We start from the raw sequence: 144,179 nt of genomic DNA on the forward strand, positions 1-144,179 counted from the left end.
TTGCAATATGCTTAGGAAAGGGGACCGTGGCAACTTAGAAGGGATTTTGAAAAAAATCTATGTTGCGGTCAATGAAACCAACTTGTAACTATTGCTTTGGTGAAATTAGTGAACCGAACACTGTAAAAACTTTCTTGTTGTGAATATCATAGTACTGCCCCATTTGCTACTTCCCACTACTCAGTAAAATTAGTTTTAGCATGTTTGATATTCCATTGTTATTTTGAAGGCATCAGTTCCTACAGTACAATTCCATTAGTTTGTTGTGGAAGCAACAGTTTGTCTGTGATCCCAGACAGGCTTTTCTTTACTCTGGTGGGCTGAGGGCATTCTCATACTGGTGGGTCACCGTCATCTTCCCAAGTGCCATCAGGGATCGTAATATGAATAGGCTGTTCACACACTGAATGTTTTTTTTACAAAATGACTTCAAGGTTTTGGTGGTGTCAATAAATCTCATCATGTGAACCCTTCTCTTACATTTCAGTCTTGTTGATCACTAAAGCTAATCAATTTACCAGCATATACAAATGAATGCAAACAGCGCATTAATGTTACACAGTAATTACGAATTGCTTCTAGATTATATTTATTGCACTTGTTTTGTTATCAGTCCAAACAAATTGCTAACAAACACTGAAGATGAGGTAATGTATTAAAGTTGTGTGATTTTAAAATGAGAAATAAATAGCTTAAGTACATTTCAAGTTATTACAGTCTGTTTTTATAAGTAGACAAATACAATAAAGTCCCTGTTGTCAGCTCGCAAGTATTTAGAATTCTTGGGCAACCAGCCATGGAGACTAAAAGGGGAATTCTGGACACTTGGGATCCTGGCATTGGGGGACTTTGCTGGGAAGGGAATAATGAATTAGATGCTTTCTTGAAGCTAGTTGAAGACATACTTTGAAGCATGGAGATTTCCCAGATTCAAATGGGAATGATTGGATTGTGCTGCTTGTTTTTAAAATACACAGCTCAGCTTGTGACAGCAACAAAGTATCTCCTATGTAACTGACTAGCGAATTTAGATAACGGCCCATATACACCAGATAATTGGGAGATTTCAGTATAAAGCATAAAAAATATTCCTCCGCAGGTCGTCACATTGCTGCTTTTTGTCTGCTTGATGCATTTTCTGTTTTGATATATAAAATTGTGTTACTACCTTAAGTTCATTCGGTAAAACTCAAGTTTTGTTCATGCAGTAGTAAAACATTCTTTGAAAATCAGGCAACTCATTCAATTTAACTCCTAGAATGTTGCTATTAGGGAAGAAAATATAATTTAAAAATATTCATAGCCAAATGGAAGTTTTGATAAGATGTAGGATCCGTTTAGACGTTATTTCCTTGCTGTATACCACAACCCTTGATCCTGACTGTTGAAAAATCTGATGATTGTGTCTTGAGAAGAAACTGAGCATCTGAAGTTATTTAAAGTATAAACTACGAAGATTCATAATGCTTTGAATGGTGAAATTTCTCGGTTTCTCAATTCTAACGGGCTGATCCCTTAGCCTAAGACTATTCCCTACTAGTAGCTTCTCCTGACTCAATGAAACATCAACACTGTCAGGCCCTTAAAAATATTAATCACCTCTCATTCTTTGAAATAAGAATATAAATGAAACAAATCAAAATGGTAACAATAGTTGAGTTTATGGAATACATTCACAATAGTTTCACAATATGTTGTGGGCGGCATGGTGGCCCGGGTTCAATTCCCGCCTCAGGCGACTGACTGTGTGGAGTTTGCACATTCTCCCCGTGTCTGCTCCGGTTTCCTCCCACAGTCCAAAGATGTGCAGGTCAGGTGCATTTGGCCATGCTAAATTGCCCGTAGTGTTAGGTGAAGGGGTAAATGTAGGGGTGTGGGTGGGTTACGCTTTGGCGGGTCAGTGTGGACTTGTTGGGCTGAAGGGCCTGTTTCCACACTGTAATCTAATCTAATCTAATCCAATACTATGTTGTTGATCCAAGCAGAGACTATTTTAGGCTTTGCTTTGAATAATGAAATGACTTACTAATCTCATTATAGGAGACCCTCCAGGCAAGACTGATCATAATGATAAAAGTTCACATTGAGTTTGAGAGTGACATTAAGTTTACTTGCTTTCAATGTGAATGGCTTTTATATGTTAATATTCAGAGTTTTAAATTTCTGTGTTTTATGAAACAAAAATTAAATGTATGCATGAATGAACCCAACTCGTTCACTGATATCCTTCAGAAATCTGCCATCCTTACCTGGTCTGGCAGACATATGACTCCAGACCCACAGGAATCTGGTTGGTTCTCAATTGCTATTTGAAATGGCCTAACAAGCCATTCAGTTGTATTAATTGCTACAAAGCTGTGATGAAGGGCTTCTGTCTGAAACGTTGATTCGCCTGTTCCTTGGATGCCATATTCACTCTACCAAGTTCTTGCCCATTAACTTAACTTGTCTACACACCTCTGTAGATTTTTTTGTGTCATCCTCACCACTTGCCTTCCCACCTGTTTTTGTGTTATTTGCAAACTTGGAATACAGTGTGCAATTCTGGTCTCTCTGCTATCAGAAGGATGTTGTGAAAGAGTTCAGAAAAGATATACAAGTTTGTTGCCAGGGTTGGAGGGTTTGAGTTAGAGGGAGGATTGGAATTTCCCAGAGCATTGGAGGCTGAGGGGTGACCTTATACAAGTTTATAAAATCAGGGGCATGGATAGAGTAAATAGACAAGGTATTTTCCCTGGGGTGGAGGAGTTCAAAACTAGGGAGCATAGGTCTAAGGTGGGAGGGGAAAGGTTTAAAAGGGACATGAAGGGCAACTCTTCCACACAGAGAGAAGTGTGTATGGAAAGAGTTACCAGAGGAAGTGGTGGAGGCTGGTACAATTGCAACATTTAACAGGCATCTGGGTGTGTATATGAATAGGGAGGGTTCAGAGGAATATGGGCCAAATGCTTTCAAAAGAGACTAGATTTATCTAGGATATCTGGTCGGTATGGGCCTTGAACCGAAGGGTCGATATCCATTCTATACATCTCTAAGAATGTATGACTATATTACATTCACTTTCCTGATCCAAGCCATTAATGTAAGGTATAAGTAATTATGGCCCCCAGCATTGTGTCATTTCACCGATTACAATTTGTCATCCTGAAAATGCCACCCACATCCCAATTCCCTGTGTCCTATTAGTTAACCAATTCTTGACCAATGTGATTATACTACCTACAACACCATGGGCTCTTATTAAGTAGCTTAATGTATGATACCATATCAAATGCCTTCTGAAAATCCAGATACATATACTGCTTGTTACTTCCTCAAATAATTCTAATAAAATTTCCAGGTATGCTTTTCCCCTTGTGATACCACACTGATTCTGCTTGATGTTATTGCATATTTTTAAAATCTCTGCTGTTACACCCTTTATAACAGACTGTAACTGGCCTATTTTTATACCTTTGTTATCTTTTCTCTTTAATAAAGTTGATATATGGTGTTTCCTTTGAGGCTTTTCAAGAATCTAAGTCGGCAAATTGCATTTTAGCTCTTCAACTTGGATATGAAGTGCCTCAAGCTGTAAACATTTACTCGAGAAATGTTCACTTCAGGCCATATTGGTGACCAGCAGCTTCCACATGTTGCAGCAGCAACACATCATCCTACCATTACTATTATATTTGTTTTCATTATAAATTAATGACTCAGATTCCCTGTCCTTTACACTTTAATGATATTTAATTTTCTATAAACTACAAAGAAAATTACCAGCATCAATCTAATACTTAAGCATTTTTTCAGAAAAGAGAAGTAAACACTGGAGACCTAAGCACAAAACTGAAGACTACTTTTACTTTAAAGACTACATTTATTCACCAGCCCTACTCATCAGTCATCATCTTTCCCTGCAAAGCTTTGTGATGTCACGTCGCCTAGGTGTCACTACAGCTTTGCCTCTAATCCAAGCCTTTTATGCTCAGCCACACACCCCGCACTGAAGATTTTACTTCTCGCAGTAAACCCTACTTAAAGCATCTCTGTCCCCCTTTTCAACACTTTGATAAAATTTCCAATATAGTATATATATAAAATCAATATACTCCCTCAGTCTTTGTCTCCTTCTGCTGCAGTCCCTGGCTGACATTTCTGTTGCTGTCACTCCGTTTATCCCTCTTTTTGACCCTTCTATACTTCTCCCTTTCTGTTTCTCTCCATTTCTCCTGCTCTGTACCTCCTTCACAGTTTCTCCCTCTCTTTTTCACCCTGGTCATTTGTTCTTCCCTATCTTCACCATCTGGTTGTCTAGTTGTTTCTCTCCAACTCCATTTCTCCCGCTTTATCCTGTTGCTTGCTTTTTTTTACATTTCTCTTTTTTCTGCTTCTGTTATTTGCTCAGTTTCTCCCTCTTCCATTAGCTTCTCATTGTATTACTTCAAGAAGGAGTCGGATATAGCATTTGGGGCTAAAGGGATCAAAGGATATGGGCAAAAGTGGAAAAGGCTATAGAGTTGGATGATCAGCCATTATCGTAATGAATGGCAGAGCAGGCTAGAAGGGCTGAATGGCTGACACCTGGACTTATTTTCTGTGTTTTCTAAGTTTCTTTCTTCCTCCCTTTCCCTTATTCTCTCTCTATTGCTCTCTTGCAATTCCTCCTTCCCTGTGGACCCCTTTCTGATCCTCTATCATTGTTCCTCACACATTGATCCTTCCACTGTTTCTCACTCTCGGAATCTCTCTTCCCCCTGCGCACAGAATCTCCCTCTGTCTTTCTTCCTCTCCATTTTACCTGTTGATACCTCTCTGTTGCTCATTCTCTCTTCTGATACTCCATTGTAGTTGTTCCTTCTCTGTTTTTCCTGTTGATCTGTCTTTCTCTCCCTTCCTGTTGCTCCCTTCTTGTTTTCCGTTTTGCTGTTTTTTCCCCCTCACTCACTTCCACTGTTTCTACCTGTTGTTTTCTCTTCTCCCTCCCTCTTTATTCCCATCTCTCTGTTTTCCCTTGCTTGGTAAGTTTTAGAGGCCTTGTTTCATTTAATTCTGATACCTGTATAACTGTTCAGCTGAGACATTAAGCAATAAGACACAGGAGACAGTGTAGTGCAGTAACTTTGGAAGCTTTACTTAGGTTCTAAATAATAATGCCTACTAAAGCAGGGCAGAGACTTTACAGCGTACTAAGGGTGTCCCTTTCTGGTTCAGCTTAAGGACACAGTTAACATCTGGTTTTGTGGTCTCCAGTATCTTGAGAGCCTTTCTCTCCTGGCAGGAAGCAGGATAACTTCAACCTTTTTCTATTGTACTTTGGACATTGAAAACTATTTCTTAATAACCTTTTCCACGCCAGAACCCATAGCATGATCAATGACATTATTACATTCTATTTGGCCCAAGCTAAGCGAGATTTACTGCTAATTTGTCTTAAGGATGATGATCAATCTGTGTCTCGTAAGAATGATGAACATTGACTGATATCACCGCCCACCATTTCTTGACTGATTCCTTAAGTTGTCAATTATTCATTGATTTGAAATGTTCTTTGCCTCTTTATTGAAGAAGAATGGAGGCATTTATAGTCAGGACCCAATATCCTTGAGCTTATGTTTCAATCCTCACTCAGTTTGGTGAAGATTCCTGAAATGAGGACTGACCATCTGTTGGTTTGTTTAATTTGTGCTGTGGTTGAATGATTGGAAACAGTTCATGTTTTCCTTTACTATAAAAGTAAAATTAATACAGAAAATATGATCATTTACAAATTGCTATACAGGGTATGTTAACGTATACAATTACAAACTTTAGCACATTGTTACAAAGTTAACCCTAATACAAAGGTTACATTTACTTAAAGTGAAACTTCAGTCCAAGGACACAGTTGTGATTACGATTTCTTGATCAGAGCTAATGGGCCTGGAGTATACCATCTCTACCTTTTTCAACATTGGAAGTTTGGATCGGAAACTGAAAAGCCTTCATGTTTGCAGTTCTCAGTTGAAACATTAGATTATTGTCTTTACCCTGTTTGAAGTCCCGTGGTGCATTTCTTTGTCAAATGAAGATAAACATAGTCACATGATGCTAAAATACTGTAATATTAGAATGTATGATTATAAATCAATCAAAAATGAAATTTGATGTTCCCAAATAATTCTACAGGTGGTCAAGATATATATTTAAAGAAGTTTTGTTGGACTTGTGGAGGTGTTGGTGAGATCATACCCAAAATGCTATGTACAATTTTGGTCTCTGTCTTTGAGGAAAGATATACTTGCTTTAGATAAGGTGTAACCATGGTTCCATGAAATAAGACTAGATAGAGTCTGTTAATAGTTTCTGAAGTTTAAAAGTATGTGTTGTGATGTCATTGAAATATTTATAAGGGGGCTTGACCTGGTGGAAATGGAGAGGCAACTTTTGCTGGTTGTAGGGATTAGAACAACAGTGTGTTAGCCCAATTGGAATGAGATAAGGAGACATGCATTTGGGTCAGATGTTTTTGAATATTCAAAATTCTCTACCAAATAGGGCCACGAATGTTTAGTCTTTGATTGTATTCAAGGCTAAAACCAACAGGTCTTTGAATCTACGAGATAGGAGGATCAGGCAAGAAAGTGTAGTTGAGGGTAAATGTCAGTCATGATCCTATTTAATGCTGCAGCAGCTTCGAGGACCTGTATCTGCTTCTATTTTTCATGCCTTTAAGGCCTGGAGAGGTTAAACAGCTGATGGCTATTTTTATGACCCATGAAAATTTAGATGTGAGTCTACTTTTAATAAATCAGCTTCTTGCTAAAAGAAAGATTGGTGAATTTTAGAATTCAATTACTTCTAATCAACTTCACATTAATGGCATAAGCTATTTCACTCTTCTACCTGGAAGGGTTCTACATGAAATTGCGATGGAAGAGTCTCAACTTAATATTAAATGATGGTTAAAATACTGTCTAACTGGGGACTAGAGCAGTATCACTCAGACAAGCTGTAAAGCTGACTGATACAGGATACAGGAATGTCAACCAGATAAATGGAAGAAAATGCAGCATTATCCCATACCTAACCCCAGCGCTGTAAGAATCAAGCAGGGGTACTGCTTAGCTCTTAGCCAGACTTCTGTAACTTCTAGAGTTGATTACTTAAAGGCTGACTTGCCAATTTTCCCAAGGTCATCTTCACAGCTTATATATATGTAGAGCTTTAATATAGAAATCATTATCAGGCACTTGTCAAAGAGGAAAAAAATAAATTTGAAGAAAGAAGAATAAGAAATAAGGATACAGAACTATGGTAACAAATTAAACAAGATGACAGAAAGAACTAACTCCAAACGCCGTATGACTTAATAGGGTATGCAAAGGCCAGGATTTCCTCTGGGATCTGACTTGTCCAGTATTACCAGCAGCTGGATTCAACACCTTGGATGAGACAATATCTCTTCAGGACTACATGGATGTGATTATGTGCTTAGTCCTCTTCGGCAAATAGAAGCAATAACCTTCTGTTTCAGTTGTGAGAATGCAACTATTGGGGTCAAGGTAATTGATCATGGCTCCTAAATGTGGGGCAAAGTGAGGAACCTTAACAAAAGGACCTGAAAGTGTTCTTGAAGGAGGGAATGAATTGATGGATGAGGAAAATTAGGCTCATGTGGTGAACATGGACTATCAATCAAGTTAAACTTTTGATAAGGTACCTCATTAAAAACAATGGAGAACATTATAAGATATGGTTCTCAAAGATGGAAAACTTGATTTAAGATATGGTTTTGGCTCTTTCCTAATTTTATAAGCTCCAAATTAAGATAAAATTGTTTGCATTTGTCCAGTGTTATCACCAATCATGAGTGTTTAAATCAAGATACTACAAAGCCTACCTAGGTAGAGTTACTGTTAGCCATCATGGTTTATGCTTTTGCTGTTACTCCTTATGCATGCAAGTTTGCATTTTAAACCAATTTTGAAAAGCCAATTTATCTCCAAGGTATCAGTTCGGGACTAGAGGACTCAGCTGGTTCTAATCAACTTCAGATTTATGAAATAATGGTCTCTAATGCTCATTGTAGGGGAACCCTAATAAAAAATGTAGTGATATCAATACCCAATACAGAATTGCATTGATGTGACAATACAATAAAACAAAGAACTGTAGATGTTGGAAATCTGAAACAATAACAGAAATTGCTGGAGAAACTCAGCTGGCTTAGCAGCATCCGTGAAGAAAAAAGCAGAGATAACGTTTTGGGTCTGGGGACTAGTTCTGAAATCTGGTAAAATTGGGTAGCCCTAAATACATTCCTTGAAGAGGTGGGGAGTAGGTTTACACTTGGCATAAGGCCTACAGCAAACAACAGAAGAGCACTGTATGAAGTAGTGTTGAGCTTCACAACATTTGACCAGAGCGCAGGAACAATTCGGCAGCAGAATCCAAAGGGCAGGAGGCAGAAGCAGGGCCAGTATCTGAGCCACATACATATCTTCAACAGAACACCGTCTCATCTTCCGACCCTCACTTTTCCTTCCTCTGAGAATGGGTGTGGAGATAAATGGCTAGAGGTGGTTTAACTTAAGGGTCATCAGGCCTCAGGAGAGAGTCAAAGTTGAGGAGGTGAGACCGTCATGGTCACCTCAGCAACCTGTATCACTCTGCATCACAAATCAGCCATCCAGCCAACTAAGCCAACTGACCCCAAAATGAGGGATCTCAAAATGAGCAGCCCAATGATCTTCTAGGACAATGGCGACTTAACCTTTACCTTTCTATGCAAGCCAGCCTTACTGCAAAGAATGTACAAGTGCTTTCTTATCCTAACAGTAAACATCCTTTTGCATTCTACACCCCTGAGTGACCCAAAAGGATATGGAGACTCCACAAATCCCCAGTTCCAAGAGGGGCTTCCCCTGCAGCAGAGGATGATGTGGAGGCATGCCATCTCATCTTGGTAACATTCCCTGTTTCACTTCCAAAATTAAGAACAATGCCACGTACAAGATTTTCTCACACTTCCTCTCACTCAGTGACAACCTCACATAATGTTGTGCACTCTAGTTTTCTGATCAGTAACATTTGACTTCTGATCTGTGGAAATGAGTCAGCCAGGTTCCGCAACCCCACTCTCTCAGTGCCCGCAGTTTGTTCCTCTCCTTGGCACTCTGCTGAATGTTGACTGGTAGTCCTGTCATTGGGAACTTTCGATTTACGTATACTTTGCCAAACTTAGTCAAGTAAGTTAAGGGATTCCACCATTGCTCCCAGGTCATCTGCACCACTCATCTGTTGTTGACCTCTTTGGCAAACTCAAGCATGCCCTATTGTTCTGTCACCTCATGTGATTTCTAACAGAATGCTCCAGGGGTGTGTAAAAGTGTCCACCATGATCTGAAAGACCATATCTGAAAACTAGGGTTATGCCCTGCCTTTCACTTCATAATGTAGACAGCTATCAATATCACCAAGGGCTGCTGTTCACTATTTAAAGTGACCACTCCTGAACTGATCCCACCTCTCGTTTATGTCTGCTGCCACTGGGGGCAGCAACTGTTTGTTTAGCACATGTAATCTATATATTGTGTCAGATGTGTGTTTTCCCATTAGACTGGCATCGGGATCCAGAAATTCACCAAATTGACCCTAGGATGAGGCAGTTGTTTGTGATGAGAGACTAAATAGATTGTATCTATTTTCTCTGGAGATAGAAGAACGAGAGACAATCTGAAACAGATTGATAAGGTAAATGCTGAAAGATTGTTTCCTCTGGGTTAGGAAATTTAAAACATGAGGGTGCAGTCTCAAGATAAGGGGCCATTCATTCAGGACTTAAATGAGAAGGCATTACTCAGTTAAAGGATTATGAATGTTTAAAATTCTGTAACCCAGAGGATAACATTTTATCAAGATGCACTGCTACTCGGTCAAGCATAAAGAAACCCTCAACTTCTACATTGTTTTACACATATAAGACAAAGTTAACATTAGAGATGGCAGATATCACCTGAAAATTATCAAGCTTGGAAACAAGTATCTCAGAGATTAGAATACACAAACAAGCTATATTTCACAACGCAACTTGTGCAAAGCAAAGGTGATGGATTTGACTGGAATGAATGTCAGAAAGTTGTCTCTCTCAGCTTCTCTTGAAGGATGTTAAAAACCAACTAAAATACAACATCATAACACAAAGAATTCAAAGGACAACTACAATTTGCTATTGCTGGGGATAGAACACAAGCTTAAATGATCGTGATCTCAGGTCGAAACCTTACACCTCAAGGGACATCGTAAGTCCTTTGACTGTATATATTTTTCTCTGTATTTATAACTTTGTACTGTGCATATGTATACTTAACATCTTGTCCTTATCATTACTCTCAGGAGAGCAGATAATAAAAATTGCTGTTTCATTGACTCAAAAAATGTTGTGATTAGCACTTCATTGTTTCTAGTGAACTCGTGAACTACGTTTTAATCTGATGTTGATTTTTAACTTTGTCCACTTCAGTCCCACACTGGCACCTCCACATCATACATTTTAATTGTAGACGAGTCTAGCTTGTGCTTAAGAAATGGTTTTGTTGCAGTAACCACGTAGGTTGAAAAGAGGGGAATCAATTTCACCATTTGGAATTTCTGAGCTTTGATTCTAGCTAACTGGCAGAGAATAGTACCAATTTAAAGACATTTTGTACTTCTCCACAATAAGGTTGGCATTAACAAATAAGCACAACTTGGAAAAAGTATCAAGAAGATTAAAGCATGAAGGCAAGATATATTTAAAAATAGGAATATCAAATAGAAAAATTATAGTGTCAGGGCTTGTAACATTGGGGAGGTTTGTTAGCTTAGTTGGCTGGTTTGTGATACACTGTGATTCCAACAGTGTGGGTTCCAATGACATACCAGCTGAGGTTACTATGAAGAACTCTCCTTTTCAACCTCTCCTCTCACCTGAGGCATGGTGACTCTCAGTTTAAACCACAATCCACCAGCCATCTCTCTCTCAAATGAGAGAGCAATCCTGTGGCCCAGTAGGACAATGGCAACTTTATCTTTACCAGTTTAGTTTATGCTCACAGATTCTGCAACAATACAACTGATAGAAACTATTGTTCCTCTGATAAAACTGAGAAATGTGACAATGCTGCTCCTTTAGGAAGATTATGCTGTCCTTGGCTTTTTCTCAGGTCGTAAAAGTCACAGACTCCGAAAAGTCTGGTGTTGAAGGGTTTCAGGGCCAATTTGTTTATAGCTAACAGAAACTGCCTCAGGCAAGTTTTAAAAAGAGCACTTGTACAATGAAAGGGGAGTGGCCAGTTCTCCCAGCTCAGCTTTTCTCTGGTTTGGTTTGGTTTCTAACAGTAGTGGGGAAAATGTTACTGGACCCAAAGAAGCAGGTCCAGGCAGGTACTCTCTCTCTCTCTGACTTCTCTCCTGTAAGTACCTGTGTTTGATTTTACTTTTTGTGCCAAGGGATGTTTATGGGGATTGTTGCAAGTATTGGGAACAACATCATTAAATTGGGATGATTAGATTAGATTAGATTAGATTACTTACAGTGTGGAAACAGGCCCTTCGGCCCAACAAGTCCACACCGCCCCGCCGAAGCGCAACCCACCCATACCCCTACATTTACCCCTTACTTAACACTACGGGCAATTTAGCATGGCCAATTCACCTGACCTGCACATCTTTTAGACTATGGGAGGAAACCGGAGCACCCGGAACAGCATCTGAATAATCTGTTCGGTTTTCAGATAGGTTAAATTATTCTGTATTCAGTTCTCTTTTATTTGTGTTTCATTCAGTAATCTTGCAAATAAATTCTGTTTTGTTTAAAACAAAGTGGTTTGACCAGCAGCATTTCTCCTGGAATGTCCACTTGACACCTGCTTAAAACAACTCGCAAAGTAAGGGTCTAGGCTACTTTCTTGAAATGTTTTGAGAGGGTCTGGCTGAATCCATAACAGATTGGAGGCTCTTCGCGGGACCTGTTCTGTAGTTCTAAATTGGGATTAGGATTGTTGGACATGAAGGCAGCGAGTGGTAGGTATTAGTGTCTTTTGTTCTGAATTCAGTTGGTTTAAACATTGTTTGGGATAGCAATGGCTCTTTAAGTCACAAAGAGTTTTGTGGGGGTGGAAGAAGTGACCTTGGGGTTTTGCAAAAGGCCAAGCTGCCAGAATTAGCAGACAGTCTGGAGCTGAAGCTGCGTCCTTCTGTGAGGAAAGGAGAAATAATTACAGCAATAGCTCAGCATCTGAATTTGCTGGAAATGGCTAAAATTTAATTGGAAATGAAGCAGCTTGAATTAGAGGCAAAAGACACGGAAAGGGCAACAGAAATGAAACAGTTTGACTTACGATTAACAGCAGCAGAGAGAGAAAATGAGAGAGTTTGAACTTCAGAATTGGCACTTAGACAGGAATGTCAGCTTGAAAGGACGGAGATGAAGGCTGAAGGTAAGCTTACCGAGGAAGAGAGTGAGGATGAGCAAACCCAGGGTAGCCAAAGGCCTGGTGAGAAACTTTAAATATTGCCTAAATTTGACAAGAAGGATGTGGAAGCCTTTTTCATCTCATTTGAAAGGGAGGCTAAACAAATGCAATGGCCAGTGACCATTTGGGTTTTGTTGATCCAACAAAACTTGTAGGTGGGGCTATTGAGGTATTTGCATCACGATCAGAGGAGGTATCTGGGGTATATGAGGAGGTGAAGAAAGCTTCTTAAGTGCATATGAGATTGTGCTAGAAGCCTACAGACAACATTTCAGGAATCTAAGGAGGGACCCTGATCAAACCTACATTGAGTTTGAAAAGATCAAACAAGACAATTTTAATAGGTAGATAAGGGTGTTGAAAATAGAGCAAACCTACAACATTCTTAAAGAGACAATTATTTTGGAGGAGTTCAACAATTCACTTCCTGAAGTAGTGAGAACTCATGTGGAAGGTCAGAAAGTTAAATCAGCAAGATTATCAGCTGAAATGGCTGATGATTATGATTTGGTCCATAAATCAAAGTTTGGCTACCAAAATCAATTTCAATCCATGAGGGACAGAAATTGGGGAAAAGAGAAATCCATGCATGGAAATGGAAAGATTGACCTTGGTGAAGATCATAAGGATAACTTACCACAGGGTAGAAAGGAAACCCTTGAAGGGGACAGAGAAGCTAAAAAGCTCCTGTGTTTTCACTGCAATAAAGTAGGCCACATGAAATCACAGTATTGATGGGTTAGGAAAAGCACTGGGAAGCCAGATATAGGAAAATAGGATAAACCAGTGAATTTTGTTGGAGTGGTAATGAAAACACATTGGACGCTAAAAAGGTGCACTAGAATGTACAAGCTGGTTGGAGGTTGGTTAATGAGGAAGTGCCAGATCTTCTTAAATCACATACCTGGGAAGGTAAAGTTTATTCACATAGGTTAGGAGCAGCAGGCACAGAGGTTACAAAAGATCCTCTCATCCATGATGTTGAACGATGAGGAGATATGTACCGCTGAAGGATTATTGCCAGAAAAAGTAGTAGTAACGGGAATTCACGGTGAGACAAGGAGTGCTCAATTATGTAAAGTGAGATTAGTGTGTCCAGTGAAAAATGTGGAAGTCATGGTGGCTGGTGGACAAATTATCAGCTCCAGGAACACAACTTATCCTTGCTAATGATATAACTGATTCACTGGCAAGAATGCTGCCTACTGTGGTTGAAAAGCCAGTGGGTGGCTACGGGCAATTTAGCATGGCCAATTCACCTGACCTGCACATCTTTGGACTGTGCGAGGAAACCGGAGCACCCGGAGGAAACCCACGCAGACACGGGGAGAACGTGCAAACTCCACACAGTCAGTCGCCTGAGTTGGGAATTGATCCCAGGTTTCTGGCACTGTGAGGCAGCAGTGCTAGGCGCTGTGCCACCGTGCTGCCGTATAGGAGATGCTGTTCTGATTAAGCAACATCCTTATAGGCATAACCCACTAAAGTTGGCACAGGTTCAAAAGGAGATTGAATGCATGCTCCAAGACGACATATTCAAAGTGAGTTACAGTGACTGGAGCTCACCCATAGTAATGGTGCTAAAACCAGATGATATCCAATGGTTACATGTGGACTATCGCAAAGTTGATGTAGTTACAAAGACTGATGCATATTCGATTCCTCGTTCCGAAGGCTGTGTTGAGAAGGTGGGACATGCAAATTATATTTCTAAGTTGGAATAGCTCAGAAGATACTGGCAGGTACCTTTGTCAAAAAGAGCAAAGGCAATTTTAGCTTTCGCAATGCTGAATGAACTGTATCAGTTTAAAGTCATGCTATTTGGCATGAAAGATATGCCAGCCACATTTCAGAGACTAACCAATAATGCAATTGCTGGAATACTCAACCGTGTCATATATATCGATGACCTGGTGATTTTTCGTCACACATGGAAGGAACATTTTCAACATTTATTAGACTTGTTTAATCAACTTCAGAAGGTACGCTTGGTGATAAACCTGGCTAAAATTGAATTTGCCAAAGCCCAAGCCACCTTCCTGGGCCATGTTATTGGAGACGGACAAATGCCTCCACAGGATACAAACCATCGACAAAAAAAGTAGTACAGTTCCTGGGATTGAGTTGATTTTATCGAAAATCTGTACCAAATTTTAGCAGTGTGGCTACTCCACTCACTGAATTGCTAAAGGAAGGCAAGAGGTTTCAGTGGCCAGTCAGCTGTCAGAAGGGTTTGACAGTCTGAAAGTTGTTAACCACCGCCCCTGTATTAGCCACACCTAATTATGCAAAGCCATTCAAGGTGGCTATTGATGCAAGTGATGTGCATTTTGGCACTCTTCAGGAAGATGACGCGAAGATAGAAAGACCTGATATTTCCCCAGGAAGTTGACTATTCATCAACACAAATATTCGTTAGTTGAGAAGGAGACTTTGAGCTTGGTGTTGGCGTTACAACATTTCAATGTTTATGTTACCAGTCACGAATCTGAGACAATCATATACACTGATCATAGCCCATTGAAATTTGTGGAGAAATTTAAGATTGTTTAGATGGAGCTTGTTGTTACAGCCATTCAATTTGAAAATTGTGCATGTAGCAGGATGAGAAAACATGATCGCCGACGCATTGTCAACACTTGAATGATAAACAGAGGCGTTTGGTCGCAGGCGTACAACAGATTGAAACGAATGTAGTAATGTATGTTTGCATCATTATTTTCAATGTAATGTATATGTGTGGTGCAGAGTACTAACAATTTAGTTTTAAGGAGTGTTAAAATGAAGCCATCTTTGGATATTGATGGTTCATTCATTTTTAAGGGGAAAGGTGTGACATTGCTGCTCCTTTAACAAGGTTCTCCTCTCCTTGCTTTTCTTTCAAAGAGTTCGTAAAAGACACAGATTCCAAAAAGTCTGGAGTTGAAGAGTTTCAGGGCCAATTTGTTTATAGCTAACAGATACTGCCTCAGACTGCTTTCAAGTTAAAAAAAAAAACACTTGTACAATGAAAGGTGAGTGGCCAGTTCCCCCAGCTTGTATTTCTCTGGTTTGGTTTGGTTTTTAGCAGTAGTGTGGACAAAGCTGCTGGACCCAAAGAAGCAGGTCCAGGCTGATACGCTCTCTCTCTCTGATGTCTCTCCTGTAAGAACCTGTGTTTGATTTTACCTTTTGTGCCAAGAGGTGTTTATGGGGATTGTTGCAAGTATTAGGAACAGCATCATTAAGTTTGGATGATCTGTGGGGTTTTTGGATCGGCTGTTGTTCTGTATTCAGTTCTCTTTTGTTTGTGTTTCATTCGGTAATCTCGTAAACAAATTCTGTTTTGTTTAAAACTAAGTGGTTTGACCATTTGATTCTCTCCTGGAATACCCACTTTACATCTGCTTAAAACAACTCACAAAGTTAGGGTCTGGGCTACTTTCTTGAAATGTTTTGAGGGATCTGGCTTGGTCTATAACAGAAAGGAAAGGGAAGGATAGGGAGGAACATGAGTTTGCTTACTAGAACAATTAATGTACATTTATGTGGCAAATATTGTTTAGTTAATTAGTACAATTTCTGCAAACATGGACCAGCTGTCATATAAAGAACACCATCAATTAAATGATGCCATGCATAACACAACTTACTTACAGCTGTAATGAGTTATCTTGGCATCATAAATAATATTTTATTCTAAAATATCTAATTTCTATTCAACAGGATGCCTTTGCTTATAAGAGGTTTTGTTTGGCTCTTAATGATGTTTCTCTTGTCTAATTATACTAATGAATATTCAAATTATGATTATAACTTCTTGAACATGTCAAAGCCAATATGTTTTGAATACAGCTGACTAAATTAGTTATAGATTATTACTTCCTGATCCAATATTTTTGATAATGATTCAATTTGTCCTGTTCTTGAAGAGTTATAATACAAAAGCGAGATAGCTGTCACACAGTTCTGTGTCTAAGCAGTTTAAGGTTGGAATCTGTCACAGACTGAATGAATTGACTTTCAAACCACTTACCTGAAAGAAATTCAAACAAATTGATTCAAGACGTGAAATGATTATGTTTTAAATGACTGCATCTGCCCAAAGGAAAAGATAATTGAAATCAAAGGTTTCACTTTCCACAAAAAAGCACAGCCATAAATGTTAAAATAATAGCAGATTTGCTATGAATCATGAAAGTAAGATTGTTTTTCAAGTGTAGAAGGAATGCAGATTGCTGTGCTTGAAGCAAAGTGGACTATACTGACTTTTCAAATTTCTACTTGTTGACACTGTGCTTCATCTGCCATATCATCATCATGAGAGATTTGAAATTACCTTGAGCTCAAGAGCATTCAGATTTTAGTATACAAATCCGAAACAGAAAGATGCTTTACATTGAGAGTTAGGATGAATGAGGACAAACAATGACCATTAAAGTTATGTTGAAAATATATCTTGCAATCTGTCCTGTATATGCCAGCATTGGGTTTTAGCTCGAATAGTAATAATTTCACAGGATTTCTATCATTGTACATTGATTTCTCTGTTGAATACTGATGCTTTCTTTTGGAGAATCATAATAGATTGAACAGAAAACAATGTGAACGAGAATGCTCTTTCTCCAGTTTATTAAGCTCAAATTTGTTCCATGGGGAATTTAAGTTAGTTACTTGTAACATGTCATTTGCTATGGTAAACATAATACAGATTAAAAGTTGCACAGAGTATCATTCAGATAGATTGAGCTAGCCATTCACTTTGCTTGTTTTTTATTACTGATATACATCCATTTAGCAGACAGCAGAATTGGATTTGAAGGTAATTCTAAGCGAAACAGTACAAATAAGTTGATAATCACAAAATTACAACAAATAAATTACAGCACACAAATACAGGCCACTTGCCCCAACAGTCTGAATTGGTGCGCATTTTCCAAAATAGCAGAAGTCTTAATCTCATGTACCCTTTTTTTTGTAATTTATACTTTCTTATTACTCATCTAACCTATTCTACAATGTAGATATGGTGTTGGCTTCAGTCACTTATTACACAGCCTCACATCTTTCTGCTAACTGTTCTAAAACTCTCTTACATTTAATCCTTTATCTGTGCTTTTATAGGACTTGTTAGAAAGGAGAAGGAGTGCTATTGCCAGAACCAAAATACCACTCAATAAAATAGCTCTTATGCCACCTTCCCAACATCTTGATACATTCTTCTGTCCAAACTACAAAGCATCACCCATTGCTCTATCAACTGCTAAACTCCACAATTGAAACCCATTTCAATCAATAGCTGCTTCCCCTGACCAGTGTAGAATGCCCGCCATCACCAGTTGCCCTCCTGACCCACAAAACTATCAACTGCTCCCCATAACCGTAACTTTTCCATCAACCATCCCAGTGAGAATTCTATGGACAAACATTCAACCATTACCTTCTCCATGATCCAGATATGCCTCACATTCTGTCCTCAACATCAGGAGTCCTCTGCCACATATCAGCCACAATTTCTTTTTCATTCCTCTTGTCAAGCTGACTTCCAACTTGCAAGGCCTCCAACTGATTAATCATGCTGCCTCTCAACAGGAACCTCACTTAAAGGACCTCTGCAGTGAAGTTCTACAGAACACTTAAGAAACATGTCATTTTGTTTTCCACAAAACAAAGATTATCTTCGGTCTTCATATATCTCACTTCCACGTTAAAGTCTCAGCCATTGAATACAATTGTAGGGAAATTATGCTTGACCTTTACAAACAATGGGTGGCCCTTAGATGGAATATTCAGGCTGAGTCTGGCTGCCACAATTTAGAATGGATGAAAACAACTTGTGGAGTAAGTAGGGCAAATTTATTAGAGTGTTATCAGTGACGACAACTTCATTTATGTGAGGCATCCAGAGAAACTAGAATCAAAACAGAAAGCACTGGAAACACACAGCAAGTTTGTCAGCATCTGTGGGGAGAGAACTGGAGTTAATAGAATTTCAAGGCAAGTTTACAACTAAGTTACACTGATATGACATTGTTATAGATACAATGAGAAGAGTCTGGGTGGTGGATAGTTCTCCTTTGAGATCTTAAGCTGTTCTCACTTCAAGTCTTTGTGACATAGTGGGCAGTGCTTAGGGCACTGCATGCTATTACCCTATCAAACCCTTTCACTCTTATGCAACATCTTCCCATAAGCTTTACATCTTATTAGTAATATTATGCATTAATACATATTGTTAGATTTACGACTACACCATGTCCTCTCACATGGATAATTTAACAAATTCAGGCAATCTGGAGATTTCACTTTTCTTTGAGAATACATTCTCTTTGGATTTGCAAGACTGGTAGACCTTTGAGTTGAAAAATGTTAATTTTGATTCTGTTCCTCGCAAGGTAAGGACTGAAAATCTTTTTAGACCAGAGAACTTTCGGTCTTTTGTGGAAAATGTATTTCCTGGTGAAACAGGTAATTGCTTCACCACAACATGTGGCTGCTTTTAATCTCACACCTTTCCCTTAGAGAGGAAAGCTATTCTGTTGAAACAGTTAACTACTTTATTTAGTATCATGCATCACTAAATTAGGATTTTCTTACTTTGTAATATGTTGAATTTCTAAACCAGGCAATTTAATTTGACCATGTCTTGACTCTCTGGACATTGAATTCTTAATCAGCCACAAAATCTGCATTGAAGTGTACAGAATCTATTTTAACTTATTGATTAGCTTGTTCACTTTAATTTGGCCTCAGTGATTGCAATGTTGATGCAACCACCGTATTCATTGCCTCAGCTGAATTATTCGAGGATTGTTTCTTGTCGGGACTGATCTGTGTCAAAGTTACTAAGGATTCTTCCTGACAAGGTAAGGAAATTAAATTGTCTATTTGAACCTGTGTCTTCTGAGTCACCTCTGCGTCTTATATCAGACATAAATCTGTCATAATTATTTGTTCACCAAGCAGTGTTGCACTCTGAATTATCTTGGTTGAAGATACAGCAAGTGGACTTCTTACAGCACACCTCATACTGACATCAGCATATCCCGGACTCCCGGATAAGATTGCCTCCTTTACAGTCTGCCTGTGCTCACTGAAGAGTTTCCCACACCCTTCATCCCTGTTCACCCTGGACCCCAGCCACACTCGATCTCCTCACTGGGCTCAGTCTGGTAGGCCCTGGCAAGACTCCAGGCTTATCTTAAATTCTGGGCCCATTACAGTACCCTTCCTGCAAGGTAACATGTTTCCATACTGAAGAACAATAATTTAGCACAGCTTTCTGCTTTCTTTTACTTAGCCAGTGTTATATCCACACTAAGCAAAAGTGAGGACTGCAGATGCTGGAAACCAGAGTTTAGATCTGAGTGGTGCTGGAAAAGCACAGCAGGTCAGACAGCATCCGAGGAGTAGGAAAATTAATGTTTCTATTCCTGATGAAGGGCTTTTGCCCGAAACATTGATTTTCCTGCTTATATCCACACAACCTCTTCAATCCCATTGTGTTAATGGCTCTCCCTATTACATCATCAACAAACTGAATTAATTTTTAATTTTTTGGACACTTCTATCAAGTTATATTGAAAATAGCCGTTTAGCAGTACAGAGTTGAGTGTTGCTGAAAACAAAAGTACACATTTTTTCTAAGAGTTTTGGCTTGCACTCATCAGGCCAATTTCCAAGAATACGAAAGCAAAAGGAAACAACATTTGTACTGTATAAGAGGAAGAGGCTCTATCATATACAGTCCATTTTCTGGAATACCAGAAACCACTGACACCTAGAAGTTAGTCCTGGATACATTCTAAATTGCATTTCTCCCATCTATTTGACAAGATGTATTTCCTTTGAATACATGTAAAGCACACTTCAAATTTATTTCATTGCATAAGGACACAATGCCTCCTTTTGTATTACCTGCTATGGATTTGGATTGTTTGGGGATTGGCGCCAACAGATTGTTTCCTGGAGACAAGGGATCTACAACTTTCCACTGAACTCAAACGCAGACTGACCGTATTCTCTCGTCTAAAGATGTCAGAGTCACTGTAGGTTGAGAGATTATCTCCATAGATGTGAAGGCAGCATCGGGATGGATTGAGACGAATGCACAATCGGTGTAGGTCAGCCTGTGAGCCAATAGAAATTCACTGTTATAATACACCTTGTATATAAGTTAGAGAAATAACAGACCCTGTAATGCTATATGGATTAATATATTTCTGTTTACCAAAAATTGGCATTAAAAGTTTGGTAAGAAGGAAGGATAGACATGCTTGCTGGGGTAGGCACCAAATCTGAGCTCCAAATTTGAATACATTATTTAGCTGCTTTCTGAGCTTTCCAATTTTGTTGTTGTTGCAGGTAAATATAATCATTGTGGTATATGAGTGTAATTCCTTGACAAAATGTTTGAATTCTTGCAAAGGCTTTCTGACATGAATATGTAGTAATGTAGTAATTTGATGTTTCTCTTGAACATTTTTTTTGTGGATTTGAACCTCATTAATCTGAAAAAAAATCTCCAAACCTTCAATAGCATCTTCAACTGCTCTTTGATAAACTTTGAACCTAAGACGTGGTCTGAAAACTTCTCTGACTTCTATTACTTTTTCAATTACTGCAAATCTTCACTCCAGTTTTGTTAAAGGGCTGATCATGAATTAGATTGTTCTGCTTTATCCATTTTTCTGCATTTGAAAAAGCACAGTTTTTAGTCTAGTTGATGATGTAGCTATTGGTACCATTGTGAGTAGTTCTGTGTCATACTGGGCTAGTATGTCTGGTGAAACAAGGAATTGTTTTATCCTTTCAAAGGAAATTTGTGGAGTTGCTAGCCAGCACCATGCCTTGTCTTGTTTATGAAGTATTATTGTTGTTTACTTTCCCTGTACCAAATTCAGTGAGAATACCCATTTGATTCACCATTTCCTATTCATTTTTTGAAGTTCTGTGATTACAAGGGCAATCTTTAATTGCTTTTTGTTTTGAGTATCCACCTTAGTATTTGCTGCATGAGCACTTTGTTTCAGAAATGCAATGTGTGGCTGTGAGAAATCGCATTTATCATATTCTTAGTCTTGCTCCTTCTCATTGTGTTCTGATCTGGTTGAAACTTTATTGCTGGAACAGCACAGCAGGTCAGGCAGCATCCAGGGAACAGGAGATTCGACGTTTCGGGCACAGGCCCTTCTTCAGGAATGACATTCCTGAAGAAGGGCCTGTGCCCGAAACGTCGAATCTCCTGTTCCCTGGATGCTGCCTGACCTGCTGTGCTGTTCCAGCAATAAAGTTTCAACTTTGATCTCCAGCATCTGCAGACCTCACTTTCTCCTCTGATCTGGTTGAACCATGAATTAGGATGACATATATATGGCAGAAAACCCCATCTAATCTTTGAAATATTCGGCATCATTATGAAAAATTTCCACTGCTGATGCAATATCACCAGGTAGTTAATTGATGTAGGATTCTGGGTAATCCAAGATGGAGGACGGGAAAAATTTCTGGCTGTAACAGCTGCTCATTTTTTGAGTTATTTTAGGTGCTGGAGGTGATTTCCTTGAATTCCAGGAGCAGCAATTACTGTTTTAGATGCTGTTGCATTGTTTTGGAACTTTGGAAAAAAAGAGTCAAAACAACAGCAGTTTTAAAAGGGAGAAGAACAGACAAAGGAAGCATGTGGTGAGGTCACTGCAGGAAAGAGACAGAGAGAGAAAGAAACTGACACTACAGTGTACTTGCACAGTTACTGCCTTTGTTGTTTGAATTCATGTATCACTGGACATCAGAGTGCGTCTGGGAAAACTAACAAACAGTGAAATTCACAACTGATCTTGGAGGAACTGTTTGGGCGAAGTTCACAGCACAGAATCAGATAAGTTAATTGTTTTAAGTGGCCTATGGAAAGTCTGCAGTAGTGAGTAGATTGGGTTCTTTCTTGATTATATGTTTTTGGAGATATGTCTCTTGATTAAACTTAAAATATAAGCCATAACTATTAATCTAACCTGGGGCAGTGTTTTGTAGAGGAATAAGATGGTGTTATTTTCTGGGTCTGCAGATTGTGAAGGAGCAAAATTGCCTTTAGTAGAGTGATATTTGCTTCTTGTCAGATGTGGGAGTTTAAAGAGAGTTTAAAGGTTACTGCGCATTATATCTGCCATAAATGCTGTTGGTTGCAAATCTTATCAGATCGAATGGATCGGTTGGAGAGACAGTTAGAAGCGATGAGGAATTTGCAACAGCAACAGTATATGATGGTAGCCAGTTATAGGAAGGGGGAAGTCTCAGATACAGTCATATAGATGGGTTAACTCCAGGAAAGTTAAGAGAGGTAGGCGCCTAGTGCAGGTGTGTTCTGTGGTTATACTCATTTCAAACATGTATGCTGTTTTGGAAAATGTAGGGGGAGATGGATTCTCAGGGGAACGTAGCACGAACAGCCAGGTTTCTGTTTTTGAGACTGGCTCTAATGCAACAAGTGGTACGTCAGGTTCCAAGAGATCAATTGTGTTCAGGGGTTCTCTAGTCTGAGGTACAGACAGATGTTTCTGTGGCCAGCAGCGAAGAATCAGAATGGTGTGTTGCTTCCCTGGTGCCAGGATCAAGGATGTCTCAGAGAGGGTGCAGAACATTCTCAAGGGGGAGATGGGCCCACATTGGAAACAACGACATAGGAAGGGAAAGGGTTGAGATTCTGAAGGGAGATTACAGACAGTTAGGCAGGAATTTAAAAAGGAGGTCCTCGAGAGTAGTAATATCTGGATTACTCCCGGTGAGGGCAGGAATAGGAGGATCGAGCAGATGAATGCATGGCTGAGGAGCTGGTGTGTGGGAGAAGGATTCACATTTCTGGATCATTGGCATCTCTTCTGGGGTAGAAGTGATCTGTACAAGAAGGATGGATTGCACATAAATTGAAAGGGGACGAATACACTGGCAGGGAAACTTGCTAGAGCACCTCGGGAGGATTGAAACTAGTAAGGTGGTAGTGGTGGTGGTGGGGGGGGGAGGATGCATGGGGATGGTTGGTGGGACTCAGGGAGATAGTGAGGAAAGAGATCAATCTGAGACTGAGACTGGTACAGTTGAGACAGAAGCAAGTCAGACAGTCAGGGCAGGCAGGGACAAGGTAGGACTAATAAATTAACTGCATTTATTTCAATGCAAGGGGCCTAACGAGGAAGGCAGATGAACTTAGGGCATGGTTATGAACATGGGACTGGGATATCATAGCAATTACAGACCTATGGCTCAAGGATGGGCAGGACTGGCAGCTTAATGTTCCAGGATACAAATGCAACAGGAAGGATAGAAAGGGAGGCAAGAGAGGAGGGGGAGTGGCATTTTTGATAAGGGATAGCATTACAGCTGTGCTGAGGGAGGATATTCCCAGAAATACGTCCAGGGAACAGAGAAATAAAAAAGGGATGATCACCTTATTGGGATTGTATTATAGATCCCCTAATAGTCAGAGGGAAATTGAGAAACAAACTTGTAAGGAAATCTTAGTTATCTGTAAGAATAATAAGGTGGTTATGGTAGGGGATTTTAACTTTCCAAACATAGACTGGGACTGCCATAGTATTAAGGGTTTAGATGGAGAGGAATTTGTTAAGTGTGTACAAGAAAATTTTCTGAAAAGGTGCAAAACTTGATGTACTCTTGGGAAATAAGGCAGGGCAGGTGACTGAGGTGTCAGTAGGGGAGCACTTTGGGGCCAGCAACCATAATTCCATTAGATTTAAAATAGTGATGGAAAAGGATAGACCAGATCTAAAAGTTGAATTTCTAAATTGAAGAAAGGCCAATTTTGACGGTATGAGGCAAGAACTTTCAAAAGCTGATTGGGGGCAGATGTTCACAGGTAAAAGGACGGCTGGAAAATGGGAAGCCTTCAGAAATGAGATAACGAGAATCCAGAGAAAGTATATTCCTGTTAGGGTGAGAGGAAAGGCTAGTAGGTATAGGGAATGCTGAATGACTAAAGAAATTGAGGGTTTGGTTAAGAAAAAGAAGGAAGCATACGTAAGGTATAGACAGGAAAGATAGAGTGAATCCTTAGAAGAGTATAAAGGAAGTAGGAGTATACTTAAGAGGGAAATCAGGAGGGCAAAAAGGGGACGTGAGATAGCTTTGGCAAATAGAGTTAAGGAAAATCGAAAGGGTTTTTTACAAATACATTAAAGACAAAAGGATAACTAGGGAGAGAATAGGGCCCCTCAAAGGTCAGCAAGACAACCTTTGTGTGGAGCCGCAGGAAATGGGGGAGATACTAAATGAGTATTTTGCATCAGTATTTACTGTGGAAAAGGATATGGAACATATAGAATGTAGGGAAATAGATGGTGACACCTTGAAAAATGTCGAGATTAAAGAGGAGGAAGTGCTGGATGTCTTGAAATGGTCAAAGGTGGATAAATCCCCAGGACCTGATCAGGTGTACCCTAGAACTCTGTGGGAAGCTAGAGAAGTGATTGGTACACCTCTTGCTGAGATATTTGTACCATCGATAGTCACAGGTGAGGTGCTGGAAGTTGGCTACCGTGTTTAAGAGGGGTGGTAAGGACAAGCCAGGGAATTATAGACCAGTGAGCCTGACCTCAGTGGTGGGCAAGTTGTTGGAGAAAGTCCTGAGGGATAGGATGTACATGTATTTGGAAAGGCAAGGACTGATTAGGAATAGTCAACATGGCTTTGTGTGTGGGAAATCATGTCTCACAAACTTGATTGAGTTTTTTTGAAGAGGGCAGAGCGGTAGATGTGATCTGTATGGACTTCAGTAAAGCGTTTGACAAAGTTTGCCATGGGAGACTGGTTAGCAAAGTTAGATCTCACGGAATACAGGGAGAACTAGCCATTTGGATACAGAACTGGCTCAAAGGTATAAGGCAGAGGGTGGTAGTGGAGGGTAGTTTTTCAGACTGGAGGCCTGTGACCAGTGGAATGCACCAGTTCAGGCAGCATCCGAGGAGCAGGAAAATCGATGCTTTGGGCAAAAGCCCTTCATCAGCAAAAGCCCTTCCTCTATTCCTGATGAAGGGCTTTTGCCCGAAACGTCGATTTTCCTGCTCTTCGGATGCTGCCTGAACTGCTGTGCTTTTCCAGCACCACTCTAATCCAGAGTCTGGTTTCCAGCATCTGCAGTCATTGTTTTAACCAGTGGAGTGCCACAAGGATTGGTGCTGGGTCGTCTACTTTTTGTCATTTCCGTAAATGATTTGGATGCGAGCATAAGAGCTACAGTTAGTAAGTTTGCAGATGACACCAAAATTGGAGGTGTAGTGGACAGTGAAGAAAGTTACCTCAGATTACAACAGGATCATGACCAGATGGGCCAATGGGCTGAGAAGTGGCAGATGGAATTTAATTCAGATAAATGCGAGCTGCTGCATTTTGAGAAAGCAAATCTTAGCAGGACTTATACACTTAATGATAAGGTCCTGGGGAGTGTTGCTGAACAAAGAGACCTTGGAGTGCAGGTTCATAGCTCCTTGAAAGTGGAGTCGCAGGTAGATAGGATAGTGAAAGGATGTTGCCAGGGTTGGAGGATTTGAGCTATAGGGAGAGGCTGAATTAGCTGGGGCTGTTTTCCCTGGAGCGTCGGAGGCTGAGGGGTGACCTTATAGAAGTTTACAAAATTATGAGGGGCATGGATAGGATAAATAGACAAAGTCTTTTACCTGGGGTCGGGGAGTTTAGAACCAGAGGGCATAGGTTTAGATTGAGAGGGGAAAGACATAAAAGGGACCTAAGGGGCAACATTTTCACGCAGAGAGTGGTATGGTCTGGAATGAGCTGCCAGAGGAAGTGGTGGAGGCTGGTACCATTGCAACATTTCGGAGGCATTTGGATGGGTATATGAATAGGAAGGGTTTGGAGGGATATGGGCCGGGTGCTGGCAGGTGGGACTAGAATGGGTTGGGATATCTGGTCGGCATGGACGGGTTGGACCGAAGGGTCTGTTTGCATGCTGTACGTCTCTATGACTCTATGACTCTAAGTAATATTTTCTAACCAGTGTGATTAATTTTGTGAGTGGATTAGATTCTTTGTCTACTGCTGGTTGCCAAATGCACTGTTTTCATCTAATTTTTGAATATGATGCTTCTACTTGTTAATTTTGGCAGAATCCCATCCACAACTACCATTGGGTAAATATCCCTTTCCACTGCTTTGTTTAATTGTGTAAACTCAACACAGAAACTCAATGACCTGTTTGGTGCTGGTACTGGTCCTATTGTTGAACAACACTACTTGGTTTGACTCTGTGAGAGGACAGATTAATGTAACATTGACTCAGTTTCTTGTCTCATCTTCTCAAAATGTCTACTTTCTTTTGTGTGAGTAAGAACACTGGTTTGGCACCTGGTCTCAATGTGATATGATGAAGCTGCTTTTATTTTTCTAATGCCTCTAGTAATTTTGGGAATTCTGACTGTGAATCCTTATGATTTGTCTTGGCTTTCCAAATCATCATTTTCAAAATGAGTCTTAGATCAATTTTGGTTTAGAAGCAAACACTCTGTATTAAATCACATGATCCCAGCTTTGAGAAAACTGGTCAAGCCAGTTAGAATCTAACTTAACTGGCCATAATCATTTAAAGCACATAATGTGTAGAAGAACAAAGGGTAAAGAAGTAAACAACAGGACTCCAAGATTAAATTGAAACATCAAAACATGAACAAAACAACCACAAGCAACAATGCCTAAACAGGTACCCTGACCAAGTAAAATGATTATTCTAAACAAGAGAAACTTCACCCTTAAACTTAATCAAGCAGAACTAACCCAGTTTAATTTTTTTTACTTTAACTTTTAGTCTTACACACTTTTAACCATATCACATGCTGGAAGACCATTCATTTTTTATTCTGGTACACAAGTCTCAACTCAGGTCAATGGTATACTTCTGCCTGCTGGCTCATGTATAGACATCAATGGCAGTCACAAACTCTGACCCACCTGATGCATTTAGACATCCCTTGTCATTTGTTCTATAGATTCCTCTGTCTACAGGGCTACTTGACCCTCAGATGCTGCCTGAGTTGCTGTGCTTTTCCAGCACCACACTTTTCAACTCTGATCTCCAGCATCTGCAGTCCTCACTTTCTCCGACTTGATCCTACTCAGTTCTTTAGAACTGAATTATTTGGCTGAACACAGCAGACTGATTTACTACACTTTTGTTCTCACTTGTGTATGGTTTGAAAACCAAAAAGAGATTATTTTAGATCACAGTCTTATTCTCAGGAATTATCTCTATAGCAACCGTGAGTCTTTCTTGTTGAATGCTTATTAGTCCATGAAGTCAAATGGTAGCGGCCTGGAAGAAGTCTTGTTTCAGTTATTTTTCTGTGTCTGAAAGACATTCTCCCTCTCCAGTATCTAACTCAGTTTATTTTGTGCATACTTACAACTATTTCAGCATTCCAATAATTGCCTTATTCCAATTAAACTTTAATTCTCTTTTAGCCTATCTATACCCTGGGAACAGTCTTCCATTTTCACTCCATTCCAGAGGGTGAAGACTTCAGCATATTTTTTACAGTTAATTTAACCATCTATTAGTAGACCTGGCTGGACATTATCAGGCATTATTGTGACTTAATCTTCTGTTTTCCTCATTTTTCCCAAGTAAGCTACATTTAACTTTTTTCAGGCTTTTAATTACCAATATTTTGCATCCTGAAGCAATACTTTCTGAGATAAGTATATCATATTTGCATTTGAAAAGAGTCAATATTTTCTGTTTACATCATTTCTTGAATGAACTTTTTATATAGAGTAAGCTTGTAAAATTGCTCAGTGAAACAATGCTTCAACAGATTTCTAAAGGCTTATTGGCTACTTTTCCTGTGTTTCTTAGGTACAATTTGGTGCTAAACCTAGGTATGTAACAAGATTAGATAGGGTATAAGCCACAGGAATAGGCCATTTGATTTTACCAGTGCATGCCAGGTAAATGCTGCATCTGAGCTGTGACCACCTTTCATCATCTAAATCCGTGAGAATAGCTATTTATAATACTCAGTTCCTATATGCTTGTCTTATGTATATGATATGCTTCTTACCTTGAATGTCTACATACCCTGAAACTGTCATTGTAGAATCCATAAATAAGCGGGTTCCAGAAGCTATGTGACATGGCCAGGTAGTGGGAGAAGAAGTAAAGGGCAGTGATATCCATTGGATCATTTGGTAGTAGGGCTGGACTGAACTCATATGTAACACTGAAGATATGAAATGGCAGCCAGCAAAGTGCAAAAACAGCCACGATGATAAACAGCATCTTGATTACCTGAAATAAATTACATAGATTGGAATAAATTATTATTTTTATCCTTTTTTTTGATTGCTAAACAAACAGGACACTTCTTCACGATAATTCTAACCCTTAAAGTCGACAAAACACTTAAGCATAATGTTGGGTTTCTTGCACTTTGCCAAGTAATTTCTATTACAGTGTGATGGACAATCACTTGACACATATAAACAAACCTTCTACTGCACCACCATCAAACTTATGTTTGTGAATGGGGAACAGCTGCAAGAAAATTCACGGCCTTAACCTCCCAACTACATTAGAATTCAGCAGATTTTTATTTTGGCTGATGGGCTGTTTTCTAGTTTCTCTAAGTATCTTCAATAGAAATACTTCCTCAGGGTTTGTTTTGGACTGCACTCGTGCCAGCAGGATTTAGTTAACTGTCAGGCCAGGGTGAGAAAGGCCATTTATTACATTCAGTGCATATCAGGTAGAATCAGTGCGAAAGGGGGCCTTGCCCATTACCCAACACCTAGCCAGAGGCCAATTACAAATCTCAGTATAGCTTCAGCTGAGATCAGCACAATCATTCAGACTTTACCAGTCTGTATAATTTAAAACACACTTGGCAATATCAACCCAGATATTCTGAGAAATGACAATCGAAATGTATTGCCACTCGATTCATTTTTATATAGTAGTTCTACATTTCTCACTGGGGATTCTGATCTTGGCTCTTTCAGAAATGCAGAGCATTGCTGAAATAAACACAGTTGCCCTGTACTTCAGGACAGATTTGCAGCAGTGTTCTGAAGTTAAATGTCTCGCAGCACAGCTTATTTTGACAATGCTATGAATTGTAAATACATAAGGTAAGTGTGGGCTTAGGCTGACAAATAGGTAGGGAGCTAGAATGGCAGATGAGTAGGATGCCAGGTAGGTAGGGTGTCTTGTGAGTAGGGTACAAAAGTGTCAGGTGGGTAATGAGCCAGTTAAGTGATCAAGTGCTTAGAATACATCAGGAGGTTGTCAGGGTCGGTGGTAGGATCTCAGGATCATCAGTAGGATGGAGGGCAGGAAGGGCAGTGAATGTTAGGACCAGTGGGTGGAGTTGTAGGACCCAACAGCAGCCAGGCGGTGTAAGATCCTAGGCCCAGGCCACCGGGAGTGGGGTATTAGTCCAGTGGAGGTTCAGCAGGAAGTCAAGGTGTGTCATGTTAAGTGGTTCTGGTGGATCATATTGGGTTGGGAGCTTTTCTCATTGGAGGATGTAGTTGTCAGGAGTCTTGTAAGAGGTCAGGGGAACTGTAGTTGCAGGGGGATAAATTGGAATCTCAGCTTAATAGTTACTTAATAGTTTGACTGGGTTTTGAATTGTCTGACATAGCATGGGTAACTTAGCTTAACCGAAGCTGAACGCTCTGAACTCTACAATGTTAAGGGCGTATTTTTCAGACAGTTCTAGGTGAAGAAGAATTGCCCATTACTATCTTCAGTTTCCTGCTGTGTCTGGGATTCCATAGGTTCCCAACACACAACTCAAGACTGCAATGCTCCAGCGATTATCAGGCCATTGGAAAATCCAATCCATACTTACTTGTCCATAGGGCAACGAGCAACATCCATTTTTGACTCCGCCATCATGGGAGAGTGCTGATGAGGTTATGAATACCACCATAACAAACTCGGCTTGGATTTTATTCTGTTTTCCTTTTGAATTTTGGCAATGGGATTATCAAAGCAGGGAAAAAAGCTTCCATGGTAATAAAACTGACTTTTGCACAATAACTTATATCTGCAGTACAGGGATGTATTATTGGGTTAAAGTATGAATTCCAATGAGCCCCTCTGGGTGTTACACCCATGTCTTTACCTTCCGTTTTGATTTATCTTGCTGAGCCTCTCTGTTTTTGTCCATGTTTCCGGGTGGTCTCCGACCCCACAGCCTCATACCAACATTCCAGTAGGTTATGGTGAGAATAAGTAAGGGTAGCATGTAAGTGAAAAGCAGCAACAAGAGTGTGTAGACCTTCCGGTAAGTATTATTAGGCCAACCAGTTTCCAAACAGGTCATTTCAGATTCGCTATCCAGATTCATGTACTTGGCCTGCCTCACAAAACAAAAACATACTTCAGGAAACAATTCAGATTATACTCTGCAATTAAATAATTCATACACACAAATTATGAACTTGCACACAGACCAGCTAAGTAATCTGGTAAATGTGACTCTTGATCAAGTTAGAGTTATATCATTTTCCAGTGGCTCGGAAAAGTTAGGGACAATATATAGGTCGACTGTAAGATTCAAGTAAAAAAAAACCTAAAATATTTGGGACAACGATCAATGGCAGCATTACTGCAATGGTTATAACCTTGTCAAAATGAATTCCAAACAGAAATTATATCAGAGAATGGATTTTACAGGAAATTGTATTCCCTGTCTTAATCCACAGAAAAGACAGTCAGAACCTGTCCTCCCAAATAAGGGCTGTCTGTAGCTATTTTACACAAGAAGTAGGATCATTGCCTAGGATATTGTTTTCTGCTTTTGTGTTGGGAAGAAGACCTGCCTTGGCAAGCTTGTGAGCAATCTGGTTGACCAGAAGCACTCTAGTATCAGCAGCATCAAATCCAAGTGGCATGCATTGCTCAGGGAACCAGCAATGAGGCTCACGCTAAGATCCCAATGAGATTGAAGCGTCTGGGTGCTCCTGCTATCAAATCAAACACAGGTCTCAAAAATTGCTCTGGCACCAATGAGTAGTTTCAAACATTTCCTCTCCTACCCTCATTTCTTAGTGAAAGGCTCCAAGGCAAATAGGGTCAGGAAATTTGGTCCCGATATATTTAGCTTTAATGCAAATCTATCTCTATTTCAAACCAAAATTGAGGACTGCAATATGAAAACCCAACTGAATCTGAAGCAAAGTAGATCTAGATACATTTTTCTAGCCAGTTACACTCCTCATTTGGCTCTGACTCTAGATTCATGTTACATTTAGCGATGCTACATTGAATGCACGAAGAAATCCTCAATCATTCAACGAGCAAAACACGCTTTATGAAAAGGTTCAGCAAGCTATCTTTAATTCTAAATGACAAAATTCTTGATTTTTTTTATATGCAGCTTGTTGCTTGCTTGTGTTATTATTGCATCTAAACTGTGTGGCAGATTCTGATAATCTATTTATATTAAGAAAATACCAGGGAAAGGCAGTAAACCAAGGTGACCCTCCAGTTATCTATACACTGATAACTCTAGTTCCAATTAATGGTAAGCAGTATATTTGACATGCTATGTTTCATATAATCATGCTTTTATAATTGTTTATGCATTTATACATACCATAAGCCATGTTGGAGACACCAATCTATATCATTGAAACACTTCCTGACTTCTTATCAGATTTATCTCCTTACAAAGAATATCTCCATCCAATCACCAACCTCTGCAGGTCTTTTATGGAATAAGACATTTGGAAAGTTAATGCAGAAACTGAAGAGTTATCGCTATTTCCTTCAATATTAACCTAATTTGCAAATCTGCAAATCAGGCAAAGATTATATTTCACCAGCTGTAAGTCTTTAACTGCAAGATAATACCGGAGGCTTAAGTATCTCAACTTTGATCTCCAGCATCTGCAGACCTCACTTTCTCCTCGAAGATAATACCGGAGGCTTAAGTATCCACGTTTTGTGTCTTTGTGGGTACTGTTAAAAATCACAGGTTTATTTGGAAGCACTAGCTTTCGAAGTGCTGCTTCTTCATTAGGTGGTTGTAAGAGCAGTCCATGGTCTGATAGGACTATGGCGACTTTACTTTTTTAAGTGGGCAAAGAGCCTTTCGAGCTAGATTTAAAGTTGAAGTCCATAATTTATCTAGTCCATAAGTTGTTGACTCTTATATATATTGGCATTCATAAAATCATATTTTTTTTTTCTCATTGCTCATAGCTCTATTTCTCAAATTCCCTCTGGAAATTTAATATTACATCTGTTTCTACCATTCTTTCAGAAAGTGCATTCCAGATCACAGCCACTTGCTGCATAAAAATGTTTCCTCATGTCACCTCTAATTCTTTTATCAATCACTTCATACTTCCGTCCTTTGGCTACTAAACCTTCTTCCACAGAAGACTAATTCTCCTGATTATCAAAATCATTCATGATTTTGAGCAACTCCTTGTATCTATCTCCAGCCCTAAATGAGATACTGATTTCTGAATCAGTTAGGGCTATACATAGTTGAGTTGAGGAGAATATGGAGGGTGATGGAGAATCTCATAGAAACCTATAAAACGCCATCAGAATTAGCAGAGTAAACACAGGAAGGATGTTTCTGATGTTCAGGGAATCCAGAACTAGGGGTCATAGTCTAATGATACAGGGTAGACCAATGAGGACTAAGATGAGGACAAATTTCTTTACCCATAGAGTAATGAACCTATGGAATTCTCTGCCACAGAAAACAGTTAATGCCAAACAATGATTGTTTCCAAGAAGAGTTAGATATAATTCTTAGGTCTAAAGGAATCAAAGGGTAAAGGGGGGAAGTGGGACAGGGGACTGAGTTGGGTGATCACCTATAATCATATCGAATGGTGTAGCAGGCTTGAAGCTTAAATGGCCTACTCCTGTTCCATTTTCAATGTTTCTATGTTGCTATAGCTAAGAGCAGCTCCATGTGAGAAAGAAACTTTTACATGACATAGTCAGTAAGGGTGGATGGTCAGTGTGACTGGAGACAACGTGAGTGAGACACAGGCTGTGAATATATTTGGGAATTTGGCTCAGAGTGGAGAAGAGGTGTTTCAAGTAGGCTTTACTGCTATAAGGAAAGTCTCCAGAGTGAGAGGAAAACAGGGAAAGAGATAAGGCAGGGGATTGAAAGGCTGACCTGTACTAAGACCTGCGGCAGAGCAATGTCATGAACACAATATGAAAGCAGTGAAGAGAAAGCAGCGGATTGGTGAGTAAGATTAGTGAATATTTCTAGTCTTTAAAGGAAAAGTAATGTCTTCAGTTTGTGTTTGCATCTCTAGACTTCTTTTTCTCTCATTTCTTCAGTATAGCTTGCGAAGTAAAATATTGATATTGGTGTTCTTTTCAAGTTATTTACAATGTTGTGTAAAAAGCAAGGATTATTGTGGGTGAAATAGGGTTCAGTTAATGCAGCACCAACACCAGTACTGGGTAGAAGGCAGTTCTTTGGCTGGAATAGGCTTCACTTGAATTCTGCTCAAAACAGTGAACTGGTGAATTGAATACCTCACTCTGTAGAGACGGTTTTAAACTAATTGGAGAAGAGAGGTTTTTGGACAGGGGAAGCATAGGTTTACTAAAGCAAAACAAATTTGGCAGCAACGCAGAGCAGCTATTTGGATAACAATACTCAGTGTGTGACAAACAGAGATTCAGCAATATATCATATCGAAAGGACAGTAAATGACATAAAAGCAAAATGATGGGTTCTTTCCTTAAACATACAATTTAGTTGGAAATAAGTAAATTAATTGATTACACAGATAGATGTTAATAGTCATTGTCTGAGATGCTATTGCTGAGATATAGTTATAAGGAAGTCACAGCTAGGATCTAAATATTCAAAGGTATGTGACTTTATAAAACAACAGGCAGGAAGGAAAGAGTGATAGGTAGCTTTGATGGTACGAGATGGAATGTGTGCTAGCACAAAATTACCTTGGATTGGCAGATGTAGAATCCACATGCAGAAAAAGAAAAAGGAAGGGGAATAAAACACTGGTAGAAGTAACATATAGGCCCACCAACAGTAGTTACATTATACTATAAGAAAGTGAATATCAGGAGATAATGAGAGAATGCAAAAAAGGTTGTACATGAATCATAGGTAAGCTTAATTGTCATGTAAATTGAGAAAATCACTTTAGCAATGACAGCCATGAAGATGAATTCATAGATGAATTCATGAATTCATATGGTTAGGCTCAACCATATTGCTGTGGGTCTGGAGTCACATGTAGGCCAGACTAGATGAGGATGGCAGTTTCATTATTTAAAACGAATTCATGAAGCAGATAGATCTATCCCAACAATGGATTCATGGTCATCATTAGACTCTTAACTTTAGATTTTTACAGAATTCAAATTCCGCTATCTGCCATGGCAGGATTCAAACCTGATTTCCCAGAACATTACCTGGGTTCCTGGATTATCACTAGGCCATTGCCTCCCCTCATAAGGTCCCCTTGGAGTTTAAAAATGGGGAAGCCTGTCTAAATCTTTACCAGCCTTTAGTTAGACCACAGCTAGAACACTGAGAATAACTTTTGTCCCCTTATCTAAAGGAAGATATAGTGACGTTGGAGGGAGTTCAGAGAAGGTTCACTAGCTTGGTCCCAAGTTTGAAGGTATTTTCTAATGAGAAGAGATTGCATAGTTTGGGCCTGTACTCATTGGAGTTTGGAAGAATGAGAGGTGACCTTATTTAAACATGTTCTTAGGGGACTTGACAGGGTTGCAGCTGAGAGGTTGGAGTCAAGATTAAAGTGGTGCTGAAAATGCACAGCAGGTCAGGCAACATCTGAAGAGCAGGAAAATCGATGTTTCGGGCAGGAGCCCTTCATTAGGAATGAGAGGTTGTTTACCCTTGTGGGAGATTTTAGGACCAAAATGCATAACCTCAGAGTAAGAGGTCACCTATTTAGAACAGAGATGGGGAGAATTGTCTTCCCTCAAAGTAGTGAATCTGCAGAATTCTTTACTGCAGAGGATTATAGAGGCTGAGTCATTAAGTATATTCAAGGCTGAGATAGACAGATTTTTCATCAGTAAGGGAATCAAGGGTTATGGGGAAAAGGCAGGAAAGTAGAATTGAAGATTGTCAGATCGGCTATGATCTCACTAAATGGTGGAATTGACTCGATTGACTAGTTGTATTCTTATTTCTTATTATCCTGTGGTCAGTTGAAGGAGAAATCTCTTCATGCAACTGAAGTCCCTCATCTCTGAAACCATTCTAGTAAGTATCTTCTAAACTCTCTATATGGCCTTAACTTCCAATGGCTAACTGGAAATGAACAGAATACTCTAGCTGAGGCCGCACCAGTGTTTTAAGGATATTTAGCACAGTCTCCTTGCTTGTGTTCTTTATGCTTCCATTAAAGACAAGGATTCCATGTAAGTTTTTTTAAAGAAATTCACAATCTGTCCTGACACTGTCAAGGATTAGAATACATAGCATACACCAGGTTTCTTTATTTCTGCACTCCCTTTAAAATTTCTCTCATCTCATCTCATTTTAAATGAAGTTCCATCATTTCACACTTGTCTGCTTTAAATTTCAGTAAGATTTTCCTTAACACTACCCTTTATTCCCTGATCTCTAGCTATTTCTTTATTCATATGGCAATATTATTCTCTTTAATTCTACATGTTAACTGTGCCATATATTTCACACATGAATGCAATAAAATATTCTGAAAATCTACTTCACAATCATAGCATTTTATTGATTTTTCATTTTATTCTTATGGAGGCATGGGAGTGTCACCACATGGAATCCTGTGGCTACACAGGGAGGGGCTTGAGGCCCAGTTTGCCTTCTGCTTTGGGAAACTGGAGGCTGATGCAAAGTTCCAGTCGATCTCCTATGATTGGCTTTAATTATACCCATAAAGCATCGCTTACTGTTACAGGTTGGGGATCCCTGCTGTGGTTCATGTCTGCGGAAGCGATGCAGCTAGGGAATAGACATGCTGGTTAGTGTTGTTATCTTCAGATGTCAACCCCTGACAGGACCTGAAATTTCAGCCCACATTAACTTTGTTTCTCTTGCTCCACAGTGTTCTTTTGCCTGTAGAGTATGTCCAGCATTTTCTGTTTTTTTATTTCAGATTTCTAGTACCAACAGTGCTGTCACATACATTGTATACTCCCTTAAAAATAAAAAAAACAGCTGTTTACTTTTCCCTTTTTGTTCCTTAACTGATGTTGTACTCTTCACCTTTCACTGTCCTTTTAATCACATGCCTTTAACTTTGCAAACATTATCTGCGATATTATTCAGCATCCTGATGAAGAGCTTATGCTCGAAACGTCAACTCTCTTGCTTCTTGGATGCTGCCTGACTGGCTGTGCTTTTCCAGCGCCACACTCTTTGACTCGATCTTCAGCATCTGCAGTCCGCACTTACTTCTAATCGATATTATTCAGTAGTTTGGTAAACTTCTTTGTCCAGTAGATTCAAAGATTGCTATACCAGTTTGTTCAGAGCAACCAATATGGATTAAAATAGGTGATCAGGAATCATTTTATTACACAACTCCAGACAGAAGGACACCCACTCAGTGCAATCTGTTCACACGCAGACAATTCTGATTCCAGCTCACGTCTCTGGAAATCAAGTAGGTGTTAGCACTCATTCTCACCCACGGAAACCATCAGGTAGCTGTATCTAATTATAGTCTGTGTATGTCTTGGCTGAAATCAACAAACCCAGTACAGACTGAAGTTCTATAGCTTTTTTATTGACTCAGTAAACATATTTAGCTAGCTCGGGAGCAATTTCCAGTTATGCAGATACGTTCATGTTCAGAGACACTACTAATCACACTGGAAGAGGTGGGCCTTGAATCTGGATTGCATGATCCAGAGGTAATGATGCTCTAGCTCCAGCAAGTTTCTGTGTATTCAGTTTAGTTTTTTATTTGTAGCATGTTACATGATTATGTATTAATTTTCAGCAGTATCTTTGCATTTTTTGCATCACTGCTATTAATTCAGTACTTTTGTAATGAAATAGCACAAATGCAAATACATTCATGTATCTTTTGAGAAATGCAAACCCTGAAATTCTTTGTGCATCCTGTCAAAGTCTCATGGCAATTCTGTGACTGACTGGAAAATAGCAAGATGCTTGTTGGGAAGTATCATGAATTATAAATCTTCCCATATTTAGGAATATATGCCCTTTATTTAGCAAATGAGTAGAATGATTTTGAAAACAGAAAGGTCACACACACACACAGTTTGTACTCACCCTAGACACAAGTAATTGCACAGATGCGATGCTGAATGATACCATCCAAATCACAGCAATTAATATCTTACTTCGGGAGCGACCCATGCGAGATTTCAGAGGGTGGCAAACAGCATAATAACGATCAACTCCAATGATCATGAGGGTGTATATACTGACAGACACAGAGAGAACCTAATAGAGAAATGGATAATTTCAAAGCTCAGAGAAGTTTGCAATTAATTCTAACAATGAAATAACAGATTCCTACATATAAAGATACTGTGGTGCTTCAGTCCTGATCTGGAACTTCATTCAATAAAGCTGATGTTTGTAAAATCAAAATTTATTTCTCATTAAAATAAGTAACTAGAGAATTGGGAATGTCATGTAAATGGTATACTGATTGCCATATCTAATTTGTCCTCTTGTTATGTGAGACCTCTCCCTACATATATACAAGACTGCTTTTATATGTTATAGAATAACTGACTCCATTAATACAGTATATAAATGTGAATATATTCACACTTGCATTATGGCTTAATAGTGCACATCAGTGGTTAGACACCAATGATGGCCAGAGTGCTATATTGCTAATAAACCTGGTAGCCTTGTTCAATGATTGGCCAGCATCCAGAGTACTAGTTTTAGTGCTTTAGTGCTGCTGAGGCAAACCAACAAACTTAGTAAATCAATATATAAAATCACTGGCATTAAGATGAAAGCTTCCTGCTTCAATATGACTGCTACGAGGTTACACAGGTTACTGGTGCTTAGATAAAACTACAGTCCCTGTGGAAACTGATAACTTTTAAAAAGAAATTTGAACTAATTAATAGCTGAAAGCATAACACACAAGATTTCACATTTGAACATGTTTACCATGACAAAATGATAAAAACACTATTGACTAAACATTATATGTGTAGACAAATTATATTTTAAACCATGAACAGGACTCCCTCCCTTTAGTTTTAGCACAACTGAAGAAAACAAGCACCACAGGCATATGTACATTTCCATTTAAGTAGGCATTCAATTCCTCAAAATCTGTTTTAAAAGATTCTTATCTCCCAAAGAGTTATTTTTATTGTCTTGCTTTCTCAGTTTAATCATTTCTAACCCCTCACACTGAATGTAACACTGGAGACTCCCCCTCTCATACAAATTAGGTAAATTTTCCAGTTTCCTTTTAACTCTTCATAAATTTAGTCTTTTAATTCTGAGAGCAAAGTTTTCCAACCATACTGTGGAATGTTAAACTTAGATATTTTGACATCTGGCTGCCATTTCTCTTCTGGACCCTGACAGACTAACCTATGTTTGATATTGAATGAGACTATGCAAGTCTAATGCAATATCGCCATGGTATTTTCTGTTCCCATTACATTTCAAAGCCAGAGGGCAGTTGAGAATCAATCACAATGCGTTGGGTCTGGAATCACGTTTAGGCTAAACGAGGTTCTTTTCTCCACGTTTCTGAAGATTTTACTGGAACAGATGGTGTTCACCATCTTGAGCTATGCTATTGTCAAACCTGCATTGAGTAACTGCTTGACTGTTGCAAGTTTGAGTCTGCGTTTTGTGTATGATTGCAGAATGAGATTTGTTGCTGATGGGGACTTATCAAATCCAAAAAAGACCCAATTATTAATCCATCTATATCAGGAGGGATAGATGGAAGTGGGGAAAACATATTTTGGAAACTCTGTTGGTGTTTAATTTGTATATGATAATTTTCTGGATGGTCACTCAAAAACTAGATGGGTCCAAGTTATGACAAGTGCCAAACTTACTTATAGCCATGGTATTTGCAAAATTATATTTAATTATTTTCCATGTTATTTTCTGCAGAATGATTCCCTTCTTTGAGTTCAAAGTAATCAACAGAGGATCTTTTAAAATGAACACTCCTTCTCCTATCATAATGGAAGATATTGCCAATTATTGGTGAACCACTTGGGTGAATCATACTACATATGTTGTGTGAAAGTCAGGCTACATGTGACAATCCTATGTTGTCCATTCAAACAAAACCTTGAAAATTATGTATAATGCACATGTACAGTGATTATTGTTATTACAGATCCACATAATTAAAGAATTAGAATTTTAATACTAGAGCAATGGGAATAGAAAACTGTAAAGTGGAGGAGAGGTATTCAGCCCTGAAGGATTTTATTTTGACAGGAGAGCAGGATAGTTCTGTGATAAAGTAAATGTTTTCATTACAGTGAGCTACAAAACTATGCACTATAAATGTTTGCAAATTAAATGTTCCTATTTCAACCATTAATTTTCTTCACAATACTGCTTTATGATCCTCAAATCAGATTGTTGTAGTGTATTCGCAAAGTAAAATTTTAATGCTAGGTGATGTCATTTTACTTTTGAGGAGCTGATTCATATTTTTTATCAATTTCTTGTTGAAATAATTTTTGTTTCCCCAAATTCATTTCCATGTCATTGCATTGCAGACTCCCAGAATGCACAAATAACAGTGTGAAAAAGTTAAAGACAATAGGTGTCACTTTTGGCCAGCTCAAATTGATGCTAGAATCTGATGCTGTGATTAGTACTCAAACGTCCGTTTCACTGAGGGAGGAAATGTGTAGAAAACAGAAGTGATGGGAAATGGAGGCAGTGCAAATTATATAGGGAAGAATATGATTGTTATGCATGTTTTAAGAACATCAGAACTGAAAGAAAAGGAGCACGATTAGGCCATTTGGCCACCTGCAGTTTACTGTGACACTCAGTAAAACCACGTCTTATCTGTTTGTGGCCTCAATCCGTCTTCCTGTACCCCTAACGCATTAGCCTCTACTCTTGTATCTATAAAACGTTTATCTAATTCAGCTTTGAATATATTCAATGACCTATCCTCTGCTGCTCTCTGTGGCAAAGAATTCCAAATATTACCAATTCTATAAGACAAAAGAATTTTTCTTCATCTCTCTCTGAAGTGGAAACTTTTGGAAACTATGTCCTCTAGTTCTAGATTCTCCTACAAGGAACGCAGATGAAAAAAAAACTGCTGTGTTCTTTTTATGTAAAAACAAATCGATTTGTGTCTATTCTTAATGCTGAAAATGCTCTATGGTCACTTAGTTTAACACATTATGTTAAGTGCAAGCAACCTGTTATTTTTCTGTTAACTTTCAAATGATCAATTGAAATGTAATCTGCAAAAGGGGTTAATAGCAAGTGATAGAGCTCAGCTGTAAATGGGATTTTAAAAGCAGCCCAAAACATGAAGTACTGGTTAGAAGGGGTTTCTGTGTATTTCAGTGTATGGAAACAGAATTAATTTAATTACAGTTACAGCCAATAATATGTGTTCACTGGATGAAATTACAAAATCCTGACAGGGATAAAGTTGGAATAACATGTGAATTTAGAGGGCTCTAACTTATATAATGCAACTTTCTTGATGTTTCAATAAACTATACAGAAAAATACCTTTTTATCCTCAAAAATTCATGTTTTCTCTCCCAGAAATGCAGAGGCCTATAAATTTGGCGATGCAGTTCCTATTTCTCAAGTGCATACTGGCCTATTCTGTCCCCATGATAGTAAGTAAGAAGTAGGTATACATTTTTCATTGGAATTGTGCAGCACACTATACTGACAAAGGAATAAAAATGATTCAACAGCCCCCATATCTAAAACAGGATTAGTCACTTCGTAGAAGAAATAAGAGGTCTATAAGAGCCCACTGCAAGGCTAGTTAATTTTGAGGCAAATGGCAATATCAACTAATGTACTCAGGGAAACCAAATTTTGGAACTACCCGCCCATTTCAAGGTAAGTTTACAAGATATACATACCTGAATGTAGAGCCGAGAACAACAGTGCACTTCTCAAACTCATACAAAATGTGGGATGTTGCCACTCACTCACAAATCTCAACTTCCCATTGCTCCCAATTTAGTTTCTGATCTCTATCCCCATCTTCCATGTCTTCCTTGTCTCTCCTTACATCACCTGATCATTTGTTGATGTGGTATTATTGGTTTAATTGCAGCGAGCAATCAAATAAACTCCAATTGTGTGGTTCTTCAGATTTAAGGACTTTGTTGGGTTTGATTGCTTTTATAGTTTTGGATGTTTACTTTATTAATTTAAAAAATTAAGATTAATCCAAAAATTATTGTGAATTTTTCAAGTGACCCTTTCATTACTGGATATTAATGAGCTACAGCAGAGACCTTGCTTATTTGTCACTGGAACTGGACCATTAGTCTACCAAGGTTCCAAATGGTGATTAATGTTAACAACTATTACTTTGTTATTTAGAAAAACAATTGGGTGACACAGTCAATATTGTACTTATATTTGATAACATCATGGCAAAAATGACACACAAGTCTTCTGCTTCTGTCATTTCCAGAAAGGAAAGATTGTTTGTGACATTTTCATGAAGGTGTATACTGTATACTGCACTGCTTTGGATAAGCTTCATAAAACTTATAACATAATCACGTAATGTTTAATATTTTAGGGTGAAACACTTACCTGAGCAAAACGCACAAGAGGGCAGAGAAATTCTCCAAAGAGCCACCTTTGAAGGAGGACCTCTGTAAATGTGAGGGGTATACAAAAAATGGCCATTGTCAGGTCAGCCACAGCGAGGTTGATGAGAAACACCGTGATATCTGTTCTGGTTCTGCAGCCCATGGTCAGCACCCAAATAACTAGTATATTCCCACTCAATGACAGAAAGGTAGCTGAGGCGTACATAATGATAATGATGCAGTGGGCTGCGTCTGGGATTATTAAATGTGTCTGATTTTTCATGGTCTGTGAGATGTTGTACAACTCCATGCTGATGTTGATGGTGTTGCACTTTTCTGTGTGATCCCACCAAAGCAATTTCTTCTTTTTTTCTTCTGAAGGGTTTCTGAAATTAGATTGTTATCTGGTTATCGATATATGATTTGTGATCTGTATATTACTGAAAATAAATCAAGGCAAAATATTTCCTACTCCATTGACTCAGGAAAGTGATCAACCAGTTAAACCTTCCAATAAAGTAAACGTCCACGAAGTTTATGCCTGACTCACTGAAAAAACAGTGAGCAATTGCGGTCTACAGCAAAAGCATTCAGAGTCTAAAATTACATGATTCATCATGATCCTCAGAGTACTTAATAATCTCTCTCTGTTCCCGTCTAAATCAGTTCTTAAGCAGATATTTATTATTTCCCTATTGAGGGAGTTATTTGATGTAGCAAATCTCAAGCCTCCCTTGAACTCTGCTCATTTTATATTCTTCTGTTCTCAATCCACATAGATCTGACATTTTTCTGGAGTGATTGTAATGAGATCAGCCAGGTGGACCTCATAGAATATGAAACAAAAACAGATGCTGCTGGAAAAACTCAGCAGGTCTGGCAGCATCAATGAAGAGAAGTCAAAGTTAACATTTCAGGTCTGGTGATCCTGCCTCATAGAATATGAGTTCCCTCATTTGGGCTGTTAATCTGGTTCAATCAGGAAGCCCTGAGTGACATTAAAAAAGGAGTTTCAGGCATCCTCTGAGAGCTGGCTCTGAGGGAGGTGGATCAATGTCAAGGACTCTCCACTTGTAAATAAAGGGAGACTTGGTGATGGGATACCAGCCCCTGTGGACTTATTTCAGTTTCCATCCATTTCATCCAAGTCTCTTATTCTGAACAGCTGTCTCCTATTGCTTCTGAACTATCTCTGTTTCGAGTTCAGTTCTTTGAGTTTCTTTTCATAACTTGCATTTCATTGGTCTGGAATGATCCAAATCACTTTTCTTTGAACTCAATCCAATCTAGTTTATGAATTTGTGTCTGTATCAGAGGTATGTGAGATCTGCATTCCCCTGTTAACTTGTATCAACTTTTCTATAACAATGTATGTGGATTTACTGTTAATAACTCTTCCAAATAGGAGCCATTCATTGAGAAATCAGGAAATTCAGACTTTGGGGGAAGAGTTTAATCCTCAATAATGGGGTTGGGTGGTAGGGTGAGGGAGACAGGGTTATAATGGGGAACTTGAGTGTGGATGAGCAGATAGAAATTGACTCTGTATTTTAGTAATGTATGAGTTCTGAACCTTAAAGCTTACACTATGAATTCTGACTCTTCCTCCAATAATACTTGATTCAGCCATTCATGTTGCTGGATTCATGGTGGTATAGTGATATAGTCACATGGGTGCATAGGTTTAAATCTCATGATGGTGTTTGAATTAGTTAATAAATTTGGTGTATAATGTTAGCATCTGTAATGGTGATCATGACAATTATCATTGATTGTTGTAAGAATCAATTTGGTTCATTAATGCCTAAGGAAAGGGAGGAAATCTGTCATCTTTATCTACAACTGGTCTACATGTGACTTGAGACTCAGTTATTTGACCCTTAATTGCTCTCTGCAGTGCCCCTCAGCTCAGGGGCAATTAGGGATTGAGAACAAATTCTGGCCTTGACAGTGAGGTCCACATCTCATTAAAGAACAAAGGAAGAAAAGCCAGATTCTCCTTTAGATGAGGTCACATGACTTCTCTCCCCAAACAAATTGCAGTACCCCCTCCCTCATCCTAACAGCTGAATTACCTGACATCCTCTCTCTGGCTACTTCCCTTCCAACAGTCTGTCAATCTGACTGGATGTTGAGCTGACAACCAGTCCATGCTGCCATTTAATTCAGCAGGACATGAAGAAAGGTTTCACTTTTCTGTGTCCGATCACAGCGCCTAAACCAGCTCCCTTTCAGGCTCCAACTGAATATTTCAGCCTTGAGCTTCAACTGCTATATTTAAATTGCAGGTGCACATTTTTCTCACTTATAACAGGTCTCAAATGTCTAGCAGAAAATACTGGAAGGGAGAATGGTGCAGGGCCCGGCAATATCATTTTTGGATATTTGAACTGAAATCTACAGTGTGAAATGTGAGAAGGTGACTGTTTGATACCACAGTGCACCATCCACATAGGTGACAACTACAACAGTCAACATCTGTGCACCTCTGAGTGGCACATCTGCTGCATGTGCCCATGGAGGTGCAACAAAATCTATAGTAGTCTGCAATTTTGAAAATTCAGCTATTGGCACTATATGAATGTTGGTAACAGACTCATTTGTGCCAGCTGTAGAATTGCTGGCAGAGTCTTCAATTACTTCAACAAACATTTGGGAAGTCCCAGGATGCAAAAGTAAGGACAGACATGGGCTGGTCCTTTGGATATCATGTTATTTAGACTACCGAATAATGCATTGCAGGATTATCAGAAATGTCTATCTATTTCACTGTAGTAGAATCATAGAATCCCTACAGTGCATCATTTCAAAACAGTGCATCATTTCAGTAATGGCTTTTAAAAATTCTTCATGGTCAGTGGTAGCACTGTTTGGAACTCAAGACACCACTAGCACAGACAAGCAACACATAGTCCTGAGAAAAGGGAGAAATCTGCCTGCAAATATGGAAATTAACTCATCATTAAAGTACATTACGCATTTATTTGGTGCAGATACCTGAACTATGATATGGAATAAAAGGTCTGAAGTTCTGTGGCCAAATGATGAACATTATCTGGATTGATAATGGCAACATTTACAATGATGTTTGTTGTGTAAGGCAGTCAGTACCTGGAAAGGCTAACTGGCATCAGAAGATAATCATCCCACCCATCAGACATAAAGCATTGTTCCGAAAAGGAATGAACCAGTGTTGTAAGAGGTTGTTAAGTGCAAGTTCTTTATGTCCTCCAGAATGTGGATGGTGCTTTAGTGACTTCTTAGTGTTAATGGCATGTAGCTAAAGTGACCACTTATTTTCAAGCTGAACCTGATGTCTCACAAGACACAATCATGTATCTTAGATATACTCAAGTAATTTTAATAATTATTATTATAATAACAAGTAGTAAAGAAAATTTAATGAAGACTTTATCTTCAAAACCTTATAATCAAGACCTCTTCCTTCAGTGAGTACATGACGTATACATTCTTCCCCCTCTTTGATATCAGTAACTCATTACCAAAAGGAAGGATTGTTGGCAGTAAATCTCAGCAAAATGATGGCAGTGCATTCAACCGACATTATAAGAAGGCTCAATTACTCCAACACCTGGCATTGGATAGATTTTTCATTGGGCAAATCTAGGTAAGTTCATTTTGCTGTACATTTGGTATTAAAAGCTATTAATGGGTGCAAACTATCGTCTTCTGAGTGAATGCATATTCTTTCCCTCATTCATTGATCCTTCCTTTTCTCCAAATAGCCTAAGGATGATATCACAGAATCATTGAATCCCTACAGTGTGGATATCTATGGCATTAATCTAAAATGTATCAATTAAAAATGCCAATGCCATTAACTATAGTCTAAAATGTTTGAAAATAAAGAAAACACAAAATAAATAGTCAAACTAATGTTAGTATTCTCCTAAAATGTAACAGGGGACTGAAGATACTGAAGATTGGAAACAAAAACGGAAATTGCTGGAGGAACTCAGCAAGGTGAGGTGGCATCTGTGGAGAGAAAGTAGAGTGAAATATGTTGAGTTTCTAACATTTTGAAAACTGTTCTGAAGAATGGTCACTGGACTTGAAACATTAACTCTGCTTTCTCTCCACAGATGCTGCCAGACCTGCTGAGTTTCTTCAGCAATTTCCAGTTTTGTTTCAGATCTTCAGCATCCACAGGTCTTGTTTCATTTTAGGAGTATATTCTCTTGCACCTTCCATAAACTAATTGGATAAAAGGCTGTGGTCATATAAAATACTGATGATCTACTTTTAAGACATCAACCTAGCAAACTTAAATACCAATGAATAAACATCATGTTCTGGCATGGATATCAGAAATTTGATTGTGCTCTGAATTAAAATACCTTTGAACTGTATTATAATATACAAGTGAAATTCCTGCTTGCTTATTGCCACAGTTTCTGTTCAGAACATGTTGCACTTTAAAACTGGGCAGAGAGCTAAAGAATGTGATTTAATTTTAGGGCCTATCATCTTCACCTAATCGGGGGCATTAACAATTAGAAACCTTGCACCATTTTCACAAGTGGCATTACCAGTGATAAAAAATATGAAAATAGTTATAACCTGCGGTCAGAAAGAGTAGATGGTCATTCCAGTACTTGATTAGCCTTTTTAATAATCGGCTGAACTTGACTGTATGCTTCAGTGAGAAGTCAATACTCAAATGCAAGACAGTTTCAGTTCTGCTAGTAGTCTGTAAGAAAGAAGATGGAGAAAGTGAGGACTGCAGATGCTGGAGATCAGAGCTGAAAATGTGTTGCTGCGCTTTTCCGGCAACACGTTTTCAGTGTAAGAAAGAAGATATTTGGTTTAAGGAAATGTTAATGATTGCTTTGCTGTAAAGGCAACATTTTATTACTATTCCAAACAATATCTGTTTATTATGCACCCACGTTTTTGATTCCAAGTACATTTTGTCATATTTTTCCATATTGAATATTATGTAGGAGGTTTCTTGTGATATGAAACCTGCATAACTTCTGTCACAGAGGCTTCAACATTTAGACAATCAGGATCCATCAATTTCGGTGGGTACACATTAGCTGCTCATCATTGGAACATCTACTTTTAGGGAAAAAAAATATTCTTTTAAAAAAATGCGTCTTCCAGAAAGTGTTGTTTTACGGTAGAGATTCTAAACTAGACAAGCCTGTACCTTTAGATAGTTGCATGAAATCAGAACATATTACATTCTGATATAAAAGTATCCTCCTTGCTTTGAGTCACGCTCTGTGTAATGGATTCAGTGAAGTCAGTGAGCTGTGTGTGTGCAATGTACAGTTTACATCAGTAAACACACAATCATAAGTGTAAGTCTGTGATATTGTAGCCTTGTAAATAGTTTGTGATGTAAATAAATTTCTTCAGGTGGAACCTAACTATCTTTGGTATACATTATGTCAAGCAAAAATTATCTGGTAACCATAAATGGCATTAGAAAGTGTAATTGCTTTAGTGTACTAGTGCACTGGTATATAAGGGGTAAAAACAATGACTGCAGATGCTGGAAACCAGATTCTGGATCAGTGGTGCTGGAAGAACACAACAGTTCAGGCAGCATCCAACGAGCAGATATAATTCCATAACAGTGGTTATGCGATTAAGCCACTCTGCTATTAACTTGATTATCTTGACTGCAATTATGCTAATACATGTTTTGAAGGCTAAGCATTCACAAACAGTAAGTTTTCCTGAGGCTGCTGTCACATTTTTTTTAATGTTCATTCATGGAATGTAGATGGCACTGGCTAGGCCAGCATTTATAGCCTATTCCTGATTGGCCTTGAATATAGATGTTAATTGCTGCACTTAAGTTCACTATAACAAAACAGGGTGTTGTACAAAAGTGACAGAAAATAATTTCATAACACAAACTTAGCACAAAACGGGTATTGTAAAAGTACAGAAACAGCTTCACGTGACCAAGACAGGAAAAAGAGATTGCAAATCCTTGCTAATGTTACATTAACAGATTGACACTGCGGGACAGTGAGTCCTGGTCCATGGTTATCAGCATGAGGCCAGATCAAAAAAGATTGTGGACATAATGGGTATTTATTGTTAATAAGCCAAATTAATCTTTCTCAAAATGTGTCCTCATACGTTTCCACTTACTAATCAATGTTATCCATCTCTGTATGTTCAATTCTTAAACATGTACATTATATAAAAAAAATCAATTCAACCTCTGACGTTATAATTGATTGGTAAAGTTCTCTTTCATTAACTCCTGACTCAATAAAGCTCAATTTTAGAACTGAGATACAGAGTTTCTCAAAAGAAAAATGTATAAATTTCATAATGTGACTAATATTTCTTAGTTGACATTTCATTTATTATATTTATGTGAAATTTTACCACTCAATGTTCTTACTTACTCATTGCATGTCTTTTCACACCCCTTTTCAATCCTGGCTGAGAAGGTGAGAACATACTCTGTCTCTACACTTCCCAGAATGGTAAATGGTCGAGTTCACTCCACATGCATTGAATATGTGCAAGGAAATTATTACAAATGAAATGTATCTGGAGTTCTCAACCACACGTGTCATGTATTTGCCCCTTCAATACACTAGTAGATGTCGATACCATGCATTTGCCCATCAAACTGACACTGACTCCACTTGCGACTTTTCAATTGCAATTTGCATCTATTAAACACCATGTGATGGTGAGGAATGCAGCTTATGGTAGACAATGTCAGCACTGGGCTTCACTCAACCATCAGGTATCCCCTCTGAACCTCCATATATTCTTTTAAGTTACCTATCCTCCCAATTTGGAGACCCACTACATTGAACTTCTCCTCTAAATCTCCTTTATGTTTCCCTTGTGATGGTGATCACTGTTAATATCGTTCTCCTCCCATAGACTACCATGCCTTTCAATGCTGGTTCTGCGTACCTGCCATACACCTTGAGTTTTCTACTGTCACTATCCTTCTCCATATCACAACAAATCTCTGCATTCCTCAGCTGGTTGTAGCCTGCTGGAAGCTGAAATTGCCAGGTACCCTCTCTAACTGTTGAGAATACTTGATGTGCAGCTTGTCTTGTGCGTATGGAAAGATACAAAGCTGAATATTAATGAGATGAGTTGTGGCTTTAATAAGGAATTTAATAAGCTATAAACCCTGTTAATTGGCAACTTGTTTCACTGCTTGGCAAATACAGAAAAATGCAGCAAGTTGATCTTGACTTTGAGATAGGTCTTGCTGGATTTATCACATGATTTTCCCACAATTCCTGCCATAGCCCACATCACTTAGACCCCAATAGGATTCTGCTTCACTAGTTCATTCTGTTATTTTCTTTCTAAAAATTACAATTTTTAGAATTAATATTTCTGTGGATTTTGAAAAACTGTGAGGAATACTGTGAAAATTATTTTTGATGCATTTATGTTCTAATAAAGCATGAAACTAGGGATTGTTTGTGATGTATTATATCTGCAATGATAATGTGTAACAGATTGTTTAAATAATGATCTGCTGTGAATTCATTGTTTGTAGTATCTGATATTATTGTACGGAAAATTGATCTGTCGGAAAAACCCATCCAGTTCACTAATATCCTTAAGGGAAGGAAAGTGCCATTCTTACCTGATCTGGCCTACCTGTGACCCCAACAATATGATTGACTCTTAACTGTCCTCTGGGTAATTAGGGATGGGCAATAAATGCTGGTCTAGCCAGAGATGTCCACATCCTATGAATGAATTAAAAAATGCACTGCTAACATGACAGCTTGTGCACTGGGTGTACAGAATGCCCATTAACTCATGCAAGCTTCCATCCTACCACATCTGTGAGATCTTTGTCCTATGATATAATCTCGGAAACTGAAAACATTGCCAGGACACAGCATCCATATAAAGTATGTGCCCCTTTGTTCATGTGAGTAGTTGTTCAACAAATACAATAGCGCCTTGACATATGAACGACCCCGTTCACGTACGAATTGGTTTACGAACAGGATTGTATGTAAAATTTTGCTTCAACGTATGTACGAAATTCAAGGTACGAATGAAGGTATGAACGCAAAAAGCCCATGTGCAACCACGTGGTTTCATTGTTCTGCTTTGCTATGCGCTTGTTGAACGCAAAAGCTCTCGGGGCCCTGCGTGATCTCATTCAGTTCGTCTTTGGCGCGTGCGCTGTGAACAGCCGTCCAAGCATTCTTATGCTATCCGAACAATGGGAAAAATTGATTCAGTTCGCAAACTTTTCGGTTCGTGAACCGGGTCCCGGAACGGATTAAGTTCGTAAGTCGAGGCGCTACTGTAGTTGTATTTTGTCCTGGTGTTCCCAGGCTTCAGGACTATTCTGATAGCTGTACCCTATTTGTCAGATGTGACCTGAGGGAACTGTGATTGGGTGCTGAACAACTTAGGTTTTTCGACATCCTGTTGGATCTCTGTCTGATGTATGTTTCTGTCAATGTGCAGGCTAAGAGAAGGAAAGTAAGGCAATGGGAAAGATGGTTATAAATTTATATACTTTATAGAATTTTACTGAATCGCCTGGAAAAAGACGACAAGAACTTACTTCAGCCATCTCTTAGGTTGTTACTTACCTTATTTGAGTATGTTAAAATGGGTAGTTATGTTGGTTACAAGTTTAACATTCTTTGTCATACTTCTTGTGTCAAAGGGCAGATTCATTTGCATGGCAGGAATAAAGAATATTGTTCTCAAATATAGAAATACTTACGCATGTGTAAAAAATTGTGATTCTCCCCCATATAAGCAGTGAATTTCTGTTAAGGCAACATTGTGATGCTAAACAAAATTTGAGTACACTTACCTTGGCAATCTATTGGAGATCAGCAAATTTATCCTTCACCTGCTGCCAGAACCTGTTCACGAGTAAAACAGTATTTAGCCATTAATGGCTCGTCCTCACAGATTGTTTTCATAGTTTTCTTCAGAAGGAAATGTCTCTACACTCTGGAAAAGAACATCTTTCTCTCCTGTATTTTCGATGGGAAAATCTGAACTGCATCCCAGTCTGGCTGCAGCTATTTATACACATTCGTAAAAGTACCATACATTAACAGTATCATAACAGTATAGCTTCAAGATAAATCCCACAGAACAAATCCTTTTGTTTTCTGTTCTGTGAATTCTGCTACATTATGCAAAGAAATTGATCTTTCGTATGAGCATACACCAATCGTAGACCATTTAGTTCAACAAGCTGACCATGTCTGATTTGACCTTTATATTCCCACTAACTCTGACCATCTTTCATGCACTTGTTCACAAAAAAACGACCTACATCAGCTTAAAAATTATTCACAGACCGTGTCTCCACCCCTTTCAGAAAGAAAATTCCAAAATCTCTGTGAAAAAAAGCTCCACCTAATCTCTGTTTGAAATTTGAAACCTCTTATTTTTACTAAATGAGCCCTAGTTCTAGATACTTCCATGAGACAAAATATTTCTGTTTTTCCTTGCTATGTCTCCACAGGATCTTTTTAGGCTCAATCATGTCACTTCTTTCTTTCAAAATTCCAGCAGATACATGACTAGTCTACCCAATCATTCCTCAAAAGACAACCCAGCTGGTATTCCAGGCATTAGTCTGGTAAACCTTTTCTGAACTGCTTCAAATACGCTTGCATCCTTCTTTAAATAAGCTGACCAATACTGCATGCAGTACTCACTAGTGCTCTCTATAACTGAAACTAAATCCCTCACTTTTATATTCAATTCTCTTCACTGTACATAATAACATTCTATTACCTTATCTAATTACGCGATGTATCTGCATATTAGCCTTTTGTTATTCATGATCTAGAGCTATCAGATCCCTTTGCATCTCAGAGCTCTGCAGTCTCTGACTAGTTAGGCTATTTGCTTCTGTTTATTTCACCTGCCAAAATAAACAATGTCGCAGCTTTTCACATGCCGCATGGCCAGATCTTTGCCCACTGACTAACACATCTCTGACTTTTGGTAGCCTCCTTATGACGTCTTCTCAGATGACTTTCCCACCTAATTTTGTGTCATCAGCAAATTTGGCAATCGTACATCATGTGCCCTTAATTAGATCTTTTATATAAATTGTAAGGAGTAGAGGTGCCAACACTTATCCTTGTGGCACACCACTTATTACATCCTGCCCAATCTGAAAAAGACTCATTTATGCCTACTCTCAGTTTCCTGTTGGCCATACTGCATCTGAAAAACCATTGCCCTTTCATCCATAATGTGCTCTAATTAACTAGATAATTATTTTATCCAGTTATATTTTTACCTGTCGAATAGCTGTTGACATCCCCCAAAAGCTCTCAGTATACATGTGTTAAATGCACATTTGCAGTACCCCTGCCAGTACTGCTAGTGACATCATTCCACCCCATTTGCTCATATTTAAAGTGTCTATTTGGGACATTGCCATGTGTTTTTACTGGCAGGAAATTCCATAAAGTGTGCAAGTGCAATATGAACTTTTCTGGGATGTAAGGAAACACACTTTTATCTTTATATATATTATTAATCTTACCACTAGTTGCTGTACTGTTTGGACTGGAATAGACCTTAAATCTTTTAATGAAGCATATCACTCTACAGCCAAACAATGTACCCACAGATCAGTCTGACAGCTGCTGTGATACCAGATCTATAGATGTGTTTATTCAATCTGTTTTGCCATGTTATGATATACCTCTAATGCAGATGGAACTTAAACCCAGGCCTCTCGACCCAGAGATAGGGACACTACCACTGCACCACAAGGCTCGACCAGGTCTGTATTATAGGCAGTGATGCTCAGCATTCAATTTCTACTTAAATGAGCAATAAGGAACTGCTTTCTTTACAGCCACTATTTTATGTTTAAACCAAGTAATTTACCTTCAAATTAAAGCTTCAATTCTTAGAATCAGGTTTCCTGTTAATATTTCAAGTAATCAATATACATTTTAATACTGATTATTAAACCTCAGCAGCCTGATATCTTGAGTCCTACCCAGTGGCTAAAGTATTAATAAATTTAAAGTCAAGCAAAACCAATTAAATTAGTTATAAAGCTCTTATGAATTTTTAAAATATTAAAACAAATTTAATTAATGCATCACCTGTCATTTCAGTTCTCTAACAACAGTGTCTCCTGTAGGTTTCTCAGACTCCAGTCTCATAGATCCTCATAGTTATAGAGTTAACTCCCCTGAGATTCCATGGGAGTTCCACTAGTATCCGGCTATAACGCATCCAGCAGACCATCGGAATCTTAAGAGAAACAATTTGATTGGTCATGAATGCTGTTTCCTTATGGGGTTCACTGGTCTTCAACATAAATTAAAGTCAGAGATGGGGAAATCCCCTGTCAAATTTCAAGGCCAATTGGTCTACTTTCTGTGCTTGCAATGCATTCAACAGCAACAACTATCTACATGTATAAAGTGCTTTCCGTGTTGTAGAATGTCTCAAGGAGAGTTATTATATAAATTTGACACCAATTACTGAAGGGGATATTAGACAAATGACCAAAAGCTTGAACATGGAGGTAAGCTTCAAGGAGCTTTCTTTTAGGCAGAGAGAGTGATTGACGGATGGAACACTGGGACAAAACTGTAAATTTTGGGATCTTGGTAGGTATCAGCATGGCTGCCAATGGACGAGGGATGAGAATCATGGATGTGCAAAATGTTTTCTGTTTTATATAAAATCCAACAATCCATTATTTTAACCTATCTGTAAAGCCACTTAATTACCAGGTGTAAATAAGAAAGAAAGAAAAATCATACAAGTGTTGGAACTCCTACACTCAGACTTCAATCTGATGTCTGGACTTCAATTCTCAGTTTTTTAATATTTTCCATGTTGTTATCTCTGCCACACAGAAACATTGAGTTGACTTATCATATGTAAATAAGCTGTGTGCTGTATTCAGCAATAGTCAAATCAGTGACATAGTTTATTTTAACCGGAGATATAGGAAAAAGAACTATGCCGTATGAAATGCCATGGGCTGTAAATGCTGATATCATTGTGCTTGAAGTTATATCTGCACTTACATTCCTTCTTCAGTTAGCTAGCTACAAAAGTAATAAATAACAGGTTAGATAAAATCTTTATATATTGAATGGTGTTTAAAGAAATAATCAAAATTAAAATATCTGAAAGATGATTTGAAAGGCTGAGAAGATATAAATCTGAAAATGCATTCAGCAAAATGAATTCCAGACCACTAAAAAACATAAAATATACACTGGAAATGATACCATTTGATTTATTGTGAAAATGTAAGTGTATAGAAGTTTCCGACAGAACAGATGTAAATATGATACATATTGAGGTTATGGTTCTTTTTTTTAATTTCAAAAATATACTTTATTCATAAAATATCATACATACATCCAATTCTGTACAGTCTTTACATAGGGAGAACAACCAAACTCAAAGCATTTCTTACATATACAACACTATATTTACATTTGAGGCACTGACAGGGTCCAATAACTGAACAGACCTCCATTTAACTTCAGCAGGAAGACCCTGGATGGTGATTTTTCCCAACTGTGCTTTGGTGGCACCTGCCACAAACTTTAGTGTGTCCCTCAGCCCGGTGCTGGGTCCTCTACTTTTTGTCATTTACATAAATGATTTGGATGCAAGCATAAGAGGTACAGTTAGTAAGTTTGCAGATGACACCAAAATTGGAGATGTAGTGGACAGCGAAGAGGGTTACCTCAGATTACAACAGGATCTGGACCAGATGGGTCAATGGGCTGAGGTGGCAGATGGAGTTTAATTCAAATAAATGCGAGGTGCTGCATTTTGGAAAAGCAAATCTTAGCAGGAATTATACACTTAATGGTAAGGACCTGGGAGCATGGCTGAACAAAGAGACCTTGGAGTGCAGGTTCATAGCTCCTTGAAAGTGGAGTCGCAGGTAGATAGGATAGTGAAGAAGGCGTTTGGTATGCTTTCCAATATTGGTCAGAGTATTGAGGACAAAAGTTGGGAGGTCATGTTGCAGCTGTATAAGGCATTGGTTGGGCCACTGTTGGAATATCGCGTGCAATTCTGGTCTCCTTCCTATCGGAAAGGTGTTGTGAAACTTGAAAGGGTTCAGAAAAGACTTACAAGGATGTTGCCAGGGTTGGAGGATTTAAGCTATAGGGAGAGGCTGAACAGGCTAGGGCTGTTTTCTCTGGAGCGTCAGAGGCTGAGGGGTAACCTTAGAGAGATTTATGAGGGGCATGGATAGGGTAAATGTACAAAGTCTTTTCCCTGGGGTCGGGGAGTCCAGAACTAGAGGGCATAGGTTTAGGGTGAGACCTAAGGGGCAACTTTTTCACGCAGAGGGTGGTACATGTATGGAATGAGCTGCCAGAGGATGTGGTGGAGGCTGGTACAATTGCAATGTTTAAGAGGCATTTGGATGGGTATATGAATAGGAAGGGTTTGGAGGGATATGGGCTGGGTGCTGGCAGGTGGGACTAGGTTGGGTTGGGATATCTGGTCGGCATGGACAGGTTGGACCGAAGGGTCTGTTTCCATGCTGTAAATCTCTATGACTCAGCATATAGTGCTAAATCCTGGAATGTGCCAATCTGCAACACTCTGTTAAGGTCAGCTTCTTTCTCATGAAGATTTTCGGGCAGACCAAAGAGCGTCTTTCACCAAGCTGATAGTCCTCTAGACACAGTTGATGGTTGTCTTGGTGTGCACCCTGGGGAGCAGCCCATAGAGCAGAGTCCTGAGTCATGGAGTTACTTGGAATGAACCTCGACAAAAATCACTGTGTCTCCTTCTGTTCTAATATAGTATTGTTCAAGGTGAAATTGGAGCAGAATTGAGACTTCAGAATCAAAAGAGGTGACTTGTATGCACCTGTTTTAGGTGGCAGTGAGCCACGAATTGTAGGGACTACTTATCATTACATTATTAGCCAGCTTGCCAGAAGTTGGAGAATGCCAGGAAATAGCTGAGTAACATTCCAATCTGAAATCGCTGGGCACCTACTTAAATATACAAATCAGCATTTAAAGCAACATGCAAAGCACAAGATGTCACTTTGCCAGGACCTCATGTTATCTGTCGCTGAGTTAATTGTTTCACATTCTCATCTCTGAACCAGAGGTTAAAAGTTCAAGTCCCAGCCGAGTGCAGTATTTGGGAATGCTTGAGTTTCAGATGTACTGTCTTTCTGATGAAATGTCAAACTAAAGCTCAGTCTTCCCTCTCAGATAAACATTAAACACCACTCTTTGAAGAAGAATAAGGCAATTATACACCGTGTAATGGTGACATTTATGTCTCATTTGTTAGCAAAAACAGATAACTGGTCATTTTCACATTGCTGGTTGTGAGAGGCTGCTTTATGCAAATTGCCTGCTGTGTTTCATTTTTCACAACAGTGACTGCATTTATCACAATGCCACATTTATTGTAAAGATCTTTTGAGACATGAACATTTGTTGTTTCCTTCTTTCTTCGAATTCAACTTTACATCAGTGCTTTTTCACTATTTAAGACTTCCATCTATAAAACACAAAAGCCACTTTACTTTGTTAAGAAAACTATTTTGCTAATGTTTATTTTAAAGCTTTGTTTATCTGATATAAAAGCCAGTCTATTTTTTCTTATATCACCCTTAGATCTCTCTGTTCCTCCATGCTGTCAAAGATTTTGTTATTTAGGATACATTTTCTTTAAAGAAGCATATTTCTGCATGCATCGCATACACCCATCCTACTACTTTATACCTTCAACAATCTTTGGAATTTTCCCTCATTGCATCTATGTCTCAATTCGGTAGCATCAGCAAACTTTAATATCCCTCCTCCTTTTCTTATGTCCAAATCATCTCTATATTTTCCACTTCTAGAATGCAATCTCAAGAGTCAATTATTATTTTCAGGATTACAACACATTTCCTTCTGGAACAAAGAGATCCTGGTAACCATTTTAGGCCTTTGCACATTATTTAATAAAGCACATGCAATGGACTCCTATCTAACCTGGATTTTGTGTACCATCCCCCAGTGACATAGATTTGATTATTGCTGAGAAAGAGACAATCTATTGATGCTTTGTGGCTTACACTCCTCAGAGCAGATGGAAGAATACTAACTTTCTTACTATATTGCATGAAAAACAGGAGGCTGGCAAATGGATTATGATTGGTCAAAGCATTACCAAAGAGAATGCATTAGGGAACAGTTACTCCAAAAGCTTTTGTTTAAGTTAAATAAGTTACTGCTTACAATTCAGGTAACCCATCTGTTGGAAGGATGCTGTTAAACGTGAGAGGGTGCAGAAATGATATACAAGGATGTTGCTGGGACTACTGGGTTTGAGTTATAGAGAGAGACTGAATAAGCTGGGGCGTTTTTCCCTGTGGTGTCGCAGGTTGAGGTCTAGCCTTATAGAGGTTTATAAAATCATAAGGGACATGGATAGGGTGAATAGCCAAGCTATCTATTCCAATATTTGGTGAATATTGGTTCAGGCAGGCAGAGGACTCACTGCAAATTCACAGGAGGTCATCAATATATGTCAATTATTGTCAGATTCCATCATCATTCTCAACTTTGCTCACAGCATCAATATTTCTGGTTCCACTCACTGATCTTTGGTTGTTGATTTCGGGAGTGAGTCGATTTAGAACATAGAACATAGAATAATACAGAGCAGAACAGGCCCTTCGGCCCTCAATGTTGCACTGACCTATGAACAATTCTCAGCTTGTCCCCGTACACTATCCCATCATCATCCAAGGATTGTTTAAATCTCCCTAATGTGGCTGTTAAAGTTTCTATTTAAGTGTCTATTACAAAGACCATCCACTGCAGTCAGTGATAAGTGGATGTAGTTTTGAAAGTTGATTGTTGTTATTAAAGTCTTAAAGTCTTATATTTTTGGGGAGATGGTGGTGTAGAGGTGATATTACTGGATCAGAACCCCAGACCTGGAGATGTATATTCAAATCTGCAATGGCAGATGTTGAAACTTGTATTCAACAAAGTTTGAAAGCTTTCCTAATAACAACTATGCATTGTCAGTTTTAGGACCAATCGTCCTAAAAACCCATCTGGTTCACTTAGAGATGGAAATATGCCATTCTTGTCAGGTCTACATGCGACTCCTGATCTACAACAATGTGGTTGACTCCAATCTGCTCTCTGAAATGGTGCAGCCACTCAATTCAAAGGCTATTAGGGATGGGCAATACATTCCGGATTTGCCAGTGATGTCCAGATCCCATGAGCAAATTAAAATGAAAATATCCTTTGTGGTGTATGCAATATGGAAAGTTTGGTGCTTCATTTTACTCCAGATGCACCGCACCTCTTTAAGGTATCTATTCGACACTAGACCTGACTTTCCAGATCCGATCCTTTAGCAGATATCTGCCCATTTTATGCTGACAACTCGCTGAATTTAATATAAACAAGGTCTTGTCACAAAACGGCACAGGACCCACACTGACTCCTTAAGGAGGGTGTAGGGGTGTAGCACATGCACTGTCCACTGTCCACCTGCTGAGCGTTCACACCGTAAATTACACTCCTGGGTCCAAGCTTCTTGAAAAGTAGGGTTATTAGTTTTGACAACTCTTGCAGTAACACTGAAAAAAAATATTATTTTAACTATGACAAATAATTTTAAATTACCTGTACCTCCTAACCAGTGACCTGAAATCAGCGTCGTCTATGTTTGAATACAGTGGCATTAAATTAATTTCACTTCATTCCCCTGATGCACTGACAAAATTAAATTAAAATCGACTGAAAATAAATTTGTTTTACTGCAATTAATCAGTGTGAAGCTATAGGGCTTCTCTGTTGAGACATGTCGACCAATTCATTTTTGACTGATTGTAAATTTGTTCAATAATGGGCTTAGTTCTGAATCATATGAAAGCTAGTCTGGTAGTCCATAAGACACCTTGAGAATTGAAGTGACAGTAAAAATCGTTCATGATAAATTACAAATACTCAATAACGTATGTGATAAACATATCAATATAAAGGTTCCTGGTTTTATTTTAAAAAAACAGTTTACAGAAATAGATGAGGAGGTGTTGCACATTTTTCTGGTATGGGGATAAAATTGTAACCATAGTGAAACAAGACAAATACGGGAAGGTTAAGAAGAAATCTCTACCACTACTACTCAAAGCTTAAATGCTTGTCATTATAATTATATAATTTGAAAGAACCACAGCTAGACAATGTGTAATCCACTATTTACTGTGTATTATTCATGGCATGGGGTGGCTAGCTGATAGATAAAAATTCTCTCCACGTATTACATCAAAACTGGATGAAATTAGAGACTTAAACATAAAATCTATATTGCACTTAATGTAGCACTGACCTACTGACTGGCTATATCTAATGTTACCAGGTATCCTTCAGTCACATCTAAAGGGTACAATACTCGTATGCCATTGTTACTTTCACAGACACAGAAAAATCAGTGGCCATGATGCAAATAGAGTCAAAGTCAGGTTCCAAGACGGAGCTAATCTTGGTCTTGATTATAGTTTATTGTATTTTTCCCATCCTGATAGGAGATTAATTAGCCTGTTCACTAGGTTTATTCTCTCTCTCTCTCTCTCTCTTCTTGCACACGGTTGCAACGTTCTAGCCCACTGGCACCTCTCCAATGTTCGAGGAAGATTGAAAAGTTGTACAGACAGCATTTGGCATCCACACCCAAGCTTTCTTCAGCCATTTAGAATGCATTCCATTTTGATTGGATGACTTATTAACAAATCTAATAACAAACTACTGGGAACCTCCTTTAATGCAATTTTTTATCCAGTCTCATCATTGACTGTGACATCAAATTCATCCTTTTATTTTGTAAATACAGGAACAAAGTAGCCAAGCAGACCACAGCTATGATCACTGCCTCCACAAGAAAATTTCCCTTTTGTCATTAATTGGCCCCATCATTCCTTTTGACTAACACCCTTTTTTCAAATGTTTCTAAAGATTTTTGGATTTCCATTTATATCTTGCCATTTTTTTCTCCTAGTTTCCATTTGCCATTATTACATCCCAATTCAATTTCTCTCCATATTCTAGTATTTGTGCCTGTTATTTGTCATAAAGATTTTCCTGCTTATTTTAACCTCTATTTCCTTTATTATCCAGGAAACTCTGCCATTTCTGAAGAAGGGTCACTGGACCTGAAATGTTGACTTTGCTTTCTTTTCCCAGGTACTGCCAGACCTGCTGAGTTTCTCCAACTATTACCATTTTTGTTTCAGGTTTCAAGCATTAGCAATTCTTTGTTTTTTGTAACTCTGAGAATATGCTTGGTTTTTACGTGAACCTTTTCCATCTGAAGGCCTGTCATTGATCAGTCTTGCTTACCCGACATTTTTTTTGTCCAGTCCATCAATGCTGGACCAATTCTCATGTCTCCATAACTGGCTGTCACTCAATTATTTATATATTCACTTTTTCATGAACAGTTATCCTAATTTTCAATTATTTGCAAAACAGAATTGAATTAACTTTGAAGCAAGAAGACTCTTTTTATATCTGGTGTTTATTCAACTTCAAATTGTAATCTTATCAAATGTATGTTTAGTTTGTACTAAAATCCAACATTTAATATTCCAGAGAGGAAGTCCTGAGTATCTGGGTTTTTAAAGCATCATCGGAATATCACAGTGATGAACTCATAGAGTAGACACTTACAACTGTATTTATGTTGTCACTTAATGGACTTTAAGATGTTGCTGCCTGCAAGATAAAAAGTCCCCCTAGATAATTAGTAATCTTCAAACTCATGCTTATTAATAATGTGCATATTCTGTGCATCAGAGGCATTTATTTCAACAATGTAAGTGGCCAACAGGAGAGCAATTTTTGTTTTAAGTGGTTTTGGTATTTAAATTCAAGTGCAGAGCACCAGGAGGCCAAAACCCTTTCTATTTTTCACGAAACCTTTCCTGTAAAATGCAGGAGAACGCAGCAAGTCAGTTTAACACAAAGAACAGTATTAATGGAAACCTTGGTAAAATGTATGCAGGGGTTAAAAACTTGTGGAGGAGAAGACAAAAACTGGAAGTAAATGCATGGCAAAAGGAAAAAGCATTCCAGCCAAAATGGAATTTGTCATTCTTAAGCAAATCTATGTCATCTCCGACAGAGGCTATAAATTACTTACCAAATTTCTCAGAACTCTTTCCAATCTGTCATGGAGAAATGTATGTGTGAAACAGCCTTTCGACAGTTAATTGAATCCCTATGGTTGGAAATAGGCCATTTAGCTTAACAAGTCCACACTAACCCTCCGAAGAGTAACTCAACCAGACCCATTCCCCTCCCCTATTATTCTGCATTTCCCTGACTAAGGCACCAAACTTACACATCCCTGAACACCATGGGCAAATTAGTATGGCCAATTCGCCCAACCTGCACATCTTTGGGCTGTGGGAGTACCCAGAGTAAACCCACACAGACACGGGGAGAATGTGCAAACTCCATACAGTCGCCTGAGGCTGGAATCAAATCCAGGTCCCTGGCGCTGTGAGGCAGCAGTGCTAACCACTGAGTCACTGTGCCACCCCAAACATTGTGCAGTTCCCATCATTTTAAAAGTGATTAAAAGAATATATACATACTTGTGATAATGGCAGAAATTTTGCTGAAGTAACATAATTTGTTAGGTTTGATTAATTGTGTAAAATTGGATAACCTTCGATGTTACAAGATTATTCAGAAGGGCTAAGCTTTCTTTTTGAAAGGAAGGAGACAGATACATTTACCTTTTAAATCATTCCTTATTTTAATAGAAGCAACTCAAGTAATCACTACACAGTGACATTTACTGTTTAGACAGATACAACATCTACAAATAGCAATAAATGACCAATTAATTTTTTTTTGGCATTGCTTGAAGGAGGAATGTTCATCAAGGCACTGACAAAATTCCCAGTTCATTTTCCACAGTGCCATGTGTTTTTGCATTCTGGATCTCAAGCTGGTCTCCTCATTCTCCACCTAAAATTGGATGACGTTCTCAGATCAGGTGGTGTTTAACGCAATCTCCAACATTAGCTCTTTCAGAGCTATTATGTAATACAACACTACAGAACAGCTACGTGACTGGCATAGGGACAGGATTAACAACAACTTTTATTCACTTGACACCTTTGAACATGGAAAAATATATAAATGTAAACAGATAAAATATCCCAAAAAGGTGTCATTAGAAGAGTTGATCAAAGTAGGATCTTAAAAGTGAAACATCAGCTGAAGTGGCAGCAAGGTTAAAGAATGAAATTCCAGAGTATAAGACTTGAACAGCAGAAAGTACAGGAATTTGAGATGTACTAAAGGCCAGAGTCAGAAGTATAGACAGCTCAAGTAAAGTTTCAGAAGTGGAGAAGATTAGAGTGATGGAAAATGTTAGGATCAGTTAGTAAGAACAGGGTAACAAATGCACAAAATAAAAATCATAATATGATTAGACAGAGTCAACATGGTTTTGGGGAAAAAGAACCAGGTCTATTTGAGTTTTTTTGAGAATAGAACTGACAAGGTAGACAGGTTATATTGCACTGGGTGTAATATAAGACAATAAGACCATATGAAATAGGAGTGGAAATAAGGCCACTCGACCCATCAAGTCCACTCCGCCATTCAATCATGGCTGATGGGCATTTCAATGCTACTTACCCATACTCTCCCCATATCCCTTAATTCCTTGCAAGATTAAAAATTTATCAATCTCTACCTCCACTGCGCTCCGTGGCAGTGAATTCCACAGGCATATACTTATATTTTTGGATTTTCTGAAGATATTGCACAAGGTCCACACAAGGTGAAGATAACATGAAGACATTTCAAAGCATGAGACAGGTTGATTAAGCAAGAACGAACTAGTAAATGGAGTATAATGTAGGGAGTTGTGAAATGATCTAGTTTGTTGGGAAGAAATTATTTACAGCATCTAATGTTCAATAGAACTGAATGTAAGATAAGTGGACGACCTAATATCACCTATTTTGCATCACTTTCCAAAATCAATTTTTATTCCTAAATATTAAGTGAGATGTTTAGTGCCTTCTTTGCTAATTGTACCTTTGCTTCATAATGTAAACAAAAAATCCACAGTCCCCTGGTCTCCCAAAAATCCTAATTCTTCTCCCACAAGAGTTAATAAAATGTCAACCACCAATTCCTATTCATCCAAACAAAATTTTAACAATTACTTAAGAATTCCATGCCTTTTGGCTTTCTTTGCTGCAGTGAAAATAATTCTAATCCCTCAAATATTTGCACAAAGTTGAAGCCAGTTGAGTATTGTGGAAATCAATTCCAGCACCTCACCACACAATGGATAAAGGAACAGTAAGCAAAAGTTTAGCAATGGTCTGTCAATGAAACTGCTGAAAGCCTGACACATGGCACAGAGTGAGAACACACCGAGTAGGAACAAATTGTCCACCTGATTAAGAAGGAAAGCGGCCACGCGGCCTTTTATCATTGTCACTGAAGCACCAGCAAAGTACACCAGTGAGAGAAAACATGGTCTTATGTGCAACGAAGAAGGCACTTAGGTGGCAAAAGACTGCAGTGGGACAATACTAACTGCCTAACTACCTTGATGGCCATGATTTCTTACTTTTTCTTTTTCTTTCAGTTTAAAGAACAAAATAATGCTTTTCCTCTCTTTGAGGCTTCTGACATGTGCACCTGCCTCAAAAAGGCTCCCATTAGCTTATGCCACCAGCACACAGCACTATAGGCCTATTCAAAGAAACAGCCAATAATACTTTGGTGAGGGATAGCTAAGGAAATACAAAGCACTCTGTATTGCAAGATTAGAAAATTACAGTCTTTCTAGTACCCTTTAACAAAAGTGACCAGTACATTGATGTACAGATCACTGCCTTACACTTGAGTATACTCCTGGTTCATTAAAGAATCTCTGTCAATATTAAAAGCTGCTGTCTTCACCTACTAATGTTTTCATTTTCTATTTTAAATGGTACATGGGCAATTCAGTAAGAAAAGAAACAGAAATAATTATAGGTAGTTTTTCTGCTTTCAAATCATATAAAAAGGCCTGTCTGTTTTGAACCGAACTGCATCTTCATGAACAGTCATTGAGAAAGTCTTTTATTTGACAAAGAAAGATAATCTGTCTTTTTCTAAAAGTTATATTATTTGAAAATGACAAGATGATATATTGAAAGTATTGGGGGACAATAATGTAAAGGATATTGAAGCAAATGGAAAATGTCCACCAAGCGTGGGATTCAATTTCTATTTATTGTTCGTGAAATGCGCAAAATTATGGAAGACAGCAAAGTGAGTTCTTAATAGTTTGTACTATTACACACCAGCTCCAATTCCTCAAGAGTAAACCACAGCTTTTTCTGTCCCTTTGCCACCTCTTCTCATATAATCAATTACATAGAAACATGGAAAACAGGAATAAGATTAGGCCATTTGGCCTTTCAAGCTTGGTCTGCAATTCATTATCATGGCTGATCATCCAACTTCAAGAGCCTGTTCCTGCTTTATCCCCATATTCTTTTGTCCCTTTAAACTTAAGTTAATATCCAATCCCTTCTTGAAATCATACAATATATTGGCCACGACTGCTTTCTATGATAATGAATTTCACTGGCTCACCCCTCTCTCCTCATCTCGGTTCTAAATGGTTTATCCTGTATCCTTGACTGTTACCCTTGGTTTTAGATACGCCCACTATCAGGGACATCACTTCCTGCATTTACCCTGTCCACTCCTGTTAGAAGTTTTGAGGTTTCTGTGAGATCCTTTTCACTCTTCTGAGCTTCCGCAAATATAATGCTAAGTGATTCAACCTCTGTGAGGTTGTGAGTCATGTCATCCCAGGAATAAGTCTGATAGTATTTTGCTACACTGCTTCTAATAGCAAAAACATCCTTCCTCAAATATGGAGACCAAAACTGCACACAATACTCCCGGTGTGGTCTTAATCAAGGCCCTGTATAAATGCAGCAGGAAATGCCAGCTCCTGTACAATAATTCTCTCGCTATGAAGGCCAACATATCATTCCCTTTGCTTACCAACTGCTGCACCTGCAAACTTACCTTCATCAGCTGGTGTCTGAGGACTCATGGGTCTCACTGCATATTCCTCTCTCTCAATTTACAATTATTGTGGTATCTGTCGCTATCTTAGAGCACAGCTATCATCTCCATTTCTTGTTCTCATCAACTATCTTATTCAATTGCTCTTTGAGAATTAACTTCATAACTTGCCTTCCCATTCTAGATCCAACCAAAGGGTTTACAACGGCTGCCCAACACAATATTTCCCTCAAGTGTCACTTGTGACTAAAGCATTGTATATCCCACTACTGACAAGACAGCTGATGGAATGTTAATCTTGATCACAAAAGGATTCGAGTTCAGAAGTAGTGAAGTCCATTTTAATTGTATAGGATCGTGATTAGACTGCAACTAGAGTACTGTATCTTCATTCATGGCACACGGGCAATACAGGCTATGCCAGAATTTATTGCCCATCCCTAATTGCCCAGAGGGTAGTTGAGAGTCAACCACATTGCTATGGGCATGGAGTCACAAGTAGACCAGTAAGGATGGCAGTTTCCTTCCATCAGTGAACCAGTTAGGTTTTTCCAACAATCGCTAATGGCTTTATGGTCAACGTCAGACTCTTAATTCCAGATTCTTATTGAATTCAAATTCCACCATCTGTCATGGCAGGACTTAAACTCAGGTCTCCAGAGTATTACCAGGGTCCACCAAAGTACCACTATGCAATTAGCTCACCTATTAGGAATGCGATGACTGTTCAGCAAACCTATTCTTGGGATTGGGCGGACTGTCCTATGAAGAGAGATTGGGCAGTTTGGGCCTACATTCTGTAGAATTTCAAAGTGTGAGAGGTGATCTCATTAAACTATAAAATATTTAAAAGGATATTTAACAGGATAAATGCAGGTAAGATATTTCCCCCTGGTTAGAGAACCAGAGGGCACAGTTTCAAAACAAGAGGGATACCACTGAGGACCAAAATGAGGAGATTGTTGTTTACACAGAGGGTTGTGAACTTTGGAATTCTCTATCTGTGGTATCTTAGTCTTTGCTTATGTTTAAGGTAGAGATTGATAGATTACTGATTACCAATGGTTTAATGGATTATGAGGTAGTGTGTATGAAAGACATTGAAGACTTTGATCGGCCATGATAATACGATATGGAAAGCAGGCTCAATGGGCTGAAAGGCCTACTCCTGTTCATATTTTCCCATGACAGGAAATGATTCTTGTGCATCACCTTTTATAGAAAAGATAGAGAAAACAATTCATTCACATCAGTTTGAAAGGAGAAGTTCAAAAATGATGTGTTTTCTTCCCATGTTAGCAAAAGCTGCTGCATTGTCTCATTATGAAGAATTCACTTTCATTTTAGAGATAGCACTGGCTATCCAATGCACTCCTGGTTGGCCTACATCTTCCACTTTTTGTCAATGTAACATCATCCAAAATTCTGTTGCCATAATCTAAATACCAAGTATTAAACAGATATTATCTATCGCTGTGCTTGCTGACCTACATTGGTTTCTGATTCAGTAACGCCTCAGTTTAAATGTTTGTGTAGAATCCATACAGTGGTGAAACAGGCTCTTCGACCCAACAAGTCCACACCGACCTTCTGAAATGTAATCCACCCAGACCCATTCCCCATATTGAACTATGGGCAATTTAGCATGGCCAATTCACCTAATCTGCAGATTGTGGGAGGAAACTGGAGCACCTGGAAGAAGCCCACACAGACACAGGGAGAATGTACAAACTCCACACAGTCACCCGAGGCTGGAATCAAACCTGGGTTCCTGGTGCTGTGAGGCAGCAGTGCTAACCACTGAGCCACCGTGCTGCTCCTGTTGTATCCTTGTTTTTGAATCTCTCTATGTCTTCACCCCTTCTCATCTTTGCTTCTCCCCACAATCCTCAGGATGCTGTTCTATTCCAATTTTGGCCTTTTATGCAAACCCTGATTTTAATTACTCTACCTCAATGATGAAGTGTTTGGCCATCTGCCCTAATATTTTCTCAGATGACTTGTGTCAAATTTTCATTAATAATGTGATGAGTGCTTCTGGGTGCTTTACTGCAAAAAGTGCTTTATAAAGTTGAATTGTTGTAATTTAAACCTTTCCAGGATCAAGTTATCAGGTGACATTGTTGAACTAATTGTGGAAAGAAAATGATCATTGTTACCCCTGTAAGAGCAAATAGAAGACATAATAAACAGAGACTCTGTAGAGTAAGGAAAGTTTCTTGAAGATGTGATGATTAAATTTACTTAAAAGGAGCACTGTGAGTAGAATGAGTTAAAAGGAACTGTGCTTCTTATTCAAGTTATCACACTTGACCTGGGTTTATTATTACTGTTTATCATTGAGTATAATTAATATCTCCTTCTGGCTTTGACTTCATCACAAAATGAATTTAATGCTGTTAGTATGTAATTCAATGTGGAGCAGCACTTTAACTTCAAGAAGTGACATATTGAATACACCAAAACATTTTGGCATTGTGTTTACAAAAACACTTTTAATGCTTTGGAAAGGAGGGTGATCTCGATGTGATGCATTGGCATTCTTGAAGTGGATGTTCAAAGTTGGATTTCATTTAATTGGAGAAATGGCAAAGGTTAGATTAGATTCTATTATCACATGTACCTGAGTACAAGAGTATACGAGTACAGTGCAAAACATAGAGAGTCACTACTTTCCGATACCATTGTAGAATACAATAATTAGAATAACAAACAAGAGCCAAAATTAACAAAAGAGGAAGAAAAGGAAATGAAAATGTCCAGATCATCCTTGCCTCGGCCATGAGTCTTGAGCTGGGCTCACCAACGCCACCTGCATTGGACCAACCAATGTCAAAGTCATCACGCTCCAACACCATCACTCACTGCTGGGCCCACCTCACTGACACTGCCACAATCTTGGTGTGCCAGAGTTCACAACCTTCCTGGACAAACACAAGAGTGTAACCCTTTGAACCATTGTTGATATCAGAGAATGGGGACATGTAGAGTTGTTTTGTGAATTTGTACTGTCAACCAGAACCCTCAAGTGGATTGAAAGTCATATTTTCTCAATGGACACCATGGGTGGGTGGCCAAACCTGCTGGCTGTGTAAACCCAGACAATTCACCCTATGATTTAGGTTTTCTGATTGGCTTGGTGAAAGTACTATGTCATCTACACCCTTGTAGAAATATTTCATTAAAATATATCGGCTGCAAAATTCAGATCTTCAGTGCTTAGTTGCACTGCATCGTGAGTTATTTTGCTTGCACAAGAAATGTACAGCTTGCACACATGTTTCCAGTACTTTTTGCACAGACATTAGGGGACAGAGTGCTGAACTTCTGTTAAAACCCACAAATCCCTTTGAACACTTTGGCAAACATTTTTGTTAATAGGGTAACAGTCTGAGCTTATGTGACTTCATTCTGAGCTTCCTAAGCAGCCAAGCATCAACTCTTGTTCTTGAGTTGCGATGGAAGCTATGACACAGCCATTAGATACTGCATCACGGTTGGGTGTGCATGTGTTTTCCTGAGATTGGTGACCACTTCCATGCGAGAAAGAATGCACTCATTCAAAAGGTCTAATGTAATCAAAGATTAAGTACTAGCAAAGACTACCAAATGTGAGAAGCTAGGCTAGACCTGCAAAAAATATGTTGGAAAGATTATTTGTTGAAGAAAGGCATCAACATTTTGATTGCCAAAAAAGATGCAGAGCCCAATATTCCTAAAAGTATAATTTGAAGCAATAATAACAAAATGTTTAGATGCAGAATGTTCCATAGCATTTGCCATTTTTACACTCTATTGAGGCGAAGTAAATTTATACTATCTTTTCACAACACTGAAAGCAAAGGCAAAATATACATATTTGGAAAATATTAGAAAGTTGAAAGTGACATCTTCTTGAAGGAGTATTGTGGCTGCACTTGGGAATTACAAAGAAGAGGTTTAACAAGCAGAGGGATAACTTGAAATATATGAAGAAGCTTTTCAAGCAGTTTGAGTGGGAAGAATAACACTTCAGCAGGGGTAATGTAGAATACTTTTATACAAGAACCAATACTGGGTCTGAAGGATTAATAAATGACTACAATTAGTAAACTAAGACTTAGCTAGCATATCTCAGAAAAGAGCAATACCTAAACTAAAGGTGAAAAAGAGGAAAAGTTATCTCTACAAATATTAAAGGGAGATAGGAGAAACCGTTCGCTGAAATTAATGTAAGAGCATGGATGGATTATTTTAAAAATTGATCAGAATGGCAAGAGAATTTTATATAAATGTAACTGCAGAGACCAAAAGGGAAATAGTAAAAATAGTATTCCAACATTAAGCATGTAATCAGGGAAGAGAAGTATAAAGGGTACACACAGGCTGGAAACTAATGAATCAGCATCAGTGGTAAACATTCTGAATGATTGCTTGCTCCTAGTTATCATGAGGGAACACGTAAATAACAGACTCTCCTCAAAGAGGCAACACAAGCCAAATCAACAATTTTATTTTATATGAGACAAAAATACAAAACAACTCAGAAATATTTAAAACAATTGAATCGTTAGGGCAAGATTGGCTTAAATTTCCCAGCATCTGGATGGCGCAGTAGGGTCCTGTGAAAGTCCTGACAGGGCACTTGGAAATTGTCCAGAAATATAAACTTTTGATGTGCTGACTCCTCACTGTTCAGGACCTTCCTTGAATGTATCTGCCCTGAACTTAGAGTGGAGACGTAGGATGGATATGCACAACTTACCTGGAAATGCTCAAAATTAAGATCCTGATGAAAGCGTTGGGTAACACTGCCTCAACTATCCAACCCACTAACCATTCAATTACACACCTAATCTCCTGCCCAACCTCCTGACCACCGAGATACTCCCTGAGTCAATCCAACTATCCACCTCTTAAGCAAGAAACCAACTAACCTTGAACCTAACTCAACTATCTCCCAACTCAATCAAGCAGCTGCGCACCTGACTACAACCCCTGGACTATCCAATGATCTTCAACTGGACCAAACTACCTTCACCCACCCAATTACTCCCCAAATAACCGAAACAACTTCGCAAACCACCTGAGTCCCTCCCAACTACAGCCAACCACACACTCGCCAGTCTATTCTCTTGACCATCTGAACTAGACCCAAATACCCATCCACAGATGGCTCCAGCACAACCTGACTATTCTTGACCACCTGGCTATCCCTGACCTGACTACCCACTTACCCAATTACCAACTACTGACCTCAACCATCTTCCCATTTACTCACTCATTCACAAACCCAACACTCATTCATTACAAGACTGGGCCTTTAGAAATTTACCTGAATATAGCAGCTGCTGTTGTAGATGGATGTGTGCCTTCTCCTTTCTGCAATATTGCTCCATCCTCTGGATGCTGCAATGTTCATTTCTTTGTCGACTGGAATTGGAAGATCCCAGAAGAAACAGGCAATATTTTCAGTTGCAAAGATCTTCATTGGCAGCAGCAATGCACTTTGCCACTGACAGGAATTTCTGTGGCATTCTATTCATCTTTGAGCACGAAGAAAAGTTAGGAGAAGTGATTGTGCAACTTTTACATAATCATGATGGATTATAGAGTCATAAAGATGTACAGCATGGAAACAGATCCTTTGGTCCAACTCATTCATGCCAACCAGATATCCCAACCTAATCTAGCTCCATTTGCCAGCACTTGACCCAAATCCCTCTAAACCCTTCCTATTTATATACTCATGCAGATACTTTTTAAATGTTGTAATTGTACCAGCCTCCACCACATCTTCTGGCGACTCATTCCATACACAAATCATCCTTTGCATGAAACAATTGCCCTTTAGGTCCCTTTTAAATCTTTCCCTCTCACCCTAAACCTATGCCCTCTATTTCTGGACTGCCCCCCCCCCAGGGAAAAGGCCTTATCTATTTACCCTATCCATGCCCCTCATGATTTTCAGACTCTGTAGAACATAAATAACCAGTGAAATGGCTATCTTCCACAACAGTAATGAAAGAGACATTGTCAGATCTCTTGGTGTTTTTCTTCCATTCGAGCAAGTGGTTATCAGGCCTTTAATCATCAGGAGGTAGCCTTTTGACATTCTTATTTTGAATGTTTAATTTACTATATATAAAACGAGCATTCAAGTTTTGAAAAATCCTTCAAAAAATGGAGGTCCACTTCAAGATATTTTCTAGTCAACCTTCACAAAGATGTTATTACACCTCTGGAGTAGGTAGGACCTGATCTAGGCCTTTTGGCTCAGAGACACGGACAATATCATTGCTCCATATGCAGTTTCAATGTGATATGGCTCATGCCATGGTCATCATCTCTGGAGGTGGGATTGAACCTGGACCTTCTAGACCGGCAGTAAAGACACTACCAGTCAGCTGTGTAAAAAAATGTGAACTGTTGCTGATAGTATAGGTGGTCACCATCCTAAAATATGAAAAAAACCCACCAGTAATCCAAATTAAATTGATGTGATATGTTTTATTAGTGAAATAATTATACAAAGATAGTCTGAACCACAATCATAATGTTTAAAAAAACCATCTTCCGCAGCCAAAGTAAAGATGTTATTGAATTCATCCGGAGTCTGTTCTGCTCCGAAATCATTTTGGGAATCCCACTCTGGATCACGGCCATTTGGTCTGAGGCATCTTCAGGGCAGATTCCTTCTCCTAAATTTCTAGCACTTGTTTCTCAATAACACTGAATTTCCTTGCCGCAGCGCAGTGTTTTGACGAGTTGGTAAATGTTATGATTTTGAGCTTGAAACTAGAGTAACACTCATTATTTTTACAGGAGAACCTATTTCACTTCATCAGTCACCAGCTGGGGTCATCTCTGTGCGGACATGGCTTAAATCTCATCCCCTCTCCTTGGCAACAGAGCTTGTACCCGCTGCTTGATCCCAAGCACCAACTTATAGGCAAGTATTAATCTAAACATGTATGTCAGAGCTGGTAATCCAAGATCAATGTTTTATTTAACTACAGTATAGCCCTGAACGAGCATTTACTGGCTGTAAATGGGGTTGGGGGTAACTTATACACCAAGAATAGGCCTAAAAAGGCATTTTGACACCGAAATAATTGAGTTCACCTATTTGTCACATTTCCGTTGTACTTGTAAGTATTTATATTTTTGTCAGCTTTTAAGGAAAATGGATTCGCAGATTGGAGAGGGGAGGTATAACTTATTTGCAACTGAAAGGTTCAAATGGTACATTGCTATAACAATTAATATTTGTTGTTAGGAGAGAGTTCTACAAAAAAGGGAAGAAAAGTAACAGTCTGCAACCTAATTAAAGAGCTTGTGTAGTAAGGGCAAGTTTGAAGCTATAATTTAATAGCATATTTCTGATTTTGTAGGCATCAGAGCCAACAGTTGGAACATTTTATAGCTGTCATCTGAATTTTGGAATAAGATTACAGCCTTGAAGTAATTTGCCTCCATATGGCTAGATTGCCTGGAGTTGCCAGAGGTATTTTGTTCTATTTTGAGTCTTTTTTAAGTGAGAGGCACATATTGTGGCAGCCTTCAAAAAACAATATGCTCAATCGATTTGTACAATATAATTCTCGCTGGAAGATTATTGAATGTAATGAAATCATTACCCGACTGACAGGCGATACATAATTACATAAGGTTTATTGGTCTCTGAGCACTAGGGTACCAGATTAGGTACTCTCAGACTCATCTGTGACAGCAAAAACATTTGTAGCTGGAAACATTTGCATTTGTTTTGTTTTTGATATTGATATCCATGATTACAGTAACTACTACATTTAACACAAGTATGAACTCTTTTTAATCTTAATGTTTTTGACATTTTTCATATGAAACTTGACTATAGTTATTTAAAGCATAGGTAATTTCAGTAATGTTTATTCATTTGGAATCATGACAATTATGCTTTTTAATTTAATTCTTGACAGAATGATCTGAACAGGGCACTTGTTTATTTTCCATTCGTTGTTAACCTAATTCAAATATAACACCTATTTTGCAGCTAGACGATATGCCATATTTTGAAGAGATGAAAATAGCGTGTGTTTTCACATTTTCCTTTTCACGATGGTTTCTCTCCTCTGTGACTAAGAAAGGTTGGCATTGAACCATCTTCTAGGTTTCTGCAAAGTTCTCCTGACAGCTGACATTATGTCTTTCTTTGTGAAGAATTGCCTATGCCTCATCCTGACTTGCTGTCTGTGTAATGTTATAGAAGCAAAGAGGTTGCATTTCAGAGAAGATTCCGTGCTCATCCTCTGGAACATCTAGGCATGAGTTTTAAATACCCCTAAGTTATGCCATCTTTCTAAGGGGTGCCTGCAGTTTTCTACTGAACATACGAAGGCTATACTTGAGAACATCTGTGGCTATTACTTGCATAATAATTTTAGTGGGAAAGTAGTTAAACTAAATTTCAACTCCTTGCATAGCTTTGGTACTTCAACACACTTTACAAAGTCAAATTTATTTATTTTAATAATTTATACAATTTCCCTGTCAGAATGAATGCTTTCTGTTAAAAACAAAATTATGTGCCAATTCAAAATGACCCAGCATTAAACAACCACTTTATAAATTTAAATTTGATTCTGTATCTTGCCTTCTTGATAAGCACACACATTTAATTAGCTGGTAATGCCCCATGTACAAATGTTTTTTTTTAAGGTGAATTAATTTATTTGCAAAATAGCATTATGCAGGAACCATACAAGACTAGTTCATTTGCAACAAACTAAGCAATAGCTGTACAATATTATATTTGACCTTTTATGCAAAGAGCACAATTATTTCTGGTCCAGTTTGGAAAACGTTTTCAGAATACTGTGCTAAAAGCTGCAACAGAAAGCTAATCAAAATGTATGAATGCAGGCTACACGCTTACACAGGCAGATATCATTACTGAACCACTCTCTGGTGTATAGTCATTGAAGATTCTTTAATTATGTCCTGCAACTAGCTTTCCAATGTCAGCAGTGTGACTCAGATAGATAATTATTGGTAAGTTGTTTTGTTAGGTACTTTGGGTTGCAATTTGTCCTGTTAAATTTACCAGAAAATCAATGTGGCAGGACAATGGGATTTCTACACCTTACAATTTTTTGCACAGTTACTGATAATGAATTTCATCTACTTCAACTGGCTGGCACAAGGAATGGAATAGTAGCAGCTGGTTATGCATTTTTCTTCGATCTTTCCACTCAATTGAAAGGACCTGGCTGTTTCCATAGGCACCAACACTTCCCCACTATCTCATCCCAATGATTGTTCTTTAAATCTGTGCAAAGAGTGTTAGTTTACAATTTGCAATGTGGAAGAGTATCATACCTTTCAATCTGATGTTAACCTGATCCAATGGCCACAGTAGTGCACTTCCTAACCAGATGTCTAGATGCTGATCAGGAAAGGGAATCTTGGTTGTTTTCGCCACTTCTCAGTCTGGGAATTATGTGGTTTATTTTAGCATTTTCATTTTAGTATTTCATTTGGCCAAGATCTTTTCTTGGAAAAAGAAAGCACAGATTAAATCAAAGGCTTTTCCTGCCCATATGGTTAAGTACCACCTTAAATGTGTATTTTGCAGCTCCCCTTCATAAAGTACACGTTTAACCTACATCTTGTTCACCAATTTGTTACACTTCCTTTGGAAGAGCATCTTCTTCCTTGACTCTCACCCATCTGCACAGGAAGTTCCAGTATTGAGCCAACTTTTGAGTACAAGCTCTGAATTGTTATGGACTTTCAAAAAAAATCAACATGCTCAGACATATAATGTAATCTGGGACAGTTGGAACTTGAACCCAACCTACCAGAAGTAGAGACACTGCCAATAGGTCCTTTTACAAAAAGAATCCTTCTCATAACTTGCTTTTGGATAACCTGCTGACCTGACGGCAAAAGGAAGCCTTTTCAAGATAAAAGGAATCAGACAAATTTTTAGAAGTATTTTGGGGGATCTAGAAGAGCCATGCTTTGTTAAGTGCAAGCAACGTGCAAAAGAAATTGCAACAATTTAAATCCTTATGTCCCACATTCAAAACAAGAATCAGTTTGCAAAACTTTCATTTAAAACTAAGAAATTATAGATAGGAATGATTTAGTGAATAAACAATATATTATCATTAAAAACAATTCCATCAATTGAGCATAACTATTATATGCATGTTTCAAAAATTTCTTTCAAATTGCATCGTTTCTTGTAATAGTCTTGTCTCCTCTTTCCTGCCTTATGCTTCAAAAACAATGTGCTGTCTTGTAATTATGGCCATTTTGGGTTGATTCACACAAGGTTTAACAGTAAACTTTTATTGGATGTTCAACTACAGAGGGCATCACAGACAAGGCTTATTCTATTCCTATCGTCACACAATCGCAAAAGTGCTGCTGTGCAGAGGAGGCCATTCAGCCCACTATGTCTGCACTGGGTCTTTCAAATGATTACCATTAACTATTGCCAAAATTCTACTTTTTCTCCTTGCACGTTATTTCTAATCAAATACTCATCCAATACCTTTGAATACCTCAACAATTATCCATGCACCAGTACTTATAATATGGTTCAACAGCAGATTCATTTTTGATTTCCACCTTGCTTAATTGTGTTCACAAAAATGCTGGTTCTACAACCGACCTGATTGATTGATATTAGCTATCCCTGAGCACAGACAAGGAGTCAATCTTACTATCCTTTACATAAAGATGATGCTTATACTTTAGAGTCACTGAGGTGATGATTTTAACAATCTCTTATTTAATTTGGATTTAATGTTTAGTTGTTAAGAAGAGATATATTACCAAGATTTTTAACTATTGACATGGAATGAAAGGTTTGTTGTTCAGTTCAGGATAGTTGTGGTGTGAAAGTGAATTTAGACCGATAGAGAACCACTGAATTACAACAATTAAATCAATGATATTCCCAAATTTAGCTGATGTTTTATGCTCATAATTTTGCCTGCTTAGAATTGTTGTCACCTCCAAGTGGTTAAATATTCTTTTTAAATAGAATTGCAAGATTCGGGACTGAATTCAACAATACCTTCCATTTTCAATGAATACTACAAACATTATTTTGCCTGTAATGAAAAGAATAGCTGAAACTCCCATCAGGTTTACCTGGAATCATCTGTAAACTGAAACCACAGATCTATCTCAATCAGATTAGGTACTGAACTCATATAATTACTATCAAGACACAAATTGCAACCACTCACCCCAGCTACTCCTTTCATCCACACTGCCCATTCAGATTCAATACTCTGCCATACACCAGTAACAACAAATATAATTCCTGTTAACATAATTATCAGCACTGCTTATCCTAAACCTTTCACTTCAACTGTTATGAAGGAGTCATTAAATAATTATATTAGTAAGATATTTACCTTTCCTTTATGATGGCTTTGGTTGAATGGTTTGTCGAGTTACTGTTGAGCTGTTCTAAGCACTCACTTCATTCGCCCTTATACAGACCCCAGATTCTGAGTATGCTGTCAGTCAAGCTGTAAAAAGCTATTCACAGCCAATCAGCTGCATCAGAATAATTCTGTACTTTCTTTCTTTGTGCTTCTTTCAGATCCTGGCTCCCAGTCCTTTATGTTGAATGCTCTCTGCATTATCTTTGAATTCTTTTCTCATGTTCTTGTCTCTTGAACCTGTTTCACTCTTTCACAAAATGCTATTAGATTTCTCCTTGGGTATTAGTAATGTCAATATTTATAAAAATGAATTTTGATTATCATTGATGCACCAAAATATTTGATTTTCGCTCTGTTAAAAGGACAATAACAAAAAAGACAATTCCCTCCCCTTACCACATTCAAACAAAGTGTATTTGAATTGCTTCATATTTGGAGTTTACAGTCATAAATAATAATTTGGCCTGGTATCAATTTGAGGGCAACATTCAGCTCAAGATTGTGTGATAAATTTAAAAGTGGGCACTTTCAATTTTTCCCTTACATTACTTGGTTATTACATGTTACTTGGTTATTTTCTGCCTATGCCCCATTTGCCTAAGACTGTGTACAGAGTGTTTTGTCTAAGTATATTAGAAATAAATGTCTATATGCTGTGTGTATATGCAATTGTGTAATCTGCCTCTGTGTATCCCAATGCTCTTCTATTTTAGAATATGTGCCCTGACTTGATTCTTGGCTATCGAACGATGTGCACATTGAGATTGCAGCTGTTCATCCTGAATAATGTGGAGGAGCTGCATGGGTGTGTCCCATACTTTTTGAGTAAGTAAAATTTGCCACAGTCTACTGCGTTCTTCATTTCTAATAAAATGCTAATCTTTTAAGTAACTGGTTTACTCTCTGGTGTCTAGACCATGCTGGTATAAAAGCAGGCTGGTATGAATAGAGAGGTTTGAGGAATGCAAAACAGTTTTGACATTGTAAAAAAAAATTATTTTACAGGATATAGGCAGCATTTATTGCCCATCCCTAATTACCCTGGAGAAGATGGTGATTTGTCTTCTCGAATTGTTATCTTGAACTGTTTCAGTCCATGTTGTGTCAGTACACACACAGTGTTGTTAGGAAGGGAGTTCTAGGATTTGACCCAGCGACAGTGAAGGAATAGTAATATAGTTCCAATGTATGGCTTAAAGGGAACTTGGAGGAAATGGTGGTCCCATTCTATGTGCTGGAGATCATGAGTTTGAAAGGTTTGGAATAGCCCCGATGAGTTACTGAAGTAAATTCTATAAATAGTAGACATTGTTGCCATTGGTGAAGGGAGTGAATGTTGGAGGCAAATGGGGTCCCAATCAAGCTGACTGTTTTGTCCTGGATTACACCAAGCTTCTTGGATGTTATTGAAGTTGCACCCGGCAAGTGAAGTAACTTCAATCACACTCCTGACTTGTGCCTTGTAGATGGTGGGCAGGCATTAGGGAGGCATGAAATGAGTTACTTGTCGCAGAATCTCCAGTATAAGATTTTCTCTCATAACAACAATATTTACATTGCTGATCCAGTTCTGTTTCTGGGGAATGGCAACATATTGGGTGTTAGTGATTGGGGGAAATTCAGCAATGCTGTTCAATGAACAGGTAATGTTTTTCAATGTCAAGGAGCAATTCTCCCTTGCTGGACCTGGTCATTGCCTGCAGCACCAAAGTTACTTCCCACTTATTGACCCAAGGCTGGAAGTTGTCCATGTCTTGCTGTACCTGTATGTGGAAATGGACTGCTTCAGTAACAAGAGTTGCATTTCAGATGGTGCTGAGCATTATGTGATTATCAATAGATATCTTCATTTCTGACCTTTAGGCAGAAAAAATGTTGTTGATGAAACAGCTTAAGATAGTTTAATTGAATTTGAAATTGAATTTGAATTTGAATTTGAATTTGAATTTATTGTCACGTGGACCATGGCATAATGAAAAGCTTTGTCTTGCGAGCAATATAGGCAGATCACAGAGTTAAGTAGCATAGATAAGTAAATAATAGGTAAACAGCAGCAAAAACCCCAAAAACACAGGCGAATGTTAAGAGTTTGTGAGACCATTCAGTATTCTAACAACAGTAGGGTAGAAACTGTTTCGAAACCAGCTGGTGCATGTGTTCAAGCTTCTGTATCTTCTCCCTGATGGTAGAGGTTGTAGAAAAACATTGCCAGGGTGGGATGGCTCTTTGAGAATGTTGGCGGCCTTTCCTTGACAGCGGGCCTGGTAGATGGATTCTATAGATGGGTGGTTGGCCTTTGTGATTGTCCAGGCCGAGTTCACCACTCTCTGTAACCGTCTCCAATCTTGAATGGTCCAGTTGCCATACCAGGTAGTGATACATCCAGACAGAATGCTGTCGATGGTATACCTATAAAAGTTGGCAAGGTATTTGCTGTTGTGCCAAATTTCCTCAGCTGCCTGAGGAAGAAGAGACATTGTTGGGCCTTTTTAACCAGTGTATCCACGTGAAGAGTCCAAGAAAGCTTGTTGTGGATGACTACTTCCAGGAGCTTGACACTTTCCACTCATTCCACCTCTGTGTTGTTAACGAGTGGAGAATGTCAGGTTCCTGGGAGTAGTCATCCACAACAAGCTTTCTTGGACTCTCCACATGGATGCACTGGTTACAAAGGCCCAACAATGTTGCTTCTTCCTCAGGCAGCTGAGGAAATTTGGCACAACAGCAAATACCCTTGCCAACTTTTATAGGTGCGCCATCAAGAGCATTTTGTCTGGATGTATCACTACCTGGTGTGGCAACTGAACCATTCAAGATTGGAGACGGTTACAGAGAGTGGTGAACTCAGCCCAGACAATCACAAAGGCCAACCTCCTATGTATAGAATCCATCTACCAGGCCCGCTGTCAAGGAAAGGCCGCCAGCATTATCAAAGGTCCATCCCACCCTGGCAATGTTTTTCTACAACCTCTACCATCAGGGAGAAGGTACAGAAGGTAGTTCACTTTAAGACAATATGCTAAGAAACTGTTGCAGCTATTTTCTGGGACTGAGCTGACTACCTCAAACAACCTTAACCAAACCTGATTTGGAGATGCCCGTGTTGGACTGGGGTGTACAAAGTTAAAATCCTGGTGTTGTGTGAAATTAAGGACAACATTCCATATGCCTTCCCATTACCTGCTGAACTTGTATGCTAGGTTTTTGAAAGCTATGCATGTAAACCCCTAACTCCCTATGTACGATAGCTTAACCAAACCTATACTTGTGCTATCTAGGCATGACTCCAATCAGTGAAGAGTATTCCCTCGAACCACATCAATTTCAGTTTTGTTTGGGGTAATTGATGTCATACTTGATAAATATTGCCTTAATGTCAAGGGCAGTTATCTTCACTTTCGTCTTGGGTTCAGCTGTTTTGTCAACATTTGGATCAAGGCTATAATGAGCAGGAACTGAATGGTCCTAACAGAGATAAACTGTCCATCAGGAGCAGGTTAATAGCAGCGTCAAGAGCACTGTTAGTGGGAGGAGACTACAGCAGAGTGAAACAAATGGCAAGTGAGTATACTCTTGGAGATTTGGTTCAAAGTGGGAATTTGGTGTAAAGGAAGATAAAAGTGTATTCAATAAGGTTATGTTAAGGTGAGATGAAGAAAGCAAATATGTCAATGCTATTTTTGTGGATGACACAAAATAGGTGGAAATGCAGGTGCTGACAATGACACGACGAGTTTACAGAGGGATGTAGACAGGTTAAGCAATTGGGCAAACACTTGGCAGATCAAACATACTGTGGGAAAATATGAGATAATGTGCTTAGCAGGAAGATTAGTGGATCTGAATATTATTTAAATGGAAAAAGACTGCAGAAAGCTAAAGTACATAGGGATTTAGGAGTTTTCATGCATAGCTTTTAAAAACCTAGCATACAAGTTCAGCAGGTAATGGGAAGGCATATGGAATGTTGTCCTTAATTTCAAAGAGAATGGAGTATAAATATAGGGAAGTCCTAGGCACAATTCAGACCACAGCTAGAATAGTGTGAAGAGTTTTGGGCCTCTTAGCTAAGAAAAGACATACTGGCATTGGAGGCAGTCCAGAAAAGATGGACTGTCTTATCAGGAGAGGTTGAGTAGGTTGGGCTGTACCCATTGGCATTTGAAAGAATGAAGGTGATTCAGGGCTATGGGACATTTAAAAGAAAAGTGTGGTGGGTAGCATTATTAGTACATGATGGAATAGGTATGATAGCAAGAAGTGATCTCGGGTAGGAATACTTAGGCATTTTACTCATAATACTCTCCAGTCTCAGTAACACCAGTGGGATCAATGGGCACAGAGAATACTGGATTGCAAGGTACGAAGGGCAGTTTTCCAGGGCCACTGAGCATGACCTGGTTAGGAAATTTGGGATCACAGTCGTGAGACTGAAGTTAGGGAACAAGAGGCATGGTAATCATTGTTGGGTATAGCCTTTATTTGGAATGGGGTACTCAAACAGGAGGACCCCCACACAAGCATGTAGCCAGAACAGCAATGTTTATCTGGTGGCCTGACGACATGACATGGGAATCTCCCTTTGCTTGTAAAAAGCTGAGAAGCTAGCTCGATGACGGGCATGGCACCTGACTAACTAGCTCAGACTGTGTCCATGGGTTAGGGCAGCATAGCATGAAATAATGTTTCAAGATGATTTTCATCAGACCAGGCCTGATTGTTGTATAGTATAAAGATTTCTCTTCTCACAAACACATAACTTAAAATTCATATATATTCTTGAAAATACAACTTCCCCTTCAGGACATTGTTTTTCTCGATAAATCATCAAGACTTTAGGCTTCAATTTTTCTCAGATCTGATCATGAAAATGGATCATTGTTGAATCAATCTTCATTTTTAGTCTGAATGTCAATCCTCTCATATGCCCAATATGAAAGTTGATGGTAGAATGTCAATTGTACCCTCTGTGGACTCTTGAATAAAGATTTTATTCATGATTTCTGGCTGTAAACTGACAGTAATCAGAGATTAAAGGATGTTTGAGGTTTTAATCTTTTCCTGTCCTCTTTTCTCCCTTCTTCATCTGAAGACGTTGACTTTTGCTGGAGATTCATAATAAAGGCATTTTATTGCATCTTGCAAGCTAGACAGTGTACGTGGACAGGTAATTTAAATTGTGGGGCATCACAGGAGTACAAAAGCTTTACTTTTAATGACTAAATTAATTTAACTTAAAAGCTAATGATGGGGGTGCAGATATATTAATAAACACAACACACACCCTACTCCCAAAGTTGTATTCTTTTCGTCTTGGACATAACTAATGCAACATTTCATGCTATCTGTTTATGAACATCACACAGGAACATTTGGCCATTATTTGCATTTTGCCCAAGAATTAGTATTAATCAGAGGTATTTCCTGTAATCAATTATTTTCTGCATATTTCTCTTCATCATAAACAGTGACTCACTCTGGCAGCTTCAAGGAATTATACCTAATGGATATCAATGGTTTCCATTATATTGCACTCCACAGATGTTGTGCAACGGTACTAAACAAAATTCATCCTCATCAAAGCCAGGATGATGCTGATCAGTAAGCTGTACCCTAGTTTTCCAGGACATGGTTTTGCTCAATCTCTAAGCAGTTGAGAGTTTTTCTTGTCTGTGTATTAGATTCCATCATAACATTGAAACAATTTTCCCCTCCTATATTTCTCATATTTAAAGGAAGGTAGGAGCGAAACCCCATGATTGGGAAAAAGACTCAAGAGGCAGGCAGGATTGAGGCACATGGCAGCCTTTATTCTTATTCAAGTAATCACGATTCATGCAGGAAGAGGGGCAAAGTTTCCCCCTGAATCTGGTCTTGAAGTGAGAACACAGTTATTCCTTTAATCTTCAGCTCAGATTGGAAGAGAGATCAATGACACTCTGATTTTCACAGTGAGATGGAGCATTTTTATATATTTTGTCTAACAATAATCACATACAACATGTTCACTCCCCTTATGTCCTTCCCCTTATTCTATACATCCAATCCTGTAAAACACTTAATCAATGATGGGTACTTCTATGGACAGCTCCAGGTTCCCATGATCTCATGGTATTTAACAGACATTGTAATGTCCAGGCCTTAAAATCTTTCTATGCATTCTATTAATTTGCATTCCAACATACTCCTTTGGACATGTTCCAGACTTGCTTATCTCTAAAGACTGCTTGAATTCTGTTGTTCATTGTATTCCATGTGCTATCTCTATCAAATTCTGTTACTCCTCTTAGATTTTCCCACTGTCCCAATTATATATAAATAATTACAACCGACAGTCGGTTCTAACTAACTGCTATAAGATTTGTAATATTAATTTCAATTATAAAGTTAGTTGTATGTAAGGTTTTACCGTTATTTCTGCTGTTAGCACTGTTTAGTTAATGTGTTGTGAGCAATTTGTTCCTCACAGCCATCCCTTTAATAAGGAGAGAATTTCCTGAGATTAATTAACTTTCACATCTATGTTTGAATCTTTGCCTCCAATGCTTTTTAGTTATCAACGTAGTTTGTTGTTTTCTTGAATCTATAATTACGTTGCAATCTATCTCTATGATTATCTGAAGAATCTTTAGCTAGAACCTATTTCTTAATATTGCTAATAATTTTTTTAAAAACTAATTACTGAAAAATATATTTCGCTGCTATTTTCACAGCTGCATGATGAGTTAGGCTGACTATCTTATGGACTGAGATTTATTGTCCTCACTTAGATTCTTTTCACCTAATGGGATCACATTCTTTCATTAATGGGGCTGGAATCAATCATTTGTCGTAGTTCAATTAACTTGTTTGATCTTTCAAATTTTTACAAGTCACAATCGCATTAGTTCATCTGTGTTTGTCATTGTAAAAGTTTAACTTCTTCTTCAATGTTTGTTACAATTTTTTAAACTGTCTGCCCATGAACATTCTCTTTTCAAACTGTCTCTGATTGCTGTTTGTACAGGGCCTCTGGTTCACCTTGGAATAGCCCCTGTTCAGAGGTGCCATTGTGTTTCACTTAAATGCTGGAGCAGGCATTTAATTCTGTTTAAATAACTTGTTGGCCATTTTGCATCTAAATGCAGGAGCAAGCTTTTTAATTCTGTTTATCCCCTTGTCAGCCATTTTGTATCTTTCAAATATGGCAGCACTTACAAAGAAGATAATGGCATAATGCTCATGTCACTACAACTAGGCTATTGCTCTGGGGATATAGGCTTGAATTCCGTCATAGCAATTGGTGGAATTTGACTTTAATTAATAAATCTAGAATTACAAGTTAACCTCAGTAATTGTGAGCATGAAGCTGCTATTGATTGTCAGAAAGCCCATCTGCTTCACTGAAGTTTTTATTCTGCAGCGTCCCAAAATTGCTTTACACTCATTACTTTAATGGTTTCTAATACTGCAGTATATCAATGCTGCTTTTTTTTGCTTTAAAGAATTTTAAATCTGCTGCGTTGCAATACAGTTTCCTTGACTTAAAAAGCTTTTAACTGTGCAATATTGCAATGCTGCAGGGCTTTTCTGCATGGTCATAATGGAGGCTTCCCACTTCCTGTAGCCAAAATGGAGATTTCCCTATCTTTCACAGCCTAATGAACAATTCTTATTCTTTTATCCAACTTTACACAGATAAATCCTGATGTCTTGAGGAATAATCCTGTTTGACTAACGGCCTTCCCTAGATAACTCAATCTCAGTGCTTCTAATGATGCCCGTCCCTTACAATTTTAATAAAGATTCCAGTTAACTTTTCAAAGGTTCCAGAAGGATTGGGGTCTCTGAGTTTTTGAAGCTGAAATACCTGAAAGGAAATAAACTTTCTTTTTGAATATTGAAAGGGTTGGAGAATGAAGTTGAATTGGTGTGTACAGGGCAACTCTTAGATAGCGTGAGGTAGTGTTGATGGAGAGCGCGGTCGAAAGTGTATATATGGCAGCACATGGTACTGTGCATTGATCTCAGGCTGTGGTGAAAACAGCTGCTGAACATTACGGAGATATCTCTGGTCCTGGATTCAAAAAAAAGGATGGAACTTCAATTGGAATCCGCATGGGTCACTGGACCTGAAATATTAGCTCTACTTTCCCTCTACAGATGCTGCTCAACCTGCTGAGTTTTTCCAGCAATTTCTGTTCTCATTTCAAATCATTTAATGTGCCCAACTGGCACCATATGCAGACATTGAACAAAAATACAATACTTGTGACCTCAGAGTGTAAGATATTTTAGACTGAAGAATAGGAGTGATACTTCACTGGGGTTGAATGACTGTAAAAGATACTGCAAGAGTTGAATATTTATTTTTGCTATTTATGATAATATCTTTCCAAACTGTCAGCTTTGCTTCTTTATTCTGGTGTATATAATAATTGTTGAAGTTCTTTTGTTATAAGTTGCCTCTTGTGAATATGTTCAGTGACTAATCACTAAGGCAACTAAATTGCAAAAATAAAACTTACAGTCTACCAGAAAAACCAAATAACTGCAGTTACTGGAAATTGCTGGAAAAGCCCTTCTTCAGAATGGATTGTAGCTAGGAAGGGGTTGGTATATATGCTGAAGATGAGGTAGGGAGAGGAAGAAGAAGTAGGTAACAGATGGAGATGGTGCAGGGAGAGAGAAATCCATATGGGCAGACAAAGGAGTTGTGAAAGCTCAGCAGGGGGGTCAATATTTGCTAATAAGGTCCACTTGTGGCTGACAATGGGATGGTTGTGGCAGCAGTCCATGTGATGACAAGGCCAGGTATATGGGGGTTGGGATAAGGCCATGATAGAAGGTGCTCAACCCCTAAAATTATTGAACTCAATGTTGAGTCCTGAATGCAACAGGATACCCAAGTTGGAAATGCAATGCTCTTCTTCCAACTTGCGCTGAGCTTCACTGAAGCACTGTGGCAAGCCCAAGGCAGAGATGTTGGCCAGGGAACAAGGTGGTTCATTGAAATGGCAAACAATCAGAAGCTCGGGGTCATTTTTGCAGCCAGAATGTAGGCGTTCTGTGAAGCAGTCACCCAATCTGTGCTTTATCTCTGCAGTGTAGAGAAGATCATATTGTGAGCAGTGAATACAGTAAACTACTTTGCTGCTGTACCTGGAAGGTGTGTCTGGGGCTTTGGATAGTGAGGAGGGAGGAAGTAAGTGGGCATGACTTACATCTTCTGCAATTCCAAGGGATGGTTTCATGAGGGTGTTGGGAGTGAAGCAAGAGTGTGTCAGGATGGCCTGGAGGGAACAGTCCCTGCAGAAGGCTGACAAGGAATGGAAGGGCAATGTGTCAGGTGGTGGCATTCTGTTAGAGGTGATGGAAATGGCAACTAATGCTCCTTTGGAAATGGATAGTGGTGAGGTGGTAAGGGAGGACATTATGGACGGGAACAGAAGGGATGAGGGCCAAATAGCAGGAGTTGGGTCAGACCTGGCTGAGGGCCGTGTCAACCATGTTGGTGGGGAATCTTCAGCTGAGGAAAAAGATCGACATTTCGGAGGCCCTCTTATAGAAATTGGCATTGTTGGAACAGATGCGATGATGATGGAGAAAGTGGGAGAATGGGATGGAGTCCTATACAGGAAGCGTAGTGTCAGGATGTATGGTCAAGGTAACTGTGGGAGTTAGTTGGTTTGTAGTGGATACTGGTGGCCAGCCTATTCCCAGAAATGGAAACAGATGTCGAGGAAGGGAAGGAAGGAGTTGGTGATGGACCAGGTAAAGGCGAAAGCAGGGTGGAAGTAGGAAGCAAAATGGATAAACATTTCCAATTCTGGTAGAGAGAGTGAAGCAGCACCAATGATGTTATTGATATACTAGAGAAAGATTTGTGGGAAGAACCACAATTCCTACAAGAACTGGAACAAAGAATGTTCCACACACCCCACAAAGAGACAGACATAACTAGGGCCTGTGTGGGTAGCCATGGCCATACCTTTGACTTGAAGGAGACGTTGTTTAAAGTGAAAATGAACTTGGCCAGGCAGAGGAGGTTGGGGATAGATGGGGATGGTCCAGGCCTTTTTTCCAGGAAGACTGGAGAGCTTGGAGAATGTCCTGATGGGGAATGGGGCAGCAATGTGGACTAATGAGATAATTATTTCAAAGAGTTGCACAGACATTTTGTCTGAATGGCCTTCTTCTGTGCTGTATCAGACAAGGATTCTCATTCTAGACAGTTGCGGTGAATCTGAATCATTTGTGCCATAATTGTATGTCCTTATCTGAAGATTAATGGAACTTGATTATATTTGGAAGCTGGGAAAATATCATAGTGCGCTGTTATCTTCTTGGAAGTGTTTATGTTGTTGAATGTTTTCTTTAGAAAATTGAGTGAGCCCTAAAGCAGTACACTGTAAATTATCTGTGGAAGCAATAGAGTAGCTGTGTTCATTTTAGACATCTGAATAAAAGGATTTACATGCAAGTAGGATAGATTTAATCATGTCATCTAGATATATTAGACAGAGATTGGTATGTGCTGTTTTGATAATGGTAGTTCTGCTATATTGTTTCACCACAAGGACCACTAAAGAATAAAATAATTATATTACCTAAGTACATGATTTAATGTTCCTTGCTTTGTGCTGTCACCATGTCTTAAGTATGGATGTTTGAAAATAGTATAATTAACATTTAGATTAGAAAAATGTATGACTGATAAACCTCCCTATGCCTTTCATCAGCTCCCATTGTCTCTGCTGAGAAGCTGTAATTATCACATGATGTTCTTGCTGCTGTGAACAACAATTCAGAAAGCTTCATTTTTGGATGATGTCCAGATGCAGATTCTGAGAAAACGTTGTACTGCTGTATAATTTCCAGCAAATAGTTACAATTATTTATTCAAAAATTTGCACTAAGTATCTCAGTGGTTTATTTGTTAGATTCCAGTATTTAAGAAAAAGAAATCAAAACAGCCAAGTTGGTGAATATAAACATTTTTATCTTGCTGCATGTAATGGCGGCTCATGTTTGAAAGACACAAAATGGTTGACAAGAGTTAGATAGAATGAGATAGTCTGCTCCAGCATTAAGACAAGAGATAAACATAATTAACATCCTGCTCTAACATTAAAATTAAACATAATGGTACCCGTGAACAGGTCAACAAGGATTCTGGGGGATCCAAAGCATCATTAGTTGCCATTTCCACCACCTTAAAGGATGCCACCACCAGACACAGTGCCCTCCAATGTCAAGGAGCCCTGCAAGCATCCATCCAAGACACTTTGATAAGACGATGCCTAAGGTTAAACAAGTGATTGATTCCAGCCTCATTAATGAAAGGATGTTGTCCCATTAAGTGAGTAGAACCAGTTAGAACAGGGCATGTAAATCTCAGCCAATGAACCAGCCAACCTAACACATTAAGCAGTGGTGAAAACGACAGCTAAATTTATTTTGTAGTAATTTGTTGTTTCTTTGAAGTTATTCACAAAATTAAGAAATAGGTTCTAGTTAAATATTCTTCAGATAATCATACAGATAGATTTTCACATAAGCATAGATACAAGTATAATCAAAGTCTAATAGAAGCATTAGGGGGAAAAGCATTTAAACCTAGATGTGAAAGTTAATTAGTCTCAGAGAATGCTTTCTTTTATCTCTAAAAAGATGCCTGGCACACCCTTAATGAAATAGATTGGTCGCTACTTATTCATCATGAAGTGCTAACAAAGAGGATTAATGAGGGCAGAGCGGTAGATGTGATCTATATGGACTTCAGTAAGGTGTTTGATGAGGTTCCCCGTGGGAGACTTGGTGAGCAAGGTAAGATCTCATGGAATACAGGGAGAACTCATCATTTGGATACAGAACTGGCTCAAAGATAGAAAAAAAAAGGGTAGTGGTGGTGGGTTGTTTTTCACACTGGAGGCCTGTGACCAGTGGAGTGCCATAAGGATCGGTGCTGGGTCCACTACTTTTCATCATTTATATAAATGATTTGGATGTGAGCATAAAAGGTACAGTTAGTAAGTTTGTAGATGACACCAAAATTGGAGGTGGAGTGGACAGTGAAGCAGGTTACCTCAGATTACAACGGGATCTTGATCAGATGGGCCAATGGGCTGAGAAGTGGCAGATGGAATTTAATTTAGATAAATGAGAGGTGCTGCATTTTGGGAAAGCAAATCTTAGCAGGACTTATACACTTAATGGTAAGGTCCTCGGGAGTGTTGCTGAACAACGACACCTTGGAGTGCAGGTTCATAGCTCCTTGAAAGTGGAGTCGCAGGTAGATAGGATAGTGAAGAAGGCATTTGGTATGCTTTCCAATATTGGTCAGAGTATTGAGGACAGGAGTTGGGAGGTTATTTTGTGGCTGTACAGGACATTGGTTAAGCCACTGTTAGAATATTCATACAATTCTGGTGTCCTTCCTATCGGAAAGATGTTGTGAAACTTGAAAGGGTTCAGAAAATATTTACAAGGGTGTTGTCAAGGTTGGAGGAATTGAGGTATAGGGAGTGGTTGAATCAGCTAGGGCTGTTTTCCCTGGAACGTTGGAGGCTGAGGGATGACCTTATAGAGGTTTATAAAATCATGAGGGGCATGGATAGGATAAATACACAAAGTCTTTTCCCTGAGCTGAGGGAGAACTAGAAGGCATAGGTTTAGGGTGAGAGGGGAAAGATATAAAAGAAACCTAAGGGGCAACGTTTTCACACAGAGGGTGATGCATGTATGGAATGAACTCCAGAGGAAGTGGTGGGGGCTAATACAATTGCAACATTTAAAAGGCATCTGGATGGGTATATGAATAGGAAGGGTTTGGAGGGATATGGGCCAGGTGCTGGCAGGTGGGACTAGATTGGGTTGGGATGTCTGGTCGGCATGGATGAGTTGGACTGAAGGGTCTGTTTCCGTGCTGTACATCTATATGACTCCATAATAACAGTAGAAATAGCTGTATAACTTTACACTTTATAACTAATTTTAACAGAAATTAATATTATGAATCTTATTTGCAGTTAGTTAAAACCAACTGTCTTTTGTTTTCTGTAATATATAATTGGGACAGTGGAGAAAATACAAGAGGAATAACAAAATTAGATAGAGACAGCACATGGAATACAATGAATTACAGAATTCAAGCAGTCCTTAGAGATGAGCAAGTCTGGGACAGACAAGAAGGAATATAACCAGTAACTTTAGAATGCTAATTAATAGGATGCCTAGAAAGAACCCCTGGTCTGGAGATTACAATGTCTGTTAAACACCATAAGATCATGGGAGTCTGAGGCTATCCATAGGAATATCCTTCATTGATTAAGGTGTTTCATAGGGTTGGATGTACAGAATAAGAGGAAAGGAAGGACATTTTGACCACATTGTATGTGATTATTGTAACACAAAATGTATAAAAATGCTGTATTTCACTGAAAAAAATCAGAGTGTATCATTGAACTCTTCCGATCTGAGTCAAAGATGAAGGGAATAATTAGATTCTCACGTTGAGGCCAGATTCGGGGAAGATCTTTTGTCCCTCTCCCTGCATTAATTGGTTTCTGCCATTTGCCTGAATCCTGCCTGCCTCTTGGGTCTTTGTCCTCGGTTGGGGGGTGCACTCCTACACTGCATGACTGACTTTTTAATCTTAAAAGTTCTCATTTTAGCCGTACTCATAATGATGTATTTTGTCCTGCTACAGATACACTTTATATCTTTAAAAGGACATTCTCATGTTGCCGCTGCTGCATCATGACAAGGCATCTAATGGTATAAAGCTCAGTCTCTATTCTAATAAACTCCATCCTAAACAACCCATGTTATGTTTATGTTCTAGGACCTAACATAAGTATCACAGCTTGTTAGTTGCAGATTGTTGGTATATCTTGTTCTTGGGCAGCGTGGTAGTGAGTACCAGTAACTGCTTATAAAATAATCCTCATTGAAGATTAGATCGCCCTGGATTATGAATCATGATTTGGATGACCAATCACAATAACTGTGTACAATATAAATCACTAATTAACATAGCTAGGAGGCAGACTCATCTCCTTCCTACTGAAAGTTCCAACTCCTTGCAGTGAGAAATCTATTTCTTCTTCTACAGTAATAATAAAAAGTCTGCCAATATTAAAAGTTAAGGTACAACAGTCAAAAGGCTTCTTAGAGGTTTAAAGATTCAAATCAGCAACCAAAAGTCTAACATCAACAATCAAATCATAACTGTTTAAAGGATGCAAAAGATCATAGTTTACCTATAGTACTGTCTTGTTTGAAGAAAAAAAATGTTTTATCCAGTAAAAGAGATGCTAAGGTCTGGGCAGTGGTTGGTTTAGCCATTTTGTTTCCTTCATTTTAGCACCAAAGCTGATATGACATACAGTATTGTTCCTTATTTGATGTGAATGCCCCCAATGGCTGAAATTTACAAGTACAAATCATTATCTCTTGAAAGTATGGACCCACACTCAAGACTTCTTAAAGAGGTCAAAACATTGAAAGGAAGTAAAACAGAAGCAGAAGAGGGAAACTTAAAAGGTAGAACAGCAAACCAAGTAAAAGAAAGGAACAAGCAATTCCTACATTCTACTGCAACAAAACAAAAATCCACAGACGATCAACAAGCAATGGAAGGCAAGCACTTGACTATGGACTGTGCAGAGAGTTACATCTTCACTGAACTAAAGCTATTTAAGCAACATATGAAACATTACTTCGCAGATCAAGCCATAAATACGCCTGAGATGAGATCTCTTAAAGTAGTATCTGCTATTTGCAAGGAGGGGATCCACAGATTATATACAATTGGTCTTTCTGAAGAAATAGAAAAAGTTCAAGCGTAGATTTTGAGAGAACTGAGGACCAGCTTAAGGTTCAAGTCAAGTTCCAGATTAACAGATTTCAACTCATGCCTAACTGATGGAAACCAAAGAGTCTATTGGGGATATTGTCACCAATGTTGCACCAAAGGGCAACAGTGTAATTTCTCTGAAGAGGAATTCCCAGAGATACTAGTTGAGTTGGCACTCACCTCTATTCTGGTCAAAGCCTTCTGGAAAGAACTTATGAGCATGAAATATGGTCAAATCCTTGACATCTTGCTGGAAGATGGACATCAGCAAGAAACTAAAGCGACAGTCCACATCAATTACACATTTTGGGTATAAAGAACATTGTTATGGTCAGCAAAGTGCACCATACCAGCAAGATCTGTCATAGATGTGGCTTGACCCACTCATGCATGAGTTGGGAGGTATTTTCTAACATCTACACAGCATGTGGCACCAAAGGATATTGGGTGTATGCAAAGAATTTGGCTTCAAAAGCTGAACCAGACACCAGAATAAGAATTAGTTGATACCATAACACTGATAGCACAATACACATACTCAAACATGTCCATGAAGGAAGCAAGCAGCCAGCCAATCAGAAAGCAATGTTTGGATGATGAACAGGCTTTTCATTTTGTCAATCTCACAAACCATGTTGATGGTATATGATAAGGAGAAGCTTTTAAACCTATCAACATCATATGTCCACAAAGGGAAGGTCAACACAACCTAAAAGCCAAATTGATACAGAAGCTAATGCTGACACATTCACACTTTGCTTCCTAAAAGACATTTATTCCACCAAATGGCTGTCCATGATACTACCCAATAAAAACAATCTCACATTTTTTTAAAATGGATCATCACGTGGCTTTTGTGGTTGGCTTGTGTGGTTGTGCCATTGCACAATTTGCAAGTTCAGGTTGGATTCCTGAAATCTTCTACGTGGCAGATACCTATGGTCCAGCCACCAGTATGCACCAATCTCAATATAGTAACCATTCATTAGGTTCAGCCACTCTTGCAATGGTGAGAATGAAAGAACCACAAGACTTTCCTCTTCAAACACAGAAGAGAATGAAAGAAGATACACCACCAGCAATAAGTTTGACAGCCACCACAACTATCAACTGGACAGAGATAGAGAGATAAATAGAGAGAGAGAGAGAAAGAAAGAAAGAGTGAAAAAATCAGAAATTCAGTCACAAAAAGCTGTATATCAGTAAGTGTTTCTTAGATTTGCAGTCAGCTCAGGCTGTCAGAAGTCATTACCAATCATAGTGCTACATAATGAGGTAACAAAAGCCAATTATTTATGCAGAGACAAAACTCCACTCATGTTTCTTCAACAAACTGGTCACCACACCCCACACAGAAAGGTTCTTTCCTCTTCATTTCAGTGATGCAGTGTATCAAAAGTACCATCAACAACAGCAAGAATCAAGAGTCCACGAATTACTATCTCCTGCACAAAGCATAGAATCTGCTGAGTAAGTTGATGATGTACCATGATTATTTGGTTAGGCTGGTGCATGTCCAGTGCTGATGTCCATGGAAGAAGAGCATGGGTGGTCACTCCATATGGACCATGCATTGAGTTAGGGATTGTTTGGCCAAAGTGGTGGCCCAGAGAAGCCAATGGTGAGCTGAAGGTTCCTGCTTGGAGTTTCATATGGGATTTGTTGCCATCTAGCTTCTCTCCATTGCTTGGATGAATAGAATATTGCATATAAATGAGACAAGAATACATACAAATGGACTCCTCGCCACTCACTATGAGATTCTTGTCTTGCTATTAAAAGTATGGGTGAAACATCTGGCAATTTTTCCTCAACATCAATAATCCAAACTTCTACTCTCACCAAATTTTCTCAACTAATTTTCAGGTATCTCATCATCTTCCAGTGTTTTCACAATTCTTTTCAAAATTGTTCTGTCATTCTCCAGACTGCAATGAACATTTATCACTAAGATACCTCCATTGCACTCTTCCCTCAGTTTCTGCACCAAATGGTGATTTCAGTCTCCATCTCAAGTCATCATATTCTTTCCCATCTGAGTTCAATGATCTTCCATCCTTTCTAAATCTCCCCCAATGGTGTAAACTTCCCAAACTATATTACTTTGTCTACTTTGTGACCAAGATTGAGACAATCTGACAAGCTATCTCTTCTCTGTCACTTCAATCCAATCGCCCACATGGCCAAAACCTAATTCTAACCCATGCAGTAAGCCCTAAACTCACACCATTCTCTAGTTCCGCCTATTCTGTCTGAGTCTATATTGTCCACAGGGCCCACCTCCTGCCCTCTTGATCCTCCTTACGCTAAACTGCGCATCCTGGCCTCCATGTCAGATGAAATTGCAAATAGTACCATCTCATCAGGTATTGTGCCTCTTGCCTTTAAATTTGCTAGCATCACCCCTCCTTAAAAAAAATCCTTCACTTCATACTCACCTATCTCCAACCACTCTTTTCACACCAGAATCTTTGATCATGTTATTGGCTCCCAAGTTTATTACTTTTTTTTCCTGAAATTCCTTTTGAATACCTTCAAAAACGTATCCATCCCTGCCACTGTACAGAAACAACATTTATCAAAATCACAAGCAATATCCTTTATGACTGTAACAAAGGTAATCTTTCCCACGTTCTATCTGGATTTTCTAAATTAAGGACAAAACATATTTGTGACTATGTACGGTGTCTAAAAAGACTTCAAGCAAAGCCTACTGACTCAAGGAGTCAAAATTGAACAGCAGACTAAAATGTTGAAATTCACTGCCTCTAGCCATTGTCTGAAGTAATTTCAAGGCAGTAATCTCATTGGAAAGTTCAAACAATGACTATGAACATCTCCAATTTCATTTTTCTGCAGTATGTGATGCTAATCGAATCCATGGATTAGGTTCCACTCTGCTTCTCAGAGAATCTTTCAACACCGATTAAATTCCAGGTCTATGCCTCAGATCCAGATATACATTGCAGAATTATGGTGCAGTGGATGGCCAATTGGCCCATCATATCTGCACTGGCTCTCCAGATGTGCCACTCTCCTGCCTTTATCCATGATCCTGCATGTTAGATTATTACTTGAAGAAAAATAATGTCCTTTTGTATGTTTTAACCAAAGCAGTCTCCATCACATGTCCAGGCAATGCATTTCATACCCTAACTAGCTTTATTTTTATTATATCGCATTTGCTTCTTTTTATTTTAAATCTGTGTCCCCTACTTCACATTTTTTTAATGAGTGGGAACAGCTTCTCCCTATCTACTCTGTTTATGCTTTCGAAAATTGTTAACAAATTTCCTCTTAGCCTTCTTCTCTTCAAGCAAAACTGTCCCAACTTCTCCTATCGATTTTCGTATATGAACTCTCTCCTTCTGGAACCATACTTCTAAATGTCTTCTCTACTGTCTCCAATGCATTGACATTTTTCTCAAGTATGGAATCCAGAAGTATATGCAATAATTCAGCTGAGATCTAATTGTGTCTTATTCAAGTTAAGACTAACTCCTTGATTTTACATTCCATACCCCTATCAATAAAACAAAGGGTCCTGTACTGAGTGCTTTACTAACTGCTCTCCCATCTGTCCTGCTCCTTTCAAGACTCATGCACATTCACATTCACATATGTTCTGCTCCCGCACATCATTTAAAGAGCTCAATTTCTTTAAACTGTTACTTCAGGTTCTTTCAAATATTATCTTTTTCACCTCACACTTCTCTGCATTGTATTTCATCAGCCCACTCCACCAACTTGTCAATGTCTTTGAGTTCTATACTGTTCTCCTCAGAATTTATAATGTTCACAAGTTTTTTATATCATTCACAACTTTGAAGTTGTCTGCTATATGCCTGGATTTAAATCATTAGCATATATATCCACAAAAGCAAAGCTCCTGATACAGATCTCTGGAGAACTCTAATACAAGCCTTTCTCTGGCTTGAAAAATAGCCATCAACCACTACTCTCAGTTTCCTATCATTTTTGTATCCAATTTTGTATCTACATTGATGCTGTCCCATTTATGTACAACATAATATTACTCTGTTACATCTCCAAAACTCCAGAAATTTCCACGTTCACTTTCCTGTAGTGTCCAGGAAAATAACACATACTGACCAAATACTGAATTACAGAAGCAATCATCCCAACACCCACAAACAAAGCTGCATTAAAATATTTCAACGGGCCACCACACACTGCAGCGCAAAGGCACTATGCAGAGCAGAGGAAAATCACCTATACAGGGTATTCAAAAAGAACGGGTACCCAATGAACATAGTCTGCCAATTTTCTCAGCAACAGACTCAAACAAACTGACAAAACACATCCAGAAATCCCAGCCCCTCCTCCACATCAAAGACATCTTGGAAACGCCTGCCAGACTACTCAGACCTCTTGGCATCATGGTAACCCACAAACTCACCAACACACTAAAACAGCAGCTAATGAGCTTGAAAGACCCTATACAGACAACAAACAAAACTAATGTGATTTACAAAATCCCTTGCAAGAACTGTAACAAACACTAAATTTGTCAAATTTGTCAACTAGCCACCAGGATACAACATCAACTACCCACTCTCACTAGTATCCCTACAAAGATGAAGAAGGACACCACTTCGACTGGGACAACACATTCATCCTAGGACCCGCCAAACAAACACGCATGAGAATTCCTAGAAACATGGCATTCTAACTGGAACTCTATCAACAAACACATTAACTGGGATTCCAGTTATCACCCCCTGAAAAAAGAACAGGAAATGACATCACCACATTAAATGATGTCACCACTCCAAGGAAACCTAAACACAAATAGAAAGTAAGCCATGCTACCAGCACTTCATCCAGACGCTCACTGATGATTTTACCTAATTGGATTCCCAATTTAATACTAGGAAACAGGCCCTTCAGCCCAAACCAACCCACCCCCCTCTGACTAATGCAATGGGCAATTTAGCATGGCCAATTCACCTACACATCTTTGGACTATAGGAGGAAACCCACACAGACACAGGGAGAATGTACAAACTCCACACAGACAGTCATCCGAGGCTGGAATTGAACCTAGGACCCTGGTGCTGTGAGGCAGCAGTGCTAACCACTGAGCTACCATGCCACCTGTATGGTGACAAGACATCTGAAAACAGACCTTCCAGCTCAACAAGCAAATCTACATCCAGAACAAGTCTAAATGTTTGACTGACTATATTGGTTAAGAACAGATAAGGTATTAACTTGTAATCGACCAATAAGTTTCCTGCACCACACTTTAAGGACCTTTATGAAATCTTTGAAAATTACATATTTCTCTTTTGGAGATTGCTGCAGATGTCACATTAATTCACCGGCTATTTCTGAGCAGGGAAACTGAGGCATCTCTGCTGCTACAGGGAGAGCAGTTGTTGCTGAAGCTTACCTTTTCAGTTAATTCTGCAGCTGATTTTTGGATTTTTCAAATATGCACTGTGGTATCCAAAATTGTTCTCAATCACAGTTTGTTTATCATCCTTTCAGAGTCTTGGCAATGCATTCATTGCATTCTTTATTGCAACAAAAATCTTATTACAGGCAAGCATTTATTTGAGTTTGTAACCTACATGTTTTGTGTTCTTTATCAACAAGCTTTGAATGAAAGAAAATATTAAGGAGAAATAAATAAACAAACATCAAACCAGTTTTTACAGTTAAAACAAGAGTTCCATGACATTGAACTCAAAACGTCCTATAAGGTGCACATAGAGAGAGGAAAGACTGGGAAACAGAATGTATGGCAACTTGGTAAAGTGGGAAGTTGAGACTTCATGCAAGTGAGATGCCCTCTCACTGTAGACTTTGGTGACAGAGTGAGAGGATACTGACAAGCGGGATATTGGTATAACTGCTGCAGTCACAGCCCAGTGATTTCAGTTCTAAGTGTTACTAAGTTTGGATTGCAGAATGCACAGCAGCTCAACCTGTTCCTCTTCTTGATCAATGCTCATATTCACCAATTCACAGCAGCCCTGCAGGATAACAAATGGGAACAGGAACATGGGGTTAGAGATGTTGGGTTGAAATCCATTTTGGGCAGTAGTAAGGCAACAACCTCTTTCATATTCTGACCAATTTTAACTTCAACACAGAAGAAAATCAGGTAGGCTGCTGCCAATTTGCTGTTGCCCATTATATTTTATAGTCCAAGCTGAATCATTGTCACAATTCTACTAGACTGTTGTTACTCACCTCATGAGATACTGAGGTAACCACTCCAAATAGTTGATTTTCATTGGCTGAGATAAGTTCCTGAATCCAAACTAGGTCAGATGTGGTTGAACGAGACTTGTTTGTATTTATGTTAATAGATAAGCTCAGAATACAGCATGAAGAAACATGTTGCTCAGCTCTGGAGGCATTGACGTTGAGATACTTCCCCTTTCTTTCAGATCTGAGCTTCCATGATGTGCAATTGAAAGACTGAATGTATGGATTGCTCGTCCTTCTCATTCAATGCCAATTAGCATGATCACTGAGTTGTAGCTATTTGTCTGTGAAGACAGAAGTTTAAGTTTCCCATCAGTAAAAAAAAATGTTTGCCAAAGTATCTTTTGCCTTGAGCATGAATATCAAGTGTAGAGAGAAACAAATGAAACAAATTAATTATCTTACTACCTGACGACCAAGTGAATTTAATGTAATAAATAGTACAGCAGTGCCACCCTTACAGAATCAAATCTCAGGTTGGCAAAGGTCATTATTGCAAATTTCATATGAAGTGGTAGTTGTTACCTTTATTTCTAGATACATTTTGAAAGCAGCCACAAAAATTGGAAATTCACTTATTGTAAGCTCACTTATTGGTTGAACTTCCTGTGTAATAACAGCATATAAATACAGGATTAAAAATCCCTGTTCACAATATATGTGTTATTACAAAGAAAGGTGTTGTCAGCTGAACTAAGTGATTTATGGTTTTATGTTTTGACATGTTGAGTTGAATTTTAACGTTCAGATCTGTTCATAGCACGATGTGCCAATGGCACATGTTAACCCAAAATAGTTGGCAACACATTTGTCAATATCCTTTAAACCCAACCACTGCACTTCCAGCTGGGATTCCTGACCATTCAGATCAACAGCCATGATTAGTGAACCACAGGAGTCTTATTTAGCTTCAATGCACAAAGGGATTCTACAAAGACCCAGGAATTACATTGTTGCAAATTCGGTGGATCAATGCAGTGCTGCCTCACAGCGCCATGAGACCCGGGTTCAATTCCCGACTCAGGCGACTGACTGTGTGGAGTTTGCACATTCTCCCCGTGTCTGCGTGGGTTTCCTCCGGGTGCTCCGGTTTCCTCCCACAGTCCAAAGATGTGCAGGTCAGGTGAATTGGCCATGCTAAATTGCCAGTAGTGTTAGGTAAGGGGTAAATGTCGGGGTATGGGTGGGTTTCGCTTCGGCGGGTCAGTGTGGACTTGTTGGGCCGAAGGGCCTGTTTCCACACTGTAAGTAATCTAATGCAACATTTACAAGTCCCTTATTCCTCTCCTATTGGAGAAGAGAACAGAAGAAGAAGAAAAAAGAAAAAGAAAATATTGGAATTGGCCTTTCCATCACCACCATCCTGATATCTGCAGCAAAAGAAAGCTGGTGATAAAAAGGTCTCAGCGTGCCTAATGTTTGGAATGGAGAAATGTGGGTCTTCCAACTGCGCAGTGACAATATAAATCTAACAGTACAAGGCATAAAATACTCACAATGTTGACTTGACCTCAAATTTTTGGTCCTGTGACAGTTGCAGAGAGAGGGGAGAAATCTGTACGGCCTGTCTCCAGGCAAAACTGTCCTGAACACACATCCACCATTCCGATAAGCCCAACACTCTGTCCCCATTTCTTGAACAGGGCCTCAGTGTAAATACTACTCACAATGATCTCTAGTCACTTGCTTTAAAACCACTGTAACTCCTTCCACAGTTTAAATAGGACCTTTTGCCCCCCCCCCACCATTTTGGTCCACAACCTAAACATAAAAAAAAGCTAAAGTCTTTACAGTTTTCTAAATGGGATCCATAGATATCCAAAAGAAAATCATAAATAACAGACCTTCTCTTACTTTGTCGAATTTCCACATTCCAGACTTATTTAAATGGACAGCGGCCTCTAGGAACTACACATGCTGAAACTATGACTGAGCCCTAATCCTGTCCACACAAAAATAAGATCTGCCATGCTTTGGGATTCCCAACATCTTTCAACATTTTCAAACCTTGATCTCAGCAGATACTGAGAAGTGACAATGTGCACAAAAATATCTGAGAATCTTCTAACTTTATCATAACTTCACATCTTGCACCTTCCAGAGATCTTTCAAGCATCCCTCAGGAGGTAGTGCTCTAGAAAGTTGAAGTCTTTTCAGAGGAGGTCTCTCGCTCTGAGAATGCACCACTCAACTCAGGCAGACCACACACCAGCTCAGATGCATAAACCTCGGTGGTGTTGCTAGGAAAGATAGTTGAATTGACACATAGTGAGACACACAACATGAGAAATGTGTATAGATTTAACACCACCGAAGAAATTTGACATGATCCACAACTGCAGTTGTTCAAAAAGGCAGCTCAACACCACTTAGAGGGCAACTAGGGACAGGTAATAAATGCTGGCTCAGCTAATATCACATTAGTGAATAATAAAAAGGACAAAGCCACCTAATTGGTGCCCTATTTTAACTCCTTCCACTTCCAATGCAAAGTGGCAGTGAGTACCTTACAAGATGCACTGCAGTGAGTTTCTGTTCATCCTTTACAGCTGCACTATACATGAGAGAAGGACTGAAGAAATCTGTCTATAACACGAGTGCCATGATTTTCACAGGCCTCTATGCCTATGTCTACCTCTGGGAAAAGTATAGCGCATATGCATGGAGCATCAGACATCCAACTTCATTCTCAAAACAGAAGGATTAGTCTAACTTTGACCATTCAGGGTCTCACTGATTTGCAGCAGAGTACCATTCAGCTTTTCGCTACTGAGGAATTGTTGCAATATGATGAGCAGATGATGGAGAAAGGACACATGAAAGTCAAAGTATTTTCACTTCTGATCCCTACCTCCTTAGTCTGATTCTGACATGTTCACCCACTCTGCTGTACAAGAGTGGTATGCAGCAAATGATAATGAATCATGAATCTCTACAGTGCAGAAAGAAGCAACTTGGCCCATCGAATCTGTACTGACCCTCTAAAGAGCATCCCACCCAGACCTAGCTCAATTGATGATTGCTCAATTGCTTTATGTTAAGAGATAGAGGGGCAGAGCAGCTCCAGAATTTCACATCTCTACAAATCTCACCAGCAGATAATGAGTCAGAGGTAAAGAAATTCTGGGTTTTGGTGTCCTTATCTGTCACTGGTAAGGTATGCCCATTTAGTAGGAGGACTTTCAAAAAGCTGAATATTTCAGCAATTCTTTCACAGCAAACCCTGACATATTTGTGTTCAGCCGTGCCCAAAAAACTTATCAGCTGCCTGTGAAACTTGGGTATTGTCTTCTGAAAATTGGAACGCTTCCTTTTAGAAATAAAAACATATTCATGTATAGATTTTCAGGGTTTCTTTTCCACTAAAGCAAATGCAAGATTTAATGAATGGAAAACTAATCTGGACTGCATCATCCATAAATTCAAATGTAGAAATTTGTCCATTTCCACATAAAATCATTACACTTATTAAAAGTGGAAAATATTGTCCCAAGTCTGATCCAAATTGCGTGTCCTACTGTGTTAGTGAAATGGAGGAAAATTCATCCATGGTATTCGAGGAGTTAAATGAAAGAGTTGATTTTTTAAATATTTTGATGTGATGCTTATTTTACACCATGGAGAAGAAAATTAGTTTTGTCCTCCTGTTGCATCTGAGTGTAATGGCATTCAACAACTCCAAGTTACTGTTTTCATGTTAATATATTACATTGCTGTTACTTGAGAACTGTTAACTCTCACCTTTGTGAATGATCTGCTGCTGTGACACCGAAGTATTTTTAATCCATACGATCTCCATCTTAATGGTCTTGCAGACTGTTAGTCCATTATTAAGCACATAGGTATTGTGTTGTGGTTTGCTCATGTCTACTGGGACAAGGTTTAACACTGACCTCATTTTACTAAAAAATCACCAGAGAAATTATGCTTCACATACATAGAGAAGTTAAATTAGTTCCTAATCCCAATTGTTGAGAAAGAAACTGACAAACCTCAGAACACAGTTCCAGTATGTTATGCCAGATAATATTAATTATAAATATTAACGAGCGCTCAAGATTTCATTATGCTCCTGTCACTATTTTCTTCAAGTGGAATTGAGTAAAGATGATGCTTCAGAATTCCCTTTATGCTTTTTTTCCCCTTTATCCTTGGTTCTCAATTAATTCTATTTTTTACACCACTCATACCAAATCCTTCTTTTGATTAATCAATTATTCCTTTTTCTGTACAACTTAATACACAACCAGTGCATTTGGGATGAATTTTAAAGACTTCATTCAATACAGTAACCATTCAATATATTGCTGACATTTTAGCTACAAACTGAACTTGTAAAGATGGCTGGAAGAAGGGATTCATGATCAATAATAATTCCTTGAACCTGAAGGTTAGTTTGGCAAGTTGGATTCAAAATTGATTTCGTGGCAGGAGACAAAGGCTGGTGGTTGAAGTCTGTTTGTGTGCCTGGAGGCTGGTGTCCAGTGACATACTACAGGGATCAGTGTTGGAGCCCTTACTGTTCTTTCTATATATAAACATTGTAGGTGACATTGTGGGGGTTTGATAAGTAAGCTTGCGGGTGGCACAAGGGTTTGCCTGCTGGTTGACAGTGAGGAAGATCTTAACTTACAGGGGGAAATAAATATATTGGTCAGGTGGGCACATCAGTGGCAGATGGAATTTAACCCTGAAAAGTGTGAGGTGACATACTTTTGAAGAAGTAAAAAGACAAAGAAGTGCTCAAGGAAGGGCAGGACAATAGGAAGCTGAGAGGAATCTTAGAATGCTTGTTCACAAATCCCCGGGTGGTGGAAGGGTAGGTTAATAGGGTAGTTAAAAAAACATATGGGACACTTTCAGTCAAGGCATAGGTGTAAGGGCAGGGAGGTCATGTTGAAGCTATACAGACCTTTAATTAGGCCACAGCTGGAGTACTATGTGCAGTTCTGGTCACCGCACTAAATGTGATTACTCTGGAGAGGGTGCAGAGGTGATTCACGAGGATGTTATCTGGATGGAATGTTTTAGCAATGAAGAGAAGCTGGATAAGCTCAGGATGTTTTCTTTGGAGCAGAGAAGCTGGAGAGGGTATGTGATTGAGGTGTACAAGATTATGAGGCAAAGAACAGGATGGAGAATAAACAGCTGGTCCCCTTAGTTGTAGGGTCAATATCAACGGGACACAGTTTTTAAGGTGAAAGACAGAAAGTTGAGAGGAGAGTGGAGGTGAAATCTTTTCATCCAGAGGGTTGTCGGGGTCTGGAATGCACTGCCTGGGAGGGGGGGGAGGGGGGGGGCGGTGTAGAGGCGGGTAATCTCCCAACCTTTAAAACTTTCTTAATGTCATAAATTCAAGGTTATTGGCCAAGTGCTGGAAAGTGTGATGAGTGTAGCTTTACTGTAATTTTGGTGTTACAGACTTGATAGGCTAAAAAGGCCCTCATCTACACTGCAGAATTCTATGATATTGAATAAAATATATCATTTAATAAATTAGACAACTGACTGCACTGTTCTAGAACCTTAAGTATTATAGAACTAATAGGATTATGAAGTCTCTGTTGCCCACTGCTTTGTTTCATAGCGAGAGGATTTGAGTACAGAAACAAGTATTTCTTGCGGCAATTAGCAGGGTATTAGTCAGGCTATACCTGGAATGCTGTGTGCAGTTTTGCTTTCTTTATCTGAGGAAGGAGGTCATTACTAAAGAGGAAATTTAGTGAATGTTTACCAACCTGACTCCTGGGATGACAGGATTGACGGTTGAGGAGAGATTAAGTTACTTAGGATTGTACTCACTGGAGTTCAGATGAGCAGGGATCTGCTAGAAATTCTAACAGGACTAGACAGGTTAGATACAGGAAAAATGTTCCCAACGATAGGGGAGTCCAAGAACCAGGAATCATAGTTAAAAGATAAAGGGTAAACATTTTAGGACAGAGATGAGGAAAACTTTCTTCACCCAGAAGGTGGTGAACTTGTGGAATTCAGTACCACAGAAAGTGGTAGAGGCCAAAACATTGTGTTTACAAGAGTGGCTAGATATAGTTCTTGCAGCTGAAGGGATCGAAGAATTTTGGGGAAGAGCTTATTTAGAGTATTGAGTTTATTGATCAACCATGATCATATTGACTAAGGGAGCAGCCTGGATAGGTCAAATAGTCTTTCCTGCACCCAAAGTTTTCTGTTCCCAAGCTAATTTCCCTCCCACACCATTTATTCCCTTGTGCATTCCATATCGGGATTGGGGCAACATCCATATCAACTTGATTGGATGCTGCTCTTTGATTTTAATTAACATCCTGCAGTAAATACATTTGGGAAGTTTCAATCCAGTTCCAGTGGCATTCCAAAAGCTAAAGCAAAATTAGTTCATTGTGAATTGTTAATACCATGCAGTAAACCCCTTCCATTTATCCCATCAAGCATTGCTGGTCAGTTTTAACATGCATTAGAAACAGAATAAATTTCCTGTTTTACCCACCAATAGGTTTCAGCTCCAAAAGTGTCTGAGAGAGTGGTAGAGGCAGGTAATCTCATAACATTGAAAAAATACTAGTTAGGCACTTGAAATGTCATAACATCAAGGCTATAATCCAAGTGCTGGAAGGTACAACTGTGATTTTTTTTCTTCTTTTCTCATTGCTATTCATCCTTATGACCACCGAAGGTTAAATTGTCAGGTACGACTGAGTAATAGTATCCATAACACAATTACCTCAAGCATATGATCATACAGTGCCTCCATGGACCAGCTGGTGCTGGAGAGCCAGGTCCAGCACAGTCAGGGTCAGCTGGATGGATGGACACAGACACACACAGATCATTGATCCTTATGAATGAACATATGGTGACGGGGGAATAGCGAAGCTGGATCTCAGTCCTGTTGCCCCTTTTTCATAAGGAGGCACCCAGAGGGAGGAGGAAATACATGCAGGCCGTCAGAGGTTGCCATTCAGGACTCTCAAGGTAGCCTGTTCACCCGACCCTTGGAAATTCTTGCCAAGGATGGTCCATTTGCCTCTGGCAACAAGGCCCGCGGCATGTCTGGCTTGTTCAATCATAAACACTCCTGCAGTCGCCCAAACAAACTTTCAAGGTAACTGGTTGCACTGCCATCCAGGCACCCTTCACCACAGCAGCAGAACCTGGGACAATATTGAGACATAACCGTAGGGGATGAAAGAAAAATACTTTTGAAAGCATTTTAGTGGCATGGGTGACAGTGTATTGGATATGAAGTATCATATTTGCATAAATGTTATTGGTTTTGCAATGAATCAGTTTGTTGCAGTCTGTGTAGCCTTGAATATGCCTGTGCCTACGTAATGGCTAACTTCATAATTGAAACTGGATGTACCATAGATCAAAGCCTTTGCTGAGGGTTGTAATGGCATGTGGAAGCTACATGTAAAATGTGTTTATGGGGTAACATGCTCTGCTGGTGCCATTGCCCCTTATTGTCAAACATGCCTATTCTTTCGCTGGCATTTGTGACTAACAGTAATGGTGTGAATGAAGTGGTCAGCAGTATGTGAAGCAGGGAGGTGTACAGCACTCAGGGAATCAATACATGCAGATGACCAGGGCTTAGGGACTCTCAGGTCTGAGTCTTGTACTGGGCATGGGTCTGTGTAATGTTCTCCATCTAAATAGTCTCAAATCAGTGGATATTGCAGTCCCCTTCCTCATAGGTTGAGACAATTTCTCTGCCAATCCAGGTACAGTCACAGCCATTTCTCTCCAATTGCATAATTTTGATTTCCACCACAATGGAAGGTGACAGTAAATAGTCTTTGGGGACTGGATATTCAAATGGATTTCTTTTGCACAGGAAGCATTCTATAATTCTGTGCTCAAAACCAATTTGTTTCATGTTTTCTTCTTCCCACATTCATTTTTGTATTCTGTCCAGTGCTTTTCAATATTATCTTTGACCTTTTTTCAAATCCAATATCAGACAACATAGAAATAAAACTTACCTTATTAATTATTTTAGTAAAAAACTAACTGATCACCCACTAATATTTAATGCATCTCAAAATGTCAGTGTTTATTAAATAGGAAATTTAGAAACTTTAACTTATCTTGCAATGTTTCATACATTCATAAAACCTTTATATTGGTCTTTAACCTATGTTACTTTCAAATTACAGCAATTAAATTTGAAAAAAAATTACATTCTCATACCATAGATTAAATAGGGGATTGCAACAAAAATATCAACTGTACCCAATGCAACGTTATTAACCTGGACATTTTAAAGTTGATGAATTTGGAGAAAGTTATGAGAAAGAAGTAACTTTAAATAACGTTTAATATTTGTAAACCATCCTGTTAGATGAACAGTTATGATTAATAAGGAGCATTGGCAGTTTATTGTAACAACATGTGGAATTTTTGATTGGGAATGTCAAATAAATCGATTGGATCTTAGTTTTAAAAAGGTTTTTACTGACTTGCGACCACATGCACCAAGAATTGCTTCCACTCAAGCAGTCATAGGAGGCAGTGATGAATTTCTAATCTCATTGAACTAGCAACCAGAACCCATACTTTTTTAGGAAACCATTGCATAAAATTTATTTGGTTCACTAATGACCTTTAGGGAAAGGAAACCACCATCAATAATTTGTCTACATGTGATTCCAGACCCACAATGTTGTTGGCTCTTAACTGCCCTCTGATATGGCCTAGCAAGCCACTAGGCAATACATAAATGCTACAAAATAAGGAATGAAACTACACAGAAACTACACAGCATCAATCTAGGTAATTGCAAAAGCAACCCAGTCAACCCTGCAAAATTCTTCCTATTAGCATCAGGGGAAAATAGCTATTCCACAGACTAACTGAGCAACAGCATAACATAGTCATACTCATGGACTCATATCTTAGGGACAATATTCTAGATACTAACAGCATCTTCCCTGGATATGTCATGTATACAATCAGGAAGAAGTTGCTCTGTGAGCCCTCGACACTGGACTCCATAAGGTTTCAAGTCAAACATGAACAAGGAGACTTCCATCTGATTATCAACATCCCTCCTAATCTCCACCGCAGCTGATGAATCAGTACTTCTGTATGTTGAACACCTTTTGGAGGTAGTAGTGAGGGTGGCAAGAGCACAGAATGTACTCTGAGTGGGGGTCTTCAACATCCATCACCAAAAATGGTTTGGCAGCACCATTCCTCCCAAACTGTCTGTCATAAGGGGCATTGCTATTCGACTGAGTCTCCAGTAGAGGGCGAGGGAACCAACAAGATTAAAGTATCTATTTGACCTTGTCCTCACTAATCTGTCTCAGATGCATGGCACCAATGGAAGGACTAGGAGAAAGTGAGGACTGCACATGGTGGAGATCAGAGTCAAAAAGTACGGTGCTTGAAAGGCATAGCCGGTCAGGCAGCATCTGAGCAGCAGGAGAGTCGACGTTTTGAGCATAAACTCTTCATCAGAAATGTTGGGAAGACCCGAGGGGGCTGAGAGATAAAAAGGGAGGGAGGTTTGGACTGAGGGGGGTGGGGGGAGTGGGGAAAGGTAGCTGGTATAGTGATAGGTACAACCTGGATGATGCAGAGAGAGAGAGACTTACTGGAGATCCTTGGAAAGGGAGGAGGAGAACTTCTTCAAAAGTGTGGGCATCCTTGGAAGATGCTTCACAGTAAGGTTATAATCATCTAGGAAAATAATCCTTGAGAAGATGAGGCCCCTCTCCACCTTGAAGATACGTGCATCATGTTGTGTGGCACTGCTATTGTGCTAAATGCCACAGGCCTTTCACAGATCTAACAAAGAAAACTGAACATCCATGAGACATTTTAGCCATCGCAGTAGCAGAATGGTACCCAACCACAGTCTGTGATGTCATTCCTTAGCAAATACCCAACACTACCATTATCATAAAGTCAGGAGCTCAACCTCAGTGAAGAGTTCAGAAGGGCATGTTAAATCTGTACCAGGCATATCTAAATATGAAGTAGCAATCTGGTTGTTATGATTTGATAGTGGATTCAGTAGGATGTATCAAAATATTCTATGGATTTAGTGATTCAAATCAACATGTGTAGTGGCAGTAAATACATTGAGCGATAAGTATATGTTAAGCAGCAGTAAATATATAAAAGCAGTAAATGTATACAGGTATTGACAATGTGTCTCATGCCCCTCCACCTGTCAGGGACACTGCTTTACAATGGCTGGTCTGGAGAAGTTGGGTTCCTGGCACCAATCACAATCCCAGTCTAAGATGAAGTCCAACAGTCCATGACACATACATTGAGTCAGCAACAAGTCTTTCTGTCTTTACAGTCACAAATTCAGGCCGGGGTGAATCCCACGAACTGGGTAAAGTCCCTGGATGTTAATACTATTTTGAATCTAAGATTACATGCTGTATCATTATTTCATGGGACTTTCAGTACTTTTCCAGACATTGCGCTGTGCAGAAAAACATCTCCAATTGGACCGAAGTGATTGGCCAGCAGGACAATTTTTACAGATAGTTTAATATCGTGGTCATCTCCCAGTCAAAATAGGCTGTTTTCACATTAAGCCCATTTTCCACATATTTTTCAACTTTATTTCTTAGTCTGCAATATCAATGTCCCTTGAGGAAGAGGAGGAGGAGACGATGACGATGACAACAACAACATCTAACTCTAGAGACTTCATTTCTTGTTTAAATCTTAACAAGTACAGTTTTTTACTCCCTTCCCCAAACTCTCCCTTTGACCAAATTCCCAGATACTCACTGTCTCACCCAAAGTGTTCTTCACTCCGACGTGCAGCTTACTCTAACCATGTGCTTTGCAGAATCTCTTATATAGAGAGCTCTGATGATTCACTTCTTTGTCTTAACTTCTTGCTACGATAAGCAACCCCCAATTCAGGCTAGAAATTTCATGTGTTTGATAGTTGACAACCACTATAAGGCAACTGGCCTGTTTAACTAGGCAGTTTAACTTCCTTAAGGCTATTTGTTCTCGGTCTGATTCTAACTTTTGCTTTGAAATTAAACTTGCAAAGGATTTACCAGTCAAATTCCCACTTTTTCCAAATCTTCATTCATTCTCTCTCACTTAGATGAAGTTTCCCTCACTCTGATTGTATTGCTTACTCTCTCTTTCTTAACTTGTATCTTTCTCACCTAGTTCAATAAACCATTAACTTAAAAGTGTCCCTTTTGCCTAACAGGGCATTTTGATATTACTCTTGGAACTCTAATACATTAGCTCAGTCAGTTGAATGACTGGTTTGCAATGCAGAGAAACACCAATGGCTCAATTCCCACACCAGCTGAGGTTACTAGGAAGGACACTCCTTCTCAGCCTCACCCAGATTAACAGCCCCAATCAGGGAACTCATACTCAATAAGATCCACCTGGCCAACCTTGTTCCAATCGCTATACTTCTGAAGTTCTTTATCTCCCAGGTTCAATGGAGTTTTTTTTTACTGTTATTTGTTTTTGGTATTTAAGCTTGTTGCTGTGTGGTAGTTTACTCTTAACGGATTATCAGTCGCATGTCCTGTGAACCAACCATTATCAGCACTATCACCAATTCTCTTTCTCATGCTGGGTCGAAAGGTGAACATGATGGTGAGGTGCTGGTGTTGGACTGGGATGGACAAGATCTGAAGTGATTTTGTTTTTATTCACTCATGGGACATGGGCATTGCTGGCTTGTCAGCTTTTATTACTTGTCCTTAGTTGCCTTTAAGATGGTGGTGAGCTGCCCTCTTGGACCATTGAGTGCAAATGCAGTAAGTTGACCCACAACGCCATTAGGGAGGGACATCCAGGATTTTGGCCCAACATCAGTGAAGGAATAACGATATACTTCTAAGATAGGATGGTGAATGGTTTGGAGGGGAATTTGCAGGTGATGGTTTTCCCATGTATCTGCTGCCCCTTGTCCTTTTAAATTAAAGTGATCATAAGTTTGGAAGGTGCAGACTGAGAATCTTTAGTGAATTTCTGCAGTGCATCTTGGAGATAGCACATACTTCATTTCACTTCACTTTATCTGACGAAAGGGCAGCACTCAAAAAGTTTGTGATTTCAAATAAACCTGTTGGACTATAGCCTAGTGTCATATGACTTCTAAACGATTCTAAAGATCTATTTGGTTAGCAGTGATAGAGGATGAAACACCAGTGAATCTTATTGAGAAGAGGCACTTGTCTCAACCAGAACTAATTTATTGCATGATAGCAATAGGTAACCTCACTAATGTCGATCAGGAAAGGAAATCTGCCATCCTCACCTGGTCTGGCCTTTATGTCACTGCAGCCTCATAACAACATTAATGAAACTTTAGACCATCCAGGACAAAGTAACTCACTGTATTGGCACCACATCCACAGGAAACCACTCCCTCCATCCTTGATGTTCAGTAGTAGCAGTGTGTGCTATCTCCAAGATGCACTGCAGAAATTCACCAAAGATTCTCAATCTGCACCTTCCAAACTTCTGATTACTTCTATTAAAAGGACAAGGGGCAACAGATACATGGAACACCATCACCTGCAAGTTTCCCTCCAAGCCATTCACCATCCTGTCTTGGAAATATATCGTTGTTCCTTCACTGAAGTTGGGTCAAACTCCTGGACATCCCTCCTGAATGGTATTGTGGATCAACCTACTGCATTTGGACTGCAATGGTTCAAGAGGGCAGCTCACTATCAACTTAAGGGCAACGAGCGACAGGTAATAAATGCTGACAAGCCAGAAATGCCTATGTCCCATGGGTGAATAAAAACAAAATCACTAAGACTCTCAGGAGGAAATGGCTGCACATTTGCCTCCATCAAGATCTCAAACTAGACTCTCCTTTTTTCCATCTATGGCTTTATGACATCATCTGATTAGATGGAGCTTAATGCAGTCTCCCCATTCAGAACCATTACTTTGTACAACAGTATTTGGTATGCATTCAGCATTGAAAGGAGGCTGAGGTTGCCCATTATCTGCCAACCAAATTTTCAACTGTTGAATGCTTATATTTACAGACACAGAACCATAACTCACAAACTGAATGTATTTTATTCTTATTTATAGCTATTTATGAAAACTATTATGGTGTTCTCCTTCTTTGCCATACCAAACTGGTTTTGACATGCAATCAGAAATGCATTCAACCATAGCAAAGCTTCAATTCCAGTTCATTTATCCAGTCAGATTCCCAACTCTGTTTCTCCTTCCACAGATGCTGCCAGACCTGCAGAGTGTTTCTGCTTTTATTCTGCAGCACTTGGTATTCCACCAACAAATTACAAATGGTCCAATGGTCAAACACTTACCTGGAGTCACAAATGCATTTTTATTGCAGACAGAGGTACAGCATAATTGGAAATATGTTATAGTGTATTCACGATAGAAAATCTGGACAATAAAATATTGTTTGATCTGATTTGCTTCTGAGATTCTAGAAATATGGGAAACATATGAATATATTAATGAATTTGGGAAGTGACCACTATAGGTCACATTATAATGAAAAAGGAGTTTGTGGTTTTCATGTTTGCACTGGCTCATTTCATAGCGTATAATGTAACATGTGTAAATATACACTTGAAGTTTTAAGCTTACCATACAAATTATTTAACATAATGTACAGATGCAGCTTTTTACTTAAGTAATACCAGTGCCCTACAATCTGTTATGGAATAATACCCAAGAGTTTAGTAACCAAGTAAGAAAATTCTATACTGCAATCATAACAAATACAAGATTACCCTGTCAGATTGCTGACAACCATGAAGTCAAAACTAATTTTAATAACATCTGTTTTGAGAGCACGCTCATAATTAGTCGCACTCCAAAGATGAAAATAATTAAAACAAACCTGCACACATTCTACACACGTAGGCACATAGCACCGGAGGTACATCCCTCTCCATAAATTTGCATGTACATAAACAAACACAAACACGTGACCATCTTTTCATAACCTTGACAGTCACATAGATGCAGAACCACAGACGTAAAAACATCCTGACAAACGCACACATACAAACACACACACAGAAACAAATTGGATTTATTATGTCTTATTACAGCAGCTGGACCCATTTAATCATGGTAGAGGTACTGCTTCCATCTCCCAACTTCAAAGGGCTATGAAGTAATCATCAAAACATTATCAGTTGAGGTTGCAACATTATGGCCTTCAGCTGGTCTGCGACAACGTACGATCCTGTCAACCTGCCTTATTTTAGTGGCTGCGATGTTGCATTCATGTCTCTCTAAACCTTGTCCACCATCTGCAAACATAAATCAGAATTCTGATGCAATACACTCCACTGGTTGGATGAATGCAGCTCAAAACATTCAAGAAGTTTAGCACCATCTAGGACACAGTGAGCTGCTTCATCACTATTCATTCCACCATAAGCATTCTCTTTCTTCCTCACCAAAACACAGTAACAGCAATGTGTACAAGAGGACCTGCAGCAACCCACCATTGCTTCACTGATAACATCTTCCAATCCTGCAATGTCCAACACCAGAAGGACAGAGCTGAAGGTGCACAGGAAAATCAGCATCTGCAAGTTCCCCTCCAAGACACACACTATCCTGACTTAGAACTGTACCACTGTTTTTTCACTGTCACCAGATCAATATTGGAATTCCTCTTCCTAATACCACAGTAGGTGCTCATATATCGTGTGAATTATAGCTGTTCAAGAAAGTGAGTCTCTACAAGTGCAATTAGTGATGGGCAAAAACTGCTGGGCTTTCCAGCAATGCCTATATCCCGTGGGAGAATAAAATAAATGGAGGCAATTACAGCTTTGATTGTAGGCCAATGCCAAATATCCAGATAGGAGCTGGAAATGTGTTGCTGGAAAAGCGCAGCAGGTCAGGCAGCATCCAGGGAACAGGAGAATCGACGTTTCGGGCATAAGCCCTTCTTCAGGCTTATGCCCGAAACGTCGATTCTCCTGTTCCCTGGATGCTGCCTGACCTGCTGCGCTTTTCCAGCAACACATTTCCAGCTCTGATCTCCAGCATCTGCAGACCTCACTTTCTCCTCAAAAATATCCAGATAGCCCCTGGGAACTAAAAGATGTCCTTTTCAAATTTATCTCAACATCTCGTTGAAAGCTGGGTGTGTGAGTTCTATTTGAACACTATTCATAATGAAGCATGGGGTTAGGTCTTAAAGGCATGAGCCCATTAGTTAGATAGGGTTGTTGGGTTCCCGGTAATAATCTGCAGCAAACATTTTCCATGTTGTCATAGTGTGTGGTATCTAATGTGATGGTGCTCTTAATAGATGTGTGCAGCCAAACAAGGATAATGAATCATTTTCACCAAGAGACGATGTTCTGAGTGCAGCAAAACAGCAACTAAATGAAGATGAATCAAATAATTATCCTGCGTCCCTCATTGTAATTTCTAAATTAATTCTCTCTCAGATCTGATGCATAAACAAAAATCTTATGCACATCACTTTCCTCATTAATGAAGTTTGAGTAAAAACAATTACATAAATGTCAAGAAAATGCATTACTTAACATTAAAGACAAGGCAAATGTTGCTGTTAATCAGGTTCATGGTGCCTTTTTTGTACCTCTTCGTGGTCTGGCCCTTGCACAGAATTTCTCTTAAATGCCACTTGAATCCAAAGTCAGTAATTGTCTGGCTGCTGCATGTCACCTTGACTTTCAAATGATTGAAATAGCTTCCATCTTGAGAAAGACTAACAACACCCTCAGTGTAGATATCTTGCAAAAGGAAAGAAAATCAATTGAATCCCCTACAGAATTATTCTGTGACTATTTGATCTCCAACCAGAGTAACTGATTTGTCCTGAAAGCAACTGAGATAACCAATAAATCTAACCAGACTTACTAAATATATGAGAAGTCTTTGCCATGACCTGTTATGATTTATCAGCAACGGATAACCTGGGAACAAGGGACTGATAGCAGACTGAAGGGGAAAGTGTCAGATACATCCTAGCAATGTGTGTTGTTTTATTGTTCTGTTTCCTGTGTGCTATCTGACGCAAGCCAACCTAATATATAGCCAGAATAACTTTTCCAATACTGAAGCCTGAAGATACATATTATTTGCAAAGAACATCTTTGCCTTCATGCAAATGACTGGTTTGTAAAGCTGAGCACTGATGACTGCAGAAGCAGGAAAACAGGATGGAATGACCTCCAAACAAAATCAGACATAGCTGGAGAACCTCAGTAAGTCTGGCAGTATCTGGGGAGAGAGAAACAGAGTTAATATTTTGAGTCCAGTGACCCTTCTACAGAACTAATTGTAGCTAGGAAAATGTTCATATATATGCTGAAGATGGAGCATGGGAGGAGGAGATAGAGCCCAAAGAGGGCAGACGAAGGAGTGGATAATGGTGAGTCGTGAAGAAAGCAAACATGCTAATGCATTAGTTGGTGAAAAAGAGTTGGCTGTGGCGAAAGCAGCCCATGTGAGTAGATTTTGGGGTTGGGCAAAGGACATGGATAAAGGTACTCAGGCCCTAAAATTACTGAATTCAATATTGTGTTCTGAAGGCTGTAGGGTCTCCAAGTGGAAAATGAAAAACTGTTTGCACTGAGCTTTGCTGGAGTACTGCAACAGGCCTGAGACAGAAATGTTTGCATGGGAACATGATGTTGTGTTAAAGTGGCAGGCAACTGGAAGCTCAGTGTCATTTTTGCAGACAGAGCGTAGGTGTTCCACAAAGTGCTCTCCCAGACTGCATTTCATCTCCACAAAGAGGATTTAGTTAGTCTCATCTATAATTGTGAAGTCAATAAAGACAGAGCACTGTTAGATGGCTGACAACTACAAAATGTGAGTTAACGTATATTCCCAGGGTTCTGAAGCCAATCTTCTCTATGACTCTCCCTGAGCTTTGTTTCAGAAATTAGCCCGATTTATTAGCAAAGACAGTCAAACTGTTAGTTTACCCAGCCAGTATACGCTGGTTATTAAGTATTGCCAGGTGTGAGTGTACATATCAGATTTGAGCATGAAGCTAATATATTTGGATGGTCCACCTGGAAAGTGGTCCCACCAAATTCCTGCTGCTGTTCGCAATATGAACCAGAATGACAGCTGAGGGCCCTGAAGGTGGAGGGTCATTATGAGGAGTACTAAAGACAGAGCAGTGCAGCAATCCTGAGAGCAATGAGAAGAAAATGCTCTTTCCCTGAACAAGGTGGTTATATCCAGCCTTAAAGAGATTCATTAATTTCACCAGAGCAATCACTACTTCTGCCTTACGCCCATAGAAACTATGCATTTGACGCACCAACTGTTTATTTCATGGTCTGCAAAGATATACATTTAAAAATCATTCAAGCTTCATTGATCCAGATCACGTTTATCATTTAAAAAATTAGATGGAATGCAATAGCAATTAGAGAGCATTGTTATTTTTCAAGAAATGTGTCTCATTCAAAATGTGTACAAATTTTACATTACAAAAATACAATTGCTGCAAGAAAATTCAACATTTCTCCATATGGTGTGTTTCTCACGTGGGCATCTCAATATGAGTGTCACACTCCCAATATTTACAATATACATTCATATTTACAATATTTGCAACTTACAGCCCAAGAGCTTTAGAAGTGAATGTTACAGGAAGCGTTATAGAAATAATCTGTTGTCGCAAAAACTGTACTTCATTAATAACATTTATAAAGATCAACTGCAAATTTTTAAACTTGAGAGCTATATGGAGAATATACTGCATTACAAGAACTAGAAGATGACGTGATCCCTGTAGTCTCACCTAGAACATGGCTATCTTTGTCCTGAGTTGCAGTTATTTACTGCCCACCACCCACCATTTGATACAATCCCTTCCCTGTGCAGTTAGCATGACAATTCTCTTGCATTCCAAATCCTAAATGCGAACTGGAACAAAGGTCCACTTGAGGGTTCCATACATTGTGTAGGATCTGTCTGCAATCTCAAATTTTCAAGATACATTGTTGGGCAATTCAGAGAAATGATAGTGTAAGCCCTTAATCATACACAACAATCAATTAATTTACCCTCAAATATAGCATCATCCTAGGTAAGAAATACTCCTACATGTCCAGTCAATATGCCAGTATGACTTTAAAACAAATGCTCTTGATTACATCACTGTATCATGGCATGTGACTTGAAGAGACAAAGGTGTCACACTTCATCTAGTTCTAGGATGACTTGAAGCAAGACACACTCCAAAAAGTATGTTGCTCTGTATAAATCAATAATTTAATATCAGCCCAAATACCTATGTGCCTGTGAATGTAATGTGTGTACATCATAGTGTTGCAACCAGATTTTGGGCATAGTTTTCCAATTCATGACAGTTATAGGTGGATACTACAAACTGTTAAGTTCCTGGTGAGTTGGCTCTCCTCATTTATTTACTCATCCTCTCGGTAGTTGGAACAAGGTTAATTTGAAAAGGATCCTTTCTCTTTTAGATACCATTTTCCCCCAGATCCAAATTAACTTAAGTTTTAAAAGGAGCCAATTTAAGCAGGCGTTCTTGCATCAACAATAAGAGTGAATCTATGAATACCAAAAGCAAGAAGAAATATTAACACAACACACATAGACACAGGTTAGAAATAAGAGGCAAGTCCAGAAAGATAGAAGTTAATGAAAATTATATTGATCAGCCACTGTTTTGCTTACAAAATGTGGAAGTTGAACAGTGCAGTTGAAGTTATAGAATTTAAATATCAAAAATAATTTGCCGTATTTACATGTATATTCTAACATTCAGTATTAGCAAGAGGTAAATATGGATAACAGACAAGCTGTGGTCAACTGCCCTACAGAGCACATCAAAAGCGGGTGCGGTTAAAACCCATGGATTTCTCAACTGCCGACCCTACCCTTGGTATTACTGATGTTGTGGGTCAGCAAATCTCATTGAAACTTATTCTCTTTTACAAGGGATTACAATTCGTCACTTTGAAAGATCTGGCTTATAATTCCAGCAAAAGTCAGTCCACCATCAATAACTGCTGGTGTCCCAGTAGTTCAATACCTTTCCCTGAGACTTAATTCCACTGGATTCCTGGGGCTGTACTTTAGCACCTACTCACATAAGCAATTCTGGTTCTTTTGTAGACAGCTAGCTTCACTAAGTTGTTAGTAGCTCGAGGTTTCTCGAAAATCCAATATTGCACAACTGTATCAAGCAAATACCATTTGTTATCTTCCATCAGCGTCTATTCTCAGCTGCACTGAATTATAATGGTTCCAAATATTTCATCCAGTACATATTACCCACGGTGGCTCCCAAAAACGTTTTCTGAACCCAATGCAATACATACTTGCAACTAACTGCGATAAGCCTGCAAAGTGGCACCTTTTGACTACAGAGCCTTTTTTCCTTGCTCTTCTCTACTTGACTGACCAGCAGTCTAAAGGTAGCAACATTTTGTTTCAACTTTATCTGACCAACTAACTAATGCTGATTCTTCACAAACACTTTAAAAACTGTGCAACCATGAGGCACTGTGGGTATTAACAACAGCAGAATTATACTCCAGCACAACCTATATTCTCATGACCAAACATATCCCCCACTCAGACCAGACCATCAAGCTGGGAGATCAACCTTGGTTCAGGAAAAGTGCAGGAAGGCAAGCCAGGAGCCAACACCTAAAAATGTGTTGTCAATTTGGTGAAGCTACAACACAGGACTACTTACATGCCAAACAGCATAAGCAGCAAGTGATAGATATCTAAGTGATCCCATACCAATGGATCAGATCTAAACTCTGCAGTCCTGCCACATCCAGTCATGAATAGTGGTTGACAATTAAACAACTCCCTGGAGAAAGGTTCTACAAATATCACCATGATGGAAGAACATAAACATCAGCACAAATTTAAAAATCACACAACACCGGGTTATAGTCCAATAGGTTTAATTGGAAGAACTAACTTTCAGAGCGCTGCTCCTTCATCAGGTGGTTCTTAGAGGAAGTGACTAAGTTGCTAGATGAAGGAAGGGCTGTAGATGTCATATACTTTGGTAAGGCATTTGATAAGGTTCCCCATGGTAACTAATAGAGAAAGTGAAGTCACATGGTGTGCAGGGTGTTCTAGCTAGGTGGATAAAGAACTGGTTGAGCAACAGGAGACAGAGAGTAGTAGCTGAAGGGAGTTTCTCAAAATGGAGAAAGGTGATCAGTGGTGTTCCACAGGGTTCAGTGCTGGGGCCACTGTTGTTTGTAATATACATAAATGATCTAAAAGAGGACATTGTTGGTATGATCAGCAAGTTTGCAGATGACACCGAAGATTGGTGGAGTAGCAGAAAGCATAGGGGCCTGTCAAAGAATACAGGAGATAGACTGGGGAGTTGGGCGGAGAAGTGGCAGATGGACTTCAATCCAGGCAAATGTGAGCTGATGCATTTTGGGAAGTCTAATTCGACAGCGAATTGTATACTAAATGGAAGAGCCTTGGGAAAAGTTGATGAGCAGAGAGATCTGGGAGCTCAGGTCCATTGTACCCTGAAGGTTGCTCCACAGGTGGATAAAGTAGTCAAGAAGGCATATGGTACGCTTGCCTTCATTGGGCGGGGTATTGCGTATAAGAGCTGGCAGATCATGTTAAAATTGTACACTACGTTGGTTCAGCCGCATTTACAGTTCTGGTTACCACATTACCAAAAGGATGTGGAAGCTTCCACTGACACTCTCATTCGTTTGGCTGAACTGGTCCTCACCCTTAACAATTTCTCCTTCGAATCCTCCCACTTCCTCCAGACCAAAGAGGTAGCCATGGGCACCCGTATGGGCCCCAGCTATGCCTGTCTCTTTGTTGGTTACGTAGAACAGTCCATCTTCTGTAGTTACACCAGCACCACTCCCCACCTCTTCCTCCACTACATTGATGACTGCATCAGTGCCACCTCGCGCTCCCGCGAGGAGATTGAGCAATTCATCAACTTCACCAACATATTTCACCCTGACCTTAAATTTACCTGGACTATCTCTGACACCTCTCTCCCCTTCCTAGACCTCTCCATCTCCATTAATGACGACCGACTTGACTTTGACATTTTTTACAAACCCACCAACTCCCACAGCTACTTGGATTACACCTCTTCCCACCCTACCTCCTGCAAAATGCCATCCTGTAATACCAATTCCTCTGCCGTATCTGCTCCCAGGAGGACCAGTTCCACCACAGAACACGATAGATGGCCTCCTTCTTTAGAGATCGCAATTTCCCGTCTCACGTGGTTGAAGATGCCCTCCAACGCATCTCATCCACATCCCGCACCTCCACCCTCAAACCCCAACCCTCCAACCATAATAACGACAGAACCCCCGGGTCCTCACTTTCCACCCTACCAACCTTCGCATTAACCATATCATCCGCCGACATTTCCGCCACCTCCAAACGGATCCCACCACCAGAGATATATTTCCCTCCCCACCCCTTTCTACTTTCCACAAAGACCATTCCCTCCATGACTACCTGGTCAGGTCCACGTCCCCCAACAACCCACCCTTCCGTCCTGGCACCCTCTCCTGCCACCGCAGGAATTGCAAAACTTGCACCCTCACCTCCTCCCTCACCATCATCCAAGGCCCCAAAAGAGCCTTCCACATCCATCAAAGTTTCACCTGCACATCCACCAATGTCATTTATTGTATCCGTTGCCCCTGATGCAGTCTCCTCTACATTGGGGAGACTGGACGCCTCCTAGCAGAGCGCTTCAGGAAATATCTATGGGGCGCCTGTACCAATCAACCCACCACCCTGTGGCCCAACATTTCAACTCCACCCCCACTCTGCCAAGGACATGCAGGGCCTGCGCCTCCTCCACTGCCTCTCCCTCACCACCCGCGTCTGGAGGAAGAACGCTTCATCATCCGCCTCAGAACACTTCAACCCCAGGGCATCAATGTGGACTTCACCAGTTTCCTCATTCCTCCCCCCACCTTACCCTAGTTCCAACCTTCCAGCTCAGCACTGTCCTCATGACTTGTCCTACCTGCCAATCTCCCTTCCCACTATCTGCTCCACCCTCCTCTCTGACCTATCACCTCCATTCACCTATTGTACTCTTTGCTACCTTCTCCCCAGACCCACCATCCCCCCTCCCTGCATTTATCTCATTTATCTCTCCACCCTGGAGACTTTCTGCCTCTATTCCTGATGAAGGGCTTTTGCCCGAAACGTCGATTTTCCTGCTCTCGGATGCTGCTTGACCTGCTGTGCTTTTCCAGCACCACTCTGATCTAAACTCTGGTTTCCAGCATCTGCAGTCCTCACTTTTACCATCCAGGATAAAGCAGCCCATTTGATTGGCACCTCATCCACCAAGGTTTGAAGGTATTGTTTTAAGTCCAACAGTACATTAGCAAAAGTGGAATTTTCCTGGATATGATGACAGTCACATGATGACCTAACACTGTTTAGTCCCACTGCGTATTCATTCTGCAGAATCACAGAATTTGTTTCAGTTCCATCTCCCTTTCATTGTCTTTCTTCCAAAATGCTTGTTCACTCTCTTTCTCACCAAGCTCAAATCTGTTAACTTTTTAATTCCCTTTTTAATTTCCATTTCCTGCTTCTTCATTCTTTCCTTGATGATTAAATTGCTTTTATCCTGGTTATCACATACCAATTCCACATCCATTCTCACATTGTCTTTGTTGTACAGTATCCCTGCCACAAGCCCCCAAACATTATCACAAATCTCTGGGCTGGGGAGCTGGAAATCAAACAGCAATGTTCTTGGATTTGTTACAAATGTGAAAAGATTTAGCCAAATTATCTAAAGTTCCCCTTTAGCTGACTGATCAGTCAGATTAAAATAAAACATCCACTATATTTCAATATTTAAAAATAAACTGTTGCAGATTATCTTTAACAAATGAAAATTAAGAAATATGAATTGCTTAATGATAACTCCATAACTTAAACTTTACTTCTGGTTAAATTTCCCCTCTCATGCACAGATAGACCTACAAAGAAGGCCACAACATTGATATTAACAGTTTAAAGGAGAAAGAGTAAGAGATACACAGTTCAATAGCACCAGTCAAGATCACAGGTTGTGGTGTGTTTTCTTTGTCTTCCTATCATCTCTTTGATGTGATACAAGGTTGTTTGCACACTTATGTTCGGTCTTTTATGCACTGATTTTCAGTGTCTGAAGATGATTATTTTTCCCCCTTTTTTGTTTCAACAAGGGAATTTGAAGAGAAAGATAAGTCGAAGGCAGCCAGCTGTTACAGAAGATTTTCTGGTAGCAGTACATAAGGGAGAGAAAGAGAGAGAGAAAGACACACACACACACACAAATTTCTTTATGCTTTCCGTTTGTAACCTCAGTGGGTTTCTGCTGCTCTATGCCTATAAATGCCTTGGTCATTTTATCAGGACTCAATCAGAATATTGTTGCCAGGTAAATGGAGTCATTGAATCATAGAGATGCACAGCATGGAAATAGACCATTCGGTCCATGCTGACCAGATATCTGAAATATATCTAGTCCCATTTGCCAGCATTTGGCCCATATTCCTCTAAACTCTTCTTATTCATACACCAATCCCGATGCCTGTTAAATAATTCAATTGTGTCAACCTCCACCTCTTCCTCTGGCAGCTCATCCCATACAAATACTACCCTCTTCATGAAAGAGTTGCTTTGAAATCCTTCCCCTCTCACATTAACCCTCTGCCCTCTAGTTTTGGACTCCCTTCCCTGGGAAATAGACATTAACTATTTACCCTATCCATGCCCCTCATGATTTTATAAACCCTTATAAAGGTCACCCCTCAGCCTCTGAAGTTCCAGGGAAAATAGCCCCAACCTTTTCAGCCTCTCCCTATAGCATAAACCATCCAACCCTAGTCTTTTCTGAATCCTTTCAAGCTTAACAACATCCTTCCTATAGCAGGGAGACCAGAATTGTTTGCAGTATTCCAAAAGTGGCCTAACTAATATCCTGTACAGCTGCAACATGACCTCCCAACTCCTATACTCAATAATCTGACCAATAAAGGAGAGCATACCAAATGCCTTCTTCACCATCCTATCTACCTGCAATTCTACCTTCAAGGATCAATGAATCTGCACTCCAAGGTCTCTTTGTTCAGCAACACTCCAAAGGACATTACTACTAAGTCAGATTAGAATGGTGCTGGAAAAGCACAGCAGATCAGTCAACATCCTAATGAAGGGCTCCTGCCCAAAACATGGATTTTCCTGCTTCTCAGATGCTGCCTGACCTGCTGTGCTTTTTCAGCACCACATTAATCTTGACTTGATCTCCAGCATCAGCAGTCCTCACCTTCGCCCGTTACCACTAAGTGTAGAGGTCCTGCTCTGACTTGCTTTTCCAAAATACAGCACTTCGCATTTATCTAAATTAAATGTCATCTCTTTCACAGCCTCCTTGGTTTAAAGCATTAGTCATCTTTATTAGTCCACAATCCAAAAGAAAAAGGAAATGACATTTCTGGTCTTTATACAGTCTAATGGGGCGGAACAGTGACTCATTGGTGAGTACTGATGCCTCACAGTGCCAGGGACCTGGGTTCGATTCCCACCTCAGGCGACTGTCTGCGTGGAGTTTGCGCATTCTCCCCGTGTCTGCGTGGGTTTTCTCTGGGTGCTTCGGTTTCCTCCCACAGTCCAAAAATGTGCAGGTTAGGTGAATTGGCCATGCTAAATTGTCCATTAGTGTTAGGTGCATTAGTCAGGGGTAAGTTTAGGATAAGGAAATGGGTCCAGATGGATTACTCTTTGGAGGGTCTGTGTGGACCTGTTGGGCCGAAGGGCCTTTTTCCACATGTAGGTAATCTAACCTAATTGCCTTTTGAATGTTTCAATGAAACCAGGCTTACCACATACTCCCACTGTAAAATTGCAGACCTTAACTCTATTAAAAAGATTTCTTCCCATCACTTGTGTTTCTTTTGTCATTATTTTAAATTTGTGCACTTTCATTCTCAATGCTTTTTTGAGTGGGAAGTTTTACCCTATTTAATTTTACCATTTTGAATTGTTTCTCTTTCAGCTTTAATTATTTGCTCCAAGGAAAACAGTCCAAAATTCTCTAATCTTTCTTCGGAGCTGATAGTTTTTAATACCTGGAACTATTCTTGTGCATTTTTTCTCCATTCTGCCTTACATATTTCCTAAAGTGTGGTGCTAGAAGTGGATGCGATACTCAGCTAAGGCTGAGCTAATGTCTAATATAAGTTCAATATAAGTTCAACAAACCTCTTTGCTTTTGTACTCTGGGCCTCCAGTTAATAAAGTCTAGGGTATTGTATACTTTATTAACTGCTGTCTCAACATGTCCTGCAATTCAGATCTGGTGCAGGAAATCTTTTATCCGTCTCTTATTTCAACAAAGAAACTATTCCTTCCTGAGAGGGTCTGCTCAACTACAGAAACTTCCCTGCTTTGTAACCTCCCTTACTGTTGCCACCTGCTGCTGTGGGGTCCATTATACATAGATATATGGTTAACTAAAGTTAACTAAAACAGACTTGCTCAACAGCTGACATTATTGCAGGGAAGTGACAGTCACCTGGAGAAATAGACCTCAGGTTGAAGAACCAGGGTGGAACAGAGTGCTGCACAGAAAGCACTGATTCAGTGCTTACTGTCCTATTTCCACATTCAGCCCCAATCAAGCCCAAGGGATAATCCAAAGAGATGTTGGAATTGTAACAGTTTTGGATCCTTCAAATGAGAGTTCTTCTGTGATGGTACTGAGGCTTTAAGAGGTTATTTTGTCCCAGTTTGTTTTGAAGAGAGGTATTAAGGCAGAGGTGCCAAGCAGTTTATGAGAAGATAAACAATTTGTGAAGCTTTAGGTGTTTTTTCAAAAAAGTTAGAACAATAGAAGCAGCCTGAATCGGTGTGGTCCAACTCCCGTCCAAAGAACCAGGATTTTTAGTTTTAGCATTCAGCAGTTGTTGCTGGGGTCTCAGTACAGTTGAAAGCTGCTGTCAATTTCTCCCACCTGCTACACTCTCTTGATGCTTTTCCTCTTGTGCTACTGGAGTTGTATGTGAGACAATGTGCTTTCTGAATTTGCCTTTAGCCAAAGGTGTGTTTCTGGAATGTTATTATATTGGAACAGTTAATTAGTAATAGATACTGTATCTATTATTCTGTTCCATTTTCCAAGGGAGTGAAGTTATTCCAATTCCTTCTTTCTTTTGTTGCATTTTAACAACAGTGATTGAATGAAATGTGTTTTGCTTTAAATCTGGTAGTTTGACCAATCAAATTACATCCAGAACGCAACACCTTACATTTACATTTAAAATAAGGCAAAGTTATGGCTTAGACTATCTTCTGAATATTTTGAGGGAATTTGTTCTGATCTATAACACACCCATCAACCACAGCCACTACTGTCATCAACCATAGAGATCTCATCTAGTGAAACAGTCTGTCCTTCTCACAAGGCATTAAACTATTTGGACCTTCCATTGGGATTCTTCAGGATGAAACTCATTCTTATCTAGAGTGATAGACACTTCCACTACAGTGAGTGTGAAACTTGGCAACGTGGACTTATGACTTACTGACTCATAGTAGATGCATCAACTATTATTCACTAGTTTTTCTGGGACCATCTTGCCGAAGGATATGAGTTGATCAATGTCTCTTCCTTCATCTGAATTTCTGCATCACAAAGGTTGGGCATCCCTTATCGTAGCCGCATTGATTTGTGTCTATCTGTTTTCAACTCACTTTTCATAACTTAGGATTTCTGGTAGTTTGTGACCCTATTGATACTCCAATAGAAGTAAGAAAGTGTGAATACCGTGTTATGTATTTAAAATTACAACAAACAGAACTGCATGAATAGAAAACACTTTTAAGTCATGTATATGAAAACAATCCTGATATAATAAGTGATGGACTTCATTTTGCTTTTGAACAATGCATCAGTAATAGTGTGGCTGATTTTGTTCATTTACAATTGCTACGAAGGAGAAAACAAATAAACATTTTTTTTGTTTTGCGTGGATTTCACACATACATTCGTGGTCATGTTTGAACTAAAACTGTCAAGATTAGAGTCGTGCTGGAAAAGCACAGCAGGTCAGGCAGCGTCCAAGGAACAGGAAAATCGACATTTTGGGCAAAAGTATTTCATCAGGAATTTGAACTAAAACAGGCAAGTTGAATTTTCTCAGTTGTAATTATTTTGTGATCATGATACCAGAACTCTATGAGATGATGGTTAAAAGAAAATCTTCTGCTGTACAGTATACATGTAGGGAAGCAATAATACTCAGAGCAGCTCAGAGACAGGATTCTGTGTATTGGAGATAATAGGTTTATCAGATTCCTAGAAAATAGAAAGCCTGACTTGAGAAAATTAATCATTTCTCTTTTCAGCTTAGAAAGCATACAAAGGCATAGTTTTAATTTGTGGCATAAGATAATTACCAGTCCTTCTTTTAGCAAACATTTTTCACAGGTGTGAAGGTATAGGTATCCTTTATAGGTACACTGCAATGCGCTGCAATGTTAATGAAATGCTTCAATCCACAGGGAACTAACTGAACTAATAACTTTTGATTAATGTAAACTGAGAATTTAATGCTAGTGTTTTATTGTTAACTGACAAAGCATGTCTGGGAAATGTTTAATATCCTGTGTTTTTTTATAGAAAGAACTGAAAGAATATGACATGGAGGAAGGAGATGAATGTATTGTGGCCAATTTGCTGATGACCCTAAAGCAGGTGGAAAAGCAATATGTGAGAGTAATATAAACAGTTCACAGAGAAATATTGATATGTTAATTATGTAGATGAAAAGTTGGCAAATGAAGCATAATGTGGGATAATGTAAATTTGTTCATTTTGAAAGGGAGACCAAAATAGCACAATATTATTTAAATGTAGAAAAACTGCAGGAAGCTGCAACTGAAAGGGACTTGGGAGTACTTGTGCATGAAACACAGAAAGCTAGCACATACGTGCAACGGGTAATTAGGAAGGCTAATGGAATTTTGGCTCTTATTTTAAAGGGATTGGAGTATAGGGGTAGGGAAGTCTTACTGCAATTGCACAAATTGCTGGTGAGACCACATCTGGAGCACTGCAGTTTTTTGTCCCCTTATGTAAGGAAATATATCATTTCTTTGGAATCAGTTCCAAGAACGTTCACTAAGATGATCCCAAATATAGACTAATTGTCTTGTGAGCAAAGGTTAAACAGGTTGGGAAGCCACTCATTGGAATTTTGAAGAATGAGAGATTATCTCATTGAAATATTTTAAATACTTAAGGGGCTCAACAGGGTAAATGCTAAAAGAATAGCTCCCCTCATGGGACAGTTTATGATCAGAGGGGATATTGTCAGAATAAAGGGGCACAGACTTAAGACTGAGATGCGGAGGAATTTCTTCTCTCAGAGAGTTATGAGTCTTTGAAACCCCTTGCCAGAGAGAACTGGACCCAGTCCCAATATGGAGTAGAGGCATGTGGTCCATAATGGGCGGCACGGTGGCACAGTGGTTAGCACTGCTGCCTCACAGCGCCAGAGACCCGGGTTCAATTCCCGCCTCAGGCGACTAACTGTGTGTAGTTTGCACGTTCTCCCCGTGTCTGCGTGGGTTTCCTCCGGGTGCTCCGGTTTCCTCCCACAGTCCAAAGATGTGCAGGTCAGGTGAATTGGCTATGCTAAATTGCCCGTAGTGTTAGGTAAGGGGTAAACGTATGGGTGGGTTGCGCTTCGGCGGGTCGGTGTGGACTTGTTGGGCCGAAGGGCCTGTTTCCATACTGTAAGTAATCTAATCTAATCTAATCTAAAACTGTATAGGCAAAGTCCTTGTGTATTTTTAAGGCTGAGAGAGATAGATTCTTGATCAGTTGGGGAATCAAGGATTATGGGGAAAGGGAAATAAAGTGGATCTGAGGAGTATTTCAGAGTACAATGGAATGATCAGATGGGGCAGTGGGCCGAGGAGGGGCAGATGGAATTTAATTTACATAAGTGTGAGGTACTGCATTTTGGAAAGGCAAGTCAGGGCAGGACTTAGTGGTAAGGACCTGGGGAACATCGCTGAACAAAGAGACCTTGGACTACAGGTTCTTAGTTCCTTAAAAGTGGAGTAGCAGGTAGATAGGATAGTGAAGAAGGCGTTTGGTACGCTTTGCTTTATTGGTCAGAGCGTTGAGTATAGACGCTGGGAGGTCATGTTGTGGCTGTACAGGAATTTGGTTTGGCCATTTTTGGAATATTGAGTGCAGTTCTAGTTTCCCACCTATTGGAAGGATGTTGTGAAACTTGAAAGGGTTCAGGAAAGATTTACAATGATGTTAACAGGAGTGAAGTGTTTGAGCTATAGGGAGAGGTTGAAAGGTGGGGCTGTTTTCCCTGGAGTGTCAAAAGCGGAGGAGTGACCTTATAGAGGTTTATAATGTCATGAGAGGCATGGATCAGGTAAATAGACAAGGTCTTTTCTCTGGGGTGGGAATGTCCAGAACTAGAGGGCATAGACTTAGGGTGAGAGAGGAAAAATTTAAAAGGACCTAAGGGGCAACTTTTTCACACAGGGTGGTGAATGTATGGAATGAGCCGCCAGAGAAAGTGGTGGAATTTGGTACAATTACATTTAAAAGGCATCTGGATGGGTATATGAATAGGGAGGGTTTAGAGGGATATGGGCCAAGTACTGACAAATAGGTCTAGATAGGACCATTTGCTAGACATGCACATGGACAGCAGTAAGTTGAGGGGTGCGTAGGTTATTTTATTTTATTTTAGATTAGAAGTAATCCTTGGCACACCATCGTGGGCCGAAGGGCCTGTTCTGTGCTACTTTTCCATGGTCTGTATTCTATGAGTGTCGGATCAGCCATGATCTATTGGATGATTGTCCACATTTGAAGGGCCAAATAGTTTACTGCTGTTCCTATTTCTTATGGTCTTATTGTCTTAATGTTGCAAAACTACAGATCTAGGAATACTCATGAGAAAATAAAAGCAGATAACATATGCATGGCCCTTAAGTAACAAATAATATCAGGTCAAAATACATGCTAAATGCATTTTAAATATGCATGCAAAAATAAAATTCAGCCAGAACTCAGAGATTTGGGCACAGTCCCAATATGGAGTAGAGGCATGTGGTCCATAATCAAAACTAAGTATCATTGAAACAAAAATAAATGAATTACTCATCATCCACAATTATAATTTGTTGCAGTGCAGCAGCTCCCATATAAAACAAGAGATGAATAATTTTATCTTTGATAAAATCCAAAATTATCCAACTGAATGAGAATTGTTAAGAATGAGTCAGATCTTGAAAGACAGAATTGTCCATTTGTGAACAATGAATTGAAAATAACAAATATTTAACAAATATTTTGTATCATTCTTGTATCATTTGACTGAAGAGTTGAATATTGGAGCAGAGGTGTGTGTGTGTTTTTTAATTCATTCACAAGATGAGGTCATTGCTGACCAGGCAGCATTTATTGCCCATCCCTAATTGCCCAGAGGGCAGTTAAGAGTCAACCTTATTGCTGTGGGTCTGGAATCAGATGTAGGCCAGACCAGGTAAGGATGGCAGTTTCCTTCCTTCAAGGACATCAGTGAATCAGAGAGGTTTTTCCTGACGTGTGTGTGTGTGTGTTTGTTTGTGTGTGCATGCGTGTGTTTAATACTTGCTCAGGAGTGTGTAATAATCTAATGTTTTCAGAGTAACTATTCACATAACTGCTGCAGAACTCTCCAAGTTCTCCAGCCGAAACAGATACTTTCGAGGATTCCAGGTACAGGAGAATTGTCAACAAAAACTTTCACTTTCTGAGGCAATTCCTTCGGAACCTCCTATGATCGGAATTCATAGGGTCCCTATATGTAACTACCATCTATTTTTCCGAAATGAGTCAAAACTACAGCTGCAGACTCGTAAATTGGCAGATATTGGTTAGATTCCAAAAGGGTGGCACTGGAAAAGCACAGCAGGTCAAGCAGCATTCGAGGACAGAACACTAGATGTTTTGGGCATATTCTGATCTTAAACATCTTCAGTCCTCACTTTCTCCTGATATTGGTTAGCTACTAAGTAATGTAGAGGAGGTACGAAATTACAAAAGTGTTGAAACATTTGGTGAATAGGCAAAACTGTGGCTTTGCTTCAAAATTCAGACATGGGTATCATCTAAATGTGCAATTAATTAGGGTGTCCACATATACAGATCACTAAATTTTTGGGTGAATTTGGGCTTCAGTTTCCTGCATTACAATTTAGCAATTGTTCCAGTCAGGACACAAACCTATAGCCAATAGTCAGCCTAACACCCTTTGTTGATTTGGGTGCTTTTTTGCATTACACATTACATTTAGATTATCATATACCTGGAGGCCCCAACAGCTAAAAGGGTGATTAAGAGTGGATTGTTCATTGCACTGTGCAGTAAATTCTGCCTATTCATCAAATCCAGAAGGAACATTTTCTATCATGAGAAAACATCAGTACAATATTTTTGGCTCACAACCCTATAACCAGTGCTTCTGTTTATATTACATTCCATTTCAGCAATCTTTGTGTCATTGTTAAATTTGTATATAAGGCTTTCTATTGTGTTATCTAAATTAACTGAAGCCTAGCTGAGATCATTCTGGGTAACCACTAGTCACTTCTTTCTAATTTGAATGGATATCCATTATGCTATTTTCTCCCTCAGTCTCTACTTGGATGGTATGGCTACTTTCAGTTCTAGAACTCAAATCTCAGAATGGCATCATCCAAATCCTTGATATAAATGATGACAAGCAGTGGACCTAGCATTGATCCTGGTGGCACTGTACTGGTCACAGGCCTCCAGGCCAAAAAACATCCCTCTACCACCACCCTCTGTCTCCTACCTTCAAGCCAATTTCATATCCAATTGGCTATCTGCCCCTGGATCCTATGTGACCTAATCTTACTAACCAGTCTACCATGTGGAACCTTATCAACAATTTTGCTGAAGTCCATATCGACATCTACCACTCTGCCTTCATCAATCTTCGGAGATGCCAGTGTTGGACTGGGGTGTACAAAGTTAAAAATCACACAACACCAGGTTATAGTCCACCATATAGACTATAACCTGGTGTTGTGTGATTTTTAACTTCATCAATCTTCTTAGTCACGTCTTCAAAAAACTCAATTAAGTTAGTGAGACACCATTTCCCACACACAAAGGCATCTTGACTATCTCTAATCAGCCGTTGCCTTTCTAAATGCATGTAAATCCTGTCCCTCAGAATCCCCTCCATCCACCAATGCCAGAGCAAGCAAATTGCCTCCCTGTCTCTGAGCACCTCATACAACTAGATTATTGTGTTCATAAAAGGATTTCTGATTAAAGGAACATGGCATGGGTTAGTATTTGAACTACTAAGGGTGTTACTCAGATTTCCCACCCTATGTGACCTAATCTTACTAACCAGTCTACCATGTGGAACCTTATCAACAATTTTGCTGAAGTCCATATCGACATCTACCACTCTGCCTTCATCAATCTTCGGAGATGCCAGTGTTGGACTGGGGTGTACAAAGTTAAAAATCACACAACACCAGGTTATAGTCCACCATATAGACTATAACCTGGTGTTGTGTGATTTTTAACTTCATCAATCTTCTTAGTTAGTGAGACACCATTTCCCACACACAAAGGCATCTTGACTATCTCTAATCAGCCATTGCCTTTCTAAATGCATGTAAATCCTGTCCCTCAGAATCCCCTCCATCCACCAATGCCAGAGCAAGCAAATTGCCTCCCTGTCTCTGAGCACCTCATACAACTAGATTATTGTGTTCATAAAAGGATTTCTGATTAAAGGAACATGGCATGGGTTAGTATTTGAACTACTAAGGGTGTTACTCAGATTTCCCACTATTAGCTAGCGGGTATGTTGTGGGATCTGGTAAGGTGTATTCGTTTAAAGGTGGGAGAAAGAGAACAACTTCTTCAACCAATCATGTGTAACTGGAAGCAACCAAGAGAGTCAGCAGCAAGGATGTGCTCCCATTTAACTGGAAACAGTGCATACAGGGCCCAGACCACAGGAGTGCATAATAGGTGAGTGAAATAAAGATAGGCAGGAAAATAAATTGTGTATAAGACAGAACAAGGATGCAGTCTGATGTTGTTGATTCATTGAGTGGGCAAAAACCAGCAGATGGAATATGATATGGGAAAATGTGGAGTTCTTTAGTTTGGCAGGAAGAACAAAAAAGCAGAAGTTTACTGAGATTGAGAAAGATTGCAGAATTCCAAGGTGCACAGGGATCTAGATGTTATAGTGCATGAGTCACAGAAAGTTAGTATGCAAGGACAGCAGGTAATTAGGAAGGCTAATGGAATGCTATCCTTTGTTAAGAGAGGAGTTGAACATAAAAGGAAGGACATTATGTTTCAGTTCTTCAAGATGGAAGTAGGCAGATTGATGTCTGTCAAGGCAATTGAAGGTTATCCAGAATAGTGGGCATGTGGAATTAAGAATGAAAATGGATTAGCCATGACTTTATTGAATGGTAGAGGAGGCATGAGGGCCAAATGCCTATCTCAGATCCTATTTCAGATGTTCAAATGTATAATATGTTCAGGTGCCAGACCTCAAACTTTTGGCTGTAAGAAAAAGCCAGGAAACTATAGACCATTGGTGGATGGAGGGGATTCTGAGGGACAGGATTTACATGCATTTAGAAAGGCAACGGCTGATTAGAGATAGTCAAGATGCCTTTGTGTGTGGGAAATGGTGTCTCACTAACTTAATTGAGTTTTTTGAAGACGTGACTAAGAAGATTGATGAAGCTAAAAATCACACAACACCAGGTTATAGTCTATATGGTGGACTATAACCTGGTGTTGTGTGATTTTTAACTTTGTACACCCCAGTCCAACACTGGCATCTCCGAAGATTGATGAAGGCAGAGTGGTAGATGTCGATATGGACTTCAGCAAAATTGTTGAGAAGGTTCCACATGGTAGACTGGTTAGTAAGATTAGGTCACATAGGATCCAGGGGCAGATAGCCAATTGGATATGAAATTGGCTTGAAGGTAGGAAACAGAGGGTGGTGGTAGAGGGATGTTTTTTGGCCTGGAGGCCTGTGACCAGTACAGTGCCACCAGGATCAATGCTAGGTCCACTGCTTGTCATCATTTATATCAAGGATTTGGATGCGAGTATAGGAGGAATGGTTAGTAAGCTTGCATATGACACCAAAATTAGTGTGTTGTGGACAGTGATGAAATTTATCTCAGAGTACAACAGGACCTTGATCAGTTGGGCCAATGGGACAAAGACTGGAAGATGGAACTTAATTTAGAAAAATGTGAGATTTTGTATTTTGGTAAGGCAAAACTTACACAAGTAGTAGGGCCCTCAGGAATGTGCCAAACAAAGATACCTCGGGGTACAAGTGCATAATTCCTTGAAAGTGGAGTTGCAGGTGGACAAGGTAATGAAGAAGGTGTTTGGCACGCTTCATTGTTCATTACGTTGAGTACAATAGGTGGGATGTCGTGTTGTGGTTATACAGGACATTGGTGAGGTCACTTTTGGAATATTGTGTACAATTCTGATCGTCCTCCTGTAGGATTGATGTTGTTAAAACTGAGAGGGTGCAGAAAAGACTTAAGGATGTTGCCGAAACTGGAGGGTATGAACTATAAGGAGCAGCTGAATAGGCTGGGGCTGTTTTCCCTGAAATGTCGGAGACTGAGGGGTAACCTGATAGAAGTTAACAAAATCATGAGGGGCATGGAGAGGGTGAATAGTCAAGGTCTTTTTCTCCGAGGGTGGGGAGTCCAAAACTAGAGGACATGGGTTTAAGGTGAGAAGGGAGAGATTTAAAAAGGACTTGAGGGGAAACTTTTTTCACGGAGAAGGTGGTGTGTGTATGGAATGAGCTGCCGGAGGAAATGGTGGAGGCAGGTACAATTACAACATTTAAAAAGCATCTAGATGGGTATATGAATAAGAAGAGTTTAAAGATTTATGGGCCAAATGTTAGAAAATGGGACTAGGTCAGATTGGGATGTCTATTCAGTATGCATGATGAGACCAAAGGGTCTGTTTCTGTGCTGTATAACTCTATGACTTGGCCAGTGTAAATCAATAAGTTCCTGCCTCAGATCAATACACCTTGCAACTCCATTCATTCAACTCTTTTGTCATTTCACATACACATTTGAACAGACAACACTCACATGTAGCCTTTTATCTTCTGGTTTCATGCCTCACAGTCACCCTCCCCAAATATCCCCAATTATGGGCGGCACGGTGGCACAGTGGTTAGCACTGCTGCCTCACAGCGCCAGAGACCCGGGTTCAATTCCCGACTCAGGCGACTGACTGTGTGGAGTTTGCACGTTCTCCCCGTGTCTGCGTGGGTTTCCTCCGGGTGCTCCGGTTTCCTCCCACAGTCCAAAGATGTGCAGGTTAGGTGAAGTGGCCATGCTAAATTGCCCTTAGTGTTAGGTAATAAGGGGTAAATGTAGGGGTATGGGTGGGTTGCGCTTCGGCGGGTCGGTGTGGACTTGTTGGGCCGAAGGGCCTGTTTCCACACTGAAAGTAATCTAATTCTCCTTGTCCTCTCTCCACACAAGTTGTTACAAACCTCACAACTTTTAGCTTTCTCTCCTTGCAGGAGAATAGTGCACACAACTTGACAAAATGCAATGATCCATGTTGGTGAATGGTTACTCTCTAGTGACAGGCATCCTTTGGACCAGTTGCAATTCTTGCCTGTTGATCCATGAGTACTGTTACTGTAGTGAGTTACTGCTCTAGTCGGTTCCAGATAGCAGGACCTGTGTGTCTTGAGAGACTGAACCTCCTGGTGACCAAACATGTCATGAAGCTAATCCTCTGCCTGCACCCCCTCTGTTGGAGTCTGGCCTCCTTCCAGGTGACACCTATAGCCTATCCTTTCTGCCTTGTGTATTGATGTACACCTGAGGAGAAGACAACTTCTGTTACTTGAGCTGTTGGCAATGGTGTGGTCTCTCCTTTTTACCCACAGCAGAGTTGCAAGATGGAGCTGCATAAACTGCTGCAATGCTCTGATGAAGTCTGGCAGTATGGAAATGCAGCTGAAGGTGAGTGAAGTACAGGACAGATGAAGGGCCACTTAAGAAGTTGGTATTCCTTGTCAGGCAGTAAAAGCACTATTTGTGAAAGGAAGTGCTTTGAAGAAGAATGTACCAGCAACTACAGCCAGAGCTCTTCTTCGTAACTGATCAAAGCTCTTACAGCTTGTCAGGATCTCTGAAGAAGCTCTTTCTGAAGTGTATTGGCCTTGAGTGTTCTTGGAGAGTTCCTGACAGGTCAGAAAATAGATCTCCAGCTGAAAAGTCTAAGATTTAGAATTGAAACAAGTCTAAATGAATTTCTTAACAAATTCAGCAATTCCTTAATTACTTACTTGAGATATCCAAGGATTTTGTCTCATCTGTAATTCCAACATGGGAAAATTTGGAAGATGGTGGGATCACATCAGAATCCTAATCCAACATCAACTTGCAAGACTTATCCAACTACTTGCTGCCAACTCACCTCCACCTGGCTGGGACAGTTATGCTCTCTGTCTCTACCATCTATCCAATCACATGTCCAATTAATAAGTCACCATCAATTTCAAGAGCTTTCATTTTTGCTAATTATCTCTTATGTGGAAACTTATTGGATGCCTTTAGAAACTCTGAAAAAAAGTCAACAAACATTCCCCTGTTTGCAAGCTTAGTTACCCCCTCAAACAGCTCAACTGCATTTTTTAGGCATGACCTACACATTACAAATCAATGCTGGCTCTCTCCAGCCAGCTCAGATTTCTCTAAAGTACACACTCTGTTCCTAATTATATTTTCCAATTACCTCCACAGATCAGATGTTAGAGTGGCAGGTCCACAATTTCCTGATTTTCCTCTTTCAACTTTCTTAAATAATGAAGTGACATTTACAAATTTCTAAACTACAGCAATAATTCCTAAATCAAAAGAGGTTTGGGAAGGTTATGGTGAGACTTTTCATTGGTTTGAGTCAGGATGCCACAGACAGGCAAGAGAATGATGTGTGTAAGGTTACTATATGCCAAATAATACATTACCTTCTCAGCAAGATCCCAAATTAAATGAATGAATGCAGCAAACAAAATGAAAGTAATGTTATATGTTCCCAATTAAGAGCAGCTGCTTTTGCAAGCTTATAAATAACAATTGTTTGTATGCACAGCTATTCAAGTGATTGTTTCTAGAAATGTTGTTTATGGGTGTACAAGTATTTAAAGCATGGATTTAGAGATTGCAATCATTAAATACTTTAAAACTCAATTGTAGCATACGGACATTTTCATGAATTTCCCTGCAAATGATACAGAACAAAGTAAAATCATCGAAGAAGTGTAAAATGGTTTTTAGTGGTTCTGAACAAACTCCATTCACAGCTGTCAAAATGTCATTAATGTTCTAACATTAATTTATGAAACATTTCATTCAACGTGTCTGGACTATTGCCTTATTTTTATCACATTATCACCCTTGCTCCCTTTTGCAAGAGGTTGGCTAAGAACATAGGTGCACATAGTGAAGTCTGAAATTTCTTATTCAGCTGAAGAGAAAAGAAAGACTTGCCATTATATGCTGGAAAAGCTCAGCAGATCTGAGCATCTGTGAAGAGAAATCAAAGTTAATGTTTCAGGTCCAGTGAGTCTTCCTAAACTTTTGTTTCTTATTTACAGCACCTGCAGTTCTTTCAGTTTTTACTTGCCATTGTATAGTGTCTTTCACAACCAGCAGTCACAAAGTGCTTTACATCTGATGAAGTACTTTTGAAGTGTGATCACAGTTATAAACATACGAAACATCCTGGAGGGGAAAAGCTGTAAATTAATAACACTTGGAAGTGAACATATTGCAGTTCCATTTTGAAACATGCAAGATGAGTTGGACTAGGATCTCTCATTTGCCAGTTTTACTGGATTTCCTTTTGGGGTGGCAGCCAATTTTGTGCATTTCAAACTCCCACAAATACTGATATGATATTGATTCTTTTTTGTCATATATTGACTGAGGAGTAAACATTTGCCACAACAATGGGAATAACTGCCCTCCATGTGATCATACTTGTCTATCAGAACAGGCAGCAGGGGGTCCAGTTAATGGTTTTATCTGAATGACAAAAGTTTGGAAGCTAAAGACATTTTCTTTGAATAAGAATTGGGAATAAACATGTAACTTTATTTTAATTTGCAGACTACGGTTTCATATGCTACAATCCCAGAAATGTATACCATCAATACAACTGTAAGGTTCTCTAACTGCACTTGATAGTCATCAAACTTTAGGGGAACCATTACATATCCTTCCATCTCAGTTGTAAGATTGGAAACCAAAACATTTGCTGCATTGATATTTTTAATAATTCATAGGCATGTCCTGTTCATGGTATTTGGGGCGGCATGGTGACTCAGTGGTTAGCACTGCTGCTTTACACCACCAGGGTCCCAGATTCAATCCCAACCTTGGGTGACTGTCTGTGTGGAGTTTGCACATTCTCCCCGTGTCTGCGTGGATTTCCTCTGGGTGCTCCGGTTTCCTCTCACAGTCCAAAGATGTGCAGATCAAGTGAATTGGCCATGCTAAATTGCCCATAGTGTTAGCTGCATTCGTCAGAGGGAAATGGGTCTGGGTGGGTTACTCTTTGGAGGGTCGGTGTGGACTTGTTGGGCTGAAGGGCCTGTTTCCATGCTGTAAGGAATCTAATCTAAACGGAAAAATAAATGCACTCTGGAGCTGGTACCATCCAGGACATGCCAGTACTTTATTTTAATAAAGCCCCTTCATTTAATGTATCAGTGACCTTCACCACTTCAGAAAGAATGCCCTAGGTAAACTAAAACTTAGTTGCGAGTGTGGTGATGGAAAAGCACAGCTGGTCAGGCAGCATCCGAGGAGCAGGAGAATCAACGTTTTGAGCATAAGCTGTTCATTCATTCCTGATGAAGAGCTTATGCTCGAAATGTTGATTCTCCTCCCCTTTGGATGCTGCTTGACCTGCTGTGCTTTTCCAGTACCACACTTTGACTCTGATCTCCAGCATGTGCAGTCCTCACTTTCTCCAAACTAAAACTTAGTACCCAGCTTTTGCTTTTACATTTTCTTTACTGCTATCTCATGCTTCCAAAGCTTCTTCATCTAAGTGACGTTTGAAGACCAGGACTTTCCTTAAAAATATTAATTTTGAGGTTTTCTTCAGACATTCTGGCAAGTTAAATAGGGAGAAAGACTTTTGCCAATTCTCCACACTGACAAATAAATACGATTATTCCTCTCTCTTGATTCTTCTGTGACTTTGATCTCATAATTTGGAAATACAGGCTATCACAATTAATTAAAATTCAGGCATGACCAATTTTTGTTTCCTACGCGTGAGACATGGGCATTGCTGGTTGGCCGGTATTGCACATGTAATTTCATTTCTTTTCCATCCACTTAGTATCTCCAAAAACTGCTGCCATTATAAATTGCACTGTGAATGCATGGTGCCCCTCAAGTGAAAGGTCAAACAGCACTATTACTCTGCAACAAATCTACCAGGCTTCAGTTTCATAGAATAAACATCATTTGTAAAGCTATTAGTATTAATTTTAATACACATGCAAAATGAAATGATGTAATTCATTCTGAGGGTGTATTTGTTGCTGTTGTTTAAGGAGAATTAATTTCTATACGAAGGATCAAACAAATAGGAATAGGCTATTCCTTATGTCTGTTCTGGCATTCAACAAGAAGATTTACACCACAACTTCAAGTGCATGAGCACAATGTATATTGGCGCTGTCTGGTCACATATATTCTTGTGACAGGGTTTACATTTCATAATGAACCAATCTGGATTCTTCCTACGATCCGTATCTGAAAAGCTGTACTTCACCCCTGATACTATTATAGTGGTGTGTCAGTTATTGGAATCTGACATTTATGGGCTTTTCCCTCTAAAAGCACTGCCATGACAATGACTATGAAACAAATGCACTTTATATTTTTATGTTTCTAGATGCTTTTGGATGACCATGAGTGGCGTTAGTTGCATCAGCCCGTCAGGTTATAAGTGCTTGTGCAGGCATGTCTCTAAATTCACTCACTTCTGCTTTGATCTTAAAAAAACTGGGAAAGAAAGACAGTCTGATATTAACTTTTTTAAGGTCCCTGGATGTCACAAGTCCAGAATGCAATTATTGTCAGTCATATGGCTATAAAAGCCCCAGACTGAAGTCACCAAAAACTTTATCAACAGGTCTACAATAATCTAAATCTTGACCCAGGTGAGTCTCCAAATATATTGCCCATCACCTGAATACAATTAAACTCTCAAATGATATCCAATTAACGATCACTAACAATTGATTAGAGACTTTACTACACTGATCACTAAGTGAAAGAAGATTGTCTTCACAATATGATCCATGTTTCTGAACCACAAAAATTCCTGGGATTTTGGTCATATGGGTTCCTATGCCAAGAGCAGCTGTTTCTGCCACCTCAAGGAAGTGAAGGTTGTTTCCTTATCATTCTCTCTTAGCTCTTCCTACTCTACAATTCATCTAATCATCTCCCTGTTGTCTCTGTACAGTTGTCATCTTGAATGAGTGTACCTATATTGATCTTGAGATCCCTGGTTGAAGATGGAAGTAGAGTTTAGCTGACATTGACAGTCTATGATTCCTCCAATAATAGGATTATTTAAATGTAAACAATGTAGAAGTGTCTGGGGCAAAGACAGGAGAATGACACTAAGTCATGATTCACATCTGGAGATCGAGTGTAACCATGTTGTTCCCAATCTCCTCTTTCTGTGCCATAACACATTCTACAAAATTTCAACATCTGCCAGCTACTTATGCAATTCTTGAAAAGTGGCAGACCGCAGTAATGTCACTTGCCATTAGGATAGTTGACTGTCAATGTTGGCTTCCTTCATTGATGTTGCTATCTTCTCGGTAGTTTTTTTGAAGGATCCATGCTAACTTTCACAAATTTCTGCAAATTGCTGCTTGGAAATACTGGGCCAGTATCTTTGAAGGACTTGTGAATATCCTCAATCTTTCTGGATAGTTGTTGTTGGCTGAAGATGTTACTTTGTGAAACTAAATCTGAACAAAATGCACAGTTTTTTTCAAATGTTCATATCAGGTTAAATAAGTATTTAAGGGGGATCCAAGATGGCGGCGACCCAGTAAGACTGAGTCTATAGTGCTCCTCCCAAGACTTGGGCACAGTGGGTCACCTACCCCCTACCAAGCTCACCAAATCATTTATAAATCATTTTTAATAGTTTAGTAACTCAATTAGTTGTGTAACATTACATTTAAACAACTTTATCCTAAGTTAAAATGACTAAAGGGAAGGGAGCCCGCAGCTCTCAGCAAGCAGGAACCCCTCCCCCACACTCTCCAGCTGCAGCAGAGGCGTCCACAGCCGCCCCGGGGGACTTACCTACAGTAGCAAGCCTTGCAGAAATGCTTTCCAAGCTTGACTCGAAGATCGATGCCTTTATCGTCGAATCCAGAAATCGTTGGGAGTCGCTCTCGGCCGCGCTGCAGAAGCACGACCGTGAAATTGAAGAAATTCAACGCCGAGTCGGAGGGGCGGAGCTAAAGGCCGCAACCTCGGAGACAACTGCTCAATCGGCCGTGGATCAGGTCCGGACTCTCGAGCAGCGCTTACAAATAAACAAACACCTCCTTTGTATATGTTGTGAGTACAGGTATGTAAACTAAAACTAGGTCTTGGGAGGGATGCTGTCCTTTCTTGTTAACAGCTAATTAGGATGAGTTGGTTGAAATTTTAATCAAACAGAAGTCAAAATTCAAGAGATTTAGAAAAGGAAAAAGACTATAGGTGTAAATCTGCTTTGCGCTGACACTGAAATATTTATTCTATCATTTTGTTAATTCATTTATCAGGCTAAACAGCTTGAATGGTTAGATTGAGTTGACATTTCTCACTGAGTCAGACTGAGTGATGAGATCAAAAAGCTTCAAAATATGACTCCAGTTGATATGAAATTACAATAAATTATTTCAAATACATCACTGACATCAACACAAATGTTAGATTCATAATGTGTTATGACTCAGAATCTGTTTGAACATGACTCATGTCTTGCCCAGGGTCTTTTTCATTAATTCTGATATAGTTTGTGAGAATATATTATGGATTTTTAAATTACTAAAATATCAACGCAAGTTCTCAAGGACTGATTTTTATTCAAGACAAGTTTTATGAATGAGGGAAAGATGTCAGCCATGATCTTAGCAACGTGAGGCCTGGGCTGTTATAACAGCTGGGTCATTTGATGTTGGTTTCTGTTTGATCACATTCAGAATTTGGTGCCCTCCAACATCAACGTACAATGCTGACACCTTATCCTACTCAATTCAAGACAAGGATGAAGCTCTTTCTCATGTTTTTTTCTTGGAAAGTGAGCATTACAGCCAAGACCTGCATTTATTGCCCATCCCTAATTGACCTGGAATTGTTGAGTTACTTTCTTGAATTGCTGCAAGTCCATGTGCTGCACATACACACATTGTTTTCTTGGGGAGGGAATTCCAGGATTTTGACCCAGTGACAGTGAAGTAATAATGATATAGTTCCAAGTATTTTTTCCTACAATTTTGCTGCTGTTCAATAAAACTTTCAAATGTTTGAAGATTTTGCAACATGTGAGACTCTCACACAGAACAATGAGAAGATGTATGCTACATTGGGCATTAGGGAAACAGTACTAAGGGTGTATAGTCTGTGTAAAGTGGTTCCTGTAGCTGCCATTCCAATGGTGGTCGATCAGTCAGTGATGATGTCAAGTAGCAATACATTTACAGATGTGAGCTTTATTTCCAATGAAGGGGCCCCGATGTATCGTCAGAAGCTTTTCGTTCTTTAATTTCCTTTCCACACATACTGTGAAAGGCTGTTGGTGGCTGGCAGTATTTGAGGTGATGCACAGCTAGTGGAAATCCCAGAAAGTCTCAACAATGGTGAGTACGTTCATGTCAGGTGAGCACATAATAGAGCAAGCACAGCACCATGGAGACGTGGTTCGTATATGAGGTGAGCAGCTAAAAGATGTGTGGATTAACTCACTAGAACTCATGGAGAGAAACCCTACATGAGACTCTCCAAAATTGACACTTCGCTGATTTTTGGTAAAATTCAGACTTTCTTTCACACATGCCTTACGACATAAAGCAAGACCTGCTTACTTGCATAATTTAATGGCACCCTGGGGTAATCTCTCACAACATAACAGGAATAGGCTTTCATTGTCTGACACCTAAAATCAATGAAAAGTTGCTGACTCTCCTTTGTGAATTTTTACAGCATATGGAAAACGACGCTGGCCATGGGTTAGGAGAAAAGAGGGCATTTGTGAGCCCAAAAAGAATGAAAATAGAAGACATTGTAATATGTGTATACGTCAGTACTATGTGCAGAAGGACTAAAGGCGGAAATGTCAAAAGTGTTTTTCACTTAAAGATCATCTCCCCTTCAGCATCAGCGCAGGTGATTTATTTAAATGGAAGTCATATATAATGAATGAGTAATACACTTTACACACTTTTACGTTCGCTGCCCACGCAAGGGTGTGTTGTGGATCTCATGGCTCTGAACCTCATTTTCCAGGAATATACACCCAAGACACACTAGATTGGACAGCTGCAATCATATTATCAGCCCTCAAATATGTAATGTTAGTAATTTTTAACGGAAACAGAAAATAAGCGCATTTTCAAGGCAGACTGCCAGCAGAAGCAGTTAATGCCAATTGAACAATTTCTGTGGACAAACGCTTAATAGATATCTTGTTATAAATGGACTGAAGTTTATAGAGATAGATTATGGAGCCAGGTAATCAAACAAAATAATTTCGGTACTGTTGAAAATGTCAGTAGAATTCAATCAGTTAGTATGAGTAATGGAAGCATAAATGTAATTTGGCAAAATTTCACTCAATTCCCTCTAGGACACAGGGAAAAAGGTAAAAATTTCCTCATGATATTAAGGAATATATACTCCCAAAACACACAAGTAGATTGGGTGGCTGCAATCACATTATCAACCCTCAAATATGCAATGTTAGTAACCTTTAAGGGAAACAGCAACTAAAATACACAAAGCATCTTTCATGGTCTTTGCAAGGAGGTATCTGAGAAACTATGTGCAACTTTTTTCGTTAAATGCAATCTGACCTACTTGTGTTCTGACTTAGGCAAGAGGTCTAGTCCTCACAATTAATTGTCCTCCTCCTACACCTCACAATGGAAATAGGTTGGAAAGAGAAAAAACTCTAAAAATGCAGAAGCATGTCTAACTTGTGTCCATTGCCACTTGGACTGCACTGGGTTTCAAACTGTGCAGGTGTTTTCTAAGTAGGCACTCCATTCACATGTTCAATTTAATTTCCTATTGAGAAAGTCGGTGTTTGACTTACATTTAGCTCCTGCGGACAAAAATTCACAGGGTTCGAAACCACCTAGCAAAAGGGAACTAGGAGGTGCCCCTGCTGGTATTATGGAAACTTCAGTATTCCCATGTGTTAATAAGACCTGTCTTAGTTCCAGCTACAATCAGTGACCCCTCATTTCCAGCCTTCCCTATGATCATGGCCACTCCCCTTAAACACAACTCAAAATCATATTAATTTGAGCCTTTCCCCATGGATCCCTAGACTGCAAATTCCGGTCACTGACTTCCCTATCCTACAGTTTGCTGGCTTTCCAATTTGATTGGCTGTTGAGCAGGAAACAGAAAAAAAACAAAATAAGATTCCATTAAAGTCAACAGGGTGGCTGTGGTCCTCAATTTAAGAATATACCCCACTATCCTGCACCACTACATTTCCTGGTAAATATTAGGCTCTTGGTGCCAGACTATAACTATTTTAATTGGAAGCAATTTTCAATATTCAATAGAAATATTCTCAGAAGCTCAGACATTTAAAGACTTGACTAGAGTTTTCAATTAAATCAGGACTATCTCTGTAATTAGACATTATGAGAGGGAGCAGTCGTTTCATCATTACCCTAAAAAAGATTGAATTGAAGTCAAGCGTTTCTGCTGAGGAAGGAAACTTTAAAAATGTTTAAAATTAATCACTTAATCATTTCTACTTCCCAGAAGACAAGGGAAAGCTAACAAGAAAATTAAACATTAATGTGGGATCACTAATAGAAATTTTCAATCAATTTCATCATATGATTACATTCATTCTATTTTAGTTATTGTGCATTCATTTTAGTTTACACAATTATGTGTATATATGTGAAATCTGGCTTGAGACATGAGCTGAACATTTCTTCCACTCTGCCCACCAAATCATAACAAAAGCTTCTCTAACCTTGGAATTATTTTCCTGTTTCCATGTTAACTCCAGATTGAGGCCTTGTGGTGCAGCAGGAAGCATCCCTGTCCCACTCTAAGGCTTGATGGCCAAGGAATGCATTCATAATGCATTCAAAGAGGTTGACTGGCAATCTTCAAATCTATCCAACATATGCCAATGGAAGGCGATGGAACAGGAGAGATTCCTGATCAGCCAAATGATGGAAAGATCATTCGGGCCTCTAGCATCACTATTCCGAGCTCCAGGCTTCAATGTTTGTTGCAAAGCAACTTGGACTTCTAGAGTGAATTGTAACCCAAACCACCACCTCCAGATCTTGCCTACAATCTGACCTTGGCACCTCACTTCACTTCACTATATATTTACCGTTACAGTATAGTTCTCCTTCAGAATCACAGAACCACAGAAGTCTTACAATGCAAAAGGAAGTCATTCAGCCCATTGTGCCTGCACCAACTCTTCAAATGAGCATCATTTCCTGCTTTCCCTCCAGACAATTGCACATTACTTTTATCCAAATAGTCATCATCTTCAATATGTCAATTGTCTACCACACTTCTGTACGCTAACTACTTGTTGAGTGAAAAGGTGTTTTCTCATATCACCTTTGCATCCTTAACAAATCACTTTAAATCTATGCCTTCTTATTCTTGTACCCTTTATAAAGTGGAAGTTTCTCATTATCTACTTTATCCAGCCCAGTCATGATTTTGAAAACCTTGATCAGATCTTCTCTTAATCTTCATCTCTCCAAGGAGAACTGTCCCAACTTCTATATCTATCCTCCTAACTGAAGTTTCTCATTGCTTGATCCATTGTTGTCATACATTTTGTTCAAGATGTTGGGTCAAGTTCCACCTACAGACTGATGATATTCAGCACTAGCTCACCACCTCTCTCAGTCCTTTTTCATCAGAATG

The 144,179-nt window shown here is 39.3% G+C and overlaps 1 protein-coding gene across 1 annotated transcript; it reads right to left on the reverse strand.

Moving 5' to 3' along the window:
- Positions 1-17,082: 17,082 nt before the first annotated feature.
- Positions 17,083-76,759, reverse strand: LOC122556592 (neuropeptide Y receptor type 5-like). The gene is made up of 7 exons (XM_043703460.1): positions 76,733-76,759; positions 42,254-42,638; positions 37,754-37,927; positions 30,605-30,838; positions 28,555-28,764; positions 20,376-20,587; positions 17,083-18,419 (listed from the first exon to the last, which is right to left on the reverse strand). The coding sequence occupies exons 2-7, from the start codon at positions 42,560-42,562 to the stop codon at positions 18,413-18,415; spliced, it is 1,146 nt and encodes a 381-aa protein (XP_043559395.1). The 5' UTR covers positions 42,563-42,638; positions 76,733-76,759; the 3' UTR covers positions 17,083-18,412.
- Between the last annotated feature and the right edge of the window lie 67,420 nt (positions 76,760-144,179).

Source organism: Chiloscyllium plagiosum, chromosome 14 (assembly GCF_004010195.1).
Source record: "Chiloscyllium plagiosum isolate BGI_BamShark_2017 chromosome 14, ASM401019v2, whole genome shotgun sequence".
Taxonomy (NCBI): domain Eukaryota; kingdom Metazoa; phylum Chordata; class Chondrichthyes; order Orectolobiformes; family Hemiscylliidae; genus Chiloscyllium; species Chiloscyllium plagiosum.

Excerpts from the sequence above, each read along its gene's own strand:
- LOC122556592 (XM_043703460.1), bottom strand. The coding sequence starts at position 42,562 with ATGGAGTTGTACAACATCTCACAGACCATGAAAAATCAGACACATTTA. Across the intron at positions 37,928-42,253 it reads CTCTTGTGCGTTTTGCTCAG|GTTCTCTCTGTGTCTGTCAG; the intron begins GTAAGTGTTTCA and ends TTTCTCTATTAG. Across the intron at positions 30,839-37,753 it reads TGCAATTACTTGTGTCTAGG|GCCAAGTACATGAATCTGGA; the intron begins GTGAGTACAAAC and ends TTTGTGAGGCAG.